Genomic DNA, 142,782 nt, shown 5'->3' with positions numbered 1-142,782 from the left:
CCTAGCTCTCCTGAACTTTTCAAAATCTCACTTAGCACCTGACAGGTGCCGAACCTGTGCAATAATAATAAATAAAACCTAACCACCACCTGAAACAGTCAATAATCAATTCTAGTACTGGAGCAGGGACTCTAGGTGTGCAATGGGTTACTTGGTTCACCATGTTCCCGAAGAGTTTGCTTAATCCAATATACCTGAATAAATTATTTAACTGAATTCACTAATTAGTAGATAGTGGTAAGTAGGGTCGTCTCCTCAGGGATTGGAGAGAAATTTGTTTCTTTTTAAGTCAAGATTAATGGGGGATTTTGGGATTAAATGCCAACTAGATAAATTAAATGCAGAAAATAATTAATTAAAAGAGATAATTAGAGAAATTCTAGCCAAGGATTCACTTCAGAAATGGTCCATGCACTGATAATCGATTCACAGATAATTCCAACATTTATTAATAGATTAGTTATAGTTGTCATGCACGCGATAAACAACCAACATTTCCTTAATTTCTCGATAGTTAAGGTACGACCGTTAACTATTTCTCTAACCCAAAAACAACCCTAGGTACGACCGTAGGATTTAATTTCTAGATTACATTAATAATTAGAAAGGCCCAATCCTAACTAACAAACACGCTACGAGGGTTTGTTTAAGTTAGATCGTATGTTCCCCTAACATAAACCCAATTACGCCAGTTACTACAGAGATAGGGATAACGAACAATTACGGATTCAATTACCCTTAATTAGCAAAATAACCTATATGAATAATTAATTATTGCCAACTAATCAATCATATACAAGAGCTATAGCGATTAAAAGTAGGAAACATATAAATACCAGTAAATGAAAGAAACAATTAAAAACGGTTTGGATCTCACAGTAATTGTTGAACCAAATCTTCAGTTGCCCCCTTGACTAGAAATATAAATAAATTAGTTGTCCATTAATGGAGAACAAGCCATACAAAATAATTGTTCCCAGCTTTTTCATCGTTTTTCCCATCCCAAAAGTCGGCTAAGGAGCAAAGTACCAAGACTAGTCACGGCTAGGGGTGCTGTCGAGTCGAGTCGAACTACTCGAGCTCAACTCGAGGCAAAATAACTAAGCTCAAGCTCGAGCTCGAGCTCGTCAAGCTTTTAAATTTCGAGCTCGAGCTCGAGCTCGACATCAATTTATGAAACTCGAGCTCGAGTTTAATTAAATGTAATCAATTCAAATCAAGCTCAATCGAGTTTATCCGAGCTCAATCAAGCCTAATCAAGCTCAAGTAATAAAAATTAATATTTTATATATAATTTTAAATAAAGAATATTATTGACATTTCACAATAATAAAAATAAAAATATATATTATAAAAAGCTCGATAGAGCTCGTCGAGCTTTCGAGCATCATATTTCTAAGCTCGAGCTCGACTCGATAGCTCTAACGAGCGGCTCGAGCTCGAGATCGAGCTTGGGCAACCGAGCTTGAGCTCGAGCCGCTGAGCTACTTGGTTCAGCTCCACCCCTAGTCACGGCCCTCCTTCTCATTCCTATTTTCTAGCTTCCTAAAGAAACTAAACTCCTCATTACGTGGGATCTATCTTTTTCTCCCTCAAATCCGTGCAAAGGAAATCAAAAGACCAGAAATTGCTGTTTCCTTCGAATATTAATCACACGGGCCGGCCATCCTATCATTTCCTAATTTTTAGCTTTTTGAAACCAAATAGACTTCCTCTTAATTTTCCGCCAATAATCCACGTAGACTCCATTTTGAATTGGGAAACTCTTGAAAAATCATATCTTTTATCTCTTTTTGCTCCACCCTCCTACAATTAGTACCAAATATCAAATATAAGTAGAATCTATCAATTAATACAATATTCGGTATAATAAAAGAGGAAAATAATTATAGAATTAATGGCAAAAATACAACCTATCAGCACCCTTGAAGTGATAGTAGGGCCATATGCTAATATCAAATGTGATGAATTGTCAATAATACCCTCATATTTAAATTTTCTAAACTTGTTTTCCTCTCTCTAAATGTCAATGAAATATAGGATTTAATCAATGAAATATTCAGCGTATTTGGAGAAAAATAGTTGCAGGTTCTTTTTTTCCCTTTTTTTTTGTGTTTCACAACTTTATTTATTTATTTAGTTATTTGTTCCTATTCATGTAGAACGCTAGAGAAATAAAGTAACTAAAACTCCAAACTGCAGTTTTCAAATTCTGAGTTTTTTATAATAAAATTTTCATATTTCATACCCATAAAAAAGGTCAATCTATTTTGAGTAAATTCTCTGTATGATATTAAGTTGAATTTCATCTATTGCTGAGTTTTTTTTGGCTCAAATGTATGATTTTTACATGCTAATTGCCTTTAATGTTATGGAGGATTTTATTTATAGAAATGGTTTAAAAAATATTTGCTTTTACTGTCTCTCTCTACTATAGAAATGACTATTGGTTGTAACATAAAATCTTATTAATTTTCATCTCCTCACTTTTGAGATGGTTCCAATTTAGTACTTTTTTCCCTTGGTTTGTAAAATGTTTATTTTTCTATAGCCTAAGGGTATTAAAGCACTAAAATAATCTCTCTCCTCAAACATGAATTTTTTTAATATTACTTTTGGTTAGAAGGGTGACAATGATACCAAAATGTCAATTTAAGGGGTGCTAAGTGAGATTTTGAAAACCTCAAGGGAGCTAAATGATATTTCATGAAACCTCAGGGGAGGTTTCTGAAATTATCCCTTTTATATTTCATGTTCTTTATTTAGGATAGTTAACTGTGGGCTAAAAATACCCGCTAACCTAAAAATCCGCCACATCCGATTTGATTTGATCCAAAAATTAGGATATCCAATTCATATTATTTGATCAAGTTAAAAGAGGGTTGAGTACTAGCTTAGATATGGGGCGAGTTACGATTACATAATTAAAAACTCATGGATAGCCGACCCGTCTACATATATTTTTTATTATTTATTTATATATATATATACTATAAAATAATAATTTAAGAGCTAAATTTTATTCAACAAATTGTATTACAAATATGAAAGATTATAGTTTGTTTACAAGATTCATTTGTAAAAGCCATGATCTTATATTTTTTTAGAAAAGATATTAATTAATATAGAATATATATTTAAAAAAAGTGCTACTTATTCAAATTTTTATTGATTTTGAATTCTTTTAATTTTTTCCCTTTTTCTTGTATTCTCTTTACATATTTGTTTCTTGGTGCGAGACTTTTGTTGAGAAAAAATCTTTATTAAATCTCATATGAATATGTAAAATATAAAATTAAATTAGTATAAATTATTTTTTAAAAAAATTAAATGATAAGTGAGGCAGGACGGGTACCCACTAATCTGATTCTATCTTAGCGGGGTACCCGTTGATATGCGGGTAGGGTAAGTGTCAAAAAGTAACTAACCCACAAAGTGTCGGTCAAGTCAACCAAATGGTGCATAGGGCGGGTATTTGACCCGTGCCCATCCCTAATGATAGTATCTATCAATAATGCTAAAAAAAAGTTAATACAGGCATTTAAAATCTTTCTTTGGATTTTGTTGTGAACTATTTTGAAACAAGTACCTACTAGAATAAAGTCAAAAATACAACTACACATGGCTAAATATATAATTTATTATGGACTTGGGCACCCGTTAGAATATATTTCAGGTGTCATATTTTTCAAAATGTATGATTAATTAGAAAAAGTAAATAAATGCAAAGGATGATAGGTAAGATTAAATAAGAAAAGTATATAAATGTAAAGAAAAGTAATAATTGTTAATATGTGTATATATATATATATGGTAGATTAACTGAATGTTGGGTATATTAACGAGTGCCCATTAGGCACCCATTAGAAAAATCCAAATTTTATTCTTTTCATGTACTATTTTAGATATTTCATAATTGAAATTCAGTGCTAATGATAAGGTTTTGTTTATAGTAAATAATTCAAATCGGTATTAAGTAGCTACTTTCATTAATATTTATATTTTTTCCTTATTTTTCTCATTATTATTGTATATAAGTACATAGTGTTGTTTTGTTATTTTTGTTGACTTGAGTCTTTCTTAAGGTTCATTTGGGATTACAGTGACTTTTCAAAAAATGCTTATATTGAGATTTTGAAAAGATATGTTGTGTGGTTGATAAAGAAAAGGGTATTGATGTGTGGGTATTTTGAGTATTTTGGTGTGTGTCTTTTTTATGGATAGTGGTTGGATTTTTTTTAAATGTTTTATAAAGGATTACTATATGTATGTTTTGATCATTCAAAGACAACCTTAAGTTAATTAACCATCGTATTGAATGAAAACTTTCATTTGTATAAAATGTAAATTATAGTAATAGAACACGAGCTGTACAACTATGCAAAATCAGTCACTACTTATTGCTATTCAATTAAATTTGATTTATTTTCAATATTCTAAATTTTATATTTTGGGTTTGACTTAAATATCTTTTAATTTGCATAAACAGCCATTCATTCCTATACATTTTTATTAATTCTTATGCTCTCTCCTTTGAAAATAGATGTAATCCAAAGTAGTATGCATGTAATCATGGCGTTGTAAGTGCACTCCAAATTTACTGATCTTAGCATTTAATACTTCGAACAGAAATTCAGTTCATCAAGTATTAGTTTGCTTTCGAATTTCCTTTTAGTCGTGAAACAATCACTTCTGTAATTGCACTTATTGTGTACTACATATCCTTCACTCAGATGTTGACTCACCACTATTACTTAGAGTAAATGTAATTCAACTATGGGATAATATTCATTTACAACTAAATATTAAGTTGTTATAAGCTAACCTTTTTTAATGTGTTTAATTTGAATCCTTGTATTACAAATACTATATTCACTTTTATACACAAGCATTTTAAGTTGTCCTATAAAAATTTATGTTAAATAAAAATAAAAAATATGAAAAATATAAAGCACCATTGTAAATGAACCAGGAACGAAATTGGTACTGTTATAAAATAAAAATTGTTAGGGAGCATGAGTGTAAGTGAGACCTAGTGTAACATTTGAAAGATCACATTAGAATTTAGTAACATGGCAAGCCTTTCATAAAAGTGCTGCAAATACCAAAATGGGAGAAGTGAAGACAAAAGTTAATTAAATTCGAATGAAGAATTGCACGTACAATTGCTGTAGTGTAGAATTTTTCTCAGGCCTGAGAGTACTCCTTGCCAAGTGCGTAGTCTGTGCTTCTTAGTCCAAATGGTTTTGGACCACAAACAATTCAACCATGGCCAGACCATAATGCGTCGATTTCTCGTCTAGACACGCATAGCAGCCCCATGGTAGGAACGCATAATGCGTTCCTACCATAAAGGGATCCCATATTGTGAGCACTTCACAAAAAGTTCTGTCAACTTTGGAATTCGAGGGCGACGAAGAAAAAGGTGAGGAAAAGCAGAGTGAATTTCTTTGAAGGAAACTTCAAAGAACGGTCCCTTAGACTACTTCTAAGGGAATTCATTTCCTTTTCCTCCTAATTGAAGGAAGACTTGCCGTCGATGAGAACGGTCTCTGGACTTGCCGTACATGAGGGAAGACTTCACAAAAAGTTTTAGTGCTAAGAGGCCTAAGAAGTTTCCCGTAAATAATCTCTTCAAGTTCGAGAACTGAAATTGCTTTCAACTTTATTTGTTCATTGCCATAAAAACCAGAGTGATTTCCGTGTTCAAAGCATCCATCATAATGCAGTTTTGTCTACACAAAAGTCTTGGTTCAGTTTGGCTTTTACATCTTATTTTTAGTTGTTAAACTTTAATTTATTTATTTTGAGAGCAGAGAGTATTTTGTCTAGAGGTACCAATAAAAATGCTTAATTGTTTGTTGCTGGAAAATATTACTTGAAGAAAAATGTGACAATATCGTACTTCTATTGTACCTCAAAAAAGTAATAATATATGATAGGTTCGATAGGATTTTCATTTTTCAAATAGTGTAATAGTGCTTTAGATGTGGCAGAATAAGGACGTATATTTGGCTATAGGACAGAGCATTTTAACAGTTTTGATCAATATGCTAAATCACAAAATTAGCAAGTGATTATATGTAACAATGGCAAAAAGTTGTGCTAAAGACAAACCAATCTCCTATGAGGATTACATTTAATTTTTTAAAAATTGCTCAACAACACTATACCAACGACTTCAATTTTTGCATCTAATTTATTATCAATTTCTTTTATCTGTTAATCATCAGAAATAGTAATATTTGCCTAGCATAACTTTTTAGAATACTATACTTTTGTGCTTAGTATATTGACACGTGTGAAGCAAAGGTACTATTTTTATTATTATTAGTTACAAGAAAGCCAGCGATACCTTAATTTAGTGGTAAAAACAATTAAAGTGAAGGACAAAAAAAAAAAAATTCCTAGAGTGTGGAACAACCTGTAATAGAATACGAAAAAAAAAAAAAAAAAAAAAAAAAAAAAAAAAAGTAAATTTGCTAATTCATAATTTGAGCTGCTTCTATTTGTATGATTTACACAAATCTCAGCAACGTTGTTATTAACCACAAACTCCATTATTCTTGCATGTGTGGGGCTGCAGCATCCTTAATTTTCTAGCGTTCAGTGCACGATTGAGTTGAAGTTGCATAGGTCACAAATTTTCTGTCCAAAGTCGTCATTAGTCATCGTTCAGAATAGTTGAGGAACAATCAATTTTGTTTCTTGCATATGACCAAGACTTAGTAAGGTCAAGTCACCAGAGTCCAGTATGGAATCTTGGAGGAATTTTCCCAGTCTTCCCACTCAATGTAACTATTTTTTTTTTTTTAAATCCTGTTTAACGTCCGAACGTGAAAACTCATCATTTTGATTAATCCTTGAACTTTGGCGAATTAGTTTTGATCATGGGTCTTTAGATTCTAATAAGATTCCCACCAAGGTTAAAGAAAGATTTTTTCAATTGCCTCAAGGATTTTTTCAAGTTTACTTTTCTTTGTTTCTTAAGGCACTAACTAATTCTTTATTAATGACTCTTGAACTATAAAAGCAACTTTCGCCATTGTTTTTGAAATATAATAGGGATTACTCATTCAGGAAAATTCTCTACGAATAATAGAAGCAACATCTGTAAATACAACATCTGTTAATCGGTGCAAGTAGTGTTAGACAACCACATAACATTAAATTGATCAAACGACGACTAATTATCTTATTCTTTAGTTTGATTAATGAGTGCCCAATACACTAATTAAGAGCGATCCAGGCGTTAGATTTTTCAGAAAGTGCATAAGGTATCACTTCTTCACAGTGCCAATGATAGAGTTACATGTCGCTCTTTATTTATTTATTTTTCCCTGGCATCCAAAAAAATCATATAATTTGAAAGAAGACTTGTGAACAATGAGATTGGTTTCTGGAGTCAACACCTATGAAGGCTTCACAAAATGTTCTAGTGCAGCCTAAAACTGTAAGAGGCCTAAGAGATTTTCTCTGAACTCCGACATCTCCGGAAAGCAAAAGAAACTTAAAAAGAAAAAAGGATTTTTTTTCATGAAGGCATAGTACTAAATATATGGAGTCCATGGCCATGAAAATAACAGTGTAATTTCCTTGATGCTAGGATTGGCCATGAAACTAATCTTACATTTCATTATTTATTATAGTTATTAAACTTTGTTTATTTAATTGCAGAAAAGAATTGGTTTAGACGCTCCAATAATAATGTATACTTGTTCGTCGCTGTCAAATATTACTCGTGTAAAAATATGACAAGGTCATGGGTGTAGGTTCAATTCTACAGAAATTATTCATTAAAGAGTGGCACATTAGACACGATTTTCATATTTGATAGAGTAAGGATACAAATTTCGTTTTATAATTGAGTAAGCTACGGTTTGATCAATATGCCAAATCACAAAATTGGCAAGAAATTATATTCAACAATGTGGAAAATTGAGCAAGAGACAAACCAATCTCATACTGTCTTTTCTAAGAAACTATTAAAGTATTGCTCAACAACATTATACTGAAAAGTTCACCTTTTGCATCAACTTCATAATCATTTTTCTTTATATGTTTATTAGACAGAAATAAAATTTTTGCCTAGTATAATCCTAAACACATGTAACAGCAGTTTTACTATTAGGGTTCTGTTTGAATAGTTTTAAAGAGACAATTTTTACTGACCAAAAAGGAAATAAGAGCAAAATACTTAGTAATTGCAAATTTTTCAAATTAATATATGGTTTGCCTCATGAGTGCACAATAGGCACTCGTTATGAGTGGTCTTAGATTTTTTTTTTTTTTTTGGAAACGTGTAGTTAATCTCAAAAAAAAAAATCAATATAAGAAGTGCAAATTATGATGTTTTGTATTTACATGATAAATTAAGTTATACATATGGAAATGGCTTTTTCTTTCGTGATATCAATAATGTTATTAACCACGAATCCAATTATCCTTGCACTTGTGGGGGTGAAGCATCATTGATTTTCTAGCCTTTCATGCACGATAAGATGAAATTCTACATCACAAATTTCTATACAATGTCATCGTTTAGAATGGGCAAAGAACAATCACTTTAGTTTCTTGCATTGGATTGCTTCATATTTCCCCAATTTTATTTGCTTACATCATCTTTACAATTTCCAATACACCTTTTTATCTTTCCAATATCTTTTTATCTCATATACATCACATCACAAAAAGTGCTACAGTAAAAATATCCCAAATAATCCCAAATAACTTACAATCCAAACAGAGGTGACAAATGGCTTTGTCCGCGAAAAGTTTCAATCATGCGTATTATTTATTAGTTCTATCAGTTCTTGCTTTTCGTTAGAAATTATGTACTTTGCAACATTGTTCAACTTAGCAATTTACCTGGAGGCCTTTTGGTTGTGTTCCGTTCAACTTCAAAATGTTAAAACTCATCACTTAGGATCATCTTTGAACTCTAGCAATTTCTTGTTTGGATTGTATTTTTCTGGATTTTTTTTGTAAAAAAATTATTATAGTAATTTGATATATGTAAGATAAAAAAGTGATTGCAAAATATGTTTATAGTAAACATAGAGGAAAATTGTTGTCCAAACATATTTTGACTGGTTCTTAGACCCTACTAAAATTGCCATGACGGTAAAGAGAAGTGAAGGAAATTTAACCAAGCTTTAGTTATTTAATATATCAAGCTATTTGTCAGCAATAGGAAGTTCGAGGAATCTGGCATTATTTGAGGCTTTCTTAGAGTTTGGTAGTTTCTATGCTTTGCATGTCAGGTTTATGGCTCAAGTTTAGGAAAATTTTCAAGATTCCTGGTCTTAAACAAAGTCGATTGTCCGCCTGTTAGTCTCCTTAAGTTTTTGGTCAACGAATAGTTTAGTGGCCAATGTTGAGACCTTAGAATATAGAGATCCTAGGTTCTAATCTCCTTATTCCCTCGTCACTTCTTAAATTTCATCCTTCTCCTATTAAAGAAAAAAAATTCTGAATCCAATTGATTAGTTAGTTTCCTATGTGTAATTGGTTTCCTAGTCCAAGTCAGTAGCATTGTTTCTTTCTGTCCTTCAATAGAATATATATATACTCATAATAGTGCTACGTTAATATTTTAATAAATTTGAAATGAACAGACTTAGAACCTACAATATAAAAGCCTTTGTTTAATTAAGAATTTTTAGTTGATAGCAAGATTTGGAATTAACACAAAAGTTAAGGGATTAAATAAAGAATTTCCCATTTTTGCTTTCTCCTTCACACATTTGAAGTCCCTTAGATAGATTAACCATGCATCGCTTCCCTCTCTTTTTGGGCTATGGCGCCCCAAAGTCGATTCTCTCCCATGGAAACTAAATAAATTCTGCTCTTTACATAAAGCAAATGGTGACGTGGATGTCAAAATAGTAGTCAAAAGAGTTGTAATCAGCATCACAATTACCACTTCATCACTGGTCAATGTCGTCAATTGGAACTGAGACCGCTATATGATGCGACTCCGCACCCATCATATAGCAATCATTAGCCATGGAGAAATTTCACAACCTTTTTCCCACTTGGACTACTTGTGTTGCTATGCTTTCTTTCAGCTTCCTTCGCCATGTTCCCGACCAATATTACCACTGATCAGTCATCTCTTCTTGCCTTGAGATCTCACATTTCGATTGACCCTCTACAAATCTTGGCCAAAAACTGGTCTGTTGGCTCTTCGGTCTGCGATTGGATTGGAGTGACCTGCGGCTTTCGGCATCTCAGAGTGACCGGCTTAAATATTTCAAGCATGAATCTTTCCGGCACCTTACCTCCACAACTGGGAAATCTATCATTTCTTGTTTCTCTTGACATGAGAAACAACAATTTCCATGGAGAGATGCCGCATGAAATTGGTCGTTTGCGCCGATTGAAAGTACTTATTTTGGGCATTAACAATCTCAAAGGAGAGTTACCCAGGTGGATTGGTTCATTTCCTCAACTTCGTCACTTGTCTTTTGGAAACAATAGTTTCACTGGTCTAATCCCTTCTTCAATCTCTAACATGTCAAACCTACAGTTTATAGGTCTTTATAACAACTATCTGGCAGGGGTCATTCCCACAGGGATTTTCAACATTTCCTCGCTGCAAGTCATTGACCTTACAAATAATGGCCTGTCCGGGGTTCTTCCAAGTGACATGTGTTACCATCTTCCTGGACTGATTAGACTTTCCCTATCATTTAACAAGTTATATGGTCAATTACCATCAAGTAATTTAGCTCAATGTTCAGAACTTCGGGTTCTGTCTTTGTCTTTCAACGAATTTGGAGGTTCCATACCAAAAGAAATTGGAGGCACTGAAGAAGCTTGAGGAGCTATACTTGGGTCACAACTATTTAGAAGGTAAGACCCTTGCTAATTAATTCTTTCACCATATATGGACAAAGCCAAATAGCACATGTCTTGCACAATTTTTACTCTATATCTTTCCAGATTCCAACTCAAACGGCAAAAGATAAAAGAAAATTTTAGACCTGAAGATTGCTTTCTGCCGAATGAATTCTCAAAATGCTGCCTCAAGGAAAGAATTGTTACCAAAGATTTTCAGAATTTTTGGTTCCTTTACAGCTAGGAAGACAAGGGATGTATGCAATAGATAAGAATATGGTCTTGATGGACAAGTTAATGGCGAAAACATATTCATATTTCTTAGGGCTCTACAGAATAGGAAAAAAAAAGAATTTGATAATAAAGTTAATTTTCACATGCATTTAATTTAAAATGCCTTTTTGATTCCAAAACGAGCCAATTTCAAAATGTTGAGGGGTGCTGGGATGTGGTCAATTTCCCGCTTTTGGCCCATTAATTTTCTCATTTACTTTTCTTCAAAACGTCCATCAAAGATCTCAACTTGTTGATATTTATTCCATTTCATTTTTGCAGGCCAAATTCCAAAAGAGATTGGTAATTCAACTATGATAAAAATACAAAGTTTTGCATACAACAACTTAACAGGTACAACAATTTTCTCAATGGCAGAAATTAGAGACTTATATGGTTTAATATATGTGGTCAATATTATTCTGGCAGGTATAATACCACGAGAGATTGGTAACTGGCGCTTTCTCCAACAACTCGACTTGCGATTCAATAGCTTAACTGGTTCCATACCAATAGAGATCTTCAACCTCTCAAAGTTGAGTGTTATGTCACTTTTACAAAATCAACTATCAAGCAATCTTCCATCAATATTCGGTTATGAGCTTCCCAATTTAGAATACCTTTTTCTCGGCATTAATCACCTTTCTGGAGCATTACCTAGTTCAATCTCAAATTCTTCTAATCTCCGTAAAGTAGATATTGGTGGTAACAAGTTCACGGGTCCAATTCCTACTTCCCTGGGGGACCTGAGTCACCTAGTAAGCCTGATTCTATATGGCAACAAATTAACGGGTGACTCCACATCTCCAGAGTTGAGCTTCATCACTTCATTGACAAAATGCAAAGATTTGGATTTGGATGGCAATCCATTGAATGCGATCATTCCAGAGTCGGTTAGTAATCTTTCAACTTCCCTTCAACAACTAAGTGCATCGAATTGTAAAATAAAGGGCAGCATTCCTGATGGAATTGGAAACTTGACAAGTTTGATCCTATTAGATCTATCAAACAATGACTTAACTGGGTCGTTGCCAGTTACAATGAAAGATTTGCAAAAGCTTCAATACATGGATCTCAGTATGACCAAACTAATTAGCAGAGTTCCCCTGCATTTTCTTTGTGCTCTCCACAACATGGACACAATGAACCTTGGACAAAATCAATTTATGGCCTCAATTCCAAAGTGCTTCGGAAATCTTACATCCCTGAGGCATCTCAACCTAAGTCACAACAGACTATATTCTGCTCCACCTGAGGAAATATGGAACCTAAAAGATCTTTTAATGCTTGACCTCTCTTCAAATCTGCTGAGTGGATCTTTGCCGTATGCTATTATGAATATGAAGATGGCAAATTGGGTTTATTTGTCAACCAATCAGTTCTCAGGTGGCATTCCTAACTCAATTGGAGATATGCAAAACCTGCAAAACCTTTCTCTGGCACACAACAGATTGCAAGGATCAATCCCAGAATCAATTGGCAAGATGTTAAGCTTGGAGTCATTGGATCTATCACATAACTTACTCTCTGGATCAATTCCAATGTCAATGGAGAACCTTCGGTATCTTAAATATGTCAATCTCTCTTTTAACAATTTAAGTGGTGAAATTCCATCCCTAAACTGCTGCACTGCCGAGTCCTTCGCTTCAAATCAAGCCCTCTGTGGAGCTCAAAGGTTTCATGTGCCCCCATGTCCAAATAATTCAGCTCACAAATTGAGGACAAAAAAGCTGCATCGAACAATTTATAATCTACTGGTGGTGATAATAGCAGCGGGAGTCTTGTCCTTTGGATTTGTTTACCTGAGATATCGAAAGAAAGATACACTTTCCAGTGGAGCAAATTTATCCTTAGTTGCAATGCCAGAAAGAATTTCATATTTTGAACTTCTACAAGCAACTAACGGGTACAATGAAAGCAATTTGCTGGGGACTGGAAGCTTTGGATCTGTTTATAGAGGCACTCTTGATGATGGAAGGGTTGTGGCTGTTAAAGTGTTCAATTTACAAGTCGATGGAGCGTTCAACAGTTTTGATGTAGAATGTGAAGTGTTGCGCAATCTTCGCCATCGAAACCTCACAAAAGTCATCAGTAGTTGCTCTACCCCTGAGTTTAAGGCATTAGTGCTTGAGTTCATGCCTAATGGGAGTCTTGAGAAGTGGTTGTATTCGCACAACTATTTTCCCGATCTGATGCAGAGATTGGACATATTGATTGATGTGGCCTGTGCATTGCAATATCTCCACTGTGAGTATTCAACTCCAGTAATTCACTGTGATCTGAAGCCAAGTAATGTGCTGCTGGATCAAGACATGGTTGCCCATCTAAGTGATTTTGGCCTTACAAAGTTGTTGGGCGAGGAGAACAGCATCACATACACCGAAACACTAGCCACACTTGGCTATCTTGCACCAGGTGAAGAATTTTCTCGTACAACTAAAGTACCATTTCCTCAGTCGTTTGCTGTTGCAAATTCCAAACTAAAAAAATACAATCAATTTAAGAACATATGATGAATTTATATGTGTTTTGTAGAGTATGGGTTGGAAGGATTGGTATCAGCAAAATGCGACATCTATAGTTTTGGAATTATGATAATGGAAGTCTTCACGAGAACAAATCCCCACAGTGAAATGTTTGGTGAAAAATTGAGCCTGAGGAGCTGGGTGGCTAATTCAATACCTGATGGATTAGCTAAAGTCATCGATGCAAATTTGCTAAAGGAGAGTGATGAATACTTTGTTGAAAAGCTAAGCTGCATAGCCTCAATCATGAAAGTGGCTCTGGGCTGCACGATGGAGTCTCCAAGAGAAAGAAGCAGCATACAAGATGTTCTCGTTGCGCTGAAAAAGATCAAGGTTCGGTGCATGCATGTTCCCCAAGCAAGATTGCAACCTTCTTCTTGATTGTCTCGTTAGGTAATAAATTTGTAGTGGTGTTGTGCTAGCAGGGCGTGGAAATATCTCAACAACATTATTTTTCCTCGAGACTTCTTTATATATTCTTTACATGTACTTTTGCTTTCAAGCTGATGAGGGCCATTCCTTTTTCCAAATTTTGAAACATTTAAATGCCCAATTTTGGGTAAAAAATATAACTCATTTTCGAGTCTAGCTCAAAAGGTAAGCTATGAATACTTAACTTTGATATCACTTGTCTACATTTCCCACAACCTTTTAATATCACTTATTGTGATAGGGGTTTACATTATTACAGCACTCAAAAACATCAGGGGCGCTACGCAAAATTGTTAGAAACCTAAAGGGAGGTTTATAAAATTATCCCAACTACAAATTTTGCAACCAGGATTAGGCACTATAACAGAAGTTGAAAATGTGCCAGATACAATATCATAGATTAAATTATCACTTAATTAAGACAATCTTCTTTAGGAAAAAAAAATACAAACAGAGCAATTAGCCTCTTTCAGCATCTTGGATGACTTTATGATGTTTCATACGCCACAAAAAGGCCCTCCACAATCACCGATATGGTGACACACCAAGCAGTGAGTCCAGGCCAGACAACTGACATTGAAGAAAACTGTAAACTGACTCAGTGGTCATTGCAGCAATTCGAACCACAACACCTCTGCCTTGTGAAAAACAGGGAGGAGTTGGCATGTCTTCAAATGAAGAATGTAACACGTATATTTAGTTAAACAAAATTTGCCTTATGAAACAATTTGTACAAATGCTAAAATTTCCCTGACTTGACAATGCAGAGATGGAATTTTCACTACATCAATGTCAGAATAGAGGCCGTAGAAATTTCGAAAGCTATGCCAAACATTCTTACAGAAAATGTTACATCAGTTTAAGAAAAGAAGCATTTTTTACAATAAGGAGTTCAAGAGAAAGCATGACTGCAAGGTGGAAAGCTTGTCAATCTTCAAGTCTAACCATCTATGCATGTAATGGAGACAAGCAGAATTTTGACGAGGCAGATTTAGGCTATACATTAATCAAGCTTCCACAAGGCATACGATGATCCATGAAAGATTAACATATAAAAGGAAAAAAAATACCACAATGCCTAATAGCAAAATCATGTAATATACTTGCCCATGTCGTGTAACCCACTGATTAGTAAAAGATTCTCAAAGAGCTATCCAGAGACATTAAAAATTCCATGAGGATCTTCAAGCATATATGACACGACTAGTAGAAGACCCTAACTGCAATTGTAGATATAAAGCCTTGCAGATTAGTCAGTGGTATTAAACAAGCACTAAAATAAAATTTTCTTGGAACAGAACCTAACGAATATTGACTGTAAAAAGAGCGTACCATTGCAAGAAAACTAACACCCATGTGAAAAAAATCTACCTTTTGACCAAAGACGCTGCAGGAGGCCAAAAAGCTGGGTCTGGTCAAGAAAGGATTGTCATTGATATCTCCATATCGTCCAGAGCTACCTGAAGGAATACGAAATTGCCGAGACATCAAGTTTTTCACATTTTCCTGAATTTGGTCTTGAATGAACTTCAGCTTTGGCCTAAAATTAAAAAGATTTGTAGTCTCTCAGTTAACCAAAATTAAGTAGTGGAAAGGAAATAATCATATAAAGAATAAAAGTACTGGTTAAATTAATTCATCGAGTCAACGCATACCCCAAAAGTATAACCATCGCAATTACTTGATAATCTTGCATCCGTTCAGCAATACTGCTATACCTTCCCTGCTCTAGCAATATCTGTGATCAAAGTAAAACAATCTGAGCCATTTAAATGAGAAGGATAACCATCATCTAGATACAACAGAGTCAATCTTGTAGAAGGAAAAACTTCAGAGAAGAGAACTGAATTAAAGGGAACCATTCTTGGATCAACATTCTCTAATTAGTTCAGATGTAAAGAATCAAAATGAGTTTTGTTTTAGAGTTGGATGTATAGAAAATACCAAAAGCAAGAGTCTCCCAACGCAAGGAAGTCAAGAAACCCAAATAAAGAGAGCATTCTGAGACTTCACCAACAACTAATGATTATTCATGTGTGAAAAAGGAAAACAAAAGATTCCTGATAGAGGAAAAAAAATTAGCTAAATGATCTCCAAGTTGAAGACAATAGAAGATTGGGTAACATAACACCTGTGCATGCCAAAGTGCTAGATGATCTTTAAGCAAGCCAAAGTTCAAAAAGTGCACCAAAGTTCCAAGTAAATCAGTTTGAAGATTTGAAGCTTGTATCTCCATGATATGTTTGCATTTCATTATTTCAGCTAATACCAACATTAATTGCCACCGAGAAACACATTCTCCAGGCTCAGTCCATCAGAATAACGCAATTTGATCCAAAAGATCTTTTTTTTTTTTTGGGAATTCATCTCAAAGATGTTTCCTATCATTAAGACATCTAATCGACATTTGCCCAAAGTCGTTTGACAAAATTAATTTACCATGTTCCTGTAAACTGCAGTTGCCATGATTACAATATTCTATTATCCAACAAGACATATATTCCCAGGATTAAGGCCTATATATGCATAAATTGACTACAAGGACATTAAATGACCACAGGTTGAAAGCTCGAAAGCAATTAAAACAAAAAAAATACAACATTCTACAAAAATCTAAAGATATTCAAGATTGACATGAATCTATTGCAAGCAATAGTTCAAAAAATAAAAATTTCTTATAAGATTAAAATACTTCAGTTTCACCACTCTCTTCAATATCACACGCTTAGTATACAATGATGCTAAAAACATGGCTAGAGGATGACAATACCGTGTCAAGAAACAAAGGCTCATCAGCTTCCAGAAAAATGTTGTTAGTGCTCTTGTAAAGTTCAAAGTCCCATTTTTCACCTCTTCCATAACGGCCACTAGTTATCCAATCAACAATGAGCAAGCTGGAGCTGGGAAAGACTTTGAATACTTGAGTTTGAGAATACTTTGCAGTTGAAAAGCATGTAACTGGATCTGGAATCACAGCCAAAAGTGCATCACTTCCAATTCTTGCCTACTGTGCGGCACAAAAAAGCTGCTATTACCAATAGCTTTAAAACTCAGGAAAGATAGAGCTAAAGTACTCTTCCCCAATAACACTATTTTTTGATGCAACAGAATGAAACACCCAGGTTTTTACCGCCATAATATCTTTTTTTTTTGGTCCAAAACAAGAACAAGCCAAGATGAAAATTCTGTCACTATGTCAGCACAGAAAATTCATAGCCATGCACAGTACTTTTTTTTTGGTCTCGGACCCATCATACTTCCACCTGTTGCCTATCAGAAAAATTTGCTTGCATAAAGTATTAAATTTTTGTATTTCAGTTCCATTGGTAAATCCAAGAGGTGATTTAAAGATAACAAGGAGCAACGAAAGCCTATTAAAGGTTCATGAAAAGTAATACAAAGAAAATGAAGGAAGCAGTTTAGACAATGGTTTTACTACCAACTTTTTATTCGAATTTTGATATTGTTGATCAAATTAAGCTAGGATGAATCTTATTACTTCAGAGTCATACATCCTCATACTACTTATTTGCAGTGAATCTAGATTCCAGATTTCCAGCAGGTATCTCATTTCATGAGGTGAAGTTTTAGGTGTTCCTTTAGGAATGGTAGAAAAGCGTTGTTGAATAATCTAGCAAGTTTTTGTATCAGGGTCCTTATCTATAGATTAGCTTTTAATAGTTTTAATGCTATGTGACTCATGTGCTCTTTCAATAACTTGCAAAAGGGATTCATGTGGCCCTTGAATGCTTGACCTAAACTTGTCTTGGAACATAAATGCATCCTAGGATTTCTTCTTATTGACCATCTTCTCTTCTAAACTGTACAGCTCCAATCAAAATCCTTATTCTAGCTGTCTTCTAGCCTGCACGTCCTTTCTTTTCCACAAGTTCAGATTATTCTGTCCCAACCTCTTACACTTCAAAATCAAACCATCCCTTCCATCCCAAGAACTTCCTCGAGTAGATCTACTTCATGATGTCCAAAGAAATAGACCATTCAGGACTGGAAACCTTTTCTGGTGAACAGATCTAACAGGAACTATGAAGTGTATCCCAATAAACAAGTGAGACAACCGGACAACTTGAGTGTGTCCATAATTTCTATAAAAACAAATTGGCCATCTCATGAATCAGGTTTCCCACATCAAAATTTTTAAGTAAACATAATATGATTTAAGAAAATAGCACTTTCCTCTCTAGCACTTTATTGATTAAAAGATGCAAAACTTGGCTTCAGAATAATGTTGGCAACATAATGCTAGTAACAAATATGTTGGTAACATAATGGTACTAGCAAATTCTCAAAAGAAAATCAAGTGCACATAAAACTTGTACAATGCTGCAAGCATCAGGAACAGCTGAAGAAACTTTGACGGCAATCAAAAGCAAACACCATCTGGAAAAGCATTTCATGTACGAGATCATTGAAAACGTTTCTTGATAATTACTGCCTTTAATTAGGTGACAGACATGTTCAACTCCAATCCCAAATTAACATGTCAAATGCAGCCTAGGTCCAATTTTCCTTTATACTTTTTGACCAATCTAGACTCCACGGTGACAAACAAATCACTGTCGTGGGGAAACTGTTAAAAGTTAACTAGACATTATCAAACATAAACACCAATAAATGCTCAATTAGCTTATTCATCAAGCAAAATGGCGATTACCTCCAGGACTTGTTCAGAGAACTTTGATTCCACAGATTTGTAGACCTGTATACCAATAGTGTAGACCAAATTAAGCAAGCATCATCAAAAACGAAAGAAAAATAAAGCATTACAGAGTCCAACAATACTTAATAGCAAACGCAAAACAAAAACCATAAGATGGAACATAGCATCAAAGATTTGACCTTTGTTGAAGCTTGAGTGGTCAACACTGTGGTGCACCCATCACCAACTGAAATATCACACTTTATAGAATCACCCTATTTATACATACAACAAATTTAATCACTCAAATCAAAACATAGAACTATTACAGACTATTCAACTATTAACAAAAAACAGAAACGCACAAAAACCATACACATCTCTTTATGCAGGGAAATGGAGAGTGTGCATACCGACACAATTCCACCACCAAAAGTGATAGTGTAAATCCAAACAGTGTCAGTTTGAGAACGACCCACCTGCCAATACCACCATAAAAATGAAAACCCATATCAAGAATCAAACGTTCTTTCTTGTATGCCAACATAATTACTTCAGAATGTTGGTTTCCGCTATAGGCATCAATATGGAGGGAACCTTATTGGGGATGATGAATTTAAGAGGATACTTTGAGTAGCAACGAGTAGCAGTTGACTTTCCACCTACTCTCTCCACCACCACCTTTCCTGTTTCCATCTGTGTCTCCGATTCTGTCAAAGGGTCTCAAAGTCCAATTCCTTGTTGGGAATTTTAAGGTGGGCTTACTGCAATTTCTTTCTTGTAATTTTAAGGTGGGAAAGAATTGGTTAATTTAAACTGCACCCCCTCTATATTTCGAAGAACTATCCTTAGACCCTAAAGGTTTCGAAGAAAAACTGCTGTACACCATTGATTTGACATTTCTTACCATCGGACACCATAGCCCCCTGAGTTTAAGGGCTCATTTTGTTCAATGAACTCATGTTTTTCAATGAACTCATGTTTGGATTGCTTATTTTATGTCCACGTAAATTAGTTATCCAGTGACTACGGGAGAATCTTTGAACCATATAGTAAAGGATTAATTTTCTATATGCCTACAATATATTTGCATTATTTTTGTTAAATGTATGACAATTGATCAAAATTTAAATTTTGTATAATATGTTATACATCTAAGCATGACTCTGTATACACTGTCACTATAATATAAAATTAACTCTACAATAAAATTTCAATTAAAACTCACTTACACTGTCAATATATATAAAACTTCAATTACAACTCACTTATTTTTGTATTGATAATGTAAGCCCACTGATCAATTCTAATATGAAATAAGCTTCCACAAGGCCTCAATTAACTCAAATCTACTCTACCTATCTTTACTTGCTTATCTACCACACAGTTGGGTCATTACAAACCAATTCAAACTAAACTCAACACAATGATGTTTAGTTTATACAAACTTATGTCTTTGTACTCTATTTGTGTGTTTGTATAGACGCAAGGGTAAGGTTCGTAAGGAGGGCTTCTCCGCCTCTGCATTAGTTTTGAAAATAAAATAAAGACGATGAGGAGTATTCATCTCATTTTCTTTGAAGTTGTTGACTTAAAAAGTTTATATCCTTTTAGATTATTAGTTTTTGGGATGTTTTAAAACAATATAACTATAGCTGTGTTTGGTTGCTGTTTACGTATTGTGACAGTTTAAATTTTGATGTATGAGTTTTTGATCAAAACAGGCTAGAGAAATCAAAACTGAAGCACAAGTTCTAGGCCCCTCTTCAGAGAAGTAATCAACAAGAGGCAATATACTACATATCGTTGCCATGGACTGTCAAAACTCTACAAGGCAAGCTTTAGGTACTTCAATTTTCAATTTACTAGTAATATCTTATTTTCCTCATATTATCGTAAATTAATCACCAAATTCATAATCTATTCGACTTATTTGTTTTGTTGGATTTTTATGTGAAGAAGACCCCATTTCTGAAGAAGTAAATAGTCCTAATCAAGAGGAATAAGGTATATATTCCAGGTAATTATGTTCTGTCTTTTATCTTTACATGTGAATAAATTAATACTAGTGCTTTTAGCATACTCTATGGGGATGTGTTACAAAATAGACGTGTTATTATTGTAAGTTTTTTTCCTTTTTTAATGTAATAAATAAATAAATAAATATATATATATATATATATATATAACCATTGGGATTAGTCTAGTAGTGTAGAAAGAGTTCTTAGAATCTTCTTCACTATCAGATTTAATGTTCAAATCTTGTGCTTGATGGTTTGGAGGAAAACATGGCTAAGTTGTATAGATTTGTTCACGTATAAATGTTTATGCCTTTATTTTCTTGGACTTTATGCAATGACAAGATGTTAAATGCTGCGCTTTATCAAATTTTCTGTTTTAACTTTTTTACTTGATTAACAAATGGAGAAGAAGAAAGAGAATTCAACTTTACCAAAGAGAATTCGATCATTAAAATTGACAGTTTTGATTCATTATCTATAAAATCACATAACCAATCAAGCTAATTAATTGAATTGTGATTTTATTATGATATATTAACAAACTACTATTGTTTTGTGTTTATCAACGAGTATATAAGATCAGGCTTCAGTATATAAGTGCCCTCCATTCAAGGACGTCTTAAGGTGCGCATTCTCTTTGAGATTTGCAGTTTTCCCAACTCTCCTAGTTTTCCCAAGTGGCTCTGTTTTTTTTTTTTTGATCAAAAGCGACAGCATTTCATTGATTAAAAATAGTCAAACACACAACTTAGAGCAACTGCTCTTCGATATCAGCTTTTGCTGCTTCAGTCAGCCAAGCTGGGAAGTCAATCTTCCAAACAGCCTCAAATTTTGCTAATCTACAACTAACATGGTTGTTCTCTCTTTTAGTAAACGAGAAACAACACTTATCAAAAGCTAAACTTAGTTGTTTAATACTATCTTTTATGATGGTGCAAAGTCGAGCATCCTCCACAGTTTCCTCGCCAAGTTTGTCAACCACCACTTTGCAATTTGTCTCAAATTCCACATTTCTCCAGCCTTCGAACCATTGCTGCTCTTAGTGCTAATGCTTCCTCCGCTTTTGCTTCTCTGCATACTTTTGAGGGGCATGCCCATGAGCCAATCAGTTTGCCTTTCTTATCTCTTGCAATTATATATCCCCCAACCTGCTCTGTTCTAGTTGGGTAAAATAATTTTGTATTGGTGCTGTATCTGACAGGGCTTGGAGAAATCTCAACTAGTTGCGGTCAAGTAGAAATTGTTGATTTGTCAAGCCGCAGCCGCAATTCTTGACCTTGGATGGCAGAATTTTGCGTCCCACATCGAAGATCAGAAACGGAAGGCTTCCCTCTTGATCCCTATAAATAGAAGAGGCCATTGAACGTTTGAGGTGCACCACTCAAGAGAGTTATATGGGCTATTAGTTTCTTGAGTCATCTAGCCTATTTAGTCAAATATTTTAGGCTCTCTTGTATTGTGTTTAGGAATATTTTCTAAATCTTTTATAAGTGCCTTTTTAGCCTAGGAAACACTTTCCTACGGCTTTTGTATTTCTTTTTCATAGTAGAAATATTGCTCCTCCCTCGCCCGTGGACGTAGGTCAATTTGACCGAACCACGTAAATCTTCTGTGTCTTTTATTTGCTTTGTTATCCGTCTTTATATGGTCGGTTTTACCGCCTAATTATTATATGGCCGGTATTTACCGCCTATCTATTATATGGTCGGTTATACCGCCTACTTTGTTCTAACTTTAGTTTGTCTATTTCTTGGGCCAACCCTAACAAACTGGTATCAGAGCTGGTTGATATATTTTGCAAGACACGTTCATCTAGTGGGGCCCGTCCATCCTGTGGGGTCCATTCATCCGTAGGGCCTGCTCACCTTGTGGGGTCCGTTCATCCGTGGGGCCCGCTCACCTTGTGGGGTCCGTTCATCCCGTGGGACCCGCTTAATCTCATGGGGCCTCTCACCTTGTGGGGCCCACTCACAAGACTTGCATATTTGTTTCGCCAGTTTTTTGAGACAAACTTCAGGTTACAGATTTTGTGGCAACAATGACGATAACAAAGACGGTTGTCGAGAAATTCGACAGAAATGTTAACTTCGGCATGTGACAGCTCAAGATGGAGGCCATTCTTGTTCAAGACGGAGTTGATCTAGCGATTCATGGAATCGAGAACAAACCAGAAGATGTAAAGGATGCGGATTTCGCTGATATGGATAAAAAGGCTAGATCCAGCATAATTTTGAATCTCTCCAATGAGGTATTGCGTGAGATAGCAACGGAGACTTCGGCCAAAGCTATGTGGGATAAATTGAAAGCCTTGTATATGAAGAAGACAGTCGAGAATCGGCTATATTTGAAGCAGAGTTTGTATATGTTTCGGATGTCTGAAGGTACATCTATACTCTCCCATCTTGATAAATTTGATTCCATTATTATGGATTTGGAGAATATAGATTCGAAAATTGATGATGAAGATCAAGCCCTATTACTTTTGTGTTCCCTTCCCCAGTCTTTTAAGCATTTCCGTGATACTATGATTTATGGAAAGGAAACAATTTCGTATCGGGAAATTAAATCTGCATTAAAATCTAAAGAGCAGATAGATAGGGATATTACTGGGGAAACTAGTGGGAGTCAAGCCGATGGCTTGTTTATTCGGGGTAGATCTGAAAAGAGAAATACAGAAAATAGAAGTAGATCCAAGTCCAGACATAAAAATGTGGTGTGCAACTATTGTAAAAAGAAGGGCCATGTTATCTCTGATTGCTTTAAATTGAAAAATAAAGAAAAGCAAAAAGGGAAATTTGTTGAGAAAAATACTGAATCCGCTGAAGCTAGTATAGCAGCTGATGAGAATGATGGAACCATTTTCTGTACAACGGAAAATATTTTTAGGTCTAACAATGAGTGGATTTTAGATTCGGGTTGTTCATATCATATGTGTCCCAATACGGACTGGTTTTTAACATATGAATCAACTGAAGGTGGAGTTGTCTTAATGAGTAACAACGCCGTTTGTAAAGTTGTTGCTAAAGGTACAATCCGGATTAAAATGTACGATGGTATTGTGAGGACGCTCACAAATGTTAGACATGTTCCAGATTTGAAGAAAAATCTCATCTCTTTGGGCACTCTTGAGTCTATTGGGTGCAGGTATTCAGGTGGAGATGGAATTCTCAAAATCACTCGAGGAGCTTTTGTTGTTATGAAGGCACACAGATCTGATACTTTGTATATTTTGCAAGGATCTATTGTTACAGGTGCTGCTGCTGTTTCAACATCATCTGTATCAGATACAGATATCACCAAATTATGGCATATGCGTTTGGGGCACATGAGTGAAAAAGGCTTGGGCATACTGAGCAAAAGAGGACTTCTTTGTGGACAAAGTACCGGGCCATTGGAATTCTGTGAACATTGTATTTTTGGGAAGCAGAAAAGAGTCAGCTTCAGTTCACCAGCAATTCACAAGACAAAAGGTACTCTTGATTATATTCATTCAGATCTATGGGGTCCTTCTCGTGCTCCTTCTAAAGGTGGTGCCAGGTACATGTTGACTTTCATTGATGATTATTCAAAGAAAGTTTGGGTCTATTTTCTTAAGCATAAAAATGATGTTTTCCTAACTTTCAAGCAATGGAAAGTTTTGATTAAGAAACAAACAGGAAAACATGTTAAGCAGTTAAGAACAGATAATGGCATGAAATTTTGTGAAGGTGAATTTAATGAATTTTGTAAGAATGAAGGAATTGTTCGGCATCACACCGTCAGGATGACGCCTCAACAAAATGGTGTGGCCGAACGTATGAACAGAACGCTTTTGGAGAGAGCAAGATGTATGATCTCCAATGCAGGGTTGACAAACGACTTTTGGGCAGAGGCGATCAATATGGCCTGTTATATTGTCAACCGTTCTCCTTCTGCATCTCTTGATTTCAAAACTCCTGAGGAAGTTTGGTCAGGTACTCCTGCTGATTACTCCAATTTAAAAGTTTTTGGGTGTCCAGCATACATGCATGTGAATGATGAAAAATTGGCGCCTAGGGCTAAAAAGTGCATTTTTCTTGGGTATGCTTTTGGGGTGAAAGGATACAGATTATGGTGTCCTGATCCCAAATCTCCAAAATTTGTAATCAGTAGAGATGTTACTTTTGATGAATTGTCTATGTTATCTTCCAAGAAGGAGTCTTCTAGTCCATGTACTACTGATAGTACACAGAAGCAGGTGGAGCTTGATATTGGCAGTTCTGGTCCTTCTCAATCCAAATCTTCTATTCAGCAAGTGCCAGTAGATGCACCTGAATCTACTGTTGAAGATAGTTCAGAAGAAGAGGAGTATTCCATAACCAGAGATAGAGCAAGGAGAGACATTCGATCACCACAAAGATATGCAAATTTAGTTGCATATGCTTTGTCTGTTGCAGAAGAAACTGATGCAGTTGGTGAGCCTTCCACCTATTCAGAAGCAGTTTCTTGTGATGATTCTGCAAAGTGGTTGATTGCAATGAATGAAGAAATTGAATCTCTTCATCAGAATGAAATGTGGGTTCTTGTAAAGCCGCCATCAGCTAAGAAAATTGTTGGTTGCAAGTGGATTTTCAAGAAAAAGGAAGGTATTCCAGGGGTTGAAAATGCAAGATATAAAGCACGATTGGTTGCAAAGGGCTATAGTCAGGTACAAGGTGTTGATTTTAATGATATATTCTCACCTGTTGTTAAATATAGCTCTATTCGTGTTTTGCTTGCTTTAGTTGCCATGTATAATTTGGAGTTAGAACAACTCGACGTTAAGACAGCTTTCTTACATGGCGAACTTGAAGAACAAATTTATATGAGACAATCTCAGGGTTTTGAAATTGAAGGTAAAGAAGACCATGTTTGCTTGTTGAAGAAATCCTTATATGGATTGAAGCAGTCTCCAAGACAGTGGTATAAGAGGTTTGATTCCTTTATGTTGGGTCATAGTTATTTGAGGAGCATGTATGATAGTTGTGTTTACTTCCGGAAGTTAAATGATGGTTCTTTCATTTATTTATTATTATATGTTGATGACATGCTCATTGCTGTCAAGAATTTGTCAGAAATTCACACTTTGAAACTGCAGTTAAATAGTGAATTTGAAATGAAAGATTTGGGAGCAGCTAAGAAAATTCTTGGCATGGATATCAATCGAGATCGAGGAGTAGGGAAGTTGTTCTTGACCCAGAAAAATTACCTTGAGAAAGTTTTGGAGCGTTTTGGCATGAAAGATGCTAAACCAGTATCTACTCCTCTTGCTAGCCATTTTCGGCTATCTACTGCTCAATCACCACAATCAGATGAAGAGGAAGATTATATGGCACGGGTTCCTTATTCCAGTGCAGTCGGCAGTGTTATGTATGCAATGGTTTGTACTCGTCCAGATATCTCACATGCAGTCAGTGTTGTTAGCAGATATATGTCTTGCCCTGGTGAAGTGGATTCTCAGATACTTGCGAGGTACTTCAAATGTATGTTTGAAGTTTGGAAGAAATAATAACACTTTGGTTGGTTTTGTAGACTCAGACTACGCTGGGGATCTTGACAGGAGAAGATCACTTTCAGGCTATGTATTTTGCATTGGCGGTTGTGTTGTTAGTTGGAAAGCTACTCTACAATCTGTCGTAGCTTTGTCTACTACAGAAGCAGAATATGTGGCTGTGACCGAGGCAATCAAAGAAGCCTTGTAGTTGAAGAGTTTATTTAGCGAACTTAGTCTACATCAAGGTGTTACTGTTATTCACTGTGATAGTCAAAGTGCCATACACTTGACTAAAGATCAGATGTATCATGAGAGGACGAAACACATTAATGTGAAGTATCACTTCATTCGGAATATCATTGCTGAAGGAAAGGTCCTTGTTCAGAAAATCAATACCAAGGACAATCTAGCCGATATGTTTACGAAACCTCTTCCAGTTTACAAGTTCAAGCAGTGTTTGGACTTGATTGGTATTCATTGTTGGTGATTTACGCCCATTGGGGCTTATGTGGAGAAGGTGGAGCAATTTTACTATTGTCGATAGTGGAACTAAAATTATGCCAAGGTGGAGATTTGTTGATTTGTCAACCCGCAGCCGCAATTCTTGACCTTGGATGGCAGAATTTTGCGTCCCACATCGAAGATCAGAAACAGAAGGCTTCCCTCTTGATCCCTATAAATAGAAGAGGCCATTGAACGTTTGAGGTGCACCACTCAAGAGAGTTATATGGGCTATTAGTTTCTTGAGTCATCTAGCCCATTTAGTCAAATATTTTAGACTCTCTTGTATTGTGTTTAGGAATATTTCCTAAACCTTTTATAAGTGCCTTTTTAGCCTAGGAAACACTTTCCTATGGCTTTTATATTTCTTCTTCATAGTAGAAATATTGCTCCTCCCTCGCCCGTGGACGTAGGTCAATTTGACCGAACCACGTAAATCTTCTGTGTCTTTTATTTGCTTTGTTATCCGTCTTTATATGGTCGATTTTACCGCCTAATTATTATATGGCCGGTATTTACCGCCTATCTATTATATGGTCGGTTATACCGCCTACTTTGTTCTAACTTGAGTTTGTCTATTTCCTGGGCCAGCCCTAACAGAAATGCCATCTGATCAGTCCTTATGCTTTGTAAGTAGCTACAAGGTTGTAATCCTTTTCATATTCTTTATTGAATTCATGTACTGCATAGTATAACAAAATTAGTCAGGACATTTACTTTCATTTGCACATAAATATCGACCTTCTTGACCTTAACAGTTGCAGGATAACATGTTGAGGGACATTGCTTTTTATTTCAAGTTAAGGACTAATCTTTTCCTTAATTATAGATAAATTATCATCTACAAATAAGAAAAATAAAGAAAACTTGATCATCTTTTCCTAATCTATAGTGAATCCTAATCTATAGTGAAGCCAACAGGGACGCCGCATGCCATCTCCTCCATGTTGAAATTTTGTTCACTAAAAAAAATCAAACTAGATTGTCAACATGGTAGGCTTGGCTGGTTTGAATTTCCTATGTGTTGGGCTGGGTTTGGGTTTCAAAATGGCTTCACTGTGATCATGCATCAAGTTTGGAGCACAACACTAGAAAGGCTACAACTGGTATAATTACATGTTTAATTCTTGAAATACCATATTTATAAGGCAATCAATATATATCACTATTGTATTATATGCTACTTATCTAAAAAATTATTATTGTCTAAGATGTTTGTGATACTAATTATAATTTCATTACTTAAAATTTGATCTTACAATCAACATATTATATCTTTGATGAAGTGTCACAATCAGAAGTAAGAAAGGTAAAATATTTTAACTCTGAGCCTTAACTATTTTAAGTCGAAAGGCGCAGTTTAAAGGTCCAATGGGCCAAACCCAGTCCTCGCATGAATAACGGCAATTCTGAATGATTGAGACCAGAACAGGACCCTCCACACCCCTCCCGAATTGCACAAAATTACAGAAAATTCGACTGTCATTTTTCTCTTATTATTCTGTTGCCATGTTTACTCGCAGCTAAGTCCTTCCATTTCCAATTTTGCATTAAAAAACAGTACCAATAACCAATCTATGCTTCTTGCCTTGTGAGTTCACATTGCCAAAGAGGTACCCTCAACAAATCTTGGCCAAAAACTAGTTTGTTGATTCTTTTGTTTGGGCAGATGTAAACATGACTCTTACCAACAGTTTACAAACACGGGCCGTGCAGGTATAAAAATTGGTAAAAACATGTGATGTAAATTTTGCTTCTTATTATTGTGTAGCAATAATAAAAAAAATATGCTTTTACTTTGTGACTGATTGCAAAAGAAAAGGTGTCATGTTTGCAATAAGTTAGCCTCTGAATGTATTATGGGATAATTTTAGAAACCTCCCTTGAGGTTTCTAACTATTTCACTAGTCTCAATTCAGGTTTTAAAAATTACACTAGCCTCTCTTGATATTTATTATCCTGTAACATTTGGATCCAACCAACAATTAAAATATCATATTAGGAGAGAGAAGATGATATGATTCCACCATTATTCCTCATCTACTAAATTGTTTAATTAATCTAATACAAGCCTAAACATTAAATAAATATACTAGAATTTGCTGTTTATCACCATGGATTAAATCACATATGGCATCAAAAGAAATATATCATTCTATATATTTCACTTAATATAAGATCCAAAATTACTCTTTTTAATTACAAAATTCATTGTCAAACATGATTAACAACAAATAATAAAAAAAAATCTGTAACCAAAATATTATAAAGAGCGAACTTCAATACCATAAAAATCTCAACAACCAACCTTAATATGCTAATAAGAATATTTATGATATTAAAGTTTGTTCTCTGTAATATTTTGGTTGCCAATTTTTTTAATTATTTATTGTTGATCATGTTTGACAACGGGTATATAACTGAAAAGGGTAATTTGAATCTTGTATTAAATGAAAAATATAAATGATATATATTTTTTGATGATATATGTGATTTAATCTCTAATGATAAACAACAAATATTAGTGTTTTTATTTAACGTGTATGTTAGTATTAAATTAATTAAATAATGTAGCAGATGAGGAGTAATGATAAAATTATATTATTTTCTCTCTCACAATATCACTTTTAATTATTTTGGGTATAAATGTTACAAGATAATTAACTTCAAGGGTTGGTAGTGTAATTTTCGAAGCCTAGAGGAAGGCCATTAAAATAGTTAGAGACCTCACGAGAGGTTTCTAAAATTATCCCATGTATTATTTGTAGAGACAGAGCCTTGGTTAAGTGTTAAGCTGATCAATTTCCTCAACCAAACAAATAATAAAAAAAAAGTGTTCAGCTGATTAATGATACATATGCATGCCTCCCAATAACAAGTTTGCAATCATTTTGTTTATGAGCCCATAATTGCGAACTACCTGTGCAACTGCCATATTCATTTTAATTGTAGTTATTTTGCCTTAACATTGACTTGAGCGGGGGAGTGGTTGCGACATAGACCCTGAAAAGTCATTTCAGCACTCATTGTCTACAAGTTCCCCCAATATTGGCTAGTTATAGGTACTGCAGTTGGTGCCTTGACAGAATTTACCGGCCAAAAAAGAAATAAGAGCAGGAACTGCAAATTTTTTCAAATTAATAAACAATTTATCTAACGAAATGAGCACTTGTTGCTAACCAGTGCCCACTATACCCGTTAGAAATATCCATCCATAGAAGATGCTATTTAGGTCAATTCACTAATTCATTATATAGCTTCTTCTATTAAGATGATTTGCAGACATATCTCTCATCTATTAATTGCAAATTGACATGGATGAGTAGAAGTCCAGTCCCGTTGCTCGGTAGTATTGATTGTATTGTCTTATTCTTTCGAGATATCGCCAATGTCATTAACTACAAATTCGATAATTCTTCCATTTGTGGGGTTGAGGCGTCATTGATTTTCTAGCGTTTCTTGCACGATGAGATGAAGTTCTATATCACAAATTTCTATACAAAGTCATTGTTCAGAATAGGCGAGAAGCCATCACCTTAGTTTCTTGCATAATCACCAAGACTTTAAGTATTTGAAGGTGACAAATAACTTTGTTCTTGAAAAGTTTCAGTCATGTGCACCACTTATTGGTTCTTCCTTTTTGTTAGAAATTATGTACTCTTCAAGATTGCTCAACTTCCAAATCATCGATGGGATAAAAAAAATTATTTTGCAAAATTGGACTTCATATATTTATAATATTCGGATCAAGATGAAAGTTTCTAAAATTTTTTGCACGGACATAAGGTATAATTTGTAACTAAAGTGTTTAAAATCTTTCCAAATTTCAAAGGGATAAAAACATGAATTTTGAAGACTTTGGAATGGTGGTTCCTAACCCCCATTTTCGTCCTTGTTCTAGGTTTAACTTTCTTGACTTCTTGAAGTACTAACTAATTCTTTATTTATGACTCTTGAACTATAGAAACAACCTTTTTGCCAATGTTTTTCTAAAACAACCTTTGCAAAATACTGAGAACTTGCAGGTTTTCCAAATTCACAGAAGATGCTACTTGTATAATTTCCAGACGTATCTCTCATCTATTAATTGCAAAATTAATGTGGACGAGTAGAAGTCATGTCTATTGCAAAATTAATGTTACTTGTTTTCTGGTTCCCTACTTTTGTGAACCTCACCAACGTTATTAACCACGCATCCCATCACAAATTTTTTTTGTCCAAAGTCGTCGTTCAGAATAGTTGAGGAACAATCAGTTTTGCCTCTCTAGCATAATGACCAAGACTTCGTATTTGCAGGTCACCTCGCTGTATTCCAATATGGAATCCAGGAGGAATTTTGATTATTAGATCAATGCCTTATTAGCGATAAATAAAGTTAATTACTAGAAAACAATGGAATTAAAAATTTTAGAGGAAAAAGAAACAACTTTTAGATCATAATATGAAAAATTACCATTCACTCCGTGGAGAGAGGAGTTTCGACTCTAGTCGTTGTCCCATACAAACTTTTTATTTTCTTGCTGTTTATCATAATGTAACGGGCAAAGAGAACAATAAAGGGCCAAGTTTCCCAAGAAGTAACAAGAGAAGATTTTTTTTTTTATTCATTTTGACAATCTTTTCTTTCTTCGTTTTGACAAATTTTTTTTGTTCAATATGGAGGACTTGAACAAGAAAGCTAAATAATAAGTAAGTAAAATCAAAACTAGTACTAATTAGCATCAAAGATTTGCCAAATTTCCAAGTTTACTTTTCTTTGTTTCTTAAGGTACTAACTAATTCTTTACTAATGACTCTTGAACTATAAAAGCAACTTTCGCCATTGTTTTTGAAAAAATAACATGGTTACTTATTCAGGCAAATTCACTACATAGAAGCAACACCTGTAAACACGTAGTTAATCGGTGTAAATACCATTGGACAACCACATATCATTTTTGGAAAAATCCCTCAACAACTCTACCAATCATCTGGGCAAAGATTGATACATATCATTTTTTCTGCTAATAAAGATTGATACATACCAGTCAAAGTTTACTGCTAGTAATATATATATATATATAAACTATGTGATTGGTTGGTTTATATTTTCCTAACAGGTTACATTAACTACATCTATCGCAAGTGCATTGCAATATCTTCATTACAAGTATTCAACTCTAGTAATTCATCATAATTGTTAATGCGCAAATTAGGCAGTTTATTTGTTAATATTTTCCCCTTTATTTTGACCAAATGTTGTGATAATTTGCTAGATTCTACTTATAATTGAATTTTTGTGTGATTTCTAGGAACTTCAAGTTAATTGAGGCAGAAAAGGAGAAATCGAAGCCTAATTGAGGAAATTCCATTAAGAAAATCTTGATACAAGTTTCTTAGTTGATACTAGAAAGCACGCATTCCATTTGATAGGGAATGAAGCAGAAAACTACCAAAAAGGAGGGACTTTATGGAGAATATGGAGACTTCTAAGGGCTTCAAACCTTGGGCCCTTGAATTGGTGGGGGACCACAAAGCTAGTGAAAGATATTTGGTCATTTGGGCTCTTCAAAGAAAGCAACGTAGAGAGACTTGGAAGAAGAAGTAATTTTGGAGACTTTGTCCACATGTGTGGGGACCACCGGAGATAGCTTTTAGTCATCTTACTTTTGGCTTTTTAAGGAGAGGACGTACAGAAGCAAAAAGAGACCTCTATTTTAGCTTTTTAGTTTAGTTCTAGTTTCCTTTCTCTTGACTGGCCTCTGACACACGCCAGGTGTTCGACAATATTCCCCAACGGGAAAAACATCTTTTATTCCTTGCTTTCTAGTAAAAACGCAATGCCTTTGCAAACCATTACTTCGTGTGGTGATTTAATCATGAGGCATGGCTAAGTTTATCTAGTCAGAGGTTAAATCGAAGCTTTGGTTCGACAAAACTGTGAGATCGAATTTATTTGCCTACGTTCTTTAATTTGCAAGTATTTATATATTTCATGTTCACTTATGCATATGATTATTTCTTGCAATTAAATACTTGATCACTGTTTAATTGTGTGAGTAATTAACAGCCATCTAAGAGTGCTCAATCCGTAATTGTTGGGTAATTTTAGTGCATGTGGCAAGTGACATGATTCAATTGTAGTAGAAACTTTTGAGTTGTTGTTGTGGAAATATATGATATAGCCTAAATAAACCGAGCATGTGTGTTTGTTGGTTATAATTGGTAGTCAGTCTAATGATTAATGCTGTCAATAGGTTAAATCCTAAGAGCGTGTTTAGGACTGCTTAATTGGCTAGGGCAATAACTACAGAGCTTGTTGTGGTTATCGAATCAGGAAGGTTAGGCAGGTTGTCAGAGCTTGTTGACAACCATAACCAGTTTATTTGTAAATGAAAGATTTTATCTCTGCATCTGCGATCAGTGATTCGAACCATTAGTGGAGATTATACCTTTGACTAGAGATTTTCCTTCCGTTAATTTACTTTATATTTATTGTTATTTATTTTATCTGCGATTGTCTTATTTTTAATTTGAGCAATTAAATTAGACAGTTCCATATCAATTCCCCCCATTTTTATTTAATGTTACATTCATTCAAAATAAATTCCCAAGTCCCTGTGGATTCGACCCTGCTCACTGCTATATTCGAATTTTGTCTTTCACGTAATTAATATACTTTGGTATATCGGATCAAGCAAACTCTGGCACCAGGGTGAAGCTAGTAACCCATTGCACAGCCTAAGTCCCTGCTCCAGTACCATAGTGGACTTAAGAGTAGGAATTTTATTTTTGCTGGTTTGACACCCACCAATAATCTGAAGCCAAGTAATACCATATATTCATATTAGATCAATATATGATTAACCATATAAGTGATTTTGATCTTACAAAGTTGTTGGTTGAGGACAACAACATTATACATACCAGAGCTGATGGACCCAAAATTGATAAAGGAACACAAACTCACAGAAACAATCACAAGAAATCGATATACGAGGCAAAGGGAAATTTTCTAGTACTCAAACGAGGCTGTATGCGGCTACAGTACATCATCACACCCAAAACAAACGAGCAGAGGCCGTTGACAGGGTGTCAAGCCTGTGCAATAATAAATACCTGCTCAAACAAAATATAATTTCTGTAGATAGTGATAAGCAGGGTCGAATCCACAGGGACTGGGGATAATTTATTTCTTTTAGAGTCCGAAGTATGGGGGGTTTTTGAAAATGAGAGTAACTAAATTACTTGGAATAAATTAAAATAAAATAAAATAACTACAACTCAAATAACTAATTATCACAATAAAAATAATAATGGACGAACTCTAGCCAAGAGACAACTTCGAAGATGGTTCACTTAATTCGATCACAGATGCAAGGATTATTCCAGTTACTATCTGATAAATTAGTTATAGTTGTCATACACGCGATAAACAACCAACTCTTCCTCAATTTGTCGATAGCCAAGGTACGACCGTTAACTATTTCTCTAATCAGGAAACGACCCTAGGTACGACCATAGAAGTTTAATTCCCTAATTGCATGAATAATTAGAAGAGCCTAATTCTAACCAATCAACACGCTACGAGGGTCTCTTTAAATTAGCCTGTCTATCTCCCTGATACAAACCCAATCATGCCAGTTGCCACCAGTTTAGAATAATTAAACAATTACGGATTTAACTACTCTAATTGGCTTCAGGTTATTGAATTAATCTAGAATCCGGGCCCTGGATAATCAAATAATAAAACAACCATATGAACATAAAGCAGAAGATAGACGAATACCAGTGAATAATAGAAATAAATAAAAACTAATTCGATCTCACAAATTTAGTAGAACCAAGTCCTCCGTTGTTCCTCGACTACACAAACTTAGCGACGCCTCATGAGAAAATCTCCACACGAAGTAATGGATTGCAAAGACATTGCGGTTTTTTACTAGAAAGCAAGGAATAAAAGATGTTTTCCCGTTGGGGAATATTGTCGAACACCTGGCGTGTGTCAGAGGCCAGTCAAAGGAAAGAAAACTAGAACTAAAGTAAAAAGCTAAACTAGAGGTGTCCCCTTCTTCTGTATGTTTGTTGCCCTTTTAAAGAAACAAAAGAAAGATGACTAAAAGCTATGTAGGTGGTCCCCACACATGTGGACAAAGCCTCCAAATTCTTTCTTGTTGCAAGTCTCTGTACGTTGCTTTCTTTGAAGAGCCCAAATGACTAAATGCCTTCCACTAGCTTGTGGTCCCCACCAATTCAAGGGCCCAAGGATTGGAGCCCTTAGAAGTCTCCATTTTCCCATAAAGTCCTTCCTTTTTGGTAATTTTCTGCTTCATTCCTGAAATTAAATCCATATACCAAATATAAGTAGATATCAACAATTAACACAATATTTGACAGGGATAACAGGGGAAACTAATAATAAAATTACTAACAAATGATACCCTATCAGCCGTATGCGGCTGACAGCTACTAACACATCTACTAACACCACTACTTTAGGACTAATCCCATAATGACCACAACTCACTTTACTAACCAATCTCCTAATGACACGTGGCCTCAACTAATACATAAGGCCTGGTTTAATTATTTTCTAACAAAAACACTAGCAACACTTAGCTATCTAGCACCGGGTGAAGAATTCTTTTCCGCACCTATATTACCTCTTTCCCAGTGGTAAAATTTTAGTCAATGTAAGAGCATAATATGAGTGTATGTGTTTCTTGCAGAGTATGGATTCGAAGGATTAGTATTTCACAAAATGCGATTTCTATAGTTTTAAAATTATGATCATGGAAGTCTTTACCAAAAAAAAAAAAAACCCAATAATAACTAGCACCGACAAAATCCCTTTTAGCTTCTTGAAGTACTAACTAATTATTTATTTATGACTCTTGAGCTATAGAAGCAGCCTTTGTCCAATATTTTTGTAAAACAACATGGTTAATTAGGCAAATTCTCTGCGTAGAAGAAGTATCTGTAAATATAGAGTTAATTGGTGCAAGTACCGTAAGACAACAACATTACATGAAAAAGTGTATCGAGCAAAAAGCTGATCTTAACTTTGCCATCGTTTACCTAAAATTAATAGCTGTCTTTTGCTTTTAGTTTTGTCAACAAAATATGAAAAACTTTTCGCAACCGAAGTTAATTGCCATATACAAAAGCTACGTAGGTTGACCACATGTAACTCCATGTAAGTGCAACGTCAGCAAAATATATGTGTTAGACCCATTCCAAAAAGGCTTGAGTTTCGGCACCGTTTCCCCTTCGACAAGTTATGCAATGTTCATGTTCATTTATTCCTTTCGAGTTTCAAAGCCAACATCCAACAGTAATAGAGGGACAAACTTTACTGTCAAATAAGAAAATAAGAGTAAACTGCCGAGGACTTGCAGGTTTTCCAAACTAATAAAAGATGTTATTTACGTAACTTCACTATTTCATAGTATGCCCACTTCTATTTGTATAATTTCCAGACATATCTCTCATTTATTAATTACAAATTAATGTGAATAAGTAGAAGTCATGTATATGGTTGGGCAGTACTGATGGTTCTTGCATATGTGGGGCTAAAGCTATACAGAATCACAAATTTTCTGGCCAAAGTCATGTCGTTCAAAGTTTTGTGAGGTACATTTATCTTTAGAGTTTCTTTCATAATGCCCAAGTCTTTAGTAATTGAAGGTCAACTCACCGGAGTCCAGGCATGGAATCTTGGAGGTTTTTCTCCAGCCTTCCCACGCACTCGAAACATTAAAGAATGAAGAACTTGTCCTTGAAGAGGCCCAATCTTGAGTACTACTTGGTAGTTCGTCTTTTTGGTAGGAAGCTTTCACTTTTACTTCCGTAAAAACCACACTTATTTCCTTGTTCAAAGCAACCGCATTTGTAGAATTCAAGTTAGGATTGGTATTTGTCATATATATTATGTGGTTAACTAATTATATTGCACTACTATCATGAAAGAACATTATCAAATGCAGAAAATGTATTCACGAAAAACGTAAATTTTTTTTTGCAGAAAATCACAGTCCAAACAAGGCTTTAATTTGTTTATTTAAGAGTATAAAATATTTGGTTTAGAGGTTCCCATAAAAATGCTCAATTTGTTTGTCGCCAGAAAAACTAATAATATATGACAGGTTCGATAGAATTTTCATGTTTTAAAGAATATAATAGTGCTTTAGATATGACAGACTGAGGACACATATTTGGCCATAGAACAAAGTATTTTACAGGTTTGATCAATATGCTAAATCACAAAATTGGCAAGTGATTGTATGTAACAACGGCAAAAACTTGCGCTAAAGACAAACCAATCTCGAAAGAAAATTACATTTTTTTTTAAAAAAAAAATTGCTCAACAATACTATACCAAAGACTTCAGTTTTTGCATCTTCTTTACTATCATTTCCTTCTACTATCTATTAATCATCATAAATAGTAATATTTGCCTAGCATAACTTTTTAGATTATTATACTTTTGCACTCAGTGTATTGGCATGTGTGAAGCAAAAGTTCTATTTTTACCGTTCTACAAGAAAGTCAACGATAGCTATCACTACTGTAAGAATTTACCGGCCAATAAAGAAATAAGAGCAGGAACTGCAAATTTTTTCAAATTAATAAACAATTTATCTAACGAAATGAGCACTTGTTGCTAACCAGTGCCCACTATACCCGTTAGAAATATCCATCCATAGAAGATGCTATTTAGGTAAATTCACTAATTCATTATATGGCTTCTTCTATTAAGATGATTTGCAGACATATCTCTCATCTATTAATTGCAAATTGACATGGATGAGTAGAAGTCCAGTCCCGTTGCTCGGTAGTATTGATTGTATTGTCTTATTCTTTCGAGATATCACCAACGTCATTAACCACAAATTCGATAATTCTTCCATTTATGGGGCTGAGGCGTCATTGATTTTCTAGCGTTTCCTACACGATGAGATGAAGTTCTATATCACAAATTTCTATACAAAGTCGTCGTTTAGAATGGTCAAAGAACAATCACTTTAGTTTCTTGCATAATGACCAAAACTTAGTTTTTGAAGGTGACAAATGACTTTGTCCTGGAAAAGTTTCAATCATGCGTATTACTTATTAGTTCTATTAGTTCTTGCTTTTCGTTAGAAATTATGTACTTTGCAACATTGTTCAACTTAGCAATTTACCTGGAGGCCTTTTGGTTGCGTCCCGTTCAACTTCAAAATGTTAAAACTCATCACTTAGGATCATCTTTGAACTCTGGTAATTTCTTGTTTGGATCGCATTTTTTTGGATTTTTTGTAAAAAAATTACGGTAGCAATTTGATATATGTAAGGTAAAAAAGTAATTGTAAAATGTGTTTATAGTAAACGTAGAGGAAAATTGTTGTCCAAATATATTTTGACTGGTTCTTAGAGCCTACTAAAATTCCCATGACGGTAAAGAGAAGTGAAGGAAATTTAACCAAGCTTTAGTTATTTAATATATCAAGCTATTTGTCAGCAATAGTAAGTTGTAGGAATATGGCATTATTTGAGGCTTTCTTAGAGTTTGGTAGTTTCTATGCTTTGCATGTCAGGTTTATGGCTCAAGTTTAGGAAAATTTTCAAGAGTCCTGGTCTTAAACAAAGTCGGTTGTCCGCCTGTTAGTCTCCTTAAGTTTTTGGTCAACGAATAGTTTAGTGGCCAATGTTGAGACCTTAGACTATAGAGATCCTAGGTTCTAATCTCCTTATTCCCTCGTCACTTCTTAAATTTCATCCTTCTCCTATTAAAGAAAAAAAAAAATTCTGAATCCAATTGATTAGTTAGTTTCCTATGTGTAATTGGTTTCCTAGTTCAAGTCAGTAGCATTGTTTCTTTCAGTCCTTCAATAGAATATATATATACTCATAATAGTGCCACGTTAATATTTTAATAAATTTGAAATGAACAGACTTAGAACCTACAATATAAAAGCCTTTGTTTAATTAAGAATGTTTAGTTGATAGCAAGATTTGGAATTAACACAAAAGTTAAGGGATTAAATAACGAATTTCCCATTTGAAGGCCCTTAGATAGATTAACACAAAAGTTAAGGCATCGCTTCCCTCTCTTTTTGGACTATGGCATCCCAAATAAATTCTACTCTCTACATAAAGCAAATGGTGACGTGGATGTATAGTCATAACTTGACGTGGATGGTAGTCAAAAGAATTGTAATCAGCATCACAATTACATCACTGGTCAATGTTGTCAATTGGAACTAATCTGAAAACAGAAATCATTAGCCATAATATTACTGAGACCGCTATATAATGCGACTCCTCGCCCATCATATAGCAATCATTAGCCATGGAGAAATTTCACAACCTCTCCCCTCTGGGAATTGTGTTGCTATGTTTTCTTTCAGCCTCCTTAGCCATGTTCCCGCCCAATATTACCACTGATCAGTCATCTCTTCTTGCCTTGAGAGCTCACATTTCAGTTGACCCTCTACAAATCTTCGCCAAAAACTGGTCCGTTGGCTCTTCGGTCTGCGAATGGATTGGAGTCTCTTGTGGCTCTCGTCATCGTAGAGTGACTGCCCTGAATATTTCAAGCATGGGCCTTTCCGGCACCTTACCTCCACAACTGGGAAATCTATCATTTCTTGTTTCTCTTGACATGAGTGCGAACAACTTCCATGGAGAACTACCACATGAGTTTGTCGGATTGCGACGATTAAAACTACTTAATTTGGGCGTCAACAATCTTGAAGGAGAGCTCCCCCACTGGATTGGTTCATTTCATCAGCTTCGTCACTTGAATCTTAGAAACAATAGTTTCACTGGTCTAATCCCTTCTTCCATCTCTAACATGTCAAACCTACAGTATATACATCTTTCGTTCAACCCTCTGCAAGGAAACATTCCTATAGGGATTTTCAATATTTCCTCGCTGCAAGTGATTAACCTTAGAAATAATGGCCTGTCCGGAGTTCTTCCAAGTGACATGTGTTACCATCTTCCTGGACTGAGTTTACTTAACCTATCATTTAACAAGTTCTATGGTCATTTACCATCAAGTACTTTAGCTCAATGTTCAGAACTTCGGGCGCTGTCTTTGTCTTACAACGAATTTGGAGGTTCCATACCAAAAGAAATTGGAGCACTGAAGAAGCTTGAGGTGCTATTCCTGGGTTACAACTATTTAGAAGGTAAGAGTAAGACTAGGGATGGCAATGGGGACAGGTGCCCGCGGGGGGCTCTCGGGGCGGGGGAGTATACCCCCGCCCCGCCACCCGCAAAAAAAAATTATATATATATAATTATATATAATATGTAATTTAATTAGTTATAAACTTATGATAATGATATTATTAGTTAGATGTATTATATAATGTATATTAGTGTATGTAATATAATTAATATTATCAATTATACGAATAATTAGACATGTCTACTAATAGAATTTATTAATTAGTTATACTAAATTTACTAATACATTTATACTAAATTTCTAATTACACTTAATAGAATAACACTTTTTTCTCAAAAAAAAACACAAACACAATAATGAATTAGTGATTGTATTTGTACCAAAAGTGAAAACTTAACTATTTTAGTTGTATTTATTTCATCATGTTGGATTGTATTCAAATAATTTTTGTTTGATTGTTTTTATGAGTTTCAATTGTAAAATTAAAATGAATAATAACTTGATGATGTGTTGATATTTTAGTACTTGATTATTTATTAAAATTTAACTATAATAAAATTTTATTAACCCAGCGGAAAAAATTTTATTAACCCCGCGGGTGCCCCCGCGGGGGAAGCCGGGCGGGGCAGGGGGAGTGGGAGGCAGGGGACGGGGCGGGGGCGGGGGGAATTTGTAGGTAGCGGGGCGGGGGATGGGGGAGGGGTCCCCCGCCCCAACCCCGCCCCGTTGCCATCCCTGGGTAAGACCCTTGCTAATTAATTCTTTCACCATATATGGACAAAGCCAAATAGCACATGTCTTGCACAATTTTTACTCTATCTTTCCAGATTCCAACTCAAACGGCAAAAGATAAAAGAAAAATTTAGATCTGAAGATTGTTTTCTGCCGGATGAATTCTCAAAATGCTGCCTCAAGGAAAAAATTGTTACCAAAGATTTTCAGAATTTTTGGTTCCTTTACAGCTAGGAAGACAAGGGATACATGCAGTAGATAAGAATATGGTCCTGATGGACAAGTTAATGGCTAAAACATATTCATATTTTCTTAGGGCTCTACAGAATAGCCAAAAAAAAAAATCGAAAACAAAATTAATTTTCACATGCATTTAATTTAGAATGCGTTTTTTATTCCAAAACGAGCCAATTTCAAAATGTTGAGATGTGCCGGGATGTGGCCAATTTCCCGCTTTTGGCCCATTAATTTTCTCATTCACTTTTCTTCAAAATGCCTATCAAATATCTCAACTTCTTGATATTTATTCCATTTCATTTTGCAGGTCAAATTCCAAAAGAGATTGGTAATTCAACTATGATTAAAATACAAAATTTTGAACACAACAACTTAACAGGTATGACAAATTTCTCAATGGCAAAAATTAGAGACTTATATGGTTTAATATATATGCTCAATATTATTCTAGCAGGTATAATACCGCGAGAGATTGGTAACTGGTACTTTCTCCAACAACTCGACATGGAATTCAATAGCTTAACTGGTTCCATACCAATAGAGATCTTCAACCTCTCAAAGTTGAGTGCTATGTTACTTGTACAAAATCAACTTTCAGGCAATCTTCCATCAACATTCGGTTATAGGCTTCCCAATTTAGAAGGGCTTTTTCTCGGCAGTAATCACCTTTTTGGAGCATTACCTAGTTCAATCTCAAATTCTTCCAATCTCCGTGTCATAGATATTGGTGGTAACAAGTTCGCGGGTCCAATTCCTACTTCCCTGGGGGACCTAAGTCACCTAGAAGTGCTGATTCTAGATGGCGACAAATTAACGGGTGACTCCACATCTCCAGAGTTGAGCTTCATCACTTCATTGGCAAAATGCAAATATTTGGCAGCATTGTCTTTGGATGGCAATCCATTGAATGGGATCATTCCAGACTCGGTCAGTAATCTTTCAACTTCCCTTGAAGAACTAACTGCACCGAATTGTAAAATAAAGGGCAGCATTCCTGATGGAATTGGAAACTTGACAAGTTTGATCCTATTAGATCTATCAAACAATGACTTAACTGGGTCATTGCCAGCTGCAATAAAAGATTTGCAAAAGCTTCAATACATGGATCTCAGTATGAACAAACTAATTAGCAGAGTCCCCCTGCATCTTCTTTGTGCTCTCCACAACTTGGATACAATGTACCTTGGACAAAATCAAATTATGGCCTCAATTCCAAAGTGCTTCGGAAATCTTACTTCCCTGAGGCATCTTGACCTAAGTTACAACAGGCTATATTCTGCTCCACCTGAGGAAATATGGAACCTAAAAGATCTCTTGGAGCTTGACCTCTCCTCAAATCTGCTTAGTGGATCTTTGTCGTATGCTATTACGAATATGAAGATGGCGAATTGGGTTGATTTGTCAGCCAATCAGTTCTCAGGTGGCATTCCTGACTCAATTGGAGATATGCAGAACCTGCAAAATCTTTCTTTAGCACACAACAAATTGCAAGGATCAATCCCAGAATCGATTGGTAAGGTGTTCAGCTTGGAGTCATTGGATCTATCACATAACTTTCTCTCTGGATCAATTCCAATGTCAATGGAGAACCTTCGGTATCTTAGACATTTCAATGTCTCTTTTAACAATTTAAGTGGTGAAATTCCATCCAAAGGGCCATTTACAAACTGCACTGCCGAATCCTTCGCTTCAAATCAAGCCCTCTGTGGAGCTCAAAGGTTTCTTGTGCCTCCATGCCTAACTATTTCAGCTCACAGATCAATAACAAAAAGAGTGCATCGAACCATTTTTATTTCACTCGGGGTAATAATAGCAGTGGGAGCCTTGTCCTTTGGATTTGTTTACCTGAGATATCGAAGGAAAGATAAACTTCCCAATGGAGCCAATTTATCCTTGGTTGCAATGCCAGAAAGAATTTCATATTTTGAACTTCTACAAGCAACTAACAGGTACAATGAAAGCAATTTGTTGGGGGCTGGAAGCTTTGGATCTGTTTATAGGGGCACTCTTGTTGACGGAAGGGCTGTGGCTGTTAAGGTGTTTAATTCACAAATGGAAGGAGCGTTCAAGAGTTTTGATGTAGAATGTGAAGTGTTGCGCAATCTTCGCCATCGAAACCTCACAAAAGTCATCAGTAGTTGCTCTACCCCTGAGTTTAAGGCATTAGTGCTTGAGTTCATGCCTAAAGGAAGCCTCGAGATGTGGTTGTATTCGCACAACTATTTTCTGGATCTGATGCAGAGATTGGACATATTGATTGATGTGGCCTGTGCATTGCAATATCTCCACTGTGAGTATGCAACTCCAGTAATTCATTGTGATCTAAAGCCAAGTAATGTGCTGCTGGATCAAGACATGGTTGCCCATCTAAGTGATTTTGGCCTTACAAAGTTGTTGGGCGAGGAAAACAGCATCACATACACCGAAACACTAGCCACACTTGGCTATCTCGCACCAGGTGAAGAATTTTCTAACATAGCTAACTTATATTTCCCCAGTTTTTTTAGTCGCAAGTTCCATATTATAAAGCTACAATCAATTTAAGAACATATGATGAATTTATATGCTTTTTGCAGAGTATGGGTTGGAAGGATTGGTATCAGCAAAATGCGACATCTACAGTTTTGGAATCATGATAATGGAAGTCTTCACGAGAACAAATCCCAACAGTGAAATGTTTGGTGAAAAATTGAGCCTGAAGAGCTGGGTGGCTAATTCAATACCTGATGGATTAGCTAATGTCATCGATGCTAATTTGCTAAAGAAGAGTGATAAATGCATTGGTGAAAAGCTAAGCTGCATAGCCTCAATCATGAAAGTGGCTCTGGGCTGCACAATGGAGTCTCCAAAAGAGAGAAGCAGCATACAAGATGTTCTTGTTGCGATGAAAAAGATCAAGCTTCAGTACACGAGTCCCCTCTGTTCAGGGGCTTAATAGTGCATGCATGTTCTCTAAGCAAGATTGCAACTCTCTTCTTGATTGTCTCGGTAGGTAATAAATTTGTAGTGGTGTTGTACTGGCAGGGCGGAGAAAAATCTCAACAAGATTAGGCCAAGTAAGCATAGCATTTAATCAGTTCTGTTTAACTGGTGCCCTATGGGCACTCGTTAAGATGTTTTTCGGGTGTTATATTTTAAAAAAATAAGATTAATTAGGAAAAACGTATAAATGCAAGGGGATTAATTAGAAAAAGTGTATAAATGCAGAAGAAAATAGTAATTATTAGTGTGTGTATATATATATATATGATAAGTTGGATAAAATGTAGGTGTCTTAACGAATGTCCATAGGACATCCGTTAAAAAAATCCTATAATAATTGTTTTCTTATTTCTTTTCTTTGCACCTGATTGATAGCCCTTGATTTCTAATAATAAAGTTATCTCACAATATTCACCAATCCCATTGGATTATGGGCACCTAAGGACCTGTAATCCTTTTCATAGTGAGTCTTTACTGAATCAATGTCATGCATAATAAAACTACTTTTAAGCCATAGATGGAAAAAAAATAATAAATAGTGTGTCAAAAAAGTTGTAATTAGTAGGTAAAGGGATAGGTTGTGGAAGTATGTAATGATTTGGATAAATTAATTAAAATTTATTTATCTAGCAAACTTTGATTGGCTTTCTCAAAATCCTCAAATCAGAATAGTTCTCATGCACTCTAAAGTTTAACCCACCACACCTTGAAATAATTACTGTAACACTTTTTACGATGTAATGTATGTGGTATAAAAATGTATTTATAATGCAAGTTAAATATTATTTAGCAAAACTGAGCTATCCAAATTTTGTGTTTATCCTGTGTGCTTAGAGACTTAATTTCTCTTTTAGTTGTTATTGATAGACTATTTTTCCTCTTGACTTCTTTACAGATTCTTATTTTATGCATCAATAGTTGCCATTTTATCTTGTTCTTTCACCAGAAACAAAACAATGGTAATATGGGAGTTACCAATCAAATGGACAATTTTAGACCCTTCGCTTTCAAGCTGACGAGGGCCATTCCTTTTTCCAAATTTTGAAACATTTAAATGCCCAATTTTTGATCGAAAATATAACTCATTTTTGTGTCCGGCTCAAAAGGGTAAACTATGAATACTTGACTTTGATATCACTTGCCTACATTTTCCATGATCTTTTAATTTCACTTATTGTTATAGGGGTTTACATTATTACAGTACTCAAAATACCAAGGCTGCTACGTAAAATTGTCAGAAATCTAAAGGGAGATTTAGGCTATAACAGAAGGATTAGGCACTATAACAGAAGTTGAAAATGTGCCAAATACAAAGTATGCAAGTGGCAAAAAACTTTCCAATAGATGCCAATACCAAAGCTAATGGGCGAAAAAGGGGGAATTCAATATCATAGATTTGACTACCACTTAATTAAAGACAATCTTCTTTAGAAAAAAAAAATATAAACATGGGAGTTAGCCTCTTTCAGCATCTTGGATGACTTTATGATGTTTCCTAAGCCACAAAAAGGTCCTTCACAATCATCGATATACCACAGTGCCTAATGAAATTCCCAGTTTGAGAATGAAGGTGGAATTGAGAGTCTTTCAGAAATATCTACATAGTCACTAGAGGTCTATGCAGTAAAGTGTATTTGACCAACACAATAATCTCAATACATCTTGAAAGGTTCTCTTTTATAGCTCTCTGTTCGGGATTAATCCTGTCATTTGGAAATGTCAATTATAACAATTTTAGCAATTAGACTAACACAATAATGTGTTGTTTGTTTAAATGTTGACATAATGCATTAACAACTCTGGGAATTCAAGAGTTTTGATGTAGACTGTGAAGTGTTGCGCAATCTTCGCCATAGAAACCTCACAGGCAGGGACGGAGCCAGAAATTTATTTTTGGGGGGGCTGAAGTGTATTAAAAATTTTTTTTTGTGACGAAATAAATATATTTAATAAGTAAAATTTAGAATCAATAATTATAAAAATAATAAAAACATATAATTATACATACCCAAAAATTTGTTATTGATTAACACTTGAAGTATTGATAATTGTTGTACTCGAATAACGAAGAGGAGGCAATTGCATTCTGCGAGTCTTCATCCGTTGAAAACGCTGCAATATTTGCTCATTTTCAATTGTTGCAAAAATATCCTTCTCGATGTATACAACCAGACAGTCATTCATCCACTCGTCTCCCATTTTGTTGCGCAAATCAGTCTTGACAATATTCATTGCAGAAAATACTCTTTCAACAGAAGCAGTCGCAACTGGTAGAACTAATGCCAACTGGATCAGACGATAAACCAATGGAAAAACTGTATTTTTACCAGTTTTAACCATTTGTTGAGCAAGACTTCCCAAATCTCCAACTTCTGAAAATTGAGGATCGCGTTGCACATTATAAATATAATTTCGAAGTTGAGACTCAAGATATAAATAATCGTTACTTGAGAAGTCTTCAGGATATAAATCAGCAAGACGGAGTAGTTTCTGCACATTGAATTGAGAGAAAGAACTTTTTGGATCAAGACATGCTATGCAACTAAGCAATTCCGTGCTAACTTCCGAGAAACGATTATTCATCTCTTGTATAATTAAATCAACAACCTGACATCACAACAATAATAAAATTAATAACTAAGAAAATCTGCTAACAAGTAACAAATGTAATGAAATAATAATTTCAAAAATAATACCTCACAAAAAATTTCCACGCGATAATGATGAAAATTAGTGATGGTTTGACCTCTGCGACTGCGCCTGGCATTGCCACGGATTGCTATACTGTCTTCCATATCAATCACGGGAATCATATTCAACTCACAAAAATTGTTGACTTCATCTAAAATTATTTGCCATCCCTCTTCCCTAAAGTCTTGCAATTGAGATTTCATAGTATCAATCAAACTCATGGCTTGGACAATATTTTGATCCCTTTGTTGCAAAACAAGTGACAAGTCATTTGTGATTCCCAATAAATACTTCATCAGGTGCAATGCAAAAACAAACTCATAATCATTCATTCTATCAATCAAACCCCTGGCCATACCTCTATTGTCAGAAGTGGTGGCATCATCTTGTATATTTCCCAATATTCCAATCACCGAAGCCCACATAGAGGATAGACGAAGTAATGTTAGATAGTGTGATCCCCAACGAGTATCCCCTGGTCTTGCTAAACTAGTTTCTTGATTTTTGCCTTTTCCACTAATAATATCTCCACTGTCTAAAAGTGTAACAATCTTATCATGTTCTATTTGTCTTAATTGATCTCTCCTTTTACATGATGCTCCAGTTAAATTGACAATCATAGAGACATAGACAAAGAATTCACTGACAATGATATTTCCCTTAGCAACAGCAACAATAACTAACTAGAGTTGGTGAGCAAAACAGTGAATATACATCGCATAGGGATTTTCTTGTAATATAAGGGCCTTCAAACCATTGAACTCACCTCGCATATTTGAAGCTCCATCATATCCTTGACCTCTCAATTTGGATAATGATAATCCGTGTTGCGCGAATAAAGAATCAATTGCATCTTTCAAACAAAGAGATGTGGTGTCAGACACATGTACAATTGCAAGGAAACGTTCAATCACACGCCCTTCTTTGTTCACATATCTCAAAACAACTCCCATTTGTTCTTTCACTGAACTGTCTCGAGACTCATCAACTATTAGGGAAAAATAATTGTCTCCAATATCATTGATTATAACACTTGTGATCTCTGAGGCACAAGCATGTGCCAGATCTTTTTGAATCATTGGAGAAGTTAGTTGATTATTTGCAGGAGCATTTTGATTTACAACCTCAAAAATCTCAGTATTTCGCTGGCTATACCACTCAAACAATTCAAGAAAATTGCCTCTATTTGAAGAACTAGTTGACTCATCATTTCCACGAAAAGCCAATCCTTGCTTCAAAAGAAAGCGGGTCACATCCAGAGCAGCAGTTAAACGGGTGCGATATGCAATATCTATTTCGCGCCCACAAGATCGTAGCACATTTGACACACTATGCCTTTGATCTTGAAAACTTTCAAACTGTATTCTAGCATCATTATGGCAACTATTCACAGCTCCAATATGTTCATTAAATCTTTCCATTGCCTTTTTCCAATTATTGAATCCCGTTTTTGTAAAGGCATCCTCTGCATATCGACCTCCCTTATTTTGTGTTTTGAAAAGAAAGCACCAAAAGCAAAACGCCGCATCTTTCGATATGCTATACTCTAACCATACAAACTTTTGATACCAACTATCTTGGAAACTTCTATGTTGTTTACCAAATGATGTTTTTGGATACATATGGCCAATCGGTTGGCAAGGTCCCCTAGTCAAATACTCTCTTCGGACATGGTCTCGAAGAGAAATATCAAATTTCTCAACTGATTTTCGTAATCCCGGATCACTAACATATCATTTAAATTCAATTCCACACAAGATTGATTTTGAACTGGTTCACTAATATTAGGCTCATTTGAAGATTCACCACTACGGACTCGTTTAGGTTTAAAGAATCTCTCCATTTTCTGTCACAATTAAATAATTGTGGTTAAATTCAATAAAATTATGCAATTCAATAATCAATTAATTTAAAATTCATATAAATAATTCTTTAATTTAATAATAAATTCATTTTACTTATATTCCTCAATTTATAAAATTCATTATATAAAATTATCAAAAAATTAAAATAAGGTACAACTAAATACCCATATAATCTCTAATTCAATCTCATAAAATTTTGAATTTATATTTACATTCAAAATTTCTAATTCACATAATTAATTCTTAAAATTTCAAATATAAAACTAACAAAATTTTAAAAACTAAATACAACCTAAAATCTATACAATTTCTAAACTAATTTCTAATTTAAATTTAATATCATTAAATTTTTTAATGTAATCTTTCAAATTCTTAAATTACATTAACATAAACTAAATAAAAATTAATCTTAATCAAATTAATATCAAGATACTCAAAATTCAAAAATAATTTAAACATATAATTAACAAAAATATAAAGATGAATATTGTAATTTAAACCAAAAAACTAACCTAAAAGATTTATGTGAATGGAATGGTGGAGAGTTGGAGTCTTGGAGCCTTGAATTGAAGGCTTGAAGCAGGATGGTAGAATCTCAACTGAAGCTTCTTGGAGTTCTTGGAGCCTGGCGTCTTCTTCTTGGAGTTGGAGTCTTGTTTGCCCTTTGGCACTGGCGGCGTGCTTTTGCATCAGATGAAGCCTTAGGGCTTCATCTGATGTATTTTTTTTTCCCCTCATTATACAAAATGACGTCGTTCCACTAAAAGTGAAACGACGTCGTTTTGTATTTAGAGGGCAAAAAAAAAAATTCAAAATGAAATGGGTCATCTTCTTCCTCAGCAGTCAGCACGGCAGCGGCTTTCCAGCTCTTCTTCACTTCCTCTGCAGCATTCATGGAGCCATGGAGGATGGTAGTCGGTAGATCTGGATCACCATGGGGGGGCTGGGCTGGGTTGGGCTGGCCGCCGGAATCCCCTATATATAGGGGGTTTTTCGGCGGCTTGGGGGGGGCTTAAGCCCCCACCAGTCCCCCCTTAAATCTGTGGCTGCTCACAGGAGTCATCACCAGTTGCTCTAACCCTGAGTTTAAGGCATTGGTGCTTGAGTTCATGCCTAATGGGAGTCTTGAGAAGTTGTTGTATTCGCACAACTATTTTCTGGATCTAATGCAGAGATTAGACATATTGATTGATGTTGCATGTGCATTGCAATATCTTCACTATGAGTATTCAACTCCAGTAAATCACTGTGATTTGAAACCGAGTAATGTCCTGCTGGATCAAGACATGGTTGCCCATCTAAGTGATTTTGGCCTTACAAAGTTGTTGGGCGAGGAGAACAGCATTACATACACTGAAACACTAGCCACACTTGGCTATCTTGCACCAAGTGAAGAATTTTCTCTTACAACTAAAGTATTATGTCCTCAGTTGTTTGCCGTTGCAAATTCCAAATATCAAAAATTACAACCAATTTGAGAACATAGATGAATTTTATATATGTCTTGCCTTGCAGAGTATGGATTGGAAGGATTAGTATCAACAAAATGCGATACCTACAGTTTTGGAATTATGATGATGGAAGTCTTCACAAGAACAAAACCTAATGGTGAAATGTTTGGCGAAAACTTGAGCTTCAAGAGTTGGGTGATTGATTCATTACCTGATGGATTAGCCCATGTCATCGATGCAAATTTGCTGAAGGAAAGTGATGAAAGTGGCCCTGGACTGCACGATGGAATCTCCAAGACAGAGAAGCAACATACAAGATGTTCTTGTTGCACCGAAAAAGATCAGGCTTCAGTACATAAGTGCCCTCCATTCAAGGACGTCTTAAAGGTGTACGTTCTCTCTGAGATTTGTAGTTTTTCCAACTCTCCTAGTTTTCCCAAGTGGCTCTGTTTTTTCTTTTTTTCTTTTTTTTGGGCCAAAAGCGGCAGCATTTCGGTGATTAAAAATAGTCAAACAGACAACTTTGAGCAACTGCTCTTCAATATCAGCTTTTGCTGCTTCAGTCAGCCAAGCTGGGAAGTCAATCTTCCAAACAGCCTCAAATTTTGCTAATCTACAACTAACATGGTTGTTCTCTCTTTTAGTAAAGGAGAAACAACACTTATCAAAAGCTAAACTTAGTTGTTTAATACTATCTTTTATGATGGTGCAAAGTTGAGCATCCTCCACAGTTTCCTTGCCAAGTTTGTCAACTACCACTTTGCAATCTGTCTCAAATTCCACATTTCTCCAGCCTTCAATCCTTGCTAGAACCATTGCTGCTCTTAGTGCTAATGCTTCCACCACTTTTGCTTCTCTGCATACTTTTGAGGGGCATGCCCATGAGCCAATCAGTTTGCCTTTCTTATCTCTTGCAATTATATATCCCCCAACCTGCTTTGTTCTAGCTGGGTAAAATATTTTTGTATTGGTGCTGTATCTGACAGGGCTTGGAGAAATCTCAACTAGCTGAGGTCAAGTAGAAATGCCATCTGATCAGTCCTTATGCTTTGTAAGTAGCTACAAGGTTGTAATCCTTTTCATAGTCTTTATTGACTCCATGTACTGCATAGCATAACAAAATTAGTCAGGACATTTACTTTCATTTGCACATAAATATCGATCTTCTTGACCTTAATAGTTGCAGGATAAAATGTTGAAGGACAATGCTTTTTATTTCAAGTTAAGGACTAATCTTTTCCTTAATTATAGATAAATTATCATCTACAAATAAGAAAAATAAAGAAAATTTTATCATCTTTTCCTAATCTATAGTGAAGCCAACAGGAACGTCACATGCCATCTCCTCCATGTTGAAATTTTGTTCACTAGAAAAAAAATCAAACTAGATTGTCAAAATGGTAGGCTTGGCTGGTTTGAATTTCCTATGTGTTGGGCTGGCTTTGGGTTTCAAAATGGGTTCATTGTGATCATGCATCGACTTTGGAGCACAACACTAAAAAGGCTACAACTGGTATAATTACATGTTTAATTCTTGAAATACCATATCTATAAGGCAATCAATATATATCACTATTGTATTATATGCTACTTATTATCTAAAAAATTATTATTGTCTAAGATGTTTGTGATACTAATTATAATTTCATTACTTAAAATTTAATCTTACAATCAACAAATTATATCTTTGATGAAGTGTCGCAATCAGAAGTAAGAAAGGTAAAACATTTTAACTCTGAGCCTTAACTATTTCGAGTCGAAAGGCGCAATTTAAAGGTCCAATGGGCCAAACCCAATCCTAGCATGAATAATGGCAATTCCGAATGACCCTCCACTCCCCTCACAGATTGCACAAAATCACAGAAAATTTCGGCTGTCATTTTTCTCTTATTATTCTGTTGCCATGTTTACTCGCAGCTAAGTCCTTCTATTTCCAATTTTGCATTAAAAAAAAATACCAATAACCAATTTATGCTTCTTGCCTTGAGAGTTCACATTGCCAAAGAGGTACCCTCAACAAATCTTGGCCAAAAACTAGTTTGTTGATTCTTTTGTTTGGGCAGATGTAAACATCACTCTTACCAACAGTTTACAAACACAGGCCGTGCAAGTGTAAAAATTGGTAAAAACAATGTGATGTAAATTTTGCTTCTTATTATTGTGTAGCAATAATAAAAAAAATATACTTTTACTTTTTGACTGATTGCAAAATAAAGGTGCATGTTTGCAATAAGTTAGCGTCTAAATGTATTATAGGATAATTTCAGAAACCTCCCTTGAGGTTTCTAAATATTTCACTAGTCTCGATTTAGGTTTTAAAAATTACACTAGTCTCCCATGAGATTTATTATCTTGTAACATTTGGATCCAACCAACAATTAAAATATGATATTGGGAGAGAGAAAATGATATGATTCCACCATTACTCCTCAGTTATTAAATTGTTTAATTAATCTAATACAAGCCTAAACATTAAATAAATATACTGGAATTTGCTGTGTTATCATCATGGATTAAATCACATATGGCATCAAAAGAAGTATATCATTTTATATATTTCACTTAATGTAAGTTCCAAAATTACTCTTTTCAATTACATAATTCATTGTCAAACATGAACAACAAATAATAAAAAAAAAATCTGTAACCAAAATATTATAAAGAGCGAACTTTAATACCATAAAAATCTCAACAACTAACCTTAATACGCTAACAAGAATATTTATGATATTAAAGTTTGTTCTCTGTAATATTTTGGTTGCCAATTTTTTTAATTATTTATTGTTGATCATGTTTGACAACGGGTATATAACTGAAAAGGGTAATTTGAATCTTGTATTAAGTGAAAAATATAAATGATATTTATTTTTTGATGATATATGTGATTTAATCCCTGATGGTAAACAGCAAATTTTAGTATTTTTATTTAATGTGTATGTTAGTATTAAATTAATTAAATAATGTAGCAGATGAGGAGTAATGATAAAATTATATTTCTCTCACAATATCACTTTTAATTATTAATTGGGCCTAAATGTTACAAGATAATTAACTTCAAGGGTTGCTAGTGTAATTTTCGAAACCTAGAGGGAGGCCATTAAAATAGTTAGAAACCTCTCCATGTATTATTTGTAGATACAGAGCCTTGGTTAAGTGTTAAGCTGATCAATTTCCTTAACCAAACAAATGATAATAATAATAATAATAAAAGTGTTCAGCTGATTAATGATACATATGCATGCCTCCCAATAACAAGTTTACAATCATTCTGTATATGAGCCCATATTTGCCAACTATTTGAGGAACTGCCACATTCATTTTAATTGTAGTTATTTTGCCTTAACATTGACTTGAGCATGGGAATTGTTGAGGACATAAACCCTGAAAAGTCATTTCAGTACTCTTTTTCTTTTCTTTTTTTTTGTCGAATAGCCTACAAGTTCCCCCAATAATGAAAGATTTCCCCCAATCGGTGCCTTGACAGAATTTACACCCAAAAAAGAAATAAGAGCAGGAAATTGCAAATTTTTTCAAATTAATAAACAATTTATCTAACGAAATGAGCACTTGTTGCTAACCAGCACCTACTATATACCCGTTAGAAATATCCATAGAAGATGTTATTTAGGTGACAGGTGCCGAACTTGTGCAATAATAATAATAAAATCCTAACTACCACTAAAAGCAGTCAATAATTAATCCTAAGTACTGGAGCAGGGACTCTAGGTGTGCAATGGGTTACTTGATTCACCCTGTTCCCGAAGAGTTTGCTTAATCCGATATACCAGAATTAATTAGTTGACGAAAATTACTGAATAGTAGACAGTGACAAGTAGGGTCGTCTCCTCAGGGACTGGGGATATTTGTCTCTTTTACATTCCAATTGGTAAGGGGGGATTTCACCAGAATGAAACTAAAATTAGTTGAACAATTCAACAAAAAAAAAACAATAATTAACTAGCACAGATATAGCAGGGATTAAATCAAGAATAAATAAATTCTAGCCAAGGATGCAACTACTCAGGCACAGTCCACTTATCCGATCATTGATGCAAGGGAGGTTCTCTTAATTTCTTAATAGGCTAGTTATAGTCGCCGATAAACTCTAACGACCAATTTTTCCTTAAATTATTGATAACCAAGGTACGACCGTTGATTACCCCTAACCAGAAAATACTCCTAGGTACGACCGTAGGAATTAATTTTCCAATTGCATTAATAACTAGAAAAACCCAGCCCTAATCAATAACACGCTACGAGGGTTATTTAAATTAGATTGCACGTTCCCCTAATATGTAAACACACCAGTTGCCACTAATATTAATCAATCAAATAATTACGGATTTAATTGACTAAATTGGCACGAGATTAATAAATCACATTGAACATCGGGCCCTTAACATCCAATTAATAAAATAATCCCATGAAAATACAAGCAGGCAATGTGCAAATATTAATAAATTAAGAACGCGTGTAAACTAATTAGATCTCACAGATTTTCGGGACTGCGCCGTCGAGTTGACCCTTGACTAGATAAAAGGCTTAGCCGCGCCGCATAATTAAATCACCACACGAATAAATGGATTGCAAAGGCATTGCGTTTTTTTACTAAAAATCAAGGAATAAGTGATATTTTTCCCGTTGGGGAATATTGTCGAACACCTGGCGTATGTCAGAGGCCAGTCAGGAAAAGAAAGAAGGAAAACTAAAAGAACTGAACTAAAAGCTAAAAGCTAAAAGCCGCCGTCTCTTGCTCTGTACGTTCTCTACTTATAGAGAAACAAAAGGAAGTTGACTAAAGCTCTCTAGTCTGTGGTCCCACCAATTGGCACAAGTCTGCCGAATTTCTACTTAGTTTCTTAGGCTTTGTACGTTTCCTCCTTTTGGCCAAATGACTAGTGGTCTTTATTCCATGGGCCCCCACCGAAATTGAGAAGATGAATTACCAAGGCTAGGCCCTGCCGAATTGACTCTTAGTAATATGCTCTAGAAAGTCCCTCCATTTGGTAATTTTTCTGCTTCACTCCTGAAATTGATTCCAAATACCAAATATGAGTAAATATCAGCAATCAACACAATATTTGTCAGGGATAGAAGGGAAAATTAATAATAAAATTACTAACAAATTATACCCTATCAATTCCCCCCACACCTGAATCATGCTTGCCCTCAAGCATGGGGACAACCCAACTCAACAATGGCTAGCTTTCACATTATCATTGCCAGCTGTGCTTATACCCAAAATCAAGATTTAGTGGCTAAGTGTCCAGACATATCTCTCCCGGTTAGCTCCTAAATTCATAGACCCGTCCAATTCATGACTAACTCACTTAGGAAATCCAAATATTAACTAGCAATAGTTAGCAAATAAGTCAACTGGCAACCAAAATCTCAACATTGCGAACCAAGGATCGGCAGGCCAACATAGACTTACATATTTTCCACATTTGCTCTCTCTTCTTGTTTTCTTTTTTTTTCTTTCTTTTCTTCTTCTTTTTTTTTTTTTTGCACGAATAAAGCTTAGTCCCAAGCTATTCAGGTCTTTTGACGTGAACTCTGACATTTTTAGATGAAAGAACCCAGTTACTCAACTTTTCACAGCTCCAGGACTACTTACTCATAGATATCACCACTTTTTGACGCGAGAGTCGACACTTGTGGTGAAGACCCCCGGTTACTGGGTGGCGACACTAGCGGAGTACATCTATACGTTATTCACCATAAAACACCAAAATACCAAGTGGTTAAAGACCATAGCCTGCGTCATGTCCTAAATATGGAGAACTAAGGTTAACAGGAGACCAATTCACACAACAACGCCAGCTAATTATTTACATTGCCTAAACAAGTTAGCCATAAATTGCACCAAGTCGTTAAACTCAAAATATTCACCAAAACAGCATGCTCTTACTTGCCACCGAAACTCAACTCATAGTATAAACTACAACTAACAATAAAAGAGTGGGCTGCCAACATATTCACTAAGATAATAGCACGGGAAAAACATCCAAAAGGAATAAAGGAACAACACCTAAACAGCAAATACTTAAACTAAAAACGTGGGAAAAACACCCCAAAAACCAAAAACTAGAAATAACTAGCATCCAAACTGACCCCCCCACACTTAAGGCACACATTGTCCTCAATGCGAAAAAGTAACAGCAAAAAGGGAGGAGAAGGGCAACGGTACTTCCCTGTAGACGTCAAAGCAGAGGAGGGTTAGGCGGAAACTGAGGTGGAAAGCCGGCCTGCTGCATAAATGCCGCCAGGTTCTGCGCCATGTTATGCACGTTGACGTCAATGTGCTGCAATCGAGTTTCCAACCGCTCAACTGTGTTCCGCATCTGAAACCACTCCTCAGGCGTCGGGTGAGGAGGGGCCTGGGCGGAAGTCGAAGGACCGGGGTCACCGCTGGAAGTGGAAGGGCGTGCAAAAGAGGATCTTGGAGGGGCATTAATCGGTCCCGGGGGAACAACCTCCCACCCGTTGTCACCCTCCCTCACCAAACCCATTCGCTCTAAGCACGGGATGTCTAAAGGTTCCATCTGACAGGCGACATGCAAATCATGATTAGAGAGATCAAGCAAGTGCAAATTAACAACCAAATGGGTAATATACGACCTAAGAATTAAGGGGCGCTTCTTTTTGGGCAAAACTGATTTGAATTGAGAAGCGAGTCAGCACCCCAAGTTAGCTTTAATGTTATTATGCATGCACCATATAAAGAAAAACTCTGGCTTAGACAGAACGCCCGAGCTATCTCGCCTACCCGAGAAACTGAAAGCCAAAAAACGGTGGATATAGCGAGACTCCGGGTCCTTAAGATAAGAACCCTTAGAGAGACGATGGTCATAATTATCCCTATCGACAGACATCTCATCCCAAATGTGGCGGTAGCGGGAGAAAAAGGGTTGAACATAATCACAGGCACTCTCGGCATACTCACGGGACTCGGCATAGGCCGGATCAATAAAGCCAAGGGTCAGATTGAAGTCAGTTATGGAAAGGTGGAACTCCTGACCCATTAAACGGAAGCGAATGACATTAGGGGTGGAAACTGTGTAACCCGTGGGGAGGTCAAACTCAAACGTGGCATAGAACTCCCTAACTAACTCGACAAAAGCTGGGAGGTCAGTAATACGAGAATAGGGGTGCCACCCTATAGCCTCAATCAAATCGTGGAAGGGGACGCTAATATTCAGAAGGCCTAACGTGGCGGCGTCCCGATATCGGCAGGAAGTGATCTGCCGCTCACAACAAACAGCATAGCGCTGCTTGTCGGCGGCCCTAGTGAAGTGCAAATTTCCTCCGAAATGTGCAGGGTCAGAGATAGAGACACCTCTTTGCCTCCCAAGACAAGCCCTCCTCCCAGAGGAGGAAGGATCGTGCCAGGGGTCAGAAGCGGGAATGGAATGTTGGGATGGAGGGGGCTGTGATTGTCTAGGTGTCCGAGACTTAGAAGAAAATTGAGGCCTTACCATGGTGACCAACAGGCAAACCAAAACAATAAAAAGCACAATACAGGAATCCAAGAGCTAGAACCCAAACAAGTCCAGTATACCCAACCGAGTAGCAATGAAAAGCATCACGGGCGCCCCCAAATTTAACCAGCAATCGCAGCAATAAATGGTTAGAATTGAGAGACAGTTCAGGCACCAAAACCCAAAAATCGAATAGATAGTCCAGCACAGAGAATTAAGAAATGAAAAGCAATACTGCCACCAGTACCACTGGTGCACAGACAGGAAAGAATTAAATTCAACGGCAGCAACCCAATCACACGAACTTAAATTTTAAAATAAGCAGGTATCCTCAAATGGGAGCCACAACAAAAGGTAAAAGAGCTCAACCAGTACCACTGGTGAGTCACAGGGAAAAATTAAAGCAAATGGCCAATTCCACAATGTAATCGATGCCAGAAAATATCCCCAAACCAAGTAGCAAATAAACGTAATTTTGTCCCAAAATTGACCCTAGAAAATGCCCATATTAGCACCCCTGGGATCCAACAAGAAATCCAACCTGTAAAAAGTAGCAAATGACCCCAGAAATTGGCAATTTCAACAACCACAGGTCAAAATGCGAACAACAACAGAAGTATAAGGTGATTAGCTCGCAATCAGACAGGCCACCACGTAAAATCATTGAATGTAAACAAAACACTCCAACCAGTACCACTGGTATACACACAGGGAAGGTCAGACGGCCAATAATTCAACAAACATCAGAAAACATCCCCACATATGGTAGCAATTAGACCCAAATCTGTCCAAAATGAACCCCAGAAATTGCCCAAATTATCACCTTCGTTTATCCATGAAGAAACCCAACCATAAATTCCCGAGAATGAAAGTAATTGGGGTAGAGTTTACAATACCTCCACCTGTCCAAATTGGACAGGTGGTGACTTAGAGGAGGCGGTGACAGTCGCGCGACAGAGGAGGCGCAAGCGAGTGAGGGCGGACGAGCTGGGGTGGAAGGCTTTGGCCTGCGATTGCTTGGCTGTGAGGGACGGCAGCGGCGGCTTCCCTTGGGCGAGCCAGTGACGCGCGACCAAGAGAAAAGGGAGAAGGCCTCGCGCTGTGGGAGAGGAGGTTCGCGAGCTGTGGCCGCGCAAGGGGGAAGGAGCCGCGGCCTGCTGGTGGTGGCTGGTGGACTTCGTCGACGGGCTGCAGGGAGGAGGGAGCGCGGGGACTGGGCTGCGCGCTAAGGTAGCGCGCGGGCCGTGGAGCTCCTCGGTGGTAGAGCTTGAGTAGGTGGCGGCGCTCTGCAGGTCAGCGAAGAGAGGCGCGCGCTGGGAGAGATTGCTGGAGCTTGGAGCTGTTGCTGAGGGAGGCTAACTGGACTGCGAGGGTAGAGATTGGTGGTGCCGTGCGCAGGAGGAGGGCAGACAAAAACGGCGGCGGAGCGCGGCGTGGGCAGCGGAGGTCGTGCGGCTTTGGTTGCGGAGTGGAGCTGCTGTGGTGGTGGAGGTTGATGATTGGGGGAATTGATAATTGGGGGGAAAAGGATGGCGGCCGAAAGAAGAAAAGAAAAGGGGAAGAGGGGAAAGTAGCGGGGAAGAAGGGAGAAAGAAAGAAGAAGAAAGAAAGAAAGAAGAAAAGAAGGAAAGAAAGAAAGGAAGGAAAAAATTTTTTTTTCTTTTTTTTTTCCTGTTTTTGTTTTCACAAATTATTCCAACGGAAATAATCCCAATTGGAAATTTTTTGTTTTTTTTTTGTTTGCTTTTTTTTTCTATATGTTCTGGGTCGTCAAACGCCGCATGGGCATGCTAAGATTACAAAACATCCACTGACCTCAGGAGACAAAAACACCGCGTGGGCACGCCAAGATTACACTTCCTAGTCACAATGTAGAAAAGTATTAATATTTTCACAACCCAACGAAGAATCATCAAACTAATAGAAATAAACAACTAAAAGTAATAAAACTAATATTCGGGTTGCCTCCCAAACGAGCGCTTTTCTTTAATGTCTTTGGCTAGACATAGCCTATAATTTGCTCAAAACAAGCAAATCGAGTCCTCCAAATGCATCGTCTCCACCCGTTCAACTGGAGCCCCATCATAATATGGCTTAAGACGATGACCATTTACCACAAATTTCTTCTCCGTCCTTAGACTCTGAATCTCCACTGCACCATAATCAAAGACATTAGTTACAACAAAGGGGCCTATCCAACGAGAACGTAACTTACCTGGAAATAATTTCAATTTGGAGTGATACAGTAGAACTTTTTGCCCACAAACGAATGTTTTCCTAGAAATCTGTTGGTCATGGAATATCTTATTTTTCTCCTTATAAATTACCGCATTCTCGTAGGTTTCATTGCGAATCTCCTCCAATTCTTGTAATTATAATTTCCTTTGAATTTCTCCCTCCTCAATATCCATATTGCATTGCTTAACTGCCCAAAATGCTTTATGCTCGAACTCAACTGGAAGATGGCAAAGCTTACCAAATACCAACCTATAGGGAGACATCCCTATAGGTGTCTTATAAGCGGTCCTGTATGCCCACAAAGCATCTTCCAACCTTGAACTCCAGTCCTTCCTGTCAGGGCGGACCATCTTTTCCAAAATGGACTTTATTTCCCTATTCGAGACTTCAGCCTGGCCATTGGTCTGTGGATAGTAGGAAGTGGAAACCTTATGTAGAACGCCATACCTCCTAAAAAGTGCAACAATCGTCTTGTTGCAAAAATGGGTACCCCGATCACTTACAATTGCTCGCGACATTCCAAAACGAACAAAGATGTTAGACTTGACGAATTTTGCAACTACTTTGGAATCATTAGTACGGGTGGCCCTTGCGTCCACCTATTTTGAGACATAATTCACGGCAAGCAATATATACAAAAAACCAAAAGACGAAGGAAAAGGATCCATAAAATCAATTCCCCATACATCAAAAATTTCAACAAAAATCATAGGGGTTAGGGTCATTTGATCCCTACGAGAAATATTACCTACTCGTTGACACTTATCACATGACTTACAAAATAAGTAGGCATCCTTAAAGAGGGTCGGCCAATAGAAACCACTCTCGAGAACCTTACGAGCAGTCCTCTTTGGTCCAAAGTGACCTCCACATGCAAAAAAGTGACAATAAGCTAAAATAGATTGGAATTCATTTTGACTTACACATCTACGAATGATTTGGTCGGCACCACGCTTCCAGAGGTAGGGATCATCCCAGATGTAGGACTTTGCGTCACTCCTCAATTTGTCTCTCTTCGATTTTGGCCAACCTGCAGGAAAATTACCTGTTACTAGATAATTGACTAAATCAGCATACCAAGGCAATTGAGAATTTAAAGAAAATAGATGCTCCTCAGGGAATGCATCCTTCAACGGCTTGTTTTCCTCCCCAACTGGTATACGACTCAGATGGTCAGCTACTAAACTCTCTGAGCCTCTTTTGTCCCTTATTTCAATGTCAAATTCCTGTAGTAGCAATATCCACCTGATGAGCCTCGGTTTAGCATCTTTCTTGGTCATTAGGTACCTTAATGCTGCGTGGACAGAAAATACAATTACTTTAGCACTTAGTAAATATGACCTGAATTTTTCTAAAGCAAAAATAACAGCAAGAAGCTCTTTCTCAGTAGTGGAGTAATTCAGTTGGGCTCCATTCAATGCTCGGGACGCATAATAGATGACGTGAGCTGCTTTTCCGATTCTTTGCCCCAACACAGTCCCCACGGCATGATCACTGGCATCGCACATGATCTCAAATGGTAGACTCCAGTCAGGGGGCTGGATGATTGGGGGTGAGGTCAACAATTCTTTCAACTTGTTGAAAGCTTTCTCACACTTTTCATCGAACTCAAAGGTCACATCCTTTTGTAAAAGTTGAAACAATGAGGCTCCAATTTTTGAAAAATCCTTGATGAACCTTCGATAGAAACCTGTATGTCCCAGAAAAGAGCGCACCTCCCGCACACTCACGGGGTAAGGTAATGCAGAAATAATATCTATTTTAGCCTTGTCAACCTCTATGCCCTTAGACGATACAATATGACCCAGGACTATCCCGTGCTCAACCATAAAATGACACTTTTTCCAATTAAGCACAAGATTAGTCTCTATACACCTTATCAGGATCAATTTCAAGTTATCGAGACATGTATCAAAACTATCACCATACACACTGAAATCATCCATGAAAACTTCAATAATTTTCTCCACATATTCAGAAAAAATACTTACCATACACCTCTGGAATGTTGCAGGTGCATTGCATAATCCAAATGGCATTCGTCTATAGGCAAAGGTCCTGAACGGGCACGTGAAGGTTGTCTTCTCTTGATCCTCTGGTGCAATTGCTATCTGAAATATCCTGAAAATCCATCAAAAAAGTAATAGTAAACCCTACAACTAAACGTTCAACCATTTGGTCAATGAAATGGAGAGGGAAATGGTTCTTTTTAGTGACGGCGTTTAGCCTACGGTAGTCTATACACTGCCTCCATCCAGTTGGTTTGCGCATTGGCACGAGTTCACCTGTTTGGTTGGCCTCTACCGTCACCCCTGCCTTCTTTGGGACTACTTGGATCGGGCTCACCCAAGGGCTATCTGATATTGCAAAAATAATCCCCACATCTAGCAATTTCAAAATTTCTTTTTTTACCACTTCCATCATGAGGGGGTTGAGCCTCCTTTGAGCCTGCCGTACAGGTTTGGCATCCTCTTCAAGTCTAATCCGGTGCACGCAGACGGCCGGGCTGATCCCCTTTATGTCTGCGATTGTCCAATCTATTGCCTCTTTATGCTCTCTAAGGACTCGGATCAGTTTCTCCTCCTGAATTTTTGACAGTGCCGATGAGATAATCACCGGGTGTGTCTCGTTGTCACCCAAATATGCATACTTCAGGTGCTCTGGTAGAGGTTTCAACTCCAATACAGGTACCTACACCACAGATGGCAAGACCCTCTGGTGAGATTCGGGAATAAAAATAGGTAAGACTTCATACCTTTTTGTGGTGGTCGGCAGTGAGTGTAATGCACCTAATGTGTATTTTAGGTCCTCACTCCACTCTACTTCAGGAGTTGTCTCCAACTCGAGGTACCTGGTCAAAGCCACCTCCAATTTATCCCTGCCAACAGTTTCAAACACTTCCTGCACTGCAGGGTCAACAGCACTCACAGAGGAAACAGAACTGAAGTTGGAGTTTGAGGGGTATTTCATGGTATCAAAGATATTAAAATGCACAATTTCCCTATCAAATTCCATAGACAAGGTGCCCCTGTTAACATCAATTTTCGTTTGTGCTGTGCTCATAAAGGGTCTACCTAATAACAAAGGTGAGGGGATCGGGTGAGTGGTCATCATCCATATCAAGTACATAAAAATTAGCTGGAAACACCAAGTCATTAACTTTCACTAACACATCTTCAACCAACCCATCAGGGTATGCATTGGTTCGGTCAGCTAATTGAATAATTATCCCAGTTTCTTTTAATGGACCAAGTTTTAGAGAAGCATAGATAGATTTAGGCATGACATTAATCGATACTCCCAGATCCAACATGACCCTTCTAATCACAGTGTTGCCTATCCTACAGGGGATAGTAAACATACCTGAGTCCCCGCACTTGGGTGGAAGCTTCCTCTGCAGGACCGCTGACACATTTTCTCCAACAATAACCCGTTCATCCCCCCTCAACCGCCTTCGGTTGACACACAAGTCCCTTAGAAATTTGGCATATTTTGGTACTTGTTTGATTGCGTCTAACAGGGGGATATTTATCTCAACCTTGCGAAAAACCTCCAAGATCTCCTTCTCTTTATCTTGCTTCTTCGATTTTTCCAACCTGCTAGGGAAAGGAGGTGTGTTAGTTTTAACTGTAATTACTGGGTCTGGGAGTACCTTTGGGTCTGCACCATTGCTGTCCTCCCTCTCAAGCTCATTTTCGATCTTTTCCTCATCCTTATCTTTAGGGATCACAGGTTCATGCCCCTGAATTTCCTTCCAGCTCCTTAGGATCATTGCGCTCACGTTCTTCGGATTTAATTCAGGTTGAGACGGCAATTTACCTTGGTTCTGGGAATCCAAGCGGTTGATTGTTGTGGCTATTTGACTTATCTGATTCCTTATGTCCTGCATTTCGGAGTCCGTCCTTTGCTGATTTTGCGTAATGGTTGCCTCCGTCCTTTGCTGATTTTGCGTAATGGTCGCCATCATTTGTTTCATCATCTCCTCCAAAGATGGACCAGAACTTGGGGGCGGAGGTGGTCGGGGTTGGTATTGCTGCTGGTACCCTGGTTGCTTATTTGGCACGAAATTAGACTGCCTGTTCGATGCAAAGTTGGGCTGCCTATTTCCTCCATAACTGAAATTCGGGTGATCCTTCCAACCGGGATTGTACGTATTCGAGTACGGGTCATAGGGCCTTCTTGGCGCGGGCGCGTGACCAGTCATGTTCACTTGCTCTGCACTTTCTTCCAAAATTGTTGGGCACATGTCTGTAGAATGACCCATACCAGTGCAAATCCCGCACACCTTAGCCTGCGATGCATTTCCTACAGCCAGTTGCCTCACAAATGAAGTCAACTCAGTTAGCTGCTGCTGGATAGAGGATGTCTCTACCTCATTCACCTTGCGTATTGGAACATCCTCCCTCGTACCGAATTGTTGTGAATTTTCTGCCATCCCCTCTATTAACTCCCGTGCTTCCTGAGTGGTTTTGTTCACCAGTGCCCCTCCACTTGCAGCATCAATTATGCTCCTGTCTCTGAAAAGGAGTCCCTCGTAAAAATACTGAATGAGCAACTGCTCACTTATCTGGTGCTGGGGACACTTGTGCAACAAGTTTTTGAACCTTTCCCAATACTCATAGAGTGACTCCCGTAGATACTGTTTGATCCCACAAATTTCTTTCCTCAAACTTGCAGCCCTGGACACAGGAAAATACTTATCCAAAAATTTTTTCTTCAGTTGGTCCCACGTGATGATGCTCCCTGGTGACAGGTAGTACAACCAGTCCTTCGCAGAATCTTTCAAAGAGAAGGGGAATGCCCTCATTTTTATCTGCTCTTCTGTGATTCCCGGGGGCTTTATACTATTGCACACGACATCAAACTCCTGCAGATGATTATACGGCTCCTCACCTGGTAAACCATGAAAAGAAGGTAAAAGATGAATTAGACCTGATTTCAATTCAAATGAAGTGTTATCACTCAAATTCGGGAAAGTAATGCATAAATGCTGCTGATTTAAATCAGGAGCAGCCAACTCCCTTAGTGTTCGTGCGTTAGCCATGGTAACCTCCTCTTGATCAGAGTCAGTCGAAGTGTCACCAAACGAATCCGTCGGTTCACCTCTCGGCTCAGGTCTCTGAGATGCAGCACTGGACTGCTCCTTTCTGAGCTGTCTGGTTTCCTTCCTCGTTCTACGCGCGATCTTCTTTACTTCAGGGTCAAAAATCAAATCACCTGTACGAGAGGACCGAGGCATACATTAGAAAAATACCAGAAAATTAGAACAAAAATGAATTTAAAAAGAGACAGATAATAACGCCCGTCCCAGGCAACGGCGCCAAAAATTGACAGGTGCCGAACCTGTGCAATAATAATAATAAAATCCTAACTACCACTAAAAGCAGTCAATAATTAATCCTAGATACTGGAGCAGGGACTCTAGGTGTGCAATGTGTTACTTGATCACCCTATTTTCGAAGAGTTTGTTTAATCCGATATACCAGAATTAATTAGTTGACGAAAATTACTGAATAGTAGACAGTGGCAAGTAGGGTCGTCTCCTCAGGGACTGGGGATATTTGTCTCTTTTACATTCCAATTGGTAAGGGGGGATTTCACCAGAATGAAACTAAAATCAGTTGAACAATTCAACAAAAAAAAAACAATAATTAACTAGCACAGATATAGCAGGGATTAAATCAAGAATAAATAAATTCTAGCTAAGGATGCAACTACTCAGGCACAGTCCACTTATCCGATCATTGATGCAAGGGAGGTTCTCTTAAGTTCTTAATAGGTTAGTTATAATCGCCGATAAACTCTAACGACCAATTTTTCCTTAAATTATTGATAACTAAGGTACGACCGTTGATTACCCCTAACCAGAAAATACTCCTAGGTACGACCGTAGGAATTAATTTTTCAATTGCATTAATAACTAGAAAAACCTAGCCCTAATCAATAACACGCTATGAAGGTTATTTAAATTAGATTGCACGTTCCCCTAATGTGTAAACACACCAGTTGCCACTAATATTAATCAATCAAACAATTACGGATTTAATTGACTAAATTGGCACGAGATTAATAAATCACATTGAACATCGGGCCCTTGACATCCAATTAATAAAATAATCCCATGAAAATACAAGCAGGCAACGTGCAAATATTAATAAATTAAGAACGCGTGTAAACTAGTTAGATCTCACAGATTTTCAGGAATGCGCCGTCGATTTGATCCTTGACTAGATGGAAGGCTTAGCCGCGCCGCATAATTAAATCACCACACGAATAAATGGATTGCAAAGGCATTGCGTTTTTTTACTAAAAAGCAAGGAATAAGTGATATTTTTCCCGTTGAGAAATATTGTCGAACACCTGGCGTGTGTCAGAGGCCAGTCAGAAAAAGAAAGAAGGAAAACTAAAAGAACTGAAGTAAAAGCTAAAAGCTAAAAGCCGCCGTCTCTTGCTCTGTACGTTCTCTACTTATAGAGAAATAAAAGGAAGTTGACTAAAGCTCTCTAGTCTGTGGTCCCACCAATTGGCACAAGTCTGCCGAATTTCTACTTAGTTTCTTAGGCTTTGTACATTTCCTCCTTTTGGCCAAATGACTAGTGGTCTTTATTCCATGGGCCCCCACCGAAATTGAGAAGATGAATTACCAAGGCTAGGCCTTGCCGAATTGATTCTTAGTAATATGCTCTAAAAGTCCCTCCATTTGGTAATTTTTTTGCTTCACTTCTGAAATTGATTCCAAATACCAAATATGAGTAAATATCAGCAATCAACACAATATTTGTCAGGGATAGAAGGGAAAATTAATAATAAAATTACTAACAAATTATACCCTATCATTAGGTAAATTCACTAATTCATTATATGGCTTCTTCTATTAAGATGATTTGCATACATATCTCTCATCTATTACTTGCAAATTGATTGTATTGACTTTTTCTTTTGTGATATCACCAACGTTATTAATCACAAATTCGATTATTCTTCCATTTGTGGGGTTAAGGCGTCATTGATTTTCTAGCTTTTCCTGCACGTTGAGATGAAGTTCTATATCACAAATTTCTATACAAAGTCATCGTTCAGAATATTCGAGGAACCATCACTTCAGTTTCTTGCAAAATGACCAAGACTTAGTATTTGAAGGTGACAAATAACTATTTTTATTATTATTAGTTACAAGAAAGCCAGCGATACCTTGATTTAGTGGTAAAAACAATTAAAGTGAAGGACCCAAAAAAAGAAGAAGAGGTTTTTGGATTCAAATGTTACTAAATGAAAGTTTAGTCTTAATTTTATGTTATTATTTGTCCTACTACTTGGAATCAGTTTGTCAAGCTGCTGAATTATAATGTGCTTGTCTTGATGCAACCATTTAATTAGTTGTAATATTATGAGGAAAAAGAAAAAAAAAAAAAAAGAACCCTATAACTAAATGCTTTGGTAAGTATCGGTTAGTTGTGTTGTGTTACTACATATAAAAAAAATTTAAACAAAATTTAAAAAAATGTAACCAAATGCTTTCCTAAACATGTTGGCGTAAACAAAATTTTGCCTACGTCTGAGAAGAATAAATTGAAACGAGAAATGAGTACTTTGTTTAGTAGTTATACAGAGACAATTTTTACTGTACAAAAAAAAATAACAACAAAACACTAGGAAATTACAGGTTGTTCCAAATTAATAGAAGACTTTCTTTAAGTAAATTTGCTAATTCATAATTTGAGCTGCTTCTATTTGTACGATTTCAACAAATCTCTCATCTTTTAATTGCCAATTAATGTGGATGAGTAGAAGTCATGTCTATTGATAGGTAGTACTAATGTGATGTTACTTGTTTTCTGGCTTCCTGATTTCGTGTACCTCACCAACGTTATTAACCCATTATTCTTGCATGTGTGGGGCTGAACCATCCTTAATTTTCTTGCGTTTCCTGCACGAATGAGTTGAAGATGCATAAGTCACAAATTTTCTGTTCAGAATAGTTGAGGAACAATCAATTTTTTTTCTTGCATAAGACTAAGACTTGGTAAGGTCAACTCACCAGAGTCCCAGTATGGAATTTTCCCAGTCTTCCCACGCGTTAGAAAATTATCAAATGAAGGATAAAGACTCTGTCCCTTGAAGAGTTTCGACCATAAGTCATGACTACTGCTTGATGGCTCTTCATTTTTATTAGAAATTCTGTACTTTTCAAGATTGTTCAAACTTAGGAATTTAGCTGGAGGCCTTCGACCAAATTTTTTTTAAAATACTGTTTAACGTCCAAATGTGAAAACTCATGATTTTGATTAATCCTTGAACTTTGGCGAATTAGTTTTGATCATGGGTCTTTAGATTCTAACAAGATTCCCACCAAGGTTTCAAGAAAGATGCCTTGATTGGATTGCAATGAATCTGGAATTCCCAGTGCCGTTCCATGAAGTTTTTTAACTGACTAATTTGCGTCAACGATTTTTTTCAAGTTTACTTTTCTTTGTTTGATTAATGAGTGCCCAATACACTAATTAAGGCGTTAGATTTTTCAGAAAGTGCATAAGATGTGAGATGTCACTTTTTCACAGTGCGAATGATAGAGTTACATGTTGCTCTTTATTTTTGTGTTCCTGGCATCCAAAAAAATTAATCATAATTTGAAAGAAGACTTATGAACAACGAGATTGGTTTCTGGAGCAACACCTATGAAGACTTCAAAAATGTTCCAGTGAGAAATTTTCCCCAAACTCTGACATCTCCGGAAAGCAAAAGATACTTAAAAAGAAAAAAAAAAGGTTTTTTTTTTCATGAAGGCATAGTAATAAATAATCTGAAAAATGGCCGCGAAAATTACAGTAATTTCCTTGATACTAGGATTGGCATTTATTGTGTAGTATGTGGTTAACTAATTACATTTCATTATTTCCACGAATGGGCATCATTTTTTTTTTTTGGGGGGCATCATCTAATTTGCTGTTTTGTGTAGACATAGGTTTGGGTTTGAGTTTAATTTTACCATTTATTATAGTTATTAAACTTTGTTTATTTAAGTGCAGAAAAGCATTGGTTTAGACGCTCCAATAGAATATATATACTCATAATAGTGCTACGTTAATATTTTAATAAATTTGAAATGAACCTACAATATAAAAGCCTTTGTTTAATTAAGAATTTTTAGTTGATAGCAAGATTTGGAATTAACACAAAAGTTAAGGGATTAAATAAAGAATTTCCCATTTTTGCTTTCTCTTTCGCTTCCCTCTCTTTTTGGGCTATGGCACCCCCAAAGTGGAAACTAAATAAATTCTCCTCTTTACAAAAAGCAAATGGTCATAACTTGACTGTAAAATTCCCTAGAATAGTAGTCAAAAGAATTCCAATCAGCATCACAATTACATCACTGGTCAATTGGAACTTAATCTGAAAACAGAAATCAAATTAACAAACATTAGTCATAATATTACTGAGACCGCTATATATTGCGACTCCTCACCCATCATATAGCAATCATTAGCCATGGAGAAATTTCACAACCTTTTCCCACTTGGACTACTTGTGTTGCTATGCTTTCTTTCAGCTTCCTTCGCCATGTTCCCGACCAATGTTACCACTGATCAGTCATCTCTTCTTGCCTTGAGAGCTCACATTTCGGTTGACCCTCTACAAATCTTGGCCAAAAACTGGTCTGTCAGCTCTTCGGTCTGCGATTGGATTGGAGTCACTTGTGGCTCTCGGCATCGTAGAGTGACTGCCTTGGACATTTCAAATATGAATCTTTCCGGCACCTTACCTCCACAACTGGGAAATCTATCATTTCTTGTTTCTCTTGACATGAGTGCGAACAACTTCCATGGAGAGATGCCGCATGAAATTGCTCGTTTGCGCCGATTGAAAGTACTTAATCTAGCCATCAACAATCTCAAAGGAGAGTTACCCTGGTGGATTGGTTCATTTCATCAGCTTCGTCACTTGAATCTTAGAAACAATAGTTTCACTGGTCTAATCCCTTCTTCCATCGCGAACATGTCAAAGCTGGAGGAGATAAGTCTTTCGTACAGCCTTCTGCAAGGAAACATTCCCACGGGGATTTTCAATATTTCCTCCCTGCAAGTGATTAACCTTAGAAATAATGGCCTATCGGGAGTTCTTCCAAGTGACATGTGCTACCATCTTCCTGGACTGAGTTTCCTTTCCCTATCATTTAACAAGTTAAATGGTCAATTACCATCAAGTAATTTAGCTCAATGTTCAGAACTTCGGGTGCTGTCTTTGTCTTCCAACGAATTTGGAGGTTCCATACCAAAAGAAATTGGAGCACTGAAGAAGCTTGAGGAGCTGTACTTGGGTCACAACTATTTAGAAGGTAAGACCCTTGCTAATTAATTCTTTCACCATATATGGACAAAGCCAAATAGCACATGTCTTGCACAATTTTTACTCTATCTTTCCAGATTCCAACTCAAACGGCAAAAGATAAAAGAAAAATTTAGATCTGAAGATTGTTTTCTGCCGAATGAATTCTCAAAATGCTGCCTCAAGGAAAGAATTGTTACCAAAGATTTTCAGAATTTTTGTTTCCTTTACAGCTACGAAGACAAGGGATATATGCTGTAGATAAGAATATGGTCCTGAAGGACAAGTTAATGGTGAAAACATATTTATATTTTCTTAGGGCTCTACATAATAGGAAAAAAAATTGAAAATAAAGTTAATTTTCACATGCATTTACTTTAAAATGTCTTTTTTTAATTCCAAAACGAGCAAATTTCAAAATGTTGAGGGGTGCCGGGATGTGGCCAATTTTCCGCTTTTGGCCCATTAATTAATTTTCTCATTTACTTTTCTTCAAAATGCCCATCAAATATCTCAACTTCTTGATATTTATTCCATTTCATTTTTGCAGGCCAAATTCCAAAAGAGATTGGTAATTCAACTATGATTAAAATACAAAATTTTGCATCCAACAACTTAACGGGTAAGACAATTTTTTTAATGGCAGAAATTAGAGACTTATATGGTTTAATATATGTGGTCAATATTATTCTGACAGGTGTAATGCCACGAGAGATTGGTAACTGGTACTTTCTCCAACAACTCGACATGGAATCCAATAGCTTAACTGGTTCCATACCAATAGAGATCTTCAACCTCTCAAAGTTGAGTGTTATGTCAGTTGCGCAAAATCAACTTTCAGGCAATCTTCCATCAACATTCGATTGTAGGCTTCCCAGTCTAGAAGCGCTTTATCTGGACATTAATTACTTTTCTGGAGCATTACCTAGTTCAATCTCAAATTCTTCTAATCTCCGTGACATAGAATTTGGTCTTAACAAGTTCACGGGTCCAATTCCCACTTCCATGGGAGACCTGAGGTTCCTTGAACGGCTGAATCTAAACGTCAACCTTTTAGTGAGCGACTCCTCATCTCCAGAGCTGAGCTTCATCACTTCATTGGCAAAATGCCAATATTTGGTAGCATTGTCTTTGGATGGCAATCCATTGAATGGGATCATTCCAGACTCGGTCAGTAATCTTTCAACTTCCCTTGAAGAACTAAATGCAGCGAATTGTAAAATAAAAGGTAGCATTCCTGATGGAATTGGAAACTTGAGAAGTTTGATCCTATTAGACCTATCAAACAATAAGCTAAATGGGTCGTTGCCAGCTACAATAAAAGATTTGCAAAAGCTTCAATACATGGATCTCAGTATGAACAAACTAATTAGCAGAGTCCCCCTGCATTTGCTCTGTGCTCTCCACAACTTGGATACAATGAACCTTGGACAAAATCAATTTATGGCCTCAATTCCAAAGTGCTTCGGAAATCTTACTTCCCTGAGGCATCTCAACCTAAGTCACAACAGACTATATTCTGCTCCACCTGAGGAAATATGGAACCTAAAAGATCTCTTGGAGCTTGACCTCTCCTCAAATCTGCTGAGTGGATCTTTGCCGTATGCTATTACGAATATGAAGATGGCAAATTGGGTAGATTTGTCAACCAATCAATTCTCAGGTGGCATTCCTGACTCAATTGGAGATATGCAGACCCTGCAAAATCTTTCTCTAGCACACAACAGATTGCAAGGATCAATCCCAGAATCGATTGGCAAGATGTTAAGCTTGGAGTCATTGGATCTATCACATAACTTTCTCTCTGGATCAATTCCAATGTCAATGGAGAACCTTCGGCATCTCAAATATATCAATCTCTCTTTTAACAATTTAAGTGGTGAAATTCCATCCAAAGGGCCATTTACAAACTGCACTGCCGAATCCTTCACTTCAAATCAGGCCCTCTGTGGAGCTCGAAGGTTTCATGTGCCCCCATGTCCAACTATTTCAGCTCACAGATCAAGAACAAAAAGAGTGCGTCGAATGATTTATATTCTACTGGGGGTGATAATAGCAGTGGGAGCCTTGTCCTTTGGATTTGTTTACCTGAGATATCGAAAGAAAGATGTATTTTCCAGTGGAGCAGATTTATCCTTAGTTGCAATGCCAGAAAGAATTTCATATTTTGAACTACTACAAGCAACTAATGGGTACAATGAAAGCAATTTGTTGGGGGCTGGAAGCTTTGGATCTGTTTACAGAGGTACTCTTGATGATGGAAGGGCTGTGGCTGTTAAAGTGTTCAATTTACAAGTCGATGGAGCGTTCAAGAGTTTTGATGTAGAATGTGAGGTGTTGCGCAATCTTCGCCATCGAAACCTCACAAGAGTCATTAGTAGCTGCTCTACCCCTGACTTTAAGGCATTAGTGCTTGAGTTCATGCCTAATGGGAGTCTTGAGAAGTGGTTATATTCGCACAACTATTTTTCCGATCTGATGCAAAGATTGGATATATTGATTGATGTGGCATGCGCATTGCAATATCTCCACTGTGAGTATTCAACTCCAGTAATTCACTGTGATCTGAAGCCAAGTAATGTGCTGTTGGATCAAGACATGGTTGCCCATCTAAGTGATTTTGGCCTTACAAAGTTGTTGGGCGAGGAGAACAGCATCACATACACCGAAACACTAGCCACACTTGGCTATCTCGCACCAGGTGAAGAATTTTCCAACACAGCTAAATTACTATTTCCCCAGTTGTTTTAGTCACAAGTTCCATATTATAAATATACAATCAATTTTACAACACATGATGAATTTATATGCGTCTTACAGAGTATGGGTTGCAAGGATTGGTATCAGCAAAATGCGACATCTACAGTTTTGGAATCATGATAATGGAAGTCTTCACGAGAACAAATCCCAACAGTGAAATGTTTGGTGAAAAATTGAGCCTGAAGAGCTGGGTGGCTAATTCAATGCCTGATGGATTAGCTCTTGTGATAGATGCTAATTTGCTAAAGGAAAGTGATGAATGCATTGGTGAAAAGCTAAGCTGCATAGCCTCAATCATGAAAGTGGCTCTGGGCTGCACGATGGAGTCCCCAAGAGAGAGAAGTAGCATACAAGATGTTCTCGTTGCGCTGAAAAAGATCAAACTTCAGTACATGAGTCCCTTGTGTTCAGGGACTTAACGGTGCATGCATGTTCTCTGAGCAGGATTGCAGCCTTCTTCTTGATTGTCTCTAAGCAGGGACTTAACGGTGTTGTACTGGCAGGGCCATTTCTTTTTCCAAATTTTGAAACATTTAAATGCCCAGTTTTGGGTCAAAAATATAACTCATTTTCGTGTCTGGCTCAAAAGGGTAAGCTACATTTCCTACAACCTTTTAATATCATTTATTGTGATAGGGGTTTACATTATTACAGCACTTAAAATATCAGGGGTGCTACGCAAAATTGTCAGAAACCTAAAGGGAGGTTTATAAAATTATCCCCACAACAAATTTTGCAACCAGGATTAGGCCAGATACAATATCATAGATTAAATTACCACTTAATTAAGACAATCTTCTTTGGAAAAAAAAAAATACAAACAGAGCAATGAGCTTATGAGCCTCTTCCAGCATCTTGGATGACTTTATGATGTTTCCTAAGCAACAAAAAGGCCCTCCACAATCATTGATATGGTGACACACCAAGCAGTGAGTCCAGGCCAGACGACTGACATTGAAGAAAACTGTAAACTGACTCAGTCGTCATTGCAGCAATTCGAACCACAACACCTCTCCCCTGCGGAAAACAGGGAGGAGTTGGCATGTCTTCAAATGAAGAATGTAACACGTATCATTAGTTAAACAAAATTTGACGCATGAAACAATTTGTACAAAAGCTAAATTTGCCTAATATGATGGAATTTTCACTACATCAACGTCAGAGTAGAAATTTCAGAAGCTATGCCAAACATTCTTACAGAAAATGTTACTTTAGTTTAAGAAAAGAAGCATTTTTTACAATAAGGAGTTCAAGAGAAAGCATGACTGCAAGGTGGAAAGCTTGTCAATCTTCAAGTCTAACCATCTGTGCATGTAATGGAGACAGGCAAAATTCTATACGATGATCCAAAATCCTGTAAAATCCTGTAATATACTTGCTCATGTCGTGTAACCCACTGATTAGCATAAGATTCTCAAAGAGCTATCCAAAGACATTAGAAATTCCATGAGGATCTTGAAGCATATATGACACGACTAGTAGAAGACCCTGACTGCAACTGTAGATGTAAAGCCTTGCAGATTAGTCAGTGGTATTAAACAAGCAACTAAAATAAAATTTCCTTGGAACAGAACCTATTGAATATTGACTGTAAAAAGAGCCTACCATTGCAAGAAAACTAACACCCATGTGAAAAAAATCTACCTTTTGACCAAAGACGCTGCAGGAGGCCAAAAAGCTGGGTCTGGTCAAAAAAGGATTGTCATTGACATCTCCATATCGTCCAGAGCTACCTGAAGGAATACGTAATTGCTGAGACATCAAGTTTTTCACATTTTCCTGAATTTGGTCTTGAATGAACTTCAGCTTTGGGCTAAAATTAAAAAGATTTGTAGTCTCTCAGTTAACAAAGATTAAGTAGTGGAAAGGAAATAATCATATAAAGAATAAAAGTACCCAAAAGTATAACCATCGCAATTACTTGATAATCTTGCATCCGTTCAGCAATACTGCTATACCTTCCCTGCTCTAGCAATATCTGTGATCAAAGTAAAAAAATCTGAGCCATTTAAATGAGAAGGATAACCATCATCCAGATACAACAGAGTCAATCTTTTAGAAGGAAAAATTTCAGAGAAGAGAACTGAATTAAAGGTAACCATTCTTGGATCAACATTCTTTAATTAGTTCAGATGTAAAGAAAACAAAATGAGTTTGTTTTAGAGTCTGATGTATAGAAAATACCGAAATACCGAAAGCAAGAGTCTCCCAACACAAGGGAGTCAAGAAACCCAAATGAAGAGAGCATTCTGAGACTTCACCAACAACTAATGATTATTCATGTGTGAAAAAGGAAAACAAAAGATTCCTGATAGAGGAAAAAAAAATTAACTAAATGATCTCCATGTTGAAGACAATAGAAGATTGGGTAACATAACACCTGTCCATGACAAAGTGCTAGATGATCTTTAAGCAAGCCAAAGTTCAAAAAGTGCACCAAAGTTCCGAGTAAATCAGTTTGAAGATCTGAAGCTTGTATCCCCATGAGATGTTTGCATTTGATTATTTCAACTAATAACAACATTAATTGCCATCGAGAAACACATTCTCCAGGCTCAGTCCATCAGAATAAAGCAATTTTCCAAAAAAATTTTTTTTTTTTGGGAATTCATCTCAAAGATGTTTCCTATCATTGAGGCATCTAATCAACATTTGCTCAAAGTCATTTGACAAAATTAATTTACCATGTTCCTGTAAACTGCAGCTGCCATGATTACAATATTCTATTATCCAACATGGCATATATTCCCAGGATTAAGGCCTGTATATGCATAAATTGACTAAAAGGACATTAAATGACCACAGGTTGAAAGCTCAAAAGCAATTAAAAAAAATACGACATTCTACAAAAATCTAAAGATATTCAAGATTGACATGAATCTATTGCAAGCAATAGTTCAAAAAATAAAAATTTCTTATAAGATTAAAATATTTCAGTTTCACCACTCTCTTCAATATCACACGCTTAGCATACAATGATGCTAGCATAGTTAAAAAACATGGCTTGAGGATGACAATACCGTGTCAAGAAACAAAGGCTCATCAGCTTCCAGAAAAATGTTGTTAGTGCTCTTGTAAAGTTCAAAGTCCCACTTTTCACCTCTTCCATAACGGCCGCTAGTTATCCAATCAACAATGAGCAAGCTGGAGCTGGGAAAGACTTTGAATACTTGAGTTTGAGAATACTTTGCAGTTGAAAAACATGTAACTGGATCTGGAATCACAGCCAAAAGTGCATCACTTCCAATTCTTGCCTACTGTGCGGCACAAAAAGCTGCTATTACCAATAGCTTTAAAACTCAGGAAAGATATTGTATAAGTGGGATACTAGATTATACAAAATTGGCTTGAGAAGCTAAAGTACTCTTCCCCAATAACACTATTTTTTGAAGCAGCAGAATGAAACACCCAGGTTTTTACAGCCATAATATCTTCTTTTTTTTGGTCCAAAACAAGAACAAGCCAAGATGAAAATTCTGTGTCTATGTCAGCACAGACAATTCATAGCCATGCACAGTACTTTTTTTTTTTTGGTCTCGGACCCATCTTACTTCCACCTGTTGCCTATCAGAAAAATTTGCTTGCATAAAGTACTACATTTTTGTATTTCAGATCCAATGGTAAATCCAAGAGGTGATTTAAAGATAACAAGGGGTTACGAGAGTCTATTAAAGGTTCGTGAAAAGTAATACAAAGAAAATGAAGGAAGCAGTTTAGACAATGGTTTTACTACTAACTTTTTATTCGAATTTTGATATTGTTGATCAAATTAAGCTAGGATGAATCTTATTACTTCAGAGTCAGACATCCTCATACTACTTATTTGCAGTGAATCTAGATTCCAGATTTCCAGCAGGTACCTCATTTCACGAGGTGAAGTTTTAGGTGTTCCTTTAGGAATGGTAGAAAAGCGTTGTAGAATAATCTAGCAAGTTTTTGTATCAGGGTCCTTATCTATAGATTAGCTTTTAATAGTGCTTTTAATAGTTTTAATGTTGTGTGACTCATGTGCTCTTTCAATAACTTGCAAAAGGGATTCCTGTGGCCCTTGAATGCTTGACCTAAACTTGTCTTGAAATATAAATGCATCCTAGGATTTCTTCTTATTGACCATCTTCTCTTCTAAACTGTACAGCTCCAATCAAAATCCTTATTCTAGCTGTCTTCTAGCCTGCACGTCCTCCCTTTTCCACAAGTTCAGATTATTCTGTCCCAACCTCTTACACTTCAAAATCAAACCATCCCCTCCATCCCAAGATCTTCCTCGAGTAGATCTACTTCATGATGTCCAAAGAATTAGACCATTCAGGACTGGAAACCTTTTCTGGTGAACAGATCTAACAGGAACTATGAAGTGTATCCCAATAAACAAGTGAGACAACTGGACAACTTGAGTGTGTCCATAATTTCTATAAAAACAAATTGGCCATCTCATGAATTAGGTTTCCCACATCAAAATTTTTAAGTAAACATAATATGATTTAAGAAAATAGCACTTTCCTCTCTAGCACTTTATTGATTAAAAGATGCAAAACTTGGCTTCAGAATAATGTTGGCAACATAATGCTAGTAACAAATATGTTGGTAACATAATGGTACTAGCAAATTCTCAAAAGAAAATCAAGTGCAACCGCACATAAAACTTGTACAATGCTGCAAGCATCAGGAACAGCTGAAGAAACTTTGAAGGCAATCAAAAGCAAACACCATCTGGAAAAGCATTTCATGTACGAGATCATTGAAAACGTTTCTTGATAATTACTGCCTTTAATTAGGTGACAGACATGTTCAACTCCAATCCCAAATTAACATGTCAAATGCAGCCTAGGTCCAATTTTCCTTTATACTTTTTGACCAATCTAGACTCCACGGTGACAAACAAATCACTGTCGTGGGGAAACTGTTAAAAGTTAACCGGACATTATCAAACACAAACACCAATAAATGCTCAATTAGCTTATTCATCAAGCAAAATGGCGATTACCTCCGGGACTTGTTCAGAGCACTTTGATTCCACAGATTTGTAGACCTGTATACCAATAGTGTAGACCAAATTAAGCAAGCATCATAAAAAACGAAAGAAAAATAAAGCATTACAGAGTCCAACAATACTTAATAGCAAATGCAAAACAAAAACCATAAGATGGAACATAGCATCAAAGATTTGACCTTTGTTGAAGCTTGAGTGGTCAACATTGTGGTGCACCCATCACCAACTGAAATATCACACTTTATAGAATCACCCTATTTATACATACAACAAATTTAATCACTCAAATCAAAACATAGAACTATTACAGACTATTCGACTATTGACAAAAAACAGAAATGCACAAAAACCATACACATCTCTTTATGCAGGGAAATGGAGAGTGTGCATACCGACACAATTCCACCAGCATAAGTGATAGTGTAAATCCAAACAGTGTCAGTTTGAGAAGGACCCACCTGCCAATACCACCATAAAAATGAAAACCCATATCAAGAATCAAACGTTCTTTCTTGTATGCCAACATAATTACTTCAGAATGTTGGTTTTCGCTATAGGCATCAATATGGAGGGAACATTATTGGGGATGATGAATTTAAGAGGATACTTTGAGTAGCAGCGAGTAGCAGTTGACTTTCCACCTACTCTCTCCACCACCACCTTTCCTGTTTCCATCTGTGTCCCCGATTCTGTCAAAGGGTCTCAAAGTCCAATTCCTGTTGGGAATTTTAAGGTGGGCTTACTGCAATTTCTTTCTATCACTATAATATAAAATTAACACTACAATAAAATTTCAATTAAAACTCCCTTACACTGTCAATATATATAAAATTAACTCTATAATAAAACTTCAATTACACTCACTTATTTTTGTATTGATAATGTAAGCCCACTGATCAATTCTAATATGAAATAAGCTTCCACAAGGCCTCAATTAACTCAAATCTACTCTACCTATCTTTACTTGCTTATCCACCACACAGTTGGGTCATTACAAACCAATTCAAACTAAACTCAACACAATGATGTTTAGTTTATACAAACTTATGTCTTTGTACTCTAGTTGTGTGTTTGTATAAACGCAAGGGTAAGGTCCGTAAGGAGGGCTTCTCCGCCTCTGCATTAGTTTTGAAAATAAATAAAGAAGATGAGGAGGATTCATCTCATTTTCTTTGAAGTTGTTAACTTAAAAAGTTTATATCCTTTTAGATTATTAGTTTTTGGGATGTTTTAAAACAATATAACTATAGCTGTGTTTGGTTGCTGTTTACGTATTGTGGCAGTTTAAATTTTGATGTATGAGTTTTTGATCAAAACAGGCTAGAGAAATCAAAACTGAAGCACAAGTTCTAAGCCCCTCTTCAGAGAAGTAATCAACAAGAGGCAATATACTACATATAGTTGCCATGGACTGTCATAACTCTACAAGGCAAGCTTTAGGTACTTGAATTTTCAATTTACTAGTAATATCTTATTTTCCTCATATTACCGTAAATTAATCACCAAATTCAAAATCTATTCGACTTATTTGTTTTGTTGGATTTTTATTTGAAGAAGACCCCATTTCTGTAGAAGTAAATGGTCCTAATCAAGAGGAATAAAGTATATATTCCAGGTAATTATGTTCTGTCTTTTATCTTTACATGTGAATAAAATAATACAAGTGCTATTAGCATACTCTGTGGGGATGTGTTACAAAATAGACATGTTATTATTGTAAGTTTTTTTCTTTTTTAATGTAATATTTATTATATTAAATGTCAAAATGGAGGATACAAGTATTGCTAAAACTAACAAAAGTGTGTACACACATATATAAAACTATTGGAATTAATCTAACAGTCAAGAAAGAGCTTTTAGAATCTTTTTCGCTATCAGGTTTAAGGTTCAAATCTTATGCTTGATAGTTTGGAGGAAAACATAGCTAAGTCGTATAGATTTATTCACGTATAAATGTTTAGCCTTTATTTTCTTGGACTTTATGCAATAAGAAGATGTTAAATGCTGCGCTTTATCATATTTTCTGCTTAACTTTTTTACTTGATTAACAAATGGAGAAGAAAATAAATTCAACTTTACCAAAGAGAATTCGATCATTAAAATTGACAGTTTTGATCCATTATCTATAAATCACATAACCAATCAAGCTAATTAATTGAATTGTGATTTTATTATGATATATTAACAAACTAATATTGTTTGTGTTTATCAACAAGTATATAAAATTGGTTTTGAATTATCTAGATGCCACATGAGCTTTTTCTTTATAGGGTTTTTTTCAATCAGAATTTTGGAACATATTCTACACAATACACTATTTATATATTAAAGAGTAAAGGTTTTTGGAAGGTTGTTTTAAAGTTAACCATAAATTATCAACTGCATAAAACAAAAGTTTGCCACTTTGTTGATTTAAGTTGGCAATTGTAGTAAATATTCACTATCATGTATGAAGAAATCAAGTAGATACATTCAACACTATATGTCATATACTCGTATTTTTCTTGTTTGAGTGAAAATGAATTTTGTTCAATGCCTTTAATATAAAAAGAACTTCGATAAAATAGTGTAACACTATAGTTCCATTAGTAAAACTATTACCTCATACAAATTTAAAGAACATGTGGTTCAGTAGATTTACCTCTATTCTACCATATACATGAAATCAAGTGTTAAGAAAAACCATGCAATAAATTTGGCATGTTATATTAGATAATCATTTTTAAGTGCTTTAAGTTTTACTAAGTATATTTCTATTCCCAAATTTATAGAACATCTCTTAATAGTGTCAATATAACGTGCTTATCATTGAAATTTTGTTAATTTTAAGTTCTAAACTCTAAATTATATTGTAATGTTAAAGGCACTTATATTTATGTTTCCTTTGAACATGATGCAGAAAGCAAAAGAATTATTCCAAGAAAATATATGCAAAGTGCACCATCAATTCAAAGTCTAAACAAAGAAAAGGAAAAGATATACTGCCAATTGGAAAAAATGGTGCAAAGAAACAAGAAAGGAAGATTACTTAAAGAGAGAGCACAACGAAGCAAGTATTGCATTTGAGTTCTATTAACTTTGCTCATGTGTTGAGTATTAAAGCTAGATTATTGACTTGAAGACATATCTCTTATATTGCAATTTCAAATTCTAGATTTTATAATTATGTTGATTATTTTGTAAAAATTATTTCCAATTATATATTGTCTTCTTAAATTTCATTTGATGGTGGTTGTTTACCATATATCTATATTGAAAATTTAGATTTAATGTTTGAATCCTATATATGAACATATTGTTTGCTGGTTAGGGCATGCGATATTAAGAAAGGAAAAGTTATGTGTACTAGATCAACTATTATACACTTCCACATTACTACCCTACCTTCACAAATAGCTATCATTATGAATTGTCTTTACTAAAAAAATGTGAAATAAAAAGGAATATTAGTTTATTGTAATAGTAATTTCTATTGGATTAGTTTATTTTAGCAAGGGGTACACTATGACACTATTATTTGCAACAAAAATTTATTTAAACATATTACTAATTAAGTAACTAGTGACGATTTCTATGTAAACTTAAGATTTCTTGTTCTTGGTGTATTATGTTATCTATACGTTTCAAATATATTATTTTCATTATCTAATTCATGCTAAATCATCCATTGCTTTATGCATTAATATGTAGAGGAAATGTAGGATATTTTTCTAATTTACTGGTAAAATGAGGATACATAAAGAAGATAGCAACTACTTTTACACCACTTTCCTACAATTTTCCTATTGACAAAAAACATTACCAAATATTATTACATAATGTCTTTTTAATCCATGCCTAAACAAGCTTAACATATTATTATACGGTTGTGTATGTAAAATGACATCCAACAAGCTTTAGAAAACTTAATTGGACATCTTAAAATATTTAGTCGGGGCTCATATATTTTATAGATCAATCTTTTATATATTGTCAGTATATACACTAGTGGACCCAAATGCATGTTATATATGTAAAATTTGAATTTCAGATTAAAACTCAAATTATGATCTAGACATGATTGTATATACATTGACAGTATATAAAAAATTAATCCACATTTTATGATAAAATTTTAATTTAAAGAAATGAAAGGCCTAAGAAAAATGATGGATGAGATTGTATGTAAAAATGTGACATATAGCTCTAATATGGGAAAGCCGTCATTGGATTATGGATAATATGGAAAAAAGATGAAATAAAGAGATAACTTAACCAATATTGGAATAATAAAGTAATAAAAAATTAAAGACGCTTTTAACACATACATGCAGTGAAAACAAAAAAGGTTAAAAGAATCAAAATAAGGAAATAGTGAAAATGGAATATAATGAATTTATACATTTAAGAGTGTTATAAACCGTCGCCTATTTTTGCATTTATCAATTCTGTATCATTTATGGATACAATATTGAGTAAATTACAAATACCATCTTACAATCTCTTCGATTAGAGTCAGATAAATAAATCTCTTCCAATGAGATGGACAGTCACGTGCTCGATGAAGATTTTCATTAGGTGTTAATCATTTAACTCCAAAAAAATAAATAATTTATTCTGATTTTTTTGATTTCGTAATGTTCAATTGCATTTGACAGATATCTTTTTTAAATTTCTTTTTTTTGTTTGTAATTTTAATGCTCTATTACCTATTACTATAAAAGAAACACCCACATATTTAATTAGCCGCCATAACAAAAAGAGGGTGAGAAGAATAGAAAATTGATATATATATATATATAGTATAAGCTGACTCAAATCCCTCGCTTACACGCCCTTTTTCTATAACTTTTTAGTAAGGGTGTTGCGAAATTAATGGGACCCCCTACTGCGACGTGGCATGAAACAATTGGACATTCGCAATAAAATGTGACGGCCCAGTGACAACGTCAAAAATGCCCAAAACCTTCCAGGGTTTTCCATTCCACCAGCGCGATTCAAATTACTCATAGACACTTGTCTCGCCCAAATCGTAAAAAAGCAGTAGAGCCCTCCAAAAACTTCCCTCATTCTCACACAGCAAATCCTTTCTATTTCTCTGTCGATTGAATCAGAAAAATGCACGCCCCAGTTTTAGTCCTCAGTAAGCAATTTTACTTCATTTTTAGTTTTTAATTCCTTATTTTGCAGCCTTATGAGTTCTTCTTTTTCTGTCTTAGCCCCCTAGATTTTACGATTTATGAGTAACAAGTTTTGATCTTTGGTAGTATACGATGTTGAGGTGAAGTCAGTTTGGGTTGGAGGGTGAAGAAATGCATTTGCATACTTAGTTTTGTTTTATTTATTTATTTATTTATTTATTTTCCTGAAATTTTAGATGTGATGAAATAATGTGGCTGTGCCCTAGAGGTTGAGGGAATGTTTCTGCAATTGTTCAGTGTTTTTTGCGTAGTACATTGACTTTGATAGATTGTACTTTTCACTAGCTTGATTGGAGCTGTGCGGCGTAGTTTGGAGGATGGTTGTATTTGTTGATTTTTGGGTTGTGTAATCTTTTTAAATTATTTTTTTTTTGTTTTCAATCTTGGTTCTTAATAAATTGTTTGTTTGTGATTGAGCAGAGGATACTTTGAAACGAGAGTCCGGAAATAAGGTGCACTATGCTAACATCCAAGCATCTAAGGTATGAAGTGATTGCATTTGGATTTTTTTTAGACAGACAAATAATTCTTTATTATTTTTTGTGAAAGGAATTTGTTTTAGTAGAGTCATACATTGATTGGCGTTGATTGAAATAGTTGTTGCCTTTATTATTCGAATGCCTTTGTATACGTGGTGAGGTAACTAAATTTGTTGGGGGAACTGAAAAGAAACTTTGTTGATATTAAGAGTCAATTGAAAACTTAGATTTGGTCAGCATAGTGGCATCAAGAAGAGATTTTTTGGATTATGGTGAATAGGTGAATTTGGATGTTGTTCGGAATGGGTATTTGAAAATGTTTTTTGTGTTTACTCTGCTTTTGTCATTCGAAGTTTTGAAAGTTAAGGTGGTTAGACACAGCCCTGAATGTGGTTGACTAAGGCTGTGTTTGGATATTTTTGGAAGTGATGATTTGAGGTCTTAAAGATATACTATTGAAATATCAAAAAGATTTGAAAAAACTATTCACTTGTAGTTGTATGTTCACTGGATGTCATAGTTATGGTATGGAACTTTTTCTGTTGGTTGACATGCAGTTAAGCTATTGGTCCCATTCAACCATTTCTACATTTCTTTCTGTGGATACAAAATTCTATGTACTGAAGGTTGGCATACTTGTCTTAATTGCATTGTTCATCTATACTCCCAGGCTGTTGCAGACATTATTCGCACCACTTTGGGTCCTCGATCTATGTTGAAGATGCTTCTTGACGCAGCTGGAGGTAATAGTTCTGCTTGTGCATTATTAACAGCTAATTGATATATGTGAAAACATTTGCCTTTTCATCTTTGACATCATTTCTGCCACTCAAATCTAGAGTTGAGGGTGGGATGGAGAGATAATTTTTATTTGTAGATATTGATTGGGGTCATCCTCTAATAAGTCACAGATTAAGCTGACTGCCTTTCTTTGTCTCAATCTAGAGAAATTTTATCCCTTCCCTTTCTTTTTTAATGGGCACATGGGTGGGAAGCAATTTGAAAATATGCTTTTGTAATGAAATGAGAGCTTTTTTCTCTTCTCATCTTTTGAGTGGAATGCAGGACTTTTTCACATTTTTGCAATCTAAATTTTCCCATTTTAAACTCTCTCAAACACTCTTTGACCATCTGTGTTTGGTGAGATCCTTGTTTACATTTTTTTTAATGGATTCATACAGGTATTGTAGTGACCAATGATGGAAATGCTATTCTTCGTGAGTTAGATCTTGCACACCCAGCTGCAAAGGTACATAAACTCTCTCCATTTTTGCCTGTGATTGTGGTTCTTGTGGTGATTAGGTATCTTTTTGTAATTTTGTTATTTGTTGGGGTGCTGCAGTCCATGATTGAACTAAGTCGCACTCAAGATGAGGAGGTTGGAGATGGAACTACGTCTGTTATTGTACTTGGTAAGTTTTTTATCTTATTTATGGTCCTATTTAGAGCTTCTTAAATGCAAGAGGAGTTTCTAAAAAAAAAATTAGGAGGATTTGTATTCTTTTTTCCTGTCTCTTTGCTATATGGTGGCTTCTTTTGCCCAAGTTGTGCTATTGGTTGCTAAAAAGCAATTAGTAATTGCTAAAGCATCCTATGTTCTGCATTTGGACAATTTGAGTAGATTTTGAAGTAGAAACATGGTTTAACTAGTTTTGCTTGATATCGGGTGCAATCTTTTTTCTCTATCACCTTATGTGTGTATGACTGATATCTTACATGATGGTGTTATTCTATCTTATTTATATTGCTAGAGCTTGTCAGGAAGGCAACTTGTATGGTTTAGTTAATATGTTAGATGACTTGACTAATTCCTCTTATTTACCATCTTGAAAACTTTTTTAAGCTGGTGAGATGCTTCATGTTGCTGAAGCCTTCATTGACAACCACTATCATCCAACAGTAATTTGCCGAGGTAGCATTTTTTTACATTTTGTGCTTATCATTTCATTATTGGGGCAAAACTCTGTTTCTGATGAATGCTTGGTACTTGTTACTGTAGCTTACAACAAAGCTCTAGAAGATGCCATAGCTGTGCTGGAAAAGATAGCTATGACTGTTGACGTTAAGGATCGTAAGTTCCTTTTTTACTTTCTTCAGAAGTTCCAAAAATTTTATAGCAGTTTACTTTTTCACTTTTAGGCAGTATAGTTTGCAGTGCGATGATGGCCATTTGGCCTTGTAGTCTTATACGGCTAGTTGCCTTATAAAAATGGTGCTTGCTGCTATTCTATTCATTTAGCATGTTAGTCTCTGAACCATAATATTTTTCACCTGGCTGTTTTGCTAATTATGTTTCGCTGATAGACCAGTTAGCATATGTTGTGCATGGTAGTGTTTTTCCTAGACCTTGCCTCCTGTTTTCTCCTTATTTTGTTGAATGAATATTGTTGTTGGTCCATCTCTTCTCCCTCCTTTGTTGGTGTTGGTTTATTTATTTCTAAAATTCCCTCCTATCCCTGGTACACATAGGAAATAACAATTTTAGATTAATTTTGTACTTGAAGATAGAAAAAATTGCTTGAAAATGTGCCTTTTGAAATTGGTTTTAATTTTCTTCCCATTCGCATATATTAACTGTTCAGAATTTTTTTGGCTTCTCACAAATAAATACATTGTATTGTTTTGGCAGGTGCAACAATGTTAGGCCTTGTAAAGAGCTGTATTGGCACAAAATTTACTAGTCAATTTGGGAATCTTATTGCAGTAAGCAACATATATCCTGCTCTCTCTCTCTCTCTAATTGTTTCTTAAATTGGGAATGGTGAAATTTATCCTTTGAATGACAAATTTTACATTTTCTTACTGATAAGTTTGTATTTGTAAATGTTTGTTTTATGATTACTAGCAGTTATTTCTGTACTTCAGTAACACCTGTCTTCAGAAAAATGAATCTCCTTCTATGGAACGGGTTTTACTCCCTGTAGCATGATAATCCTATCAAGTTTAGCCTTTTAATTGATTCCTCATGTGACTGATTGTGCTTCTTTACCTCCTATGTTGGTTAATATCAGGTAAAACTGGGGTACTCTTTACCTCCAATCAGCTACTAAGACCTTATCCTTGGACTGTCATAACTTATTTGATCATGGCTTTGAAGAAGTATATTTTTTGTGCATAATATAACTGTTAATATCTATTCTTAAATTGGAATTCCTGAAGGCTCAATGTTGATTAATCAATTTTCTGAATGACTTTTAGACTTCTGTATAAATTTTTATTGCCATGCGTTGAATATTTATCTTGGAATCATTTGATATCTCTGATTGTCTTCTAGGATTTAGCAATTGATGCTACAACAACTGTGGGAGTGGAAGTTGGACAAGGCATCCGTGAAGTGGATATTAAGAAATATGTCAAGGTTGAGAAGGTTCCGGGTGGGCAACTGGAAGATTCACAGGTCCTTAAGGGAGTTATGTTTAACAAGGATGTGGTTGCCCCTGGCAAAATGAGAAGAAAGATTGTAAATCCTCGTATCATCCTTCTAGATTGTCCCCTGGAGTACAAGAAAGGCGAGAATCAAACAAATGCAGAATTGCTGAGGGAAGAAGATTGGAGCGTGTTATTAAAAATGGAAGAGGAGTACATTGAGAACCTTTGCATGCAGATACTGAAGTTTAAGCCTGATTTAGTGATAACAGAAAAGGGGCTGAGTGATCTAACATGCCATTATCTGAGCAAGGCTGGCGTTTCTGCAATTAGGAGGTTGAGAAAGACGGACAATAACAGGATTGCCAAGGCATGTGGGGCAGTTATTGTGAACCGACCTGATGAGTTACAGGAATCTGATGTTGGGACTGGAGCTGGGCTATTTGAGGTGAGGAAAATTGGGGATGAGTTCTTTGCATTCATTGTTGATTGCAAGGATCCAAAAGCATGTACTGTTCTCTTAAGGGGTGCCAGCAAAGACCTATTGAATGAAGTAGAAAGAAATTTACAGGTTGGTTTAGATTGATTTAGTTATTGTATAACGGCTATGGAACAATGTTTTTGACTCTATTTAAATTGTCCTACAGGATGCGATGTCTGTTGCAAGAAACATTGTCAAGAATCCAAAACTTGTTCCTGGTGGTGGTGCAACTGAGTTGACTGTATCAGCGATTTTAAAGCAGAAGAGCTCATCTGTTGAAGGCATTGAAAAGGTGGATTGCTCTTCTTTATGCATTCCTATTATTTTTGGAGCTAGTATTTTTCTCAGATTCAACTGCTAATTTCAGGAATCAGTTGATTCCACTGAGAATTGTTTTAATATTTCAATTCTATTTCAATTCTGTCTTGTGCTGCAGTGGCCTTATGAAGCTGCTGCAATTGCCTTTGAGGCAATACCACGAACTTTGGCTCAGAATTGTGGTGTCAATGTTATTCGAACAATGACTTCCTTGCGTGGGACGGTAAGAGCCTCGAGTCTGAAATTATTTTCTGGAATGATGTTTGCGTCTTTATTTCCTTGTAGTCAATGTGTACTGGACTTTGATATCAGTTATATGTTATTGTAGCATGCAAATGGTGAAAATGCTTGGATTGGCATAGATGGTAATACTGGTGCAATTGCTGATATGAAGGAGAGGAAGGTATGATCTTCTTCCCCTTACATCTGGATTAAGTCTTGTCTTCTAACGTAACTAGAAATTTATCCAAAATCTAGTTTTGTTTCAGTGACTATTTACTTCTTCTTAGGACTAGCTATGGTACTCTAACTACATAAATTTCCTGATCTTTTATTAAGTTTAGTTTTCAGTTTTGCAAATTTGAGCTTCTTAAAAGTCAGGTATTATGGTCTGAGGATCACACGAGTAGCTTACTTCTTTTAAAATTCCAGATATGGGATTCCTACACTGTGAAGGTACAAGCATTTAAAACAGCCATCGAAGCTGCCTGCATGCTTCTAAGAATTGATGACATTGTGAGTGGAATAAAAAAGAAGCAGGCACCTGGAGCAGGGGCTTCATCAAAGCCCAAAGTTGAAGAAGAAGGTGAAGCAGAGAATGAAGCACTAATTCCTGAATGAGAAACGGCAAAAACTTTTGGCACTTAAGCACCATCTTTGATGAGTCTATCTTACAGTTTGGAGTTGTTTTTGGTTTGTATGCTGTAAAAAGAGTTTAACTGAGCTGATTTTTTGGTCTAATTATTCGAACTAAACTTTCTCTGCTGCTTTGGCCGCATGTAGTATCATGGTCAAGTGCAAGCTAGTATCCAGTGATCTTGCCTCTTGGTAGCTCGATGAACTTTGAGCATTTTTTAGCAGTTTAGTATACTTCTTTCAAGTCCTGCAAATGACATTTTGCGATCGTGTAGTACAAGCTTTTGTTTCTTTGTATCTCAGTAAGAATTGATTTCTTCCCTCTTCCTGCTACCTTATTTGTGATAGTTTCTACTGCCTAGCAAATCTAGATTGCTGAGCTTGTTCTATTTCAGGGTGGTTGACACTATTGGAAGCGGGTGCTGGTAGGGATTGAATATTGGGCATGGAATCTTTCAGAGAATTTTGTTTTGCATATAGAATGTAGCCAGTTTCCTTAACTAGTATCATCAGAATTGAAGCCAGTTTCCTTAACCACTTAGCGTCATATCAAATTTTTGAAGAAACTTGTGCAACTTTTGAAATAAATTGTTGGTGGAAATTTACAATGGAGTACCAAAAAGTCAAAATGATATTTAGGTACCAATTCGTATTTTCAGATTCGTAGGATTGAATAACTGTCTTTTTGAGGGACTGGTAAACTTGGACGATTTAGAAGAAAAAATTCACGGTGTAAAGCCATTAAGGGTGTGTTTGGAGTTGAAGTAGCTTATGAAAAGGTATTTTACCTTGTAGACCTTCTAATAAAATTACTTATTAAGTGTTTAAATACTTTTAAATATATTATTTGAATACATAGTTCAAAAAGTATTTATTGCATTGGATAATGTGTAATTTTAAATTTCTTTAAATATATTTATCTCTTTATTTAGTTCATAATATATTGTAAAATGATTAAATTTAATATTTTATTTTTTAAAATACAAAAGCAATTATAAAAATATCAAATTTTAGTTTTTTGCTGAAAGTGTTTTTAATATCAAAAGTTTCACTTCTAATTCTATAAGATGATGTTCACCAAACATCTCAAAAGTGCTTTTTTTTTTTTTATCAAAATACTGCAAACTCCGAACGGGACTTAATACTGTTAAGTAACAAAATTACACACAAACGAAAACTTATTTGAAGATTTTCCAATTTCTCTTACATCAACAGTTCTGTTGTTTAAAAGTAAGGAGGTCATGTAATAATACATAATGTCTTACTTTCAAACAATGAAAACCTTAAAAGAAGACTTGCTTTTATTTTTTGTTATATTATTGTATTCATAATAATTGAAAGGTATTGTCAAAGCCTCAAACTTATAGCTGTTGAGTTGACAGTAATAACAAATCTCACCCCAAAATACAAAATTTTTGAAGCTTACTGATTTTTTGGATTTTAAACGAAATCCCAAACTTTTTTTTTCATTATTGTTATTATTTCTTTGGCCTGACTCCTGAGGCCTAGTTATATAGTTGTCTGTGTTCATGAAAACTTCTGCAAAACATTGTGGCCAGATGACTAAAAAGGAAAAGAACCAGGACTGAAGTTACAAATTCAAACACTCACTCACTTTTGACCCGAAGCCTTCACCTGTCACCAAGTAAACCCGGCTTTGAACCTCTAAGCAAACAGAACTCAGTCCCAATTCTACTAGCGCGGTATCAGCATCAAAATCCACCATTTCTACTCTCCACCACTTAAACAACGGTCTCTCCTCGCCACGCCGCCGCTGCCCCTTCTCCTCTACACCACCGACCACTACTGAGGTGGGTTTTCCCACCTAGTGGTAAGCAGTTTATATCTTTCACAGTTTAGTGTAGACAAGTTTTTTCGCATTTTATTTGCAATGCTTGTATATTCTTCTCGGTGGAATTCGTGGATATGCATTTATATACAATATTTTTTCTATTTTTTTAAATTTCAGGCCTTCGGATACGAATTTGTCATAATCCTTTTCTAAAACTGTAATGCTTTCGTGCTTTTCCAAGCTCATTTTTTTTGTTATCCATGTGTTTGATAAAATGCCTATTTGATTGATTGATAAAGATTTAAATTTGAATGCACAGGCTGTTGATTTGTGGGTCTTGGAGAATCAAATGGGTAGTTTCTAAGTCAATCCTGTAAAAGCGGATACTACTGAATTACAAAATGAGTTTGTTCTCGCGGTTAAGGCATCAGTTGCCTTATGAACTTTTTAGGAAGCCCTTTTTCTGTCCTGTGCATAAATTAGTTAACTCGGTTGGGATGGCTCGCGGGTTTGCTCAGCCTGCATTGAAAGAAGACGAAGAAGATGTGGAGGAAATAGAAGTCGACCAAAGAAGGCTTCCGGCTGATTATGATCCTGCTACATTTGATTCTGCCGAACATCGTAGTCCTCCAACAGAGAGGGTATGGAGACTAGTTGATGAAATATCGTCGCTTACCTTGGTTGAAGTTGCAGAGCTTGGTTCAATAATGATGAAAAAGATGGGTATGAAGGAGCCTCCAGTTGTGGGGGTCATGAAACCTGGAGACGTTGGTATGGGTGCAGTGTCAATGAAGGGACCAGCAACAGCTGCCAAGGAAGAGAAGAAAGTAGAGAAGACTGTTTTTGAACTAAAGCTGGAGTCCTATGATGCAGCTTCAAAGATCAAGGTTATTAAGGAGGTTCGGAGTTTCACTGACTTGGGACTTAAAGAAGCAAAGGATTTAGTGGAGAAGACGCCTGCAGTGTTTAAAAAAGGAGTGTCAAAGGAAGAAGGAGAGCAGATAATCGAGAAGATGAAAGCTGTTGGGGCAAAAGTTGTCATGGAGTGAAATGAGAATGAAACTGGCATTTTTGTTCATCTTTGAAAGTTTATGAATCTGATGATGTCTCCCAAAGGCAAAGTTATAGTTGGATTTTGAACCTTTTTTTTTTTTTTTTTTTTTGTAGTTTGTCATTTAAGATAAAAAAAAAAGAGCAAAACTTCATAGTTAGCTTCGGTTTCTGGAACATGTGATTTACCTAATTGGTGTTAGCTTTTCATCTTTGTGTCAGACGTGTCTCATCCTTTATTTTGGGTATTGGGATCAATCTTTGAAAAATGGCAGTTTCACAGATACTTCTTCACTGCTACATCACTCTTTTCCATCCTTTCTTTTTGGTCAGTACAACATGACAATATTGAAGGCAACATGTGCTTGGAGGAATACACTTCTGCAGACCTCTATGTCTTGCTCTATGGTCTGCATGATTTGATGCAATATTTTTATCAATTGCTACTTTAGCTTAAATACAAGATAGCAGCACTATGTGGGAAGCATCAAGTCACTTGATGGATTCAACTAACATAAAAACTAGATGCTTTGTCCGCCATGTGGGATTTAGCTGTCTTGCTGTAAGCATGCTTTGGACTTCTTTTGCTCCTCTTCTTTCTTCTCCATTTATATGCTTTCTATGGTCTACTATTTCAGGGTGTTTGATGTTATAGCTTTTATGGTTCTAATTGTCATTGTTTGTGCTAATGGTTGCTGTACTTCATTATCTTTCGTTATAATTTTTTGGCTGTATCTGAATCTGGAAATGATGGAATTGTTTGATATCAGTCTGGTTTTGAAAAGATAGTGTAATGTCAAAGCTGGGAATGAACAAATACAATGTAGTGATAAATTATGATGGTTGTTCTTGTTTCCTTTGGGTGCGTGGAATAGGAGTTCATTTCTGCAAGTTGAGGCAATAAATTTGCTTAGCCTCTTTCTGTAAGTTGAATTTAGGCAACTAAGCAATGACAAGTACTGCTTGAACAAAGCATTTACATACTGTCAACAACTTGTGTTGATCAGTTTGGTTTGGTTAGGGTGGTAACCATCCCTTCTGGCCATTAATTTGTGCTTCAACAAATTAATGCAAGAAGCAACCCAGGTCTCACATTTAACTTTGTAACATAACCAGTGTATAAGAAATCTTAGGATAAGTTGTAGTTGATATACATTTTTTACAAATTGATGTTGTTACTGTATATGAAACACAATTTTTTGTATTCCTGAAAATTTTTGTTTACTGCAAGTCTGCAAGTTACTTGTGAAAAGCCAAAAAAAAAGAAGAGATCTGTATTAAAGCCCCTACTTTCCATTGATAGTTGCTACAATGGGGCTTCTGACTGAGAACTTTGTTGAAGTCCATGATAGAGATCCTTGAGACACTCTACTTTTAGCCGGTGATGCTACTAGGGTAAATGTGACTTCATATGTCAACTTCTGGTTTGCCTGTGAGAAACCGAGAGTAGTAGGTTCGACTGTCAGATTGACACCTGCTGGTGGTATAATTTTAACAGTGTAAGTTGAATTAGCTTCATCAACGTTAGTTACCGTCCTTGTGTACCTTTGAACGGGTGATCCAAAATTGATTGAAAATGAAGGGTAGTTTAGTTGCGCTTCTGGCATTCGCAACTCTACTGCACAGTTTACCTTACGTTTTAAGAGTATACCAATCTCCCGGTTGGTGTAGTTCAATCCACACAAGTAAGGTATGTAATCTTTCGGGTCAATGTCATAAATAAGACCCGGATTGGTTGCTTTAGATGGGTTAACATGGCCCGAACCAATGGCAAAAATATTTGCGGGATGGTGCCTCTGATCCTCAATGGGGTTTTTTGCACAGTTCACTAGATCTGCAGTGGTCAAGATTGCAGACTTAATAGCAGCTGGAGACCAATTAGGATGAACACTTTTGAGCAGTGCAGCAACGCCGCTGAGGTGAGGGCAAGACATTGAAGTGCCAGAGAGTACATTGAATTTTGTGTTAGTGTTGTTTTCTATGGAGTGACGCCAGGCAGCAAGAATGTTTACACCAGGGCCAATTATGTCTGGCTTCAGAATACCAGGGCTCGCTCGGCTGGGGCCTCGAGAAGAGAATGAAGCGACCATTGGAGCGTGATTGTCTCCAAAGACAGTCCCCTTGAACGAGATTGCTGCCATTGGTGATTCTGTGGAGTTTATATAGGCAATAACCTTCAATCCATCAGCGTAACTTAAATCGGTTGCTGGAAGAACATGAGCATCAGCAAATGTGGTATAACCATCATTCTTATGGTTAATGAGGATCATGCCAACACCACCAGCAGCCTTGATGTTTTCTCCCTTTTCTATTCCTGATATCGTACCACCATCAATGCAGACCACAATCTTTCCTCGGACTTCGGTGTTATTTAGGGATTTTGAGGCACAATATTTAGACTTAATATCGTCCTGGTTCTTGCCTGAGTAGAATAGGGGAAATAAAGTTGGTGGAAAATCCTTTAGCTGATTTATTGTCTCGCCTTGAAATTCCTCCTTGTTACCAAGCACGGCAGTTGCCCTTATGTTTCTGTCAATGGTGCTTGCACCAACAGTTAGAACCCATGGGGCTTCATTGGATAAAGAGCTCTTAGAAGGACCGTCATTTCCTGCTGAGCAGCTGACAAAAATTCCTCTCTCCATTGCGCTATATGCAGCTAGCAATAAGCTATTTGCATAAAATTGATAATCTCCTCCTACAAGGGAGGCAGAAATAATGTCAACCCCATCCTCAATAGCTGCATCCATTGCAGCTAGAATATCGCTCTCAAAACAACCAATTGCTGTACATACTTTATACATTGCCAAGTGAGCAAGAGGGGCAATACCAACTGCAGTTCCATTAGCATTTCCAAATACATTTGCACCTTGGACGTAGTTTCCAGCAGCTGTGCTTGCTGTGTGAGTACCATGGCCAGTCTCATCCAATGGAGAACCATTTCCATCGTGGAAATATCTTGCTCCTATCAGTTTGTTGTTGCAAACTGACGCATTGAATTCGCATCTCCCCTTCCATTTAGCAGGTGGTGGAGGCATTCCTTCATCACTAAATGATGGATGGTCTGGCACTATCCCAGTGTCCAAGATTCCTATGATCACACCTTTGCCATAATTTGATTCCTTCCATAAACCCAAGTTTTGATGCAACCCCAAGAAGCTAGGAGTGTGGGTTGTACATAATGATAGTAGCGTTTGCTGCTGTGCTGACACGAAACCAGGTTTCTTTTCTATTTCTTTCACGTCCTCAGCTGACAATTTCGCAGCAAAGCCTTTGAAAACATTGTGATAGGAGTAAACTATATGTGGACGTGTTGCATTTGAGATTGCAGCAGTAGTAGCAGTTGTTGGCAGAAAAGAGTTGTACAAACTTTCAAGATCTTCACCTGTTATGGCATTCGTGCCATATTCAGCATCATCTGGATCAGGTAACTCAACATGGACGATATAAGTCTCTAAATTGCTCTGCTCTTGGAATTCATTTGCAGCAATTTCCGAATGAGAGTTGGTTAGCACACAAATCAGGATGAGAAAATGCATTAAACTTTCCATGCAGAAAAAAAAAAGTTTAGTAACTAGAGGAAGTTTTGCTTCAATTAGCTGCTGTTCAGAGGAAGAGGAATTTTTATTTGGACCAGGAAATGATGATTTGGTTTTGAACCTTATGGTGTTTGCATTTCAGAAAATATTGCTGCATATATAAACAAAACCACCCTGATATTTTGCTTGTACAAGATTTTCTTTGGTCTAGTTCCTGTAGTTTGGGAATGTAAAGACAAATTCGTTACATATGTTAAGATATTTTTTCTATTCTTTTTGTTGCATGAGAATCCATGACCAACTCCTTTTTTTTTTTCTTGTATGGTCAACAATGTATTTCTTAGTGGGCTGATGAGTGTCGCAAGTGTCTATTCCATCACTTTTAAGGGAAGTGACATTGCAATTTGTCCTCTCAATACCACTTAGGCACTTTTAGTTACTAAAAAAATTATGTATTACAACTTTCAATAAGCATCAATTTCAATAATTCATGTATCCACAATTCTTTTTAACAGATTTAAGCCCTGATATTTTAAGCAAAAATAATTTTGGCACTGTGTTTGATGCTTGGATGATTTTAAGCAATTCAAGAACTATTTCCATAAAAGACAAGTTCTAATAAGAATAAAGGCACACTATAGAAAAGAAAATGTTTTCTAAAAGCAGAGTTGGCATCATTCCCGGAATAAGCATAATATAATTGCCCCTATAAATGTTCTATGGGAATGACATAGTCTACTATAGGACTTGAGTCATGTTATCTAAGAATCAGTTCGTGTTGAAACTTGAAACTAATAAAAGTTTATTCTAGTTTTTGTCTGATTGGAAAATTCTGTAGAGAAGTCGTCATTTGCATCTGATACGCTTTTAAATTCCTTCTAACTTTGAAAAATTAGTTTCAATGACTCCTGGAGGAACTTTTTCAAAAGCAAGTTGTGCCTTTCCAAGACTTTTAAATCCAAAGTATCGAAATTAACTTTTGAAAAGATCTTTGGTACATCAATTTCTTTTTTTTTAAGCTCCCACACCCCTCAACACCATTTTCATTTTCAACCATCAGACTCCAGGATTCGAACTCTTGAAATTATTAGTAGGGAGGACTCTAAGAATCCTTTTTCTATTGCTAAGCAACTTAAAAAAGAAAAAATTCTTATATTAATCCAACATTCCCATGATAAATCTGTCTTTTTCTCTATATGAAGCTTGTGAGTTAGGCTTTTGGAATGTCTAAAAAGTTTACAATTTCCTTGTCATTGAATGCATACCTTGAATATGGAATTTCTACTGATGAATAAATTCTAATCTTTTTCCCCCCTTTTTTTTTGTCCCCCTAAAGTCTGCATCATAAAAAAGATGTATGAAACCGACCACTCGGGGCCTGTTTACCACTTTGTGATCGAAATAAAAAAAAATCGGACTTTATTGAAACGTCTATCAAACTGGATCTGTCAAACGTGTTTCTCACTTTTGTGTTTAAGATTCTTCCCCTTCTTTTCTGTTTTCCCTTTATACACTTTCTTTTTATCAGTTCTTAGAAACTATTGCAGGTGTGACTTCTCAGACAAGCATGAGTGTGTTCTGATAGCGTTTTATTTGTTAAAAATTTTTTTGATTGCATCACAAATACGTTTTTGTATCATTTTTTTTTATATTCTCAACTACTTTTTCATCTCAAGTACTTCATATCGCGAAAAGTGCTATAATATTTTTTCAAAATATTACTCCAAATAATCTCCAAGCCAAACGTTTCAGCTTCGTTGTGTTTTTGCAATTGGATTTCTTTTTCTTGTTGGCATAGACAAATTCTATTAGCATTTATCATATACATGCTCAAATAAATTGATTTTTATCTACTACACAGTTAGTTTTTAAATTTAGAGGTAGTTATTTTCTTTCCAAAAACCTTTGGGTAGTGAAGGAGTTTAAGCTCAAGAGCTTAAATTTCCAATTTTCTTTGTTTTTATTTTTTTTAACCTGGGGTAATATAAAAATGTGGAACTTGGGACCAACTCAATGGCGATGATTGTTGGATATGAAGACCTCCAAAAATAAGGTTGCTTGCTTGGAGATATGCAGAATACTGATCAAGTGTGCATACTGTCAAATCCCTATTCTAAATGAAACCTGGAACAATATCATGATGTGATGGATACCAAAACCATCCAACAAATCAATCTTACTGGTTTAAGATATTGGATTTGGTAAATGCTTGTTGACACCAATGCTGTGCTGCATGAGAAGAACTTTGTTAAGTCTAATTTTCTTGCTCCTCTCTCGTTTTGCTATTATTCACTTAATCCAAAGGACGAAAGAGGACGGAGGAAACTAACTTGTTTTCTTCCTCCTCAGTCAAGAAACGACCTAGCTTATGCTGTTGCCTATATGATCATTCCTCCTGATTTACAGATTCTGATATCAGTTGTTTGATGTACTCATTTGCTAGCTCTTGTACCTAAATATCAAATTCTTCAATAAGCAAAAGAAGTCTAGATTTACTATCTATCCAATGGTAGCTTTTGCTTATATTGATTAATTAGCATCTTGAAAAATCTAAGGCCAACAAAATCAGTCCCTGTAAATCTTGGACAATGCGATGCGACAATGGACCTGTAGTGTGTTGGAAGAGTGAGCTCCTTGTACAACGTGACAAGAGATAATCTCGGTCGGTGTTGTGATTTATAAATAGGAAGATTTGGTTCAATCATGATAAAAACTGACCATATAGGACCCATATACATAGCTGATGATCAAGCACTGACTACTTTGTCTAAAACTATACTGCTACACTTGTTTGCTAGCTGGTTAATAATTGAGTTTGAATGATTTTAACCTGGACTATTTAAGGCTTCAATTAGAATAGTCAAGTAGTACACGTTAGACAGTTCTGTCCGATTCTAGATTATATCAATCAAGTGTAATCGGATCCAGGAAATTGAACTCCAACAGTGATATGCCATAAGTTGTTCGAGTTCTTTTAGAATTAACTTCATCGACCTCAAAAGATGTGTAATTTTATTTGCTAATTAATTTGATTATGACTTTGCATGGTGTAGTCCCTTTTCTTTTTTTGGTTGGATAGAGTTCCTGAAAAACCACGCCAATATTGGTAGCTTCTAGTTTCCTGTCTAGTCTAATTGGCTTGTGAGTTTCCTTAATTTTTTGGTCGGTTGAGTTCAGATCGATCCTAACTGGTTTTGAGCTCCTTTTTTCCTTTGATTTTGCTGCGTCTTTATTTCTTTGAGTCATATATCGACATATTATTAGTGCTGCCGTGATGAAAGATGGGATTCAAGAGTTAAATAAAACAAAGAAAGCCATCTTACAATTCAATTCTGTAGTAGTCTTTTGTTGATTTAAACATGGAGAAAAGCAAGATGGATTTATAACCTGAAGACTTGTTGATAGAAGTTCTACTGCTCCTACCTGTGAAATCCCTGATGTTATTGAAAAGTGCCTGTAAATCTTGGCGTGCTTTGAACCAAAGTCCCACCCATTCGTCTTAATCATTCCAAGAATGACGACGGTCTCCCCATTTAGTGCTTGCCTCTCAGGAGTCACGAAAATTCCCCTAATTATTTGTCATTCAAACCTAGAATCAGCCCTTGATGTCCCCTCCTCTGATCTAAATCACTTCCCATTTTGTAACAGTGGCTATTATGTTGACATCATATTTCATTGCACCTGTCTGTATTACGTCAAGGATATGTTTGACATGCACATATTTAATCCAGCATTTAGAGAAGTTAGGCTTACTCCTCCTTGTCCCTGGCACTTGGGACACTTTAAAGAGTCTATGTATGCCCAGATTTTGAGGGGATTTGGTCGAGATCATGATATTAAAGATTACAAAGTTGTTATATTGGTTGAGAGCAAGTTTCATGTAACTAAATTCATTCTCTATTTAAAGCTTATGCATAAAATCTCAGTACTAACCCTTGGAGAGAGAGAGATGCCATGTTTCCAGTTTTACGCGGTCCAGATTACAGTGTGTTACTTGATGGACGAATGCATTGGAGCGGATTTGATAGAGCAGCAAGCGAAAAAAGTGGAATTTTCTTTCCAAACGAGCAGTGAAGTAGTCCAAAACATAGGATTGCCTGATGCAGCAGTTGTGGACGTGATTATTCCTCCTTATCTTGATCTTCCAAAAGAATCCCTTGCCTTAATCTCAACATGGAGGAGAAATGGAGAAGATTATACAGATATATGGGTGATGAAGGAATATGATGTTAAAGGGATCATGGACAAAAATGCACGCATTCGATTGAACCTGGACTGGAGGGAGAATGAGCTCCCTGTGAGCAGACCCTTCCGAGAACAGTTGATTTTGCTACCCCTGGCCAACAAGAAGTGTGATGTTTCTGTTCAGTATGGCCCGTGTCTGGACCTTGTAGTTTTCAAGGAAAGCTTGATCTCAATCAAGAGAACAAGTGACCATCTATTAGTTTCTTCTTCTCCTATAGGCCAGCCATTTTGTTTTTCAAAGCAAAGTAGGCCTTGTTAATTGGGGTTGGCGAGCCAAGAACTTAGTTGTTAGTTTTTATTTTTTATATTTTTTTAATTTTTTTTTGGGGAATGCTAGGAATTAAGTAGCTAAGACTAAATAGCTAAATTGACTCTCCCATACATTTTAAGCCCGTACCTGTTGCATCAGCAGGGAGTAATTTTCCTAGTCAATTTCAAGGTTTGAGTACAGCAAGTCAAATTTTCATGTCATCTGATGCTTACGCTTTCCTGAAAATGTACATCTCTGGCTTTACCTTAGCTTTCTTTTCGAGGCATGCTGGAAGATTATTCATGGTACAAGATTATTCATGGCACACGATGGATTTCCCTGAAGACTTGCTGATTGAAGTTCTACTGCATTTCCCAGTGAAATCTCTGTTGATATGGTGAGGTGGCTGTAAATCTTGGCGTGCTTTGATCAAAAGCCCCAACTTCATAGCTGTTAATCTTAGCCGTGCCAAAAACAGCAAACTTCTCCTCATCAGGCTCAGACATTTTCCAAGCCACGAAAATCCCCCTTACTTACCTGTCTATCCATCCAACCCTGGAATCAAATCCATGACGTCCCCTCAACTGATCTACAGCACTCCAAAGTCCCATAACAGCAATTGTTTTTGAAGGATGGATCTTAGGCTAACAAGGAAAGCTAGGGGAAATCTTCTCGGGACTTCAGCTATTTCAGCCAATTTCTTTATACTGGATCTATTACCGATTAATATGAATTTTATTACCTATCAATCTATTACCTATTAATGTCCGCATAATTGGACAACACAAAGAGCCGTATTAGCAATTCATGTCTGCATAATTAGACAACACAAAGAACTCTATTAGCAATTGATCTCAATCCAATTGGAGATTTAAAGAACTAAATATATAGGTTTAGTCCCTAACACAATTATACAACACAAAGAACTCTATTAACTACTAATAATTGGAGATTTAAAGCAGTAGAAGTTTAATCAAATCCAGAAGAGTTCTGTTTCACGTGCAAACTTCAAAATAGTATTCAGGTATGTCCCATTCTTGGACCTCATCCTCATGGTTTATTAAATAATTGGTTTCGTTTTCACTTTCTTTGAGCTACACTTCCCGATTATCCTTTTTTTTTTTTTTGTTCCCTTTGCTCCTATTAATTTTTGAATGAATATTCTTATATGGGAGTCGGTTTTCTATTGCAGTTGTAATTGACTAATGTAGCTTTGATTAGACTTGATGCTTGAAGACTTATAGACTCCAGCCTTTTTCATTAATTAGCTTAGTCAGGCCATTAATGAATTCAATTCACTTCAAGTGCATGATCATTTTTCTGAGTTTGTAATCAATTAAAAAGTTCCATGGAAATATTGATTTGTCATTGATGAATCATGAATCTATATAGATAATTGATTTTCATTGAAAAACCCATACAAGAAAATGTATTCACAAGCATCAATTATTCCACTCAAATCCATGACCAAGACCAATAACTCTCCAACAATGAACCGCATGCTCTTACGCTTTGGACATGTGCAAAAGTGTGGAAAAACCAAAAGTCACGAATGAAGAGATTGATCTTCATTGACGATGAAGTAAGTCTTCTTTTTTTTTTTTTAAAGAATACTTTTATTTATGCAATTTCATTATTCACAAAAGAATGTATTATTTTCATCCTTTTACATTCTTCTATATTCCTTTACAAAATGCATGATTCGATTAAAAACAAAAAACCCACAAAGAAAAGCCGCAACTGAGCATGCTTTTAGTGAAACAAAAAGTTTCTAAATTCTTGCTTCGAATTTATATGAGCTCCGAAACTACGTGGTTTTTGGCATAAGTTATCATGTAAATTTTTTGACACATGGAACCCAACAATTTAATTAATTGCAGTTCTTAGGCTTTAAATTGCATACATGCACGCTGGGGACGTCAATCCCCAACAACACTTTCTTGGGCCTTGGATGCACTACCTACTCTATGAAATAGTTAGATGTTTATTTCATGGGAAAATCGTCCAAAACGTCCCTCACATTTTATAAAATGACTTTTTTCGTCCCTCACTTTTAAAAGTGTAATTTTATGTCCTTCACATATTCACATCGGTCAAATTTAGTCCCTAACTAGGTTTCCGATCATTTTTTGGCCGGAATCCATCACGTGCAAGGCACGTGATCATTTTTGAAGGGTAAATTTGTCAAATTATATTTTACATAATCTGATCTATAGTCCTCCACATTTTATAAAACAAATTTTTTCGTCCCTCACATTTTATAAAATGATTTTTTCATCCCTCACATTTCACAAAATGAATTTCTCCATCCCTCACATTTCCAAAAATGAATATTTCCATCCCTCACTAATTATGTATGTGAGGGAAACCCTAAAAAAAAAATGTGTGTGAATACATTTTGTTTAAACACATGTATATGTCTATTTGATTTTGTTTAATAATACGAATAGCATAAATATATGCATGTGTCTATTTGATTTCACTTAACAATACGAATACCATATATTATACGTGATCTTTTGATTTCATCTGGTATTAGCTAGTAAATAATCTTGCATTCATTGTCAAGTTGCCCAATAAAGCTATTTTTGGTCAAAATACAATAAGAATATGCAAATTAAGGTTCTATTGGTAAATATTAGTCATAATCATACAAAAAGAGAAGATAGCCCACAAGTTGGATCCAATTACATATATGTGTTTATGCTATTATTATTAAGCAAAATCAAATAGACATATACATGTGTTTTAAAAAATGTATTCACACACATAATTAGTGAGAAATGAAAAATTCATTTTTTGAAATGTGAGGGATGAAGAAATTCATTTTGTGAAATGTGAGGGATGAAAAAAATCATTTTATAAAATGTGAGGGACGAAAAAATTTATTTTATAAAATGTGGAGGACTATAAATCAGATTATGTAAAATATAATTTGACAAATTTACCCTTCAAAAATGATCACGTGTCTTGCACATGATGGATTCCGATCAAAAAATGATCGGAAACCTAGTTAGGGACTAAATTTGTCCGATGTGAATATGTAAGGGATATAAAATTACACTTTTAAAAGTGAGGGACGAAAAAAGTTATTTTACAAAATGTGAGGGATGTTTTGGACGATTTTCCCTTATTTCATTATCAACTTTCCCCTTTTATTTTAGTTTTACTTTAATGTCTTTGATATCATGATTATCTGTATGCTCGTGTAAGACTTTAATTTGTATTTAGTGAAAATCTTTTAATCCTAAGCTTCACAACAACACCTCACATTTACAACAGGGCACAGAAATACAAGAAATAAAAGCAACAATGCGGCCACCAATCCAAACGACACATATCTCACATCTCATACCAAACGCTGCAACACATATCTCACATCAAGTGCTACTGCCAATCCAATAAGCAAGGGCTTTATTAATATCCATATCATTGTAAGCAAGGTTGAAGAAGATATAAGCAAACAAAATGTTGCTTATAAGTTATAACTTCTTGCAGTACCAAAACATTCCTCAATTGCAAAAGGAAATACTAATAGATAATTAAGTTTTTGAAGTATTAAATTTTTTTTCTAAATGTAAAGTTTTTTTTTTTTACATTATAAGACTATATGAACATCTAGATATTTTAAGTTTTGTATACAAAGTAAAATCATACTATCAAAAATAAAGTTACTTGTAGGCAAGCTCTAATAATTATAAATAAAATGTAAGTTCCAATTCATTAACAATTTATTTAATGCGTCACTAGTATACCATTATTATATTATCTTACATTATATTACTCGATTTTTTTATTTTTTTTTTGTAAGGTTGGAAATATCTACCACAACTATGTGAGATGATCTAGCACTCAATGAAGGAAGTCCACCGCAGAACCAAATTCATGAAAAACCAATAGTTGCAATTTCAAGACTCAAGAAAAACCCCGACCAAGGTATAAATCATGTTTACACACAAAAAATCAGCTAAAATGAATTCCTACATACATATCTTCTTATATAAGGGCAAGTTACAAACAACTCATATGACTACACTGGACCCTATTTGCAAAAATGGTAAGTCAAAGTTATTTATAAGCTAAGGATTTTAAACATATCATACTACTTTCACAGGCTGAATAGCTCACTAGAGGCAAAAAACCTAGAAGAACTAGAAGAGATATCAATGCCAATGCCCAATGTTTTTATTACCTCGTCCTTTCTTGTATACGAAAATATGGATTTAGGAATTATTTTAGTTTATTTTATTTTATTTTTGTAAACATGCATTTGTACCTAAGTAGGTTTTTATCTTGAGTCTTGAAAATGCAACGACTGGTCTTTCATGGATCTAGTTTTGCAGTAGGCTTCTTTCATTGGGTGCTAGGTTATCCCACATAGTTATAGTAAATGTTTCAAGCCAAAAAAAAACAAACATAAAATCTGGATATATAATCTAAGATAATATACTTATGGTATATTGGTGAAGCATTAAATAATTGGTTAATGCATTCGAACTTACTAACACAGTACAAAACAGATCTATATCAGTAGATTATTCTAAGGAATATTTGCATTAAGATGAAATTACTAGTTACATGTTTTTTTGGTGGATCTACTATAAAACTCTGAAGTAATATACACCTCTAAACTGTAAATTTTCTAGGGAAAAAAAGACGCACTTTTGAAGAAAAAGTAACCTAAACCCATATATTTTGTGCTTGAGGTCCTAGAATAGAAGGATCTTTTATTTACACGGTTCTTGGTAGTATCTCAATATTTTTAACACCCCAAGCCCCCCCCCCCCCCCCTTTCTTTAATTATTTATAATGTGCACATAATTCTACTGTTCTAGTCACAGGTGGAGCTTAGCTTGACCAGCTTCTGTTTAAATTAAATCAAGGTTATCACGTAGGATTTTTTGTAAAATTTTTACTAAATCTTTAAGGGTTGGAATTATAACTGTTCAGATCTTGGAGGTATCTACCCTTCCTTCAGCTATCTGCCTTAGATTAAAACAACATTCTGATTCTGTACTACTTTTGGTTTGGATGATACTCGAGTAATTCCGCAAAAGCACAAGTAATACAACCAGAGGAAACATCTGAAGAGATTGGTGTAACACTATAAGATTGTCACCAACATATTTTGATTCTTAAACAGCAAAATTCACCAACAAGGACAGCATATGCGTAGCAATGAGAATATACTAGAAAAAGGAAAAAAAATCAAAAGCAAGTAATACAATTATTACTTGGTGTTATCCCTATTAATTCCCATTAACAATTGCAATAATTGGGCTCCGGACTGAGTACTTTGCAGAATGCCAGTAAAGAGACCCTTGAGACACAATCCCCTCAGCGGCCGCTTCCAATCGAGTAAAGATAACTTCATATATCAACTTCTGATTTACCTTCGAGAAATTGAGAGTATGAGGTACCACTGCCACTTTAACACCTTTGGGTGCAACAACCTTAACGTTGTACGTAGATTTAGCCTCACCTACATTAGTAACTGTTCTTGTATACCTCTGAACAGGTGATCCAAAAATGATTGAAAATGAAGGGTAGTTTAACTGCGCTTCCGGTATGCTTGATTCTTTTGCGCAGTCCACCTTGCTTTGTGTTAATAAACCGACCTCCTTGTCTGTGTAATTCATCAAACCGCACAAATATGGCACGTAGTCTGTCGGTTTAATGTCATATATTAGCCCTGGGTTGTTTGCTCTAGACGGATTAACGTGGCCTGAACCAACTGCAAAAATACTTGCTGGAAGATGCCTTTCGTCCTCAATGGGGTTCTTCGCAAGATTCACAAGATCAGCTGTGGTCATTATCGCAGACTTAATGGCTGCTGGAGACCATTTAGGATGAGCACTTTTCAGAAGTGCAGCAACACCACTCAAATGAGGGCAAGACATTGAAGTGCCCGAGATCACATTGAAGTTCAGTTTTGATTTCGTGTTGTTTTCGATGGATTCATTCCAACCGGCGAGAATGTTTACGCCAGGGCCAATTATATCAGGCTTCAGAATACCCGGGCTTGCTCGGCTTGGACCTCTAGAAGAAAAAGAAGCGACCATTGGAGCATGATTGTGTCCAATGACGGTTCCTTTGAAAGAGATCGCTGCAACAGGTGATTTCGTTGAGTTTATGTAGGCCATGACCTTGAGTCCATCAGCATAACTTAAAAGGGTAGCAGGAAGGACATGAGCATCGGCGAAAGTGGTGTAACCATCCTCTTCTGGGTTAATAAGTATCATTCCAACACCATCAAGATCCTTGATGTTTTGCCCCTTTTCAATTCCTGTAAGATCACCTCCAACATGGCAAACCACCATCTTTCCCTCCACTTCAGTCTTGTTCAGTGATGCTGCGTTGCAGTATCGTGAGTCCAAATCACTCTGGTTCATGCCTGCAGGGTAGAATAAAGGATGCAATGCGGGAGGAAAATCCTTGGGTTGATATAGTGACTCGCCATGAAATTCCTGCTTGTTACCAAGCACGGCAGTTGCCCTTATGTTTCTGTCAATGGTGCTTGCACCAACAGTCATGACCCAGGGGGCTTCATTGGATAAAGAACTTTCAAATGGGCCATCATTTCCTGCTGAGCAACTGACAAAAATTCCTTTTTGCATTGCACTGTATGCTCCTAGCAATACATGTTGGGTGTCAAACCAGCAAAAATAAAATTCCTACTCTTAAGTCACGAATTAAGTCCACTATGGTACTGGAGCAGGGACTTAGGCTGTGCAATGGGTTACTAGCTTCACCCTGGTGCCAGAGTTTGCTTGATCCGATATACCAAAGTGTATTAATTACGTGAAAGACAAAATTCGAATATAGCAGCGAGCAGGGTCGAATCCACAGGGACTTGGGAATTTATTTTGAATGAATGTAACATTAAATAAAAATGGGGGAAGTTGATATGGAACTGTCTAATTTAATTGCTCAAATTAAAAATATAAAGTAAATTGACGGAAGGAAAATCTCTAGTCAAAGGTATAATCTCCACTTATGGTTCGAATCACTGATCACAGATGCAGAGATAAAATCTTTCATTTACAAATAAACTGGTTATGGTTGTCAACAAGCTCTGACAACCTGCCTAACCTTACTGATTCGATAACCACAACAAGCTCTGTAGTTATTGCCCTAGCCAATTAAGCAGTCCTAAACACGCTCTTAGGATTTAACCTATTGACAGCATTAATTATTAGACTGGCCACCAATTATAACCAACAAACACACTCGCTCGGTTTATTTAGGCTATATCATATATTTCCGCAACAACGACTCAAAAGTTTCTACTACAATTGAATCATATCACTTGCCACATGCACTAAAATTACCCAACAATTACGGATTGAGCACTCTTAGATGGCTGTTAATTACTCACACAATTAAACAGTGATCAAGTATTTAATTGCAAGAAATAATCATATGCATAAGTGAACAGGAAATATATAAATACTTGCAAATTGAAGAACGTAGGGAAATCAATTCGATCTCACAGTTTTGTCGAACCAAAGCTTCGATTTAACCTCTGACTAGATGAAGAAATTAGCCACTCCTCATAGTTGAATTGCAGCCAAAAGTACTGGATTGCAAAGGCATTGCGTTTTTACTAGAAAGCAAGGAATAAAAGATGTTTTTCCCGTTGGGGAATATTGTCGAACACCTGGCGTGTGTCAGAGGCCAGTCCAGAGAAAGGAAACTAGAACTAAACTAAAAAAGCTAAACTAGAGGTCCCCCCTTGCTTCTGTACGTCCTCTCCTTAAAAAGCCAAAAGTAAGATGACTAAAAGCTATCTCCGGTGGTCCCCACACATGTGGACAAAGTCTCCAAAATTACTCCTTCTTCCAAGTCTCTCTACGTTGCTTTCTTTTAAGAGCCCAAATGACTTATAGCTTTGTGGTCCCCACCAATCCAAGGCCTAAGGATTGAAGCCCTTAGAAGTCTCCATATTCTCCATAAAGTCCCTCCTTTTTGGTAGTTTTCTGCTTCATTCCTGAAATTAAGTCCCGATACCAAATATGAGTAAATATCAGCAATTAACACAATATTTGTCAGGGATAGAAGGGAAAATTAATAATTAAAATACCAACAATTAACACCCTATCAATTCCCCCCACACCTAAACCATGCTTGTCCTCAAGCATGAGAACAAGAAACAAACACCAATATTTGATAGTGGCTATTGCTCTATCCAACAAATTGCCAAGATACCAAGAAAAATAATATTCAAGCATCAATGGTCAAGTCCAAGAAACATCACTCCGGTTAGCTTCTAAACCACAAATGCCTCTAATTCCAGGTTAACTAATCTAAGAAAAAGGAATGACACACAACAGTTATCAGCAAATGGTCCAACTATTAACCAAAATCTCAACATTAAATCCATAATTCGGCAAGCTGACTTTTATTACACACTAACACAACCTTCACTTTTTTTCACATTTTTTCTACTTTTCTCTCTTTTTTTTTTCTTTCAATAGTAACAAAAGACTTAGTCGCTAGCCATTTGAGCCTTTTGACGCGAACTCCAACATTGGCCAGATGAAGGAGCCCGGTTACTCAGCTTCTATCGCCACGTGACCACGTACTCATAGAAGTTACTACCTTTTGACGCGAGAATCAACACTTTTAGGTGCAGATCCCCGGTTACTCAGTAGTAACTAATAGCGGAGTACAGTCAAGTTTATTCATAGTTAAAAATCACAAAAACTCAATATAACACAAAAACCAAAAGAAAACTTGCATCAGCTAGCCTCATTTTCAAACATGGAGAACTAAAGTTAATAACCGGACCAATTCACACGAAAATGCCAATAATCATTCCCTATGCCTAGGAAAGTTAACCAAAAATTATAAGAGTAAAACAATCATTGATATTCACCAAAGAGATGTTTTTGGATTCAACCACATTAACTTGGTACCCTTTTATTATTAAAACTTGGCAATAGCAGAAATAGAGGCAACAATCCAACATCAAACTTGGCATCACATACGAGCTAATCACTAAAAAGAAGAAAAAGAAAATGAATGAAAGACACTAGCACCATAACTGCTCCCCCCACACCTAAATCCTACATTGTCCTCAATGTGACAAATAAAAAGCAAAAGTGAAGCAAAAGTGAGAGGGAAAGCAACCACACTTCCCTGAAATCGGGGCATAGTGAAGGGCGAGGTGGAAACGGAGGTGCAAAGCCTGTAAGAAACAGAGACTGCGCCAAATCATGTGCCATGCCGGCGACATTGGCATCGACGTTGACCATGCGAGCCTCCAAAGTCTGAACCTGGAAAACTAAGAAGAGAGGAAGAAATGAGCTGAAATCGCGTTTCTGAAGCCTTTGTTGGGACACATAAAACGCGATTGAAAACGCGCCTTCAACTCGCGTTTTATAAGTCGCGTTTCCTTCACAAATCTTGCAGGAATGAAAACGCGATTGAAAACGCGCCTTCAACTCGCGTTTTATAAGTCGCGTTTTGTGCACAAATCTCGCAGGAGTGAAAACGCGATTGAAAACGCGCCTTCAACTCGCGTTTTATAAGTCGCGTTTTGTGCACAAATCTCGCAGGAGTGAAAACGCGATTGAAAACGCGCCTTCAACTCGCGTTTTCTAGTCGCGTTTCACTGTGGCTTTCGGACGATTCTCATTGTGAGCTTCCTGCACGTCATCACGCGGGCACGTCAAAACTGAAGGGCACCTATAAATCGGCAAAAACGAAAACTGAAACCCAAAATTAGTCGAATTCAAGGAGAACACCTCTAAACTACCACACGGAATTGAACAAACAATTAAAATGAACAATTGGGTTGCCTCCCAAAAGCGCCTTTCTTTAAAGTCTTTGGCTAGACAAAATAATGCTTCAATCAGAGAGTTCAGGCACTGCAAGGGTCACCTCCTCAACATGATTAACTTGAAATCCTTCATAAAAAGGTTTGAGACGATGACCATTAACCTTAAAAATCTTGTCAGTGTGAAGACTTTGAATTTCTACTGCACCATGAGGAAACACATTAGTCACAATAAAAGGTCCAATCCAACGAGAACGCAATTTACCAGGAAAAAGTTTAAGTCTAGAGTGAAAAAGAAGTACTTTTTGACCAATACAAAAAATTTTCCTTGAAATTGCTTTATCATGAAATGCTTTTGTCTTCTCCTTATAAATGCAAGAACTCTCATATGCATCATTTCGGATTTCCTCCAACTCTTGCAATTGCAACTTCCTGTGTTCTCCAGATTCATCCATCCGCATATTATAATTTTTAACTGCCCAATATGCCCTATGTTCCAATTCCACAGGTAGATGACAAGGTTTGCCAAAAATTAATCGGTAAGGAGACATACCTATGGGGGTCTTAAAAGCTGTACGGTAAGCCCAAAGTGCATCATCTAAGCGCAAACTCCAATCCTTTCTATTGGGATTCACCGTCTTTTCAAGTATCGACTTGATTTCTTTATTGGAGATTTCTGCTTGACCACTAGTCTGCGGATGATAGGACGTAGAAACCCGGTGAGTGACGCCATATTTCTTCAACAATGCTTCCATTACTCGATTGCAGAAGTGTGTCCCTCGGTCACTGATAATTGCTCTTGGCGTGCCATACCTGACAAAAATATGAGATTTAATAAAATCAACTACAACCTTAGCATTGTCAGTCCTAGTTGCCTTAGCCTCTATCCACTTTGAGACATAATCAACTGCAAGTAATATATACATATTACCAAAAGAGGAAGGAAATGGACCCATAAAATCTATACCCCATATATCGAAAATTTCACAAACCAGTATAGGAGTAAGAGGCATTTGATCTCTATGGCTTAAATTACCTGTCTTTTGACAATTTGCACATGATTTACAAAATAAGTATGCATCACTAAACAAAGTTGGCCAAAATAAACCACACTCTAAAACCTTTCTTGCAGTTCGCTTAGGGCCAAAATGTCCACCACACGCATATGAGTGACAGAAAGATAAAATTGATGGAACCTCTTCTGTAGACACACACCTGCGAATAATTTGATCAGAACAATATTTCCACAAGTATGGTTCGTCCCACACATAATATTTAACATCACTTTTAATTTTTTCCTTTTGAGCTCTAGACAAATCATTAGGTAGCGTTCTAGTAACCAGATAATTCACTAAATCAGCATACCAGGGAGTTGTCTTTTGAACTACAAAAAGATGCTCATCTGGAAAATTATCCTTCAAGGGAGCAGGTCCTTCACTATTGATCAAACGACTGAGATGATCAGCAACCATATTTTCGGCACCCCTTTTGTCTTTAATTTCCAAATTAAATTCTTGGAGTAGGAGAATCCACCTTATAAGTCGTGGTTTGGCCTCTTTCTTGTTGAGCAAATATTTCAAAGCTGCATGGTCAGAATAAATAATGACTTTAGTGCCAAGTAAATAAGAACGGAATTTTTCTAAAGCAAAAACAATAGCTAAAAGCTCCTTTTCCGTAGTCGAATAATTGCACTGGGCACCATCCAAGGTCCTCGAGGTATAATAAATGACATAAGAAGCTCTGCCCTCCTTCTGGCCAAGTACTGCACCAACAGCAAAATTGCTGGCATCACACATTATCTCGAAAGGAAGACTCCAGTTTGGTGGTCGAACCACTGGTGCTGAAGTCAATGATCCCTTGAGCGTGTCAAATGCACTCTTGCAATTATCATCAAAATGAAATACCACATCCTTTTGAAGTAATTTGCATAGAGGATGGGATATCTTTGAAAAATCTTTGATGAAACGCCTATAAAAACCTGCATGGCCAAGAAAAGAGCGAACTTCCCGCACACTTGCAGGGTAAGGTAAACATTTGATAATTTCTACCTTAGCCTTATCTACCTCAATTCCTTTTGCAGATACCACATGGCCTAAAATTATGCCTTGGTCCACCATAAAATGGCATTTCTCATAATTTAAAACAAGATTAGTCTCAATGCACCTTTTAAGAATTTTTGTGAGGTTAGTTAAACATTCATCAAAAGAATTACCATAGACAGTAAAATCATCCATAAACACTTCTATGATATTCTCCACATAATCAGAAAATATACTAACCATACACCTTTGGAATGTAGCAGGCGCATTACAAAGACCAAAAGGCATTCGTCTATAGGCAAATGTACCAAAAGGGCAAGTAAATGTGGTTTTCTCTTGATCTTCAGGCGCCACTGGAATTTGTAGAAAACCTGAAAAACCATCAAGACAGCAATAATGAGATTTTCCTGCCAACCTTTCCAACATCTGATCAATAAAAGGCAATGGAAAATGATCTTTACGAGTTAATGCATTTAATTTTCTAAAATCGGTACAAACTCTCCACCCATTTTGAACTCGAGTGGGCACTAACTCACCTTTAGGATTTTCAATAACAGTAATTCCTGTCTTTTTAGGAACTACTTGAACAGGACTTACCCACTTACTATCCGAAATGGGATAGATTATACCTGTGTCAAGAAGTTTTAAAACTTCTTTCTTCACTACCTCCATCATTGGTGGGTTCAATCTCCGTTGAGCCTCTCTCGAAGGCTTAGCACCATCTTCTAACAAGATGCGATGCATGCAAGTGGCTGGACTTAATCCTTTTATGTCAGCCACTGTCCATCCTATTGCCTCCTTGTGGTCCTTCAACACCCGAATTAGTTTTTCTTCCTCTAAAGCAGTCAATTTACTGGAAATTATTACTGGGAGTGTATCTCCATCTCCCAAGAATGCATACTTTAAATTATCCGGTAACTGCTTTAATTCCACCTTCGGGGCTTGCACAATAGATGGCAAAAGCTGTGAATGAGACAGAGGTAATTCCAAGTAAGACACATTGGAAAATTCTGGACAAAGAGAATTCAATTCAAAAATAACTTCCTGCAATTCAAAAGGAAAAACAAACTTCCCTTTTATCTTTTGCAAATTTTCCTGACAGAGACCAGTAGAAATAGCAACCTTCAACGCATCGTCATTATTAAATTCAAAATTTTGCTGCGCTAAAGAATCAATTACATCTATAACAAAAATTGAATGAGATTCACCAGGATATTTCATGGCATCATAAATATTAAATTTAATAACATCACCATCAAATTCCATAGTCAATGTGCCAGTGAAAACATCAATTTTTGTTCTAGCAGTTTTCAAAAATGGTCTCCCTAACAGTATTGGAGATGAATTAGAATTATCATCCTCCATATCAAGCACATAAAAATCTGCAGGAAAAATCAAATTATCAATTTGCACTAAAATATCCTCCAAAACTCCATCAGGATAGGCATTTGATCGATCAGCCAGTTGAATTATTACGCCCGTCTCTTTTAAAGGCCTAATGTTCATCAAATTATAAATAGAACGAGGCATAACATTTATCGAAGCACCCAAATCCAACATAGCTTTTTCAATTTTAATATTACCTATTTTGCAAGGGACAGTAAACATACCTGGGTCCTTGCATTTAGGAGGCAATTTTTTCTGCAAAACTGCCGAAACATTTTCTCCCATATGCACTTTCTCGTTTCCTTTCAACTTTTTCTTACCAGTGCATAATTCCTTCAAAAATTTAGCATATCTAGGAATTTGCTTAATTGCATCTAAAAGAGGGATATTTACCTCAACTTTTCGAAAAGTGTCCAAAATCTCCTGTTCGTGCTCTTGCTTTTTGGACTTTGCCAGTCGACTAGGAAATGGAGGCGGAGGTGTAACCACTTGTGTTGATTTTTCTCCAAAATCTGGTTGTTCCAAGGCTCTAGGTTGAGACACATTCCCCTCTTTTTCGAGCTCTTCCTCGATTGCTTGTTCAGAAATTTTCTTGCTCGGCTCAGGCAACTCTTTGCCACTTCTTAATGTGATGGCACTAGCATTTTGCTTGGGGTTGACAATTGTCTGCGAAGGTAGCTTTCCAGATAATTGGGATTCCAATCTATTGACTGTGGAAGCTAACTGGCTCATTTGATTCTCCAAATTATGAATGCTAGTTTTCGTCTCCTGTTGAAATTGTTGAGTGTTAGTAGCCAAAGATTTCACAATATCCTCAAGTGACATACCTGATTTAGGAGCAGGTTGTTGCTGTGAAAGTTGAGGTCTAGGTTGATATTGTGACTGATGTGAAAATCCTGGTGGCCTTACTGCATAATTAAAATTAGGATGATCCCTCCATCCTGGATTATAGGTGTTTGCATAGGGATCATACCGTCTCTGAGGTGGTCCTGGAAATCCAACTGCATTAGCCTGCTCAGTCGAATCATCTTGGAGTGTGGGGCACATATCTGTTGGATGACTCGAACCATAGCAGATTCCACATGTTTTCAATTGCTGCATTTGTCCTATAGCTAACTTTTCAACCAAAGAAGTTAGACAATCTAATCTTTGCTCTATTGTAGAATTACTTACCTCATTGACTCTACGAGTCGTGTTATCCTGCCTGTCTCCAAATTGTTGAGCATTTGCAGCCATACTCGATATCAAATTTCTTGCCTCCGTGGGTGTTTTATTCACTAAGGAGCCCCCACTGGCAGCATCAATAATTCTTCTGTCAGTTTGGGACAGACCCTCATAAAAATACTGGATGAGGAGTTGGTCAGGAATTTGATGATGAGGACAACTAGCACATAGTTGCTTGAATCTTTCCCAATATTCATGTAGAGTCTCTCCATTGAATTGTCGAATTCCACAGATGTCTTTCCTAATGCTTGCAGCTCGGGATGCAGGAAAGAATTTTTCTAGAAAATGCTTCTTCATGTCTGTCCATGTGGATATTGACCCAGAGGGCAGATAATAGAGCCAATCCTTAGCTTTATCGGCTAAGGAAAATGGAAAGGCTCTTAATTTAATTTGCTCCTCTGTGACTCCCTGAGGTTTCATTGTCGAGCAAACCACATGGAATTCTTTGAGATGCTTGTGGGGATCTTCACCTGGTAAGCCATGAAAAGAAGGAAGTAAATGGATTAGTCCAGATTTTAACTCAAATGCAACCTCTAATGTAGGATAAGTAATGCATAGGGGCTGTTGATTTAAATCTGGTGCAGCCAATTCTCTCAATGTCCGTTCATTAGCCATGGCGCTATTTATCTCTTCCGTCTCACTAAATGAATCCACAAAATCTACTACTGAATTATGTCCAGTAGATGAGGAGGATGCCTCTGCTCGTTCTCTTGTTGCTTTTCTCAATGCACGAGCAGTCTTCTCTATCTCAGGATTATATTGCAGTTCACCTGTACGAGAAGATCTAGGCATAAACCAGTAACAATAAAAATAAAAATAAAAAATAAACAAAGAAAATATAATTCAAAGAAAATAAATTTATTTTGACACCAAGTCCCCGGCAACGGCGCCAAAATTTGTTGGGTGTCAAACCAGCAAAAATAAAATTCCTACTCTTAAGTCACGAATTAAGTCCACTATGGTACTGGAGCAGGGACTTAGGCTGTGCAATGGGTTACTAGCTTCACCCTGGTGCCAGAGTTTGCTTGATCCGATATACCAAAGTGTATTAATTACGTGAAAGACAAAATTCGAATATAGCAGCGAGCAGGGTCGAATCCACAGGGACTTGGGAATTTATTTTGAATGAATGTAACATTAAATAAAAATGGGGGAAGTTGATATGGAACTGTCTAATTTAATTGCTCAAATTAAAAATATAAAGTAAATTGACGGAAGGAAAATCTCTAGTCAAAGGTATAATCTCCACTTATGGTTCGAATCACTGATCACAGATGCAGAGATAAAATCTTTCATTTACAAATAAACTGGTTATGGTTGTCAACAAGCTCTGACAACCTGCCTAACCTTACTGATTCGATAACCACAACAAGCTCTGTAGTTATTGCCCTAGCCAATTAAGCAGTCCTAAACACGCTCTTAGGATTTAACCTATTGACAGCATTAATTATTAGACTGGCCACCAATTATAACCAACAAACACACTCGCTCGGTTTATTTAGGCTATATCATATATTTCCGCAACAACGACTCAAAAGTTTCTACTACAATTGAATCATATCACTTGCCACATGCACTAAAATTACCCAACAATTACGGATTGAGCACTCTTAGATGGCTGTTAATTACTCACACAATTAAACAGTGATCAAGTATTTAATTGCAAGAAATAATCATATGCATAAGTGAACAGGAAATATATAAATACTTGCAAATTGAAGAACGTAGGGAAATCAATTCGATCTCACAGTTTTGTCGAACCAAAGCTTCGATTTAACCTCTGACTAGATGAAGAAATTAGCCACTCCTCATAGTTGAATTGCAGCCAAAAGTACTGGATTGCAAAGGCATTGCGTTTTTACTAGAAAGCAAGGAATAAAAGATGTTTTTCCCGTTGGGGAATATTGTCGAACACCTGGCGTGTGTCAGAGGCCAGTCCAGAGAAAGGAAACTAGAACTAAACTAAAAAAGCTAAACTAGAGGTCCCCCCTTGCTTCTGTACGTCCTCTCCTTAAAAAGCCAAAAGTAAGATGACTAAAAGCTATCTCCGGTGGTCCCCACACATGTGGACAAAGTCTCCAAAATTACTCCTTCTTCCAAGTCTCTCTACGTTGCTTTCTTTTAAGAGCCCAAATGACTTATAGCTTTGTGGTCCCCACCAATCCAAGGCCTAAGGATTGAAGCCCTTAGAAGTCTCCATATTCTCCATAAAGTCCCTCCTTTTTGGTAGTTTTCTGCTTCATTCCTGAAATTAAGTCCCGATACCAAATATGAGTAAATATCAGCAATTAACACAATATTTGTCAGGGATAGAAGGGAAAATTAATAATTAAAATACCAACAATTAACACCCTATCAATACACTATTTGCATAAAACTGATCTTCCCCTCCTACAAGAGAAATGGAAAGGATATCAACCCCATCTTCGATAGCAGCATCCATAGCAGCTATTATATCACTCTCTGAACATCCATCTGGTGTACATACTTTATACATGGCCAAGTGAGCAAGAGGGGCAATACCAACTGCAGTTCCATTGGCATTGCCTAATACATTTGCACCTCTGACGTAGTTTCCAGCAGCTGTGCTTGCTGTGTGAGTACCATGGCCAATCTCATCCAATGGCGAACCATTCCCATCGTGGAAATATCTGGCTCCTATCAGTTTGTTGTTGCAAACTGATGAATTGAAGTCGCACCTCCCCTTCCATTTAGCAGGTGGTGGAGGCATTCCTTCATCATCGAACGAAGGGTGGTCCGGGACAATCCCAGTGTCCACCACTCCAATGATGATTTCTCTGCCGTAGTTTGATTGCCTCCAAAACCCCGAGTTCTGTTGCAAATTCAGCCCCAAGAAGTTAGGAGTATGGGTGGTACTCAGAGACAGCATCTTCTGTTTTCGTGCTAGTACAAAACCAGGCTTCTTTTCCATCTCTTTTACGTCCTCAGCTGATAGTTTGGCAGCAAATCCTTTGAAAACATTGCGATAAGAATAAACAATGCGAGGACTTGCTTCATTTGAGCTTGCAGTAGCTGTTGTTGGTAGAAAAGAGTTGTACCAAGTTTCAAGATATTCATTTGACCTGAAATCTGCAGTGGAAATTTGATCAATGTCATCAGGCAACTCAACATGGATAATGTAAGTCTCTAAAATGGTTTGTCCATGCAAATCATGCGAAGAGATAGGCAATGAATAAAAAGTGATGGCCAGTATCATCAGGGTAAGCATATGCAATGAAGTCATATTGTTAATATCCAGGAAGATATCAACTAATTGGACAGTATCTTGGGTTGAAGATTATCAGTTGACAGAGAGAAAATAATCAAAAGTACGTAGTTGGATAAGGAAGTTCTTAATGTATGATTTGGTTGTGGTGTCTGAATTATGGGAAGCTGCAGCCATATTTATAGGCAGTGCCCCCAATATTTTATTTGTAAAACTACTATATTAGATTTTCAGTCCCATTCCTGAAGCATGGGATGTAATTCTCTGGCTGATGGTGGGAACTGGGAAGCTACCCAGGAAGTTACACAAACATTCTCCTCCTTGGTTCAGGACTTTTCAAAGAATTATTTACTATTTTTTCTTCCAATGGTTTTCAACGGTCAAATCATATATTTTTTTTCCATAACAATTCAAATTACAAGTTAGAACAGCGAGAAATTCTATTTTGGATTGTCATTATAACATGTACAGTTCTATCATGAAATGAGAACCCTTTATTTTGGAAGCCATAACCTTTCACATTGTTGGCAGTACAAATTATACAATCAACCCTTTGCTCTTCCTTCCATTCAATAAAGTCTCTCCTAGGTTATTCTAATGAGAGTTTTCTTCTCTCCTAGGGTGTCCTATTGAGAGTTTTAGTCTCTCCTAAACTATCTTAGTGAGAGTTTTATTTAGTTTTGTTCTTTATTTTTTCAGATCTTGGAGTTTTTTTAGATCTATATGTTAGATCTACAATTTCTTCAGTCTTCTCATCAGATTTCACTTTCAGTATTGAGCTTGAACCAGTTGGATAGCAGATCTGAGGGAATATTTCAGATTTGGATCAATCTCGGTAGATCTCACCATCTTTATTGGACCTTACAACTGTTGATTAGCAGATCTGACGATTACAGCATGCACAAAGAGAGCTGCAGCGACTTATTCTATGATGAAATGTTTTTCAAATTTATGGTACTTTTTAGATCTGTCCTTAATTTCTCAGATCTTATGTATTTGTTAAATTGCAGATCTATAATTTTAGTGCATGTTTATCTGCCATCAGGGCAGCAATGTATCTCAATTGTGCTGGACGATTTCCAGTAATCCTTTAATGAAATATGTTTTATTATAAAAAAGAAATTATACAACCAACAAATTGATGGCAATCTTGGCTGAATAGGGATTGGAAACTATTTTCAACCAAGTGATATCATCCTTGGCTAAAATTGATACAAACAACCAAAAAGCTACTGCTCTATTCATGCTCAATCATCAAAAAAGTGCTTGCATTGCAACTTCAAAACTTTAATCAATTGCCACACTTTGAAATTTTGAAGCAAAACAAAGTTGTCTACTCAGAAATAGAACAGTTTCTACAATCATCTTCATTCCAAGTGTCTAGAATCCTCCTCCATGAGCAAATCAACAACATTCATGGCATCCAAATGAAGTTTAAGAGAGAAACTTCATGAGAATTTTGGAATTCAAAGGTTCGTAGTCAAAATTTCTAATGTAGATTACTTCACAAATGATCTTGAGTATGTTTTGAGTCCCCCTATATTGTGCAACCTTACTTAGGGAGTTTACCTTTTCAATGAGATACTTCTATTTATTTTTAACAATTGTTGGGAACACAAAATTTCACCTGTTTCTCATTTAAATTTTCCCTTCATTTACCAAGAAAAAAAATTTTCTCTTCAAATTTCTGTCCTCTATATATTGTCGGCATAAGGAAAAAAATAGAAATTAAATAATCTCAACAACTTGTACTTTTACCATATTTCAACTTTCAATAAGAGGAAGTATAAATAAAATAATATATTGATCCAGATGTTCATTTGACAATTTTATAGAGAGAATGTTTGAATATATACATCGTAAGTTATAATAAAATGGCATACAAACAAGAATGTAGATCCAAGTACTTGACGTAGATATTTTACAGATGAAAATAAAAAAATCAATGGAAACATGAATGCAAGTTAATGGTTTAGAGATATTTGTTAATCCAATGGATGCTCTCAACAAGTATGAAAAAATATTACTAAGTAAAAGCATATAGAACAAGAATCAATTAAGCAAATCAAAGAGTTATAAGTGAGTAGAAGTTAAAATTTGTTGCAAGGCAAATTCTAGGAGCATGGGCAACATGATTTTATCAAAATTTTGCTAGCCGAGGGAAGAACATTTTGCAAAAATTTTCAGAACTTAACAGGGGTTTAATTTTCATATAAATTTGGCAACTTAATCAGCCCCCTGGTCCTCCATCACACATTGAAGTAAATTTGGTGATTATTTAACCTTAAACAACTTCTCGAAGTCAAAACTTTGCTTCTGCAGAGATTCGACATCTACACTATGAATTTGACTAGGTACAAATCACTACCACTTTGCTATCTATAGAGGAAATTTTCTTTTAGCCATTTGGAAACAAGAAAAGGTAACACGACTTCAAAGTTTTTTTTTCTTTTTTTGTTTTGCTGCAACACGGGTGCTCTAGCACTTCTTTTGAATTTTTTTCACTGCAGGTGAGGTTCAAACTCCCAACCTACAGTCCAAAGAGGGATCTAATTTTTTTTGGTAGCCACTAACCAAAACTCGATAGTTTGAAACAACTTCAAAGTTGAAAACAAGAAATATAAAACTAATTTATTAATGCATTCGAATCAATATGTTACCAAGGCAAGCATTTTTTTTTTATACATTTGGGTGTTACTAGATTTCGAATTTAAATCCCTAGAGAGGATTTCAGTACTAAAAAAAAATACTTTAGTGAATTACAAAATCAAATATTTTTCGTGTAATACAAACAATTTAAAAGAATTTGACAGTATTTCAAATCCTTCGTCCAATCCACCAATAATACAAATAAAGCATTGCTATCGTGTATATTACAATTTTTCATACGATTAAGTTACATGATTATTATCACTATTATTTTTATTACAAGGGAGAGTTTAAAGTCTCTTAACAACCAACAAAACAAGGGTAGTCACCCCTATAATGACAGCACCAAGAATCTGTCTTGAGTGTATTAGATTACTATTACTATCATGTTATATTGGATGGCACCAGCGAAAGATGATGTTCCTCTTTTTGTACATTCATCCACATGCTAAAACTACACTAAACTATTCGTCAATGAGATTTGGCAACCAGAAACTTCATCCACCGGCCTTTGTCTACGCCACTAGATTTTTCTGATCAGACAGACATTATCCACTGGTCAATCAGATTCCAGAGATGAAGTTTCTATTCAAACATTCATCCACTGAGCTTTTTTCTACGCCACTACCACTAATTGTAAATTATGCACCATGGACAACAAGTGGACTACTATTGCTTGAACAGATTTATTCTAGAGAACTTGCAGCGAATTTAACTGTAAAGTGGGAGCAATTATCAGGAATTCTTGTTTTCTATCTTGGGTTTGTCTTCAAAGAAGAAAAGGAAAGGCTTGCTAATTGCTATCAAATGTTTAATTAGAAACTTGCTTAAAACAATTTCACTATTTTCTCTCTTATAATCGTTTAATTTCCGTAATAAAATACTCATCCAAATCACAATTTTTTTTCTATCTCTAAGATATTAAATGTGGGCATAGTTGTTCCTTTTCTCGTATTAAAGCACTGAAAGACTGAAGGGTAAAACCCACAAAAGAAGAATAAGAAGAAGAAGAACGTTTTATGAAGTGTATATTTTCTTTAGCATAATGATACTCAGGATCTGATTGCCTTGATATATATTTTCGAATCGAATTAAAATCACAATAAACATCTTTCTTTGGAGAATGTTTCCAACAAATATACTGTAGCGAGTTTTGAATTGCTATTTTTAGAAGTTTTTGTCGAAGAATATGCTGTAGCGATTTAATGTATATATTGTAAAAAAATGATTGGAAAATGTGTTCATGATTAACATAAAAAATTTTCTGCGAAAAATCACAATCCAAACAAGGATTTTGTAAACTAAGCTCTCAAAAAGCTCCTTTAAAATTCACTTTTTTCAAAAGCAACTGTAAAAAAAAGCTAACAAGCTTTTCACATAATTTGTTTGTTACCACATGCTGCATGCCCCCTTAAATAAAGATTAGATGAAATACATATCATATTTACAATCCTTCAATTCTTAATCTTCATATCTAAATGGTTAATGCGTATGGAACCAAAATAGGTTTATATACAATATATTGCATGTCTACATCGTATTGCCAACCACCCACACTTGATCTTTTGACCTCTTTGCTTTCACTGTTTAAGAAAAAAGAAGAATAAAGAAGATAACCCACTACAAAAAAGCACATTTTGCAATAATCACTCATGAAGAAAGAAAAGGAATAAGGTCAAAATCAAGTTGCCTTTCTGGGCATCATTCACTTTTTTGTTTTCAAGTACTTCTGCAATTCTCATTTTTACACTTGTTTTTTTAATGGGTCTATTGGGCAGATTATTATAGAGAATATGCGTGAGACACGCACAGAAAAGAAAGTTTTTTTTTTTTTTTTTTGCCTTTTTACATCACTGTGGTCAAAGGTTCTCACATGATGTCCAATGAAATTAAACATATTTATTTCTTCGATTTAATTTTTCTTAAATTAAATAAATGCTTACATAATCAAATTAGCAATTTGCTTTTTTTTTTTTGTCAATTGTTATCCCTACTCCTATCTACTCCTACGCTAACTAGAGGGGAGGCTCAACTGAACCTACGGGGGACCGATGGGGACAGAATCACCACCGGACCAGACGGGTGCATTTGCACCCGTCTAGATTTCAAACCTTACCTCCCACCCCATCAAAGCCTTAAGGGCTTGGTGGTGGCCACCAGTCGAAGAGCTGGTGGTTAGCAATTTGCTTATTAGATGCTTTCGTTTTCAGTATTTTTCAGTATTAGATGCCATAATGAGTCATGGGCGTGAAACACGTAGAACAAAAGATAAGGGATTCCACCTTTCACATCACTTTGGTCAAATATTCTCACATGACGTGTATGAAATTAAAAATATTTTTCTATTTAATTTTGTGAATTAATTATACATGCTTTACCAATTAGAATTAGCATTTTGCTTGTTAGATTGTGACATCTTCAATAGTAATTAAATTCAAACGTGGCTTTTTTTCTTTTGTTTTAACACTTTTTCTAGTTAAGGAGTGGAAAGTTTAATTTGGCAGACCTCCATGCCCAAAGTTGCTGCACTATTCCCCTTTGTATAACAAAATACTAACGAATTCAAAAGCAAACCGGCCCTTTCCTAATAGAAGACCTGGAGCAAAAGGAATGGCTGGCTGAATTTAAGATAAGTATCCAAAAAATTGAGAAAAAAGACATCAAGGCTATGAGTTGTAATTCTCGACACGACTCGAATTTAATATGAAATTAGCGAGTTTACGTTTACTCTTCATGAATTCAAGTCAAAATCACGTTAGATCTGAATAATCGACCAAACAAATAGCTCCAAATCAAGCTAATCACAGGTTGACCTATTTGATCCATTAAATGAGTAATTTTATAATTTAATAAATAAATTGGGGGCATAAAGTAAATAAAATAACTAATCTAGGCCATCAATTAGCATTACGAGAACACAATCATGGATTTTATGTGAAAATTATAGATTTTATTTGTGAAAGTGTCATGGGTTTATTATTGTTCAAGAGATTCCCCCCCCCCCTGCCTCCCCAAAAAAAAAAAGAAAACGAAAAAAGTACTACAAGCAACATATACGAAATATAGAATTGAGCTGCAATTTTCTATATTTTTATGGAAACTTCATTATAGAAAAATCCACCATACTATCAAGGTGAGAAGCTCAGAAAAAGAAAAAAAAATTAAGCAAACAAGTTATTCTAACTAAGTTCGGATAACCCACGAAATTAATGAGTCATGTTCGGAGATCCACCCATTCAATCTTGCGGATCATATTCAGGTTGATGTATTATTAGAATACTAGAATATTAACCCGACCCATCAACTCATGACCTGGCCCGATTGCCATATCTAAAGCTGTACAATTAAATCTCTTCAAACATCTTAAAAAGACTATCATCTCTAGCCTCTATACTTTGTACAGCACAGTCTTAACATTATCCAAAATTTGAAATTAAAGTTACAATGGAAGAAAACATTAATAAGTTTTTAGTTTATGGTTTTTATTCTGTACAGAAAATTATAAACTGAGAGACATGTTTGAATATATGGTTTCGTATTTTCCCTACAACGTTTAACAGCAATCACCAATTCTGCAGCCTTGAAAAAAATGTTCACCTTTATGTCATGATGAATCCAGTTAATTAATGAAATCCCAGGCACCAAAACTCATTTTTTGTTGCTTGATTCTTGATTGTCTTTCCTCGAAATCCCAAGCTTGACAAGAGATGTATGTGATCTCATGCAAACAGACAGCAAAGCAAAAGTTTGGAGTTGAAAGCAGATCCGACTCTCAATTTCATGTAGATATTGTATATTCTACCCTGAGTTGTTATGAACAAAAAATTGAAAAAGAAAGTTTATTATGGTTGTATTAAATAGAATGAAGCAAAAAAAAGTAAGTAGAATTTCGTAGTGCAGTTTTACTACTCAGTATATGGCATTCTGATCACTTGACCCCTTTTCATGAACCAGAAGCATCGAACCATCCATTAACTTTCTAGTAATGAAATTGTCAGGTTTCCTTCATTTTGTGAATGGAGGAATGTTGTTTACAAGAGCAACATGGCATCTGATGCTCTTATACAGAACTCCACTTGACTTCACAATCCTCGTAAATTAATGACAGAAAAAATAATCAGCTATCTAGCAACTGAGTAAATCGTTTACCTTATAAGGGATTAAAATCCATCTAACACCACCCCTAGGGATCTTGAAGATTCCTCCGATAACAAGCAATGAAGCGATTACCCCAATGCAATAATCTCATTGAGGCAAAAAAAAAACATGCCAGGGTGGTAATGGCAGCAGTTTTAGGTTACAACAATCGACTGCAAGAATGACGATTGGAACACCACTTATCTTCCATTAGGATTGAGGAAATGGTCCAGAAAATCGTCTTGTACGTAGATTTTCTAGAGTGCGTGATACTAGCGTTAACCGTTCGTCATCTTCAGGAATTTCCCGTCTCTGAAACAAGAAATTAAATCAGAAAAATACCAAAATATAGAATACCAGCAAGATGTCACAAGTTGGATGAGCTTTCGACAATCGCACAACTAGAACATTTGGTGAGGATACTTCTGCCAACAGACGGAAGACAGCTAAAGCTTCATGTGCATCAAGTGCATTAACATATACTGTAATTCATTTGTGCTTGTAAAACAAAGAGGATAGGTTCCTCACAAAGACTGGGCAAAGAGTAATACACGACTTTTTGGGTCCTTTTGCCTCAAAGCAACTCTTGACTATTCAATTAGAGAACAGCTTTCATGATGTACATGGATGACATTTTATAATGCAGAGGAGAACATTTGATGAAAGGGGTCTAGAACTGAAAAGAGAGAGAGAGAGAGAGAGAAAGAGAGACAGAAGCATTCAGGACCAAGACAAGGGCACTTACTTTTAAACCGTTGTAATATGCTTCAACAGCTGGAAGAGATGGGATGAAATTGCGAGTTTGCATCATATCCCATATCAAATTGGCAGTTGTAAACCCACCAGTCTGCAAATATGTATCAAAAAGTTTGTAACAAAACGGAAATTAGTGGGGCAAAAAAAACAAGAACCAGAAGCATATTTACAAGTGTAGAAGGCTACCGCAATCACTCCCAACATAAAAAACTCAGTGACAGAAGTGTCTTTGCTCTCTCTCTACTTACCTCTTCACCTGAGGCTGCAAGGAGGAGATCATTTCCTTGTTTTGGGCTAAGGAAAAAGTTTCTGGAATTCATATTTACCTAGATGACCATAGACACCAGCATCAATATATTGACGATGCACATATATATTATTGCACAACATCCGCAATGCAATAGGACAAACACATATTACCAGTGTATCTTGTGCAAGTTGCATTCCCTTGGCAGTATATCCGCGCATTGCTCCTTCAGTCAGAGTCTACAACCACATAGTCGAGGGTAGTCATGGTTACAGAAAATCCATCAAAAGCAGGACAAATTGTAGTTGAAGAAGGGTACAGTGCAGAATGAGATGACAAAATCAGATGCTAAACAGGCAAGACTGGTGCATAAAGTTACAAAATCGCATTACAGGCTGGAATTAGATAGATGCAGCACCAGCTTCACTCCGTAGACCTTTTCATGCATTTAGTTAGTAACCTCCAGGTCACACCATCTGGTAGGTTCACTAGTAAATTGCTTTAAACAGATAAATGGTCCATACATAAGGAAATTCCTGTGAATATTTTTACAAGAAACAATTTTAAGACAGAATCCAAATCTATGGCAAAAGGTGGGGGTTACAATGGAGCATCAAAGCCCCTACACCTAAAAACAAGATCTCGCTTCAAGACTTCTATTTTAGTGTAGCAAATTTTCAAATCTTCAGCATTTATAAAAACTAATGCCCTAAACAATCCTGCAATCTCCACATTTGTGCAAAAGATGGACATGAAGAGCAACAATTTATCATGAAAGTAGCACTTAGCAGGTAAAAAGAGTGTTCACATTTCTTCCTTCAATAAAAATGCAATAACTAACGCATTAAATTTGTAAGAGTATCAGCTATACTAGCTGCAGCATCACATTCCAAACTTACAACGTAAAGCTCTGGAACAGGTGCTTTCCCTGAACTCATGTAGTCTTCAAAGATCTGCTGCCCACGGTCTATGTCTCCAGAATATAGATAGCACCTACCCAAGAAAATGCAATGAAACACTTTGTACAAGTGCACTTTTGGGTCATGATAAGAAAGTCAACAAATTGGAAGCTGCTTTATAATAATTAATGTGGAACGAAAAATGTAGGATACATGTCCTGCTATGATGCAACAATAATGGAAGATAGGGGCCAATGAATCTACTTAAGAGGAAGAACCTCGCCACTCAATTTCACTTCAGGAGGAGCAAAAGACACCTAATACCATCTGTATCAAACTGCAAAAGTCCCCAATTTACCAATTGCTTCTACAGACATTACTATGCAATTCTGTACCTATATCGCAACCAACTTCATTGGTTCTGAAAATAAAACTGCCCCGATTACCTTTTGCACAAACTAAGTCCCATTATCTATTTAACCTATATAGCCCAACAATCTTGACTGCAGTCACCCTTACAGAAGTTTCATCACAAGTCCGTCCAGGAAAACATCTAATAAAATGAATGTCTTCACCAGAATAAAGGGAAAATAGAGTAAGCAAAAAGGACACAGTAATTTCATCACAAAGACCATTTCCCAGTTTTGGCCTTCATCATGAATTACACAATAAGAAAAACTTGCTTAGCAAGTCACATGTTTTAATTACCCATTGTCTTATCTGAACATTATAGATTTGGTCTTTGGTGCTATTTGCTTGCATTCTTTCCATGTACAAAGATGGCATACCTCATAATTTGCAGCAGGATGAAAATATCTGGAAGTTGACCATCCTTTCTAAGCATATCCCAAAGAGCTTCCATTGCCTGCCACAGTATTCAAAAGGCAAATCTAGTGCTGTTTTAAGCTTTTCTGAACGAAAAAATAGCATATAAATAAGTGTAAGCTACGAGGAAATTCATCATATAATAGCTTATTCAGTATCTGTTGATAGTGTCAACTAAGTAGTTGGAAATAATGCAAGAAGAATTGCAGGTGACTAGTAAAAAGGAGTTCAACCAACAGGCTTTAAGCACGTACTACAGTTGTATAATTTCTGATCCTCACCTAGGCTGTTGCAAGATATGAGTAGTACTACAAAACCTACATGTACTGCTCAAAAACCCTCACCCTCTTCCCCAGCCCACAGCGAGATTGTTCAAGTTCAAACAGGATTTCAGTTTGTTCAAGTTCAAACAGGATTTTTTAAACTTTATTTGCAAACCAAAATCATGCTCAAAGCATGTAAGATGAGTGAAACAGACTTAGCTTTAACTTGATAACTGGGGAAACAGATAATAGCATGATATACCAGTTGTCCACAAGACAGCAGATAATTACTATGAGAAAGATGGAAGAATTTTTAGTTATATACTGTAACTGATGCTTTCGCTTAAGCTGAACTAGAACGTGTTAATCATTACAATTTCTTGACAACCTCAAGGCTCTGTCATGGTACTCTAAATGACATTGTTAAAGACTAATTTGTGTTTGTCCTGTAATTGGTTTAATGTCCCAGATTGGGACTCTTCCAAATTCCTTCGCATATTACTTTATATTTTTTCCTTCAGAGAGCAGTTTATAACCTAAAAAGGGTAATGCACTGTGTGACCATTATAACCTAAAGAAATTATTTTTCTGCAATTAAAGTTTGTATTCTGTTATCCAAGAAAAAAGGCATGTATGATAGAAAAAAATGGCAAGAAACTTTAGTACAAAGCTTGAAGATCTAATCATCATCAACAACAACCCACTGGCATAACACACCACGCACACCAGCCCTACAATGCAACTTCCCGAGGAAAGCAAAACACAAATCAACTGAGTTTGCTCCTTCATCTCTCAAAATGAAGCTATGATCTCTTATCCATAAAAGAAGCCAACAATTTCCATTCTAATAGGGTAACTATCGGTGACAAGGTAACAGGAAGAGGATGCAATATATCCATTCACTTGACAAGGTTGAGTAAAGGTCTTTCTTCGTCACCATCGCTTTGCCATTCTAATTAGACAAAATGGTCTGTGTTCTATTAAATAAGATTACAATTTTCTGTTAAATTCAATTTTTAGATATGAAAGATTTCTAAGAAGTCCTTCAAGGCAAAGTTTATGATGAACAAACACCTAGTTTACTATGAGTAGAGGACCACAGAGTTTATTAACACAACTACAATATACAAAATCTAATTATTTTATGACAAGTACCTAGACAAAAAATAATGAGATTTACCTCTACATTCGCAAGATCAGCCAATGCATGAAATGCAACATGATATACAGTAAGCAACCGATTCACAAAACCACCACGCCGACGAACATACTCAGCAGTAGGCATATTGTACAGCTCTTCATCAGTGATGCCCATCATGACATTTTCTGCTGTGGTTTTTGATTGGTCCACGGATGCCCAACCCTTGGACTGCTCAACCAGCTCAATGATCTTTGTGCAAGAAAAGAAAATATGAGAGATACTTACAAGAAGCAAAGAGAGATAATAATTTCAAAAAAGCGAGCTGAGATTTATTACTTTGGAAGCTACATCATCTGAAAGAGGTATCCTATTTCTGTGTGCAGTTATTAGGCCTGCATAGCAAAATCTGTTCAAACCAAGACCACCTGCAGTCATCTCCTTGACTATTGGCAACCTGCAATATGCAGAGTTTTAGTGTGGCTGTTAGTAATTGGTTCAAACTAAAAACATAGCCGCCTTTTATTTGCGGTAAACTATCCTCCCTAATTCTTCCCATAACATTCTTTGCTCTTTATGAACCTCGCTTATGAAAGATAGGCTTCTAACAGAGATAGGAAAAAGTCGTGGACTGCAGTGAGAGTAAGAAAATGTAAGCCAGTAGTTTGGAGAAATAATAAGCTAAATATCTAGTCCTAAAATGTAACAGGAAAACAATTTTGGACAGAATGAGTGTATACATACAGACATCACCAAAAAGTAAGTTTGACATATACACTTTCATTCAGTTTAGAAACGTAAAAACTAGAAATAGGAAAAAAAATGCGCGCGCGCACACACGCACAATGTAAGACCATTTGACAAGTAGCTTACACTCGATCTAATCTGCCCAAGGCTGCGCATGCATTTAGTAGACAAACATAGGTCTCCCCGTTGAGTTTGACTCCATATCTCTTCATTTCTTCTAAAAGCTACAGTAAAAGAATGATTCTCATCAAAATAAAATGACTGTTAAACCAATCCTGATCAACCTGGATATACAGAAATAAAAAAAGACAAAATAAATATACCAGAATTGCCTGGTCTGAATTATGGCATTTCCCACAAGTTGAGATTAAGAAGTTGTACAATGCAACCTGAAACAAAATCCACAAAATTCCTTGTAGTCACAAATACATATTTATGCACAATGTATCACTGAATGAACCCACCAAACATGACTATGAATAATTTGTAAGTTGTAATTGCAGCTATGCTTGTTCTATTTAAAGTACTTCCGCATTAGTATCTTTACAACATTGGCTTGAAAGAATACAGTTGCATTACTATCTTTACACTTAGGTCTGAAGAACAAAACAACCCTCACCCTTCCACAAGATCCTACCCGAAAAGAAACCACACAAAAAAAAAACTCTTAGATAATTATAACGGAGTTATCTGCATGATACATAAAACCTCATTTTCCTTCACAGTGTGCCACAGTTGAGCCAATCAATAAATAAGCACAACTTCAGAATTAGAAAAATCGTCACTCAGAATATAAAAGCATAATGACGGAAGTTCTGATAGCTTAACTAAAATCTAACCACAAAGATTCATCTTTTGTACAAAGAATAACCAATTTCATTCAGGTCACTACTCAGACAGAAACTAATTACCAAAAAGGGTGCCTAAATTATGCTCACGGATGCCTACTATTTATTGATATATGAGACTTATCGAACCACAAAGAGAAACCAGAGGGGAACTGAAAAGTCTAATAATAGCACTGGAGAACTCCTGGAAAATCATTAAATGAGACCTTCTTATGATTGAAGTTGAAACCTATTGCATAAATTCCTCTTCTTTATGACGAAAAACGAATTACACTCCAGTCAGCACTCACGAATAACCACAAAGTGCTGCCTAATTCATGAAATTTACCACTCATTGTATAAAAAAACTAGTAATTGGGAACTTGTCACGGTACAAATCCCATCTAGAAAAAAGATTCCTACTTTCATTAATTTATAACCAATATCATTCAGGTCAATATCCGCAAACTAAATAATGCCCAGACTACAGTACCCAATCATGGAACAAATAGAAAATTCAACAGCTCTGCTCATAGCTGCCCGCTACTTGCTGAAACGATAAATCATCCAAATGCATAACAAAATTTAATTGTTAAGGGAGAGAAAATTACATCAGGGATTACACCCATTGCTTTCATCTCATCTCTGAAAAAGAATGCATCTTGCAGACGAGACCCTTTCATAGTCCCAATGATAAGTGAATGGAAAGTATCCCTCTCTGGCTTCACCCCATCAAGCATCATATCATCATAAACATCCCTCAGTAGATAATGCCTTCTTTGAGCAGTGAGAGAGTTGATAACGGTGTTGTATTCGGATTCATTGTTGGCGTAATTTTTCCTGGCGTATTCTTCTGCAGAATATCCTGCAAAGTATCTGCGCCCAATTGCTCGAAGAACAAACCGATTGTGGCCTGAAAAATTCAAGAAAAATGAAACCAATTATTTAAATTTCGATTTTTGATGGTAATGCATGTGGGTTTTTGTTGGGAAGTAGTACCGGCTATGGATTGGAGGAGCTTCATGATTCTGGTGTTCTGGAAGAGCAGAGAGAGCCAGCGAGGGTTTAAGGTTTTTGGGACGATATGACTATGCGAATTTTATTTTTCGAACCAGGATTTTATCGATTTTGATGATATAGCCCTTGAATTATTTATAACATGTTCAAATTGGTACTTGAAAATTTGTTCTTTTTGTTTTGTACGAGAAAAATTTGTAAGCCATGCAGACTTAATAGTTTCTTTCAGCACCCCAGTTTTCCTTTATTTTTTTGGGGTATCATTAACTTTAGTAGATAATTTTTCATATTAGCTCTTAAAAGAGAGAAAAGAAGTTTAATTTATCCTACATTTTTTTATTCCACAAAAACAAAAGAAAATTAATTAATTTTTTCTTTTTTTCTTCCACAGGGCCTTGACCTGATTTCCCAAAATTGGGAACCCAAGTTCAGTTCATCTCTACTCCACGGGAATTTCTTCTAGAGGTACATACGAGGAGGGAATCGGCGCCCAAAATTGAGAACCCAACTTCAATTCAGACTTTAGATAGACGTTTTCCATTCTCGGATTGCTTTAAGTCTTACCAAAAAAACAGCCAAGCCAAAAACTCCAAATTACCCAAGTCCTGCATCAAGTACGGCCCTGAGGGTAATCCTTTTTTCCCCCTTCTTTTTTTTCTATCCAATTCTGTGGTAAGTGTTTTCGGAGCAATTGATGAATTGGGACTTGGGTTTCAGGGTACCCTTGTGGAAGAGAAGAAGAAGAAGAGGTCCATATGATATCATGACTACTATCCAAGGAGAGCATGGTCGGACCATGAATTAATGGAGGATGATATTCCTCTCTTCGTGATCATGGGACGTATCGTCATAGATCTGGTATTCGTAATCGTGCTAATTATGTGTCATATAACAGAGACTTAAACTGAAGAAAGTTAGCTGAAGGCGTGTTTCTATGAAGGAAGTCGTGAAAAGTGGTGAAGAGGCGCAGCAGAAGGCGTGGAATCAGAATCATGCCTTTACTAAAAATCAGCTCAAGAAATACGAGTTCATCAACAAGTGGTCCTACAACTGAATTTGGCACAAGAAGGCCACGTGTCCAAGTTGGATTGGTAGTAATGAGGAGTTAGTTATTAGTCTCATTTTATGTAGGAAAGATTTGGGTGATGGCATGGGAGAATGCTTTTGTAATCAAACAGATTGGGACCATTCCCAATTTCTTTTCCCTTTCCCCAAGTTTCCTTCTCTTTTCTTGTTCATCTTTTGTATCTCTTCCCGCTATATCTTGTAAACTCATTAGCCATTATCAATATATCAACATTGAGCTGGTTTCTAATTATTTCTCATTTTTGTTAAATTCTAAGAAAGAATCTATGTTATTCTTGCTGTCGGTTTACTCCCATATCCACAGTCTTGCTCGATACCATCACAGAGGTATCAGAGCAACAGCTACGAGCCATTGGGATGACTAAAACGTAGGATAAAATGCTGAGGAAAGCTCAACAACTAAGTTGGAAAGTGCAGTACGTACATTTGCCAATAGAAATGATGGGCTGGAGCAGGCTGTGAGGACAATGGAACATAGGCAAAAGAACACTGAAAAGGTTATCAAAGGTCTGGATCATAAGTATGAAGGAATGATGAATATGATAGCCCAGATCATGGCCAAGCTGAATGATAAAGGAAAAGAGGTAGAGAGGTATATCTCTGGACATGATCAGAGGATTGATTTGACTAAGGAAAGACCTGAGAAGCTGGAAGGAAGGGGGAACTCTAAGTTACCCAAAAATGGATTTCTCTATGTTTGATGGAGATAACCCCGGGGAATGGGTTAGAAGAGCAAATAAATATTTCCAGATCCACGGAGTAGAGGATGAATTGAAATCAGATATTGCTCAACTACATTTTAGAGACAGAGCAGATGTCTAGTTCCATGGGATGTATCGTGAGAGAGAGATAGTTGCTTGGAAGAAGTTATCAGCAACTATCTATGAGAGATCTGAAGGAGGATCTTCAGAAGAGGCCACTGATGAGTTCAACAAATTGACTCAGATTGGAAGTGTGGCTGAGTACTTGGAGAAGTTTGAACTACTAAAATCACTGGTAATGCCTTCTCTCCCAGGACAATCTGATTCTTATTATAAATCTTGTTTCACAGGTGGACTTAAAGAAGAAATGGTAAACATGGTAAAGATGGCCAAACCCAGAGTCTAGCAGATGCTATAGAGGTTGCCAAATTACAGGAAAAGAATTTGGAAGCTATCAAAAGGACATAGAAAGTTGTAACCCAAAATTATTCTGCATCACCAGTTGGTATTAGACAAACTCCTAATTCTCAGATAAAATCCAGATGGGCTAATGATCATTATAAGAGGATTGAAAATTTTAACAACAGAAGTCATAAGGGAGGGAGTCATTCATCTGAACAATTTAAAAAAATTACTCCATCAGAATTCAGTTATAGGAGAGAGAAGGGGTTGTATTATAAGTGTGCGGAACCTTATACTCTGGGCAATTCCTGCAAACAAGCTCAGATGCAGTTTATCTTAATGGATGAACACACTGACAATACTGAAATCACAGAGGAACGGAGTGAAGAGTTTTGTGACTGTATTGAAGGGGAAGTAAGTAAGGAGAAGATAGGGGTATCCATTAATGCACTGGCTAGTAGAAATGAACATAAAACTATTAAACTAAAAGGGAGAAAGGGAGGTTTTGATATTGGTGGATAGTGGTAGTACTCATTGTTTCCTTGATGAAAGGCTAGCTACACACCTTCAACTAACAGTGACTGAAACTTCTTTGGTAGTCAATGTAGCTAATGGAGAAAAGTTGGAATCCAGGCAGCTTAGTAAACCTCTAAGATGGATGGTACAGGGGAATAACTTCTCACATCCTTTCAATACTCTAAAACTGGGAAGTTGTGATATGGTGTTAGGAGTTGACTGGTTGGCTAGGTACAGTCCTCTTGAATTTGATTTTAAGGGATTGACTATTAAATTCCATTGAGGGAAGGAACTGGTAATGCTTAAAGGAGAGATTGGAAAACTAAACCTCAAGGTTACTAAGGGTAGCAGGTTGGAAAAATGGAGAAAGAAACAAGTATATGGGATTACTGCCCAACTATATATGGTAGAAGAGGGACCAGGAGTACAGAAGGAGATCTCAACAGACATGGAAAGGATCTTGAGCCAATACGATGATGTGTTTGCTAAACTTAAAGGACTACCTTCCACGATGAGTCATGACCATGGAATTCCATTGAAAGATGGGGCTAAGCCATTTCAGGTCAGACCTTATAGGTGCCCCTATGTGCAGAAATCTAAAATCGAAAGATCAGTGCAGGAAATGTTACAGATGGGGATCAGTTAGCCTAGTAAAAGCTCTTTTGCACCCCCAATACTATTGATGAAAAAGAAGGATGGCAGTTGAAGATTCTATGTGGACTACAAGCAACTCAATGAGCTTACAGTGAAGGATAAGTTTCCTATGCCCTTAATTGATGAACTTATAGATGAATTGCAAGGAGCCAAGTACTTTACCAAAATTGATCTGAGGGTAGGCTATCACCAAATAAGAGTCAAAGTGGAGGATAGGCATAAAACTACATTTAGAACTCATCAGGGGTTGTATGAATTCAAGGTTATGCCTTTTGGTTTGACCAATGTCCCTGCATTTTGGTTAGAGGGAGTTTCCTGAATTCCAATCTTGAGGTCAAGATTGATTGAAGGGGGAGCAATTGTCATATAATAGAGACTTAAACTGAAGAAAGTTAGCTGAAGGCATGTTTCTATGGAGGAAGACGTGAAAAGTGGTAAAGAGGCGCAACAGAAGGCGTGGAATCAGAATCACGCCTTTACTGAAAATCAGCTCAAGAAACGTGAGTTCATCAGCGCGCAAGTGGTCCTATAACTGAATTTGGCACAAGAAGGCCACATGTCCAAGTTGGATTGGTAGTATTGAGGAGTTAGTTATTAGTCCTACTTTATATAGGAAAGATTTGAGTGATGGCATAGAAGAATGCTTTTGTAATCAAATAGATTGGGACCATTCCCAATTTCTTTTCCCTTTCCCCAAGTTTCCTTCTCTTTTCTTATTCATCTTCTGTATCTCTTCCCACCATATTTTGTAAACTCATTAGCCATTATCAATATATCAACATTGAGTTGGTTTCTGATTATTTCTCATTTCGTTAAATTCTAAGAAAAAATCTGTGACATTCTTGCTGTTGGTTTACTCCCATAGCCACAATCTTGCTCGATACCATCACATTGGGCAAGTTAGTTCTTTTATTCAATTTCTAATGGATTATCCGGCAGTTTTGAAAGCATAATTTTATCTAGCTTTTCGATTGTGATGACCATCACCGCCGTGATAGCTTTTGCTATGTTTCTTTTTAATTGCTCTTTAACACTCTACAGAATTTTCGGGGCTTCTTCTTCTTGTTTAGAAAAAGGTGATATTGAAAAGGAGTGTCAATATGAAGGTTTCTTGATGTATTTTTAGAGGGTTTTTCTTCTTTTTTTTTCTGGTTGTTTTATTATGTAATAGTTCTGTTGGCTTATCTGCTTCCTAGCATTCTTACCGGACAGCAGCCAATTTCAACTCTTGGAGATAAGCCATAAATTGCCAAATCAGAGGTTATTTCTTCTTTGCTAGTTGCACTTTTATCTCTTCTTGCTAGTTCTATTATGTAATTCCATTACAGCCAATTTCAACTATTTGTTAGCTGCTTTTTTGACATCTGGTTTTATAGATAATTAATGCTTTGTTACTGATAATAGATGCTTTTATTGCATAAGACGGATGTTGGATTCGCTTAGTTTATAGAGCTATATGCATGAGAATTGGTACAAAGATGGCAATTCAACTTTCTTATTAGATAAAGTTTGCAATTTAAAGAAAACTGATGCCTCTTGCCAAAAGTAAATTCTTGTGATCTGTACGTCTTGTGCTGGTAATTAGCGTAATCTTTTTTAAACAAACATTTGGTTAGTAGTAAAGCTACTTTCTTTGACCGCCAAAGAAAGTTAACCTACTTGCCACTTCCTGGTTTTCTTCCCACCTGTAAAGTATGACTGACAATAATCAGAGCAATCTTCAGTTACATGTAAAACTTACGAAGAAAAAGGTCCCTTAAACACATATTGAAGGAAAAAGCACTGAGAACTGAAACTTTGCTCTGCATCATGCGAGATATGCATGAAAATAGTACATCATCCTAATAGTCTCACTGCTCAGCAATACAAACATGGAAGCATTTCATTTCTTCAGTTGCCCACTCGTTCTGCTAATGTGCATGGGAATTGTGTCAACTTCTGATCTTATGCAACTTTGCAGTTATTCAACACAGAGAGTGGTAAGGCTTGTAGAGGACATATCAGGACTTACAGAGATAAAGTGGCAGAGCTTTCATCAACTTCCGTGAAAAAAAACGGACATGAAGGAGCATGCGGTGTATGTAGGGGTCGCTAGACCTGGAGTTGCTGGAGTGGCATTAATGGTACCAATAGCTTTGCAAGAGGCAAAGAAAGTAGAGAAGTCTGTTTTTTATCTAAAGCTGGAGTCATATTCTTCATCGTTTCTTAAACAGCTCGAGACAATGCAGGAGATCTATAAATTTACTGACTTGGAAATCTGGCAAACTGTACAGCTCGTGGATAAGGCACCTGCAGTGTTTAAGAAAGGAGCGTCGAATGAAGAAGAAGAACACATAATTCAGAAAATGAAAGCTTTTGGTGCAAAAGTTGTTATGGTGCAAAATGACAGTGAAATTGGTCTGTGAACCTATTCTAATGTCTGTCTATACTGTATTTCCATGTTTATTTAGACATGTCCTATCTTGATTTCCTTGTTCATCGACCTGCATTGCTTCATGAAAGCTCTTCTACCTTCTCTTGTCCGCCTTTTATCTTTGTTTCATATAAAAGTTCTTTGCCATAGTCTAGTTTTGCAATAACGAAAGCAACCCTATATGTCTGATTTTATTTTAGAGTTTTTACTCTCACTTATCAAAATAAAGATATCAACGTGTATCTATTTCTACAATAAAATAAATTAAAACAAAATGAGGTATCTTTAACCATACATTATCGATCCCCTATCAAATTTCAACTCATATATACATGAATATTAAATAATATAATCAAGAAATCCACTCAGCTGCAAAGTGAATACATAAAAGGTATTGTAAATTGAAAACACAAGTACTTATTCTAAAAATAAAAAAATAAAAGCGATGGAGAGTCAACTTTTATGGATACGCATACAATTAATGTCATCAATTTTTTGCAATCATATAGTTTGAAGAAAAGAAAAACTAGCTTTTATGACAAAACTAATTAATTTTCTTTCCTTAATTAAGATTAGGGGAAGTTTTTGATATTATCTAATAAACAAGAAGGGAGATCCTTGACTTTTACAAACCCACAAAAAAAAGAGAAAAGTAAAGAGAGGTATGTTTAGTTCACCATAGAAAGAACTATTTGTGACTCTTTTTTCAGTTAAAACTTTATCTCTTCTTATCATGCTTATATATTTTTGTTAATTTTTCTTGTTAATAAGTACTACCACTTCTAAAACATTTTTAATGTCAAATCCGATTCAATATAATAAATGTTATTACAACAATTAAGCTAATCAATTGCTTAAATGTTAATTTCCTTCAATCATGTAAGCCAATTTTATAAGCTACTGCTACATAGCAAATTATTTTAGAGATTGTACAAGAATGCGATAATTTAATTTAAATTTTTTTGATATTTTTTTCTTTTTCCAAGCCTTGGCTCTATCTAAAACTCCTTTTATCTTTAATCAAGCAAATGATTTGGAGAACAAAATGTCAACTAGAGACTTAAGAGTAACTTTTCTATGAGGAAACCTCGATAAGTTCATTCCAAATTCATGACCTAAATCATTGAGGTAACTTTCTTAAATTATTAATTTGTCACTAAAGAACTTATGAATTGCAAAATTAAGACAAATATTGGTAGTACAATAACTAATTATATTGATTAGTTTATTCAAAAAATCTCAGTCCTAGGTGCTACAATAATAGGATTAGAGGTAAGTCTGTTGCCAATTAGTTCCCCGTTTACCATTTTCAGCTCTTTCCGGTTACGGCTAAGATTGGAAAACGAAAATTCTCTATAAAGTGTTGTTGTTTGTTATAGTGAAGAGATATAACTTTTTTTGTAGGGTTAGTTTTAGAATGGTATTTGCATGTCTTTTTTATCTCAATTCTATCTACTATAATCGGGCAGATTGCTGAAAAACGATACTAGAATATAATGCTTCAAGCTTCCATTTATCTTGTATCTTTGCTGAGTACTGATCCATATTGATGGAGGGCATCCTACATAATAACAAAAGCTTGGAATTCTTTGGACTTAGGCAGTGGAAACCATTAATCTTTCTATCAGAGCAAGAAGATTTCGAAAATAGAGAAAACGAAACTAAAAGAAACCATCATTAGGGGAGGAATTTAAATCACAAGACTATCAAACTAAAGCTGGAGTCATATGATCACGATCATGATAATGCAGTATTAAAGATGAAGATTGTCAAGCTGATTTGGAGTTTTACCAAGTTGGCATTCTAGGATGTCATGGATGTGGTGGATAATGCCCCTGCCGTGTTTAAGACAAGGGTGTCTAGGGAACAAGGGGGACAAATAATTGAGAAGATGAGAGCTCTCGGGGCAAAAGTTGTTTTTGAGTAAATTATTACTCTTAAAAGTGCACCTTAACTTGGTAGTTTTTTGCTTAATAGTTTTGCGACGGATGTTTTGGGTTGCTGTAGAATTGGAAGTTTTAGTTGTACAAACGTCTCCATTGGAAGATGTACAAAATCAATAGTTTTGTGTATATATCCAATTTGCATCATTGTTAACTATATTAAGTATTATTTCACAGGTGATTTGTTGACCTATTTTTTGATTTTGACAATTTCTAGAATTTTGATTCTGTCAATACGAACTATATATTTATATACTGGGTAAATTACATATAACCCCCATATGATTTCATTTATTATCACTTGACCCCCCCTAACATTTTAAAATATCCACTTCACCTCCTTATAGTTTTATGTGAAGTGGAAACTTGATGAAAAATAGCCTATATAACATCGTGAATTGAAATACCAATAGTGCATTTATATAAATATTAAATCAATCGATGACTTAATTATCTTGTATAAAAGTGTAACGGGATTACGTGGTTAAATACAAAAATTACCCAAGGTAATACTACTTATGGTCCTATATGGTATCTCACAAGTAGTCAAGTAGAAGTGGCAAAATAGATATATGGTTGATAAATGGTTTTAGTTAAATGGATAGTGGATCAAATTGATCCAATCTAATTAAAACCATTTAATAAATGGATCTAAATGGATGTCATTTAAATGGATAGTGTAAACCATGATCCATCCATTTATCCATTTACTCTCCCAAATCCTAAATTTAAGATCCAAATGTTTTTTTCCAAAAAATACAGATCCCCAAAGTTCTATCCTTAAATCACCTAAAACCTTTTGGTAATAACAAATGCTCGTACTACTACTCTATTTCAGTTCTTCATAAAATTAGTTTAGTTCCAAGAAAATTTAACTGTTGTGGTCAATTTAGCCTTTCATCATTACTTTAAGTATCATTTTGTAAAGTAATGGACAATTAAGAACTTTGCTACATTTTTATAACTTTTGGGTGAATTGAATACGGCTTTACAGTGAAAAGAAGTTTACGTTTCCAATTTTTTGCACTCCTGTTCAAGAGGGATGCCTTGAATAAAAGTGGAGTTCTAATAAGAAATCTTATGTTATTTGACAAGTAAAATATTTTCATCACATGTGCACGTAGTACCTAAAAATGTATGAAACTCCTTATTATACCATTGATATACAACCTACCTTATATTACTTAGTAAATTAGGTGTCTTTTTTTTGGATAGTTGGGTTGGGTGATAAGGGGAGAGGGATTGTAAGTATGAGGATTTGGATTCAAAACCTTTCACTTATTAAAAAAAAAAAGAAGTGTCATTTATGTATCTTAACCAATGTTGCGGGGACACTCGTTAGAAAAATTCTTTTTATAAATAAAAGAATTAAAAAATAAAAAATTATTTTGACACTGCATGATGCATTCTCGTTTTTTCTTTACTTAAGAATGTAGATGTTTGAAATTATTACTACATGAGAATTTAATTAAAAAAAAAACAAGAGTATAGACTAAAATATAATTTTGAAAAGGATGGAAGAAGTTTAGGAACTCGACGCAAATAAAATGCAATTAATGTTATTGGCAACTTGGCATATGAGGAAGTTATGAAGGAAAGAATAGGTGATCCTACAAAATTAATTTGACATATGAGAAAGTTATGAAGAAAAGAATAGATGGTCCCACAAGATTCTATCCCACTTTTTTATAAATATTTGCAATCACTATGTGTGTTTTCTGTTTTTTAAGTTAAGTGGATGTATATGGATGACATGAATAATCCATTTAAATTCACCAACATAATTGGATTTAAATGGTTATCCATTTAAAACCATTGAATTTATATGGATCATCCAAATCCATTTAAGGTTGGTTTATATGGATGGATTGGTGGATATGAATCTATTTTGCCACTTCTATAGTCAAGTATGCAATAGAGCCAAAATGGACACGGAATGACAAAAAACTAATTCAATAGATGATTAATCTTATAAGTGGATGAAGTAACAAACACTAATTTAGGCCAAAAATGATAGCCCGCTACAAGATGTTAATCTATGACAATCACATTACATATAATACAAAATTATCAGTAGTGAGACAATCATAAAAGTTTAGTCAAACGTGTTAGAACATTTCACTGTGTAAGTGTGTGTGTGTGTATGCGCGTGTGTTTGTTTGTGTTTACTAAAACTTTTCTTTACCTCATATATCTTCCAAAAACACCATGCTTTAGTACATTGTTTACATATATTACCTTACTCAATTTCTTCTTTTTTTTCAGTTTTTCTCCTTTCTTTATCACTTGGTATTTTAAAAATGGGCAAGATATAATATTAGAGTAATATGTTTTGGGTTCTTTCGAACATTTGAGTTACTATTGCGCTAAATTTAGTTATTCAAGAACCTTCTAGTAATTTGTAATATATTCCTTGATTTTCATAAATTTCATCTGTGCCATACCCATATGCATATCCTCAATCAAAAGAAATATTAGTCAAACCACGCTTGAATACTATGATTAGGCATTTTATACATATCCAAAGAACACCATCGTCGTAAAAGATTAAAAAACAAATTTGGAAAGCAGCCAATAATTACCTATTACCATAATTTTTACAAAATATACAACATTACTCACTCTTTTCATAACAAATCCTCTAAAAATGCTTACAATGGGGAATTGGCTAACTACTTTTGCACCATAATAAATAAACAAATCAAGTTCTACTCAACTAATTTCAAGCTTTAAAAACAAACACATATAATCCTAGACTTTTTAATAATGAATTAATGGAAAACTACATGTAGAATTATGTGAATTACACGATGAATAAGCATAATCATAAAACTGATCAATATTAAGGCAAGTAAAGATCGATTACTAAAATACATTCAAATAATAACAAGATAATTAACAGAAATAGAACTCAAAAATAACAAATAAGCACTGATTTATGGTTTTGAAATCATAAAAATTGAATTTATCAGGAGAATCATTACCAACGAAAGAACAAGGAGCTGGAGCGAAATGGGAAATGGGAAATGACAGGAAATGGTGATAATAGAGAGTATTTAGATTGCTAAGAGATGAGTGGAAGGAAGAAAAGAAGAGAGAGTCTAAGAGCAAGAGCAAATTGCAGACTAAGAAGTGATGGAAAGGGAAAGAGAATGACGGATGAGAATGTGGAGAGAGGTAGTAACACTATATTTATGTAAGAAACGAGAGGAAAGAATAGAAGGAGTGGAGAAACTGCTAATTCAGAATTATTCCTAACAGTTCCATTTAATAACCATGCCTTGGTACGTTGTTTCCGTATATTATCTTACTCAATTTTTTTTTGTTTTCTGAGTTTTTCTCCTTCCTTTATCACTTGGTATTTTAAAAACGGGCAACCATATAATATATGAGTAATATGTTTTAGGTTCTTTTGAACATTTGACCTACTATGCCGCTAAATTTGGTTTTTCAAGAACCTTCTAGTAATTTGTAATACATTTCTTGTTTTTCATACATTTCATCTGTGCCATACCCATATGCATATCCTGAATCAAAAGAAATATTAGTCATTGCCTTGTCTAACCACCCTTGAATACTATGACTAGACGTTTTACATATAGCCAAAGAACACCACTGTTGTAAAGGATTAAAAAGCAAAATTGAGTGAGACAAAGTAAGTCCTTGTATTCACAACACCTAAAAGAAAAATCTATGGTGGTAGAAGATTTTAAACTTGTAAACACAAAATTTTCATATTTTGCCTTTATTTTCAAATTGCTTTCAATGTTTTATGTCATTGATATTTATGTTATTTTATTTTTCTATTTATTTTTCTTTATTTAACATTAATTTTTTATTAACTTTATAGGGTCTTTTTTACCTGAAAAGAACAAATAGAGAAAACATTTGGATTCATATTTATTTGTCGATCCTAGGTTTATGTTTTTTATTATTTTGTTTTTGAAATTATTTTGGACACAAAAAATTCTCAATTTATCCTTAGACACCTGACATGCAACCTTGAAAACAAATCAAGACTTTAGTTTATTTATGCAAAAACTCAAGGTTATTCAGATTGAGCTATTCCATTCACATGCACTATCAACACTATACCAAATACGGGCAGAAACATCAAATCAAATAGTAATGTGTGATATGGTGTCACTACAGACGCTAGTATGATGTCACTCCCATGCATGGATAGTGTAAGGTAACTTGAATACCAACAGTAATATAAGCACCACGAACAGTGGCAAAAGCACGATCGGTAGGCATAATCATGGTAACGAATTCCTCTCTAACATGGACAATGCAAAGTCACCACATCATCAGTACTAAGGCTGATCTCCAGGTCTAGAGTCCCATGACTTGGACATAAAGAGCTTATATTGTGGTATGGTTTGTCTGTAGACCCAGATTAGCACACTACATACAGTGTAAAATGCCAATAGGACGAGGAAAACAGAAAAAATGATGGGTATCTCCCTTCCTGTTTATTCCAAAAGGTCAGTTATCACAAGGCAAAGGTATGCTATGGAGGTAAGGGCACCACTGTAATCAGCATAAGAGAAGTTACGCTAGCTACTCCATTATTAGAGTGACACCATAAAATATCAGCAACCACAATTCCCATTGTGAATGCAGAACAAACCAATGCGCCTATTGTACAGAAAGACTTGTAAGCTGCATGCTACTCAAATGTGGCTAAACTGCACTTTGCAAGA

At 36.0% G+C, this 142,782-nt stretch overlaps 14 protein-coding genes and 1 long non-coding RNA gene across 21 annotated transcripts; 7 read left to right on the top strand and 8 right to left on the bottom strand.

Moving 5' to 3' along the window:
- Positions 1–10,081: 10,081 nt before the first annotated feature.
- LOC113783212 (LRR receptor-like serine/threonine-protein kinase GSO1) lies at positions 10,082–14,021 on the top strand. The gene is made up of 4 exons (XM_027329288.1): positions 10,082–10,784; positions 11,398–11,418; positions 11,545–13,530; positions 13,651–14,021. Exons 1-4 carry the CDS (start codon positions 10,082–10,084, stop codon positions 14,019–14,021), a joined length of 3,081 nt encoding a protein of 1,026 aa, XP_027185089.1.
- Positions 14,022–14,287: 266 nt separating this feature from the next.
- Positions 14,288–19,432, bottom strand: LOC113781928 (urease accessory protein D-like). 5 transcript variants are annotated; one of them, XM_027327803.1, is made up of 8 exons: positions 19,327–19,432; positions 19,143–19,208; positions 18,930–19,004; positions 18,745–18,789; positions 16,843–17,076; positions 15,728–15,810; positions 15,425–15,612; positions 14,288–14,704 (listed from the first exon to the last, which is right to left on the bottom strand). In XM_027327803.1, exons 1-8 carry the CDS (start codon positions 19,423–19,425, stop codon positions 14,598–14,600), a joined length of 897 nt encoding a protein of 298 aa, XP_027183604.1. In that variant the 5' UTR covers positions 19,426–19,432; the 3' UTR covers positions 14,288–14,597. The 5 variants fall into 5 exon arrangements, with proteins under 5 accessions (XP_027183604.1, XP_027183602.1, XP_027183601.1 ...); XM_027327801.1 differs by having other exon boundaries at positions 14,288–14,710; positions 15,444–15,612; XM_027327800.1 differs by lacking the exon at positions 14,288–14,704 and adding an exon at positions 14,726–15,292 and having other exon boundaries at positions 15,444–15,612.
- A 3,425-nt stretch (positions 19,433–22,857) lies between these two features.
- On the top strand, positions 22,858–43,802 carry LOC113783211 (receptor kinase-like protein Xa21). Its single transcript, XM_027329287.1, has 8 exons — positions 22,858–23,060; positions 23,895–24,330; positions 24,925–25,140; positions 25,276–25,603; positions 39,111–39,896; positions 41,175–41,246; positions 41,322–43,325; positions 43,444–43,802. Exons 1-8 carry the CDS (start codon positions 22,858–22,860, stop codon positions 43,800–43,802), a joined length of 4,404 nt encoding a protein of 1,467 aa, XP_027185088.1.
- Positions 43,803–45,868: 2,066 nt separating this feature from the next.
- On the bottom strand, positions 45,869–47,961 carry LOC113783210 (zinc finger MYM-type protein 1-like). Its single transcript, XM_027329286.1, has 3 exons — positions 47,307–47,961; positions 46,546–47,219; positions 45,869–46,456 (listed from the first exon to the last, which is right to left on the bottom strand). Exons 1-3 carry the CDS (start codon positions 47,959–47,961, stop codon positions 45,869–45,871), a joined length of 1,917 nt encoding a protein of 638 aa, XP_027185087.1.
- Positions 47,962–48,989: 1,028 nt separating this feature from the next.
- On the top strand, positions 48,990–50,868 carry LOC113783208 (probable LRR receptor-like serine/threonine-protein kinase At3g47570). The gene is made up of 5 exons (XM_027329283.1): positions 48,990–49,123; positions 49,475–49,794; positions 49,921–50,243; positions 50,650–50,749; positions 50,843–50,868. Exons 1-5 carry the CDS (start codon positions 48,990–48,992, stop codon positions 50,866–50,868), a joined length of 903 nt encoding a protein of 300 aa, XP_027185084.1.
- An 11,777-nt stretch (positions 50,869–62,645) lies between these two features.
- On the bottom strand, positions 62,646–64,814 carry LOC113783207. Its single transcript, XM_027329280.1, has one exon. The coding sequence runs from the start codon at positions 64,812–64,814 to the stop codon at positions 62,646–62,648; it is 2,169 nt and encodes a 722-aa protein (XP_027185081.1).
- A 4,247-nt stretch (positions 64,815–69,061) lies between these two features.
- LOC113783206 (probable LRR receptor-like serine/threonine-protein kinase At3g47570) lies at positions 69,062–73,211 on the top strand. The gene is made up of 3 exons (XM_027329279.1): positions 69,062–69,908; positions 70,596–72,599; positions 72,719–73,211. The coding sequence occupies exons 1-3, from the start codon at positions 69,062–69,064 to the stop codon at positions 73,075–73,077; spliced, it is 3,210 nt and encodes a 1,069-aa protein (XP_027185080.1). The 3' UTR covers positions 73,078–73,211.
- A 1,249-nt stretch (positions 73,212–74,460) lies between these two features.
- On the bottom strand, positions 74,461–76,523 carry LOC113783204 (urease accessory protein D-like). The gene is made up of 4 exons (XM_027329278.1): positions 76,452–76,523; positions 75,679–75,912; positions 74,555–74,636; positions 74,461–74,471 (listed from the first exon to the last, which is right to left on the bottom strand). Exons 1-4 carry the CDS (start codon positions 76,521–76,523, stop codon positions 74,461–74,463), a joined length of 399 nt encoding a protein of 132 aa, XP_027185079.1.
- Positions 76,524–77,642: 1,119 nt separating this feature from the next.
- Positions 77,643–78,176, bottom strand: LOC113783547. The gene is made up of 3 exons (XR_003469920.1): positions 78,107–78,176; positions 77,828–77,902; positions 77,643–77,687 (listed from the first exon to the last, which is right to left on the bottom strand). It is a non-coding gene; the product is annotated as an uncharacterized LOC113783547 (long non-coding RNA).
- Positions 78,177–82,619: 4,443 nt separating this feature from the next.
- Positions 82,620–88,650, top strand: LOC113783545 (T-complex protein 1 subunit gamma). The gene is made up of 13 exons (XM_027329708.1): positions 82,620–82,770; positions 83,249–83,310; positions 83,978–84,050; positions 84,489–84,556; positions 84,650–84,719; positions 85,151–85,219; positions 85,307–85,378; positions 85,937–86,010; positions 86,582–87,244; positions 87,321–87,446; positions 87,591–87,695; positions 87,801–87,875; positions 88,124–88,650. The coding sequence occupies exons 1-13, from the start codon at positions 82,746–82,748 to the stop codon at positions 88,310–88,312; spliced, it is 1,671 nt and encodes a 556-aa protein (XP_027185509.1). The 5' UTR covers positions 82,620–82,745; the 3' UTR covers positions 88,313–88,650.
- Positions 88,651–89,968: 1,318 nt separating this feature from the next.
- Positions 89,969–91,463, top strand: LOC113783546 (50S ribosomal protein L7/L12). 3 transcript variants are annotated; one of them, XM_027329710.1, is made up of 2 exons: positions 89,969–90,138; positions 90,439–91,463. In XM_027329710.1, exon 2 carries the CDS (start codon positions 90,521–90,523, stop codon positions 91,166–91,168), a length of 648 nt encoding a protein of 215 aa, XP_027185511.1. In that variant the 5' UTR covers positions 89,969–90,138; positions 90,439–90,520; the 3' UTR covers positions 91,169–91,463. The 3 variants fall into 3 exon arrangements, with proteins under 3 accessions (XP_027185511.1, XP_027185510.1, XP_027185512.1); XM_027329709.1 differs by having other exon boundaries at positions 89,969–90,158; XM_027329711.1 differs by lacking the exon at positions 89,969–90,138 and adding an exon at positions 90,318–90,336.
- Positions 91,464–92,455: 992 nt separating this feature from the next.
- Positions 92,456–94,705, bottom strand: LOC113783203 (subtilisin-like protease SBT1.7). The gene has a single exon (XM_027329277.1). The coding sequence runs from the start codon at positions 94,703–94,705 to the stop codon at positions 92,456–92,458; it is 2,250 nt and encodes a 749-aa protein (XP_027185078.1).
- A 3,514-nt stretch (positions 94,706–98,219) lies between these two features.
- LOC113783201 lies at positions 98,220–99,209 on the top strand. The gene has a single exon (XM_027329275.1). The coding sequence runs from the start codon at positions 98,220–98,222 to the stop codon at positions 99,207–99,209; it is 990 nt and encodes a 329-aa protein (XP_027185076.1).
- Positions 99,210–104,449: 5,240 nt separating this feature from the next.
- Positions 104,450–116,874, bottom strand: LOC113783200 (subtilisin-like protease SBT1.2). The gene is made up of 2 exons (XM_027329274.1): positions 115,980–116,874; positions 104,450–105,828 (listed from the first exon to the last, which is right to left on the bottom strand). Exons 1-2 carry the CDS (start codon positions 116,872–116,874, stop codon positions 104,450–104,452), a joined length of 2,274 nt encoding a protein of 757 aa, XP_027185075.1.
- Positions 116,875–123,445: 6,571 nt separating this feature from the next.
- Positions 123,446–130,427, bottom strand: LOC113783011 (pentatricopeptide repeat-containing protein At4g35850, mitochondrial). Its single transcript, XM_027329014.1, has 12 exons — positions 130,344–130,427; positions 129,956–130,257; positions 128,841–128,906; positions 128,644–128,741; positions 128,110–128,227; positions 127,813–128,022; positions 126,333–126,409; positions 125,545–125,638; positions 124,819–124,884; positions 124,647–124,724; positions 124,388–124,489; positions 123,446–123,954 (listed from the first exon to the last, which is right to left on the bottom strand). Exons 1-12 carry the CDS (start codon positions 130,366–130,368, stop codon positions 123,853–123,855), a joined length of 1,338 nt encoding a protein of 445 aa, XP_027184815.1. The 5' UTR covers positions 130,369–130,427; the 3' UTR covers positions 123,446–123,852.
- Positions 130,428–142,782: the final 12,355 nt, after the last annotated feature.

This window comes from Coffea eugenioides, chromosome 9, assembly GCF_003713205.1.
Source record: "Coffea eugenioides isolate CCC68of chromosome 9, Ceug_1.0, whole genome shotgun sequence".
NCBI lineage: Eukaryota > Viridiplantae > Streptophyta > Magnoliopsida > Gentianales > Rubiaceae > Coffea > Coffea eugenioides.
Note: the sequence above shows the minus strand (reverse complement) of the source record. Positions and strands in the feature narration are given on the sequence as shown.

Coding starts and splice junctions, on each gene's coding strand:
- LOC113783545 (XM_027329708.1), top strand. CDS start 82,746: ATGCACGCCCCAGTTTTAGTCCTCA. Junction 82,771..83,248: donor CGCCCCAGTTTTAGTCCTCA/GTAAGCAATTTT, acceptor GTGATTGAGCAG/AGGATACTTTGAAACGAGAG. Junction 87,245..87,320: donor AAGTAGAAAGAAATTTACAG/GTTGGTTTAGAT, acceptor ATTGTCCTACAG/GATGCGATGTCTGTTGCAAG.
- LOC113783208 (XM_027329283.1), top strand. CDS start 48,990: ATGGTAGAATCTCAACTGAAGCTTCTTGGAGTTCTTGGAGCCTGGCGT. Junction 49,124..49,474: donor GCCTTAGGGCTTCATCTGAT/GTATTTTTTTTT, acceptor AGTCATCACCAG/TTGCTCTAACCCTGAGTTTA. Junction 50,244..50,649: donor CATTCAAGGACGTCTTAAAG/GTGTACGTTCTC, acceptor ACATTTCTCCAG/CCTTCAATCCTTGCTAGAAC.
- LOC113783011 (XM_027329014.1), bottom strand. CDS start 130,368: ATGAAGCTCCTCCAATCCATAGCCG. Junction 125,639..126,332: donor ATCCTGCTGCAAATTATGAG/GTATGCCATCTT, acceptor TTTCTTGGGTAG/GTGCTATCTATATTCTGGAG. Junction 124,490..124,646: donor TTGCAGCCTCAGGTGAAGAG/GTAAGTAGAGAG, acceptor ACATATTTGCAG/ACTGGTGGGTTTACAACTGC.
- LOC113783207 (XM_027329280.1), bottom strand. CDS start 64,814: ATGCCTCGGTCCTCTCGTACAGGTGATTTGATTTTTGACCCTGAAGTA.
- LOC113783206 (XM_027329279.1), top strand. CDS start 69,062: ATGGAGAAATTTCACAACCTTTTCCCACTTGGACTACTTGTGTTGCTA. Junction 69,909..70,595: donor GGGTCACAACTATTTAGAAG/GTAAGACCCTTG, acceptor TTATTCTGACAG/GTGTAATGCCACGAGAGATT. Junction 72,600..72,718: donor ACTTGGCTATCTCGCACCAG/GTGAAGAATTTT, acceptor TGCGTCTTACAG/AGTATGGGTTGCAAGGATTG.
- LOC113783203 (XM_027329277.1), bottom strand. CDS start 94,705: ATGCATTTTCTCATCCTGATTTGTGTGCTAACCAACTCTCATTCGGAA.
- LOC113783211 (XM_027329287.1), top strand. CDS start 22,858: ATGGAGGCCATTCTTGTTCAAGACGGAGTTGATCTAGCGATTCATGGA. Junction 25,141..25,275: donor CACAAAGATATGCAAATTTA/GTTGCATATGCT, acceptor TCTCTTCATCAG/AATGAAATGTGGGTTCTTGT. Junction 43,326..43,443: donor ACTTGGCTATCTCGCACCAG/GTGAAGAATTTT, acceptor TGCTTTTTGCAG/AGTATGGGTTGGAAGGATTG.
- LOC113783204 (XM_027329278.1), bottom strand. CDS start 76,523: ATGAGGTACCTGCTGGAAATCTGGAATCTAGATTCACTGCAAATAAGT. Junction 75,913..76,451: donor TGAGGATGTCTGACTCTGAA/GTAATAAGATTC, acceptor GCCGCACAGTAG/GCAAGAATTGGAAGTGATGC. Junction 74,637..75,678: donor AGCCTTTGTTTCTTGACACG/GTATTGTCATCC, acceptor CTTTGATCACAG/ATATTGCTAGAGCAGGGAAG.
- LOC113783210 (XM_027329286.1), bottom strand. CDS start 47,961: ATGGAAAGATTTAATGAACATATTGGAGCTGTGAATAGTTGCCATAAT. Junction 47,220..47,306: donor TGGAGCTTCAAATATGCGAG/GTGAGTTCAATG, acceptor AACTCTAGTTAG/TTATTGTTGCTGTTGCTAAG. Junction 46,457..46,545: donor GCGTGGAAATTTTTTGTGAG/GTATTATTTTTG, acceptor TTGTGATGTCAG/GTTGTTGATTTAATTATACA.
- LOC113783212 (XM_027329288.1), top strand. CDS start 10,082: ATGTTCCCGACCAATATTACCACTGATCAGTCATCTCTTCTTGCCTTG. Junction 11,419..11,544: donor CCAAATTCCAAAAGAGATTG/GTAATTCAACTA, acceptor TTATTCTGGCAG/GTATAATACCACGAGAGATT. Junction 13,531..13,650: donor ACTTGGCTATCTTGCACCAG/GTGAAGAATTTT, acceptor TGTGTTTTGTAG/AGTATGGGTTGGAAGGATTG.
- LOC113783200 (XM_027329274.1), bottom strand. CDS start 116,874: ATGACTTCATTGCATATGCTTACCCTGATGATACTGGCCATCACTTTT. Junction 105,829..115,979: donor AAATAGTGTATTGATAGGGT/GTTAATTGTTGG, acceptor TATTGCTAGGAG/CATACAGTGCAATGCAAAAA.
- LOC113783546 (XM_027329710.1), top strand. CDS start 90,521: ATGAGTTTGTTCTCGCGGTTAAGGCATCAGTTGCCTTATGAACTTTTT.
- LOC113781928 (XM_027327799.1), bottom strand. CDS start 19,425: ATGGAAACAGGAAAGGTGGTGGTGGAGAGAGTAGGTGGAAAGTCAACT. Junction 19,005..19,142: donor TTGGTGGTGGAATTGTGTCG/GTATGCACACTC, acceptor ATGTATAAATAG/GGTGATTCTATAAAGTGTGA. Junction 18,790..18,929: donor CCACTCAAGCTTCAACAAAG/GTCAAATCTTTG, acceptor ATTGGTATACAG/GTCTACAAATCTGTGGAATC.
- LOC113783201 (XM_027329275.1), top strand. CDS start 98,220: ATGACGACGGTCTCCCCATTTAGTGCTTGCCTCTCAGGAGTCACGAAA.